This window comes from Prionailurus bengalensis, chromosome C2, assembly GCF_016509475.1.
Source record: "Prionailurus bengalensis isolate Pbe53 chromosome C2, Fcat_Pben_1.1_paternal_pri, whole genome shotgun sequence".
Taxonomy (NCBI): Eukaryota; Metazoa; Chordata; class Mammalia; order Carnivora; family Felidae; genus Prionailurus; species Prionailurus bengalensis.
The window spans coordinates 99072036-99216214 of record NC_057350.1 but is presented as its reverse complement, the minus strand read 5'-3'; the positions used below and the strand labels follow the sequence as shown (position 1 = coordinate 99216214).

At 36.8% G+C, this 144179-nt stretch overlaps 1 protein-coding gene across 3 annotated transcripts; it reads right to left on the bottom strand.

Annotated features, from left to right (window-relative positions):
* Positions 1–25681: 25681 nt before the first annotated feature.
* Positions 25682–142374, bottom strand: ZBBX (zinc finger B-box domain containing). Of its 3 annotated transcripts, none has more exons than XM_043594971.1 (21): positions 142297–142374; positions 140851–140931; positions 135307–135443; positions 130263–130376; positions 127595–127685; positions 120815–120863; positions 119563–119672; positions 112056–112151; positions 81272–81430; positions 75531–75705; positions 71002–71122; positions 63360–63469; positions 62639–62736; positions 61383–61462; positions 59345–59484; positions 53131–53438; positions 49639–49792; positions 48733–48849; positions 41223–41477; positions 27756–27894; positions 25682–25977 (listed from the first exon to the last, which is right to left on the bottom strand). In XM_043594971.1, the coding sequence occupies exons 3-21, from the start codon at positions 135372–135374 to the stop codon at positions 25863–25865; spliced, it is 2499 nt and encodes an 832-aa protein (XP_043450906.1). In that variant the 5' UTR covers positions 135375–135443; positions 140851–140931; positions 142297–142374; the 3' UTR covers positions 25682–25862. The 3 variants fall into 3 exon arrangements, with proteins under 3 accessions (XP_043450906.1, XP_043450908.1, XP_043450909.1); XM_043594973.1 differs by lacking the exon at positions 142297–142374 and adding an exon at positions 141242–141366; XM_043594974.1 differs by lacking the exons at positions 127595–127685; positions 130263–130376; positions 135307–135443; positions 140851–140931; positions 142297–142374 and adding an exon at positions 123088–123409.
* Positions 142375–144179: the final 1805 nt, after the last annotated feature.

Below are 144179 nucleotides of genomic sequence, written 5' to 3'. Positions count from 1 at the left end.
GTGGAAAAAACAGATTTGAAGGTGGAATATCTCCTTTAAAGGGCAATTAAAAATTTGTTTGTCTAGATCCTGTGACTATAAGGAATGTTCAAAAAGTGAAAACCATAAAATACCGGAGGTTATGTTTTAGGAATTGGAAGCTTAAATGAAAAGAATCTTGTCTAAATGGCCCCATTTAAAATTATGTCAGATTTCCAGCCAAGTAGTAGAAATAAAAATACTTATCTGATCTGAATGGAAACACAAAGCTTTAAAACTCACTGGGCAAAAGCATGACTGGTTTTTGAGTTAGGTATTTTGAGCAATTCATTAAAACTTCAGCCACTGGAATTATTAATGACAAAATGTACCTTCAAAAGTATTCTAGCTCTATCTGGCTGCCAGGGGTTATCTCTGTCACACAGGATTCAGAAGTTTGGGCAAGTCTTTCACTTGGTTAAAAAATGAAAGTAAAGATCATTTAGTAGGAGTGCAGGCAGATTCAATCTTTCTGGAAAGCAATTTAATGGTATTTATTTTAAAACATAAAGCTTTTTAAGTGTGTGTTCACTTTGATTTTGTTTGGGTTTTCCAAAATGAAGAGAGAGAAAGAAAAAAAATACTGAGACAAAGTTTCAGACACTGTTTGGTATGTGATTTCAGGAAGCACATAAGAGAGTGGGGAAGCGAGATGGAGGCAAGGGAAGCCAGGGTGTGTTGATGAGTAGGTTACCTCTGTGGGCAACTGGGATTCAGTCTCACTGGGGACCATCTGAGAGACTGGAATGTACCTCATTATACCACTGAGAACTCATGAAGTTGACAGATTTACCTACCATCTCTCATTCTTTGTAGATTGAGGGTCACTCCAATGAAATAAACTCTCTGGTTCATCTGGCTCTATGATGCCAAGTAGGCTAATTACCACATTGACTCTTAGGCCATCAAGACTTAGGATATCCTCACACTGCATGGGAATTATATACAGATGGGCACCTGGATAGACAAAGAAGACATGAGTACGGTTGTCTGCTATGCCCTTTGACCCAGAAAATCACATGTAGAAATTTGCTCTTCCATCATGCCTCTCACAGTGAGAGATGAATCCTAGCAAAATTTCAAATAGGCTTTGTTATAGGCACATGGTTATGTAAGAAGTCAGTGGATTTTTGTTTAATGTTAGATTCTGTCAAGAAGCCATTTCATCCTACAATCAATTCAAATTTCTATCAAAATTATGGTCTATTAACTAATCTGTTTTATGAACATATAATCACAGCACATCCTGCTATCATGTGATGCCTGACAATATGACCAAATGAATATTCTTAGGAAACTGAAGAGAATCTCCACAGAGTTGCCAGATTTATCAAATAAAAACTGTGGGATACTCAGTGTACTGTTTTCCCAGGCTACTATATCAAAGTGCCACACAGTAGGTTCCTTAAAACAAAAATTTATTTTTTCACAGTTCTGAAGACTGAAAGTTTGAAATCAACATGTCTCTGTCTCTCTATGCAGCCTTCAGAGAAGGATCCTTCCTCGATTCTTCCAGCTTCTAGTGGTTGCTGGCAATCCTTGGTGTTCCTTAGCTTATAGATGCATCATTCTAATCTCTGCCTCCACCTTACATGATCTTCTCCTCTCTATATCTCTGTGCCTGTTCTTCTTATAAGGACATCAGTGATTAGATTTAAGGCCCACCATCATTCAGGATGACCTCATCTTAACTTGATTACGTATGCAAAAGCTTATTTCCAAATAAGGTCACATTCACAGGCACGAATTTTGATGAAACCTATCTCAACACTGTACACCCAGTTAAATTAGAATTTTAGGTAAACAATGGATATTGCCCCCAAATATTGCATGGGGCATACTTATATTAAAATTTTTTGTTTACCTAAATTTTAAATTTAATTTGATTTTTTTTGGGGGGGTGGAGAGAGAGCACACACATATGTGCATGTGCACGTGAGTAGGGGAGGAGCAGGAAGAGGGGTAAGAGAGAGTCTTAAGCAGGCTAAGTAGGCTCCATCGTCAGCAAAGAGTCCAACACAGGACTCAATCCCATGACCCAGGAATCATGACCAGAGCCAAAATCAAGTCGGATCCTCAACCAACTGAGCCACCCAGGTGCCCCTAATTTGATATTTTGTATTTTTATCTGGAAAACTTACTCATAAAGAGTATTCAGACTCTTCAGCATTACCTCATTTCTACATGGCTTTTGAACAGACTGTTTCTGAAACTGGAGCTTGAAATTAATAAAAAGCATAAAAGATTCTCAGGTTATCCTGAGGCTTGAAGTCTAATCCACTTTCTTTAAATAATTACATAAGTATACAGATTAGTCTTATTTGTTGTTTGCCCCATTTTCCATTGGAGTCTGAAGTTTTGATGAATTCTGCTTAATAAGTATTGAGCTATTCACAATATATAAACATAAGTGTGAATATTGAGTATGGGCACTCAGATGGTAGAAAAGGAGAAGATGTGCTTCCTGCCTCCAGAGAACTTACAAGTTAGTTTTACAATTTTATTTTTTAATTATTATTATTTTTTTTTTAAGTAGTCTCCGTGTCCAGCACAGAGCCCAACACGGGGTTTGAACTCATGACCCTGGGATCAAGACCTGAGCTGAGATCAAGAGTCAGACACTTAACCAACTGAGCCACAAAAGTGCCCCACAAGATAGCTCCAGTGGTAAGGAAGTCACCTTCCAAACTGCTGCCAAGACAGAGTATGTACCACCAAAGGTGTATAAGCAAAGTAGAAGGAACCTCAACTAATTGCTTCCGCTCTGGAAGGCTCAGGTCAGATTTCATGGAGAGATAACTTTGGAATTAGGCCTTAGAAGATCAATAGGACAGAAATGTGAAGTTAGATGGAAGATATCCTCAGTAAAGAGAATAACTTGACCAAACATCGGAACCTGTTTAAGGATAAATGAGTTATCTAATTCAGTGGTTCTTAAAGTTTATTGTCTCTCAGAGTCCCCAGTATCCTGAATTCCTGGAGTTCCATCTCAAAGAATGCTAATTTCAGGATCGTTCATTTTCTTAAAAAAAAAATTCCCCAGGAATTAAAAAGTGTAATATAGACCCAAATGGGCAATATCTCAAACACAAAGTTTATATTTGGTTCACATGACAGTCCAAGGTCAATTTGGTAGGCTAGGGTCAGATTTGGTAGGAGTATATTGGCAGAGGAAATCTATTTTGTATTTCCATAACACAAGTTATTTTTAGATCCACTCAATGATCTGAGAACTTTTTTAGCCAAGATGATTTTTCATTAATACAAGTACCTTCTTTCCTTCTTTTCATAAATAGTAAAAAAAAAAAAAAAATCCTGTTACTCATTCCCCATGAAACAGCTAAAAAGACAAAGAATAATTCCCATTCCAAACTAATTTGTAAATGCCCCATTACTGATGGTTTCCCATTAGTAACACAAAATGAAGAAGACCTAACGTCCTCAGTTCTAAAACACGAACAAAACTGTGCTAATTGGTTATTTATTTTAGCTTACTGATAGAAACGAGTCAGGAGCACATGAGGTAAATTGCACTAAAATAGAGAAACTGGCTAACTTTTTATGTAAACCACTTAAAAAAGTGTCTAAAAATAAGTGTAAATCACTAAAAATACCAGTGTGAGTCAAACTCCAGGAAATGCAGACTGTTGCTTGTTGTGTCTCTGCATTTCAAATGATGTTTAGGAGAAGAAAAAAAAAACCTACTTCTCAAAAAAGACAAAATATGCAACTCTACACATAGGAATGTGAACTTTTAGAGAGAAGTTTCCTGACACCATGGAAATGCTGAAGGTGTCTAACTAGAAGATTTCTTGTTCTCTTGATTTTAAGAAGGTCTCACTGCATTTGTATGCCATGCATCATTTTCTCATAAGCAGAACACCAAGAATGTATTAGTCTGAAAAGGTCAATGAACTACCTCTCATCTACACACTTGGTGATGATAACTACCAGTGCCTGCCCTGTTGCCTTTGGTCCCTAATAATTGTGATGGATGGAGAGGGATGGGGCCTATTGTTAGCAGTACCTCTACTATATTGGTAACCAGTCTGACACGTAAGAATGTCACTGGAGATATCCAAGGTCACAAGGCTTCCTAGTGAGAGAAGCATGGCTTGAACCTGATTTTCAATCCTGATTAATACTCCCTTGGTCTTCTTATCACTCTATAAAGTTCCAAATTATTTCAGGCAAAGCTTATCCTCAGGAAATAATGTACCAAGTAGAGAATAGGCAATTGTTCTATTTGCTTCAGATTTGTGAGAAGTATTATTGGGTTGGATTATTTGTGAGAAGTAGTATTAGATGTGGGTTAAATAGCTGAGAAGCAGTTATTGAAGATATGCAACCATTGTTAGGATTTAATATCTCTGTGGTTTTGTTTTAAAATACTTAGTAAGCTGAACTAATCAATATGATCAAGTAGCAGTCTATGAAATTCTATTTTAAAGCAAAGCTGTTAAAGAATCCAAAGATAAAATCAGAAACTAGGAAGCCCCTGCTAGTAATCCCCTTTATCATGTTAATGAAATTCAAACCAAATCATGATGAACATTCAGAAATGAAGGGTTTAAAAAGGGAAATGTGAAAATTGACTCTGCAGAGTTTCATTGAAAATCAAGTCTTAATAGCTATGTTTTAAGATCATGAAAATGGAGGGTTATTGGACAGGCTTTTAACCATCATAGCAATAACAAGGTATCACTGTCATCAAGTAACATTGTTTGCAGTGAAAAGTGTGATGCATATTTTACCATTCTTAGTTGAAATAAACTGTCAGTATCATTATGCCCCATAGAATCAACCCAATAGCTTCCTATTCAGACCATCTTAAGGAACCTGTGGCTTCAATAATTCTCAACTTTGAAGGTTCTTCAGCAAACAGACACAAAAGCTGAATTTCTAACAATAGGGAATAGTTAATTGGATTATGATGTTTCCTTACACTGGCATATTATCTCATGAAGAGTTTTTATCGACAAGGCAAAAATGCTCATGATCTAATATTAGCCGCAGAAAAATCATAAGAATTGAATTAGTCTGTGAGGGCTGCCATAGCAAAATACTATAGACTGGCCTAAACAACAGAAATTAATTACCAGTTCTGGAGGTTAGAAGTCAAGATCGAGGGGTCAGCAGGCTTGGCTTCTTTAAGGTTTGGGCCTGCAGATGACCACCTTCTTGCTGTGTCCTCACATGGCTTTTCCTCTGTGTGGGCTCACACCTGCTGTCTCTTCCTCTGCATATAAGAGCACCAGTCCTACTGGATTAGAGCCCCCTTCTAACAGCCTCATTTCAATTTAATCACACCTTTAAAGACTTTGTCTCCAAATAAGGTCACATTCTGAGGTACTAGGGGTTGGGACTTTGCCACATCATTTTGGGGGAGACAAAATTTAGTCCATAACACCAATTATATATAGAAAGGTTTTTCTCGAGTTATATGTATGTATATTTTATGATAAAAACTAAAAGGAAATACAGCAAAAAGTTAACAGAATTAAATGAGTAGGGAGAGGATTTTTTTTTTCCAATTTACATCCAAGTTAGTTAACATATAGTATAATAATGGTTTCAGGAATAGAAGTCAGTGATTCATCACTTACATATAACACCCAGTGTTCATTCCAGCAAGGGTCCTCCCTAATGCTTCTTGTCCACTTAGCTCATCTCCTCATACAACACCCCACCAGCAACCCTCAGTTTGTTCTCTGTATTTAAGAGTCTTTTCTGGTGTGCCTCTCATTCTGTTTTTATACTATTTTTGCTTCCCTTCCCTTATGTTCATCTGTTTGTATCTTAAATTCCACATATGAGTGAAGTCATATGATATTTGTCTTCCTCTGACTTATTTCACTTAACATAATACCCACTAGTACCATCCACGTTGTTGCAAATGGCAAGACTTCATTCTTTTTGAAGGACAAGGTTAATATTATTTTCATCCGTATATTCTTCTGAATTTTAAAGCAATGCATGCTTATTTAAAGAGGAATGAATCAAATTACTATTTGAATCAATTAAAAATGAATCATTAAAAATAACAGGATTATCTGATTAGAGGAATACTGTTAACGGTAAACCAAAGGACTTCCATACTAACCTACCTATATCGATGATTATCTTTCTTTTTTTTCTTTCATTTCTTTTTTTTTTTAAACTATGAACTATTTCTTCAACAAAAGTCTTAGGCAGTAGCTCAAGATATAATATTGGCAAAAGGAGAACTACTCTAGTTGATGCAAGGTCATTTTCTTTGTAAACTATAAAGAATTCTGTTGCCCACAGTAAATTTTTAAGTACTTTGAGGGCATAGACTAAATCTTACTCATCTTTGAAATTTTAGTCCCTAGCATAGTGCCTTCAACTGAATGTGTACTCAATAAATATATCAAAAGACAAGACACTCAACTATCTCATAACTATTCTTTAAATAAGAAGACAATAGAAAGTATACTAGATTTGAGTCAAAGTAATTTTGTTCAAGCACTTGCTAAATATCACATGGGTAACTTTCAGCAATCCACATAAGTTCTCTGTGCTTTGGTTTCCTCATGTATTGGTAACAAAGAAGAAAAATCAATTTTCTTAGCTGGTCTAGGTTCAGGGAGAGAATTTCCTTTGTTTAGCAAAGGTCTGTGATAAGACACTAAGACACTTGGGATAAAAGATAAGATTCTAAGAACAGGAGCCAAGACAGGAAAAAAAAAAAAAAAGAAAAAAAAGAAAGAAAAAAAAAAGAAGGCTTAGTTTCTTTGCACAAGAAAATGAGATAAATAGATAAATTTGGTTGCTTGGCTCTTACTATTGAAGGGACACTGTGAAGAGAAAAAAAAAGTCAAAGAAGAAATAGAAAGGGGAAGAGAGAGGGATGACAGCAAGATGGTGAGAGTGTGGGGGAAATGTGAGATATTCCAAGCATTAGAAATCTCTGTGGCAAGCAGGAGAAAGGTTTAATGTACAATTTTAAGTTGTTTGCTATGTAAGGTGCAATTCTCTTACACTGGAGAGCTCTCTGTTATTGTTGATGGTAAACATTGGGAGATGTGGAAGAAGAAGGGATGACTCATGAGAACGAGCAAGTCCATCTCCAGAGTGGAGAAAAAGAACTAAGGCAACCAGGAGAAGGCAAGGCAGGAAGAATTTACAAAAAAACACTTTAGGAAGGACTTTAGACTTTCACAAACCTGGATCGATCTTGTAAAATCTTAAGTGGTTTTGAGTTCTGAAGTGATAGCCTGGGTCATATGTTAAATGGGATCATTAGGTACTACTGCTGACTTTATAGATTTACTTTATCAATCAAATGAGATAATAACAGCCAGTATTTATACAGGACTTATTATATATGCTAAGCACTTTTGTAAGTGCTGTAAATATTTTTATTCTTTTGCCCCTCACAATGTCATAAGGCTCCTATTACACATTTTTTTGTGCACTTTATAGGACAGTAGAAGTAACCTGCCCCAGTTCACGTAGCTAATAAGTAATTGATAGAGGCAGGATTCAAAATCTGTACTAACTACACTGTTATAGCCCAGAGTAATACAATAATGTGTGTAAACTGAACTATACTGTAAGTAATGCAAAGCATCTGTCTGGCACTTAGATTGAGCAATCCCAGCTAGGAAGAGAAAGAGTGGGAGAAGTATATAGGAATTGTGCCACCTGCCTTAGTAATCACCTCACAGGTGTAAGTTGTATAGGCTTTCCTAGGATGGCTTGAAACATCCTTCTGCTTAACGTCATGGAGATTGTGCCTGACATCAGAATTCAGCCACAGGGAGTGATTGGAGTTGAAATCCAGTATCCAAGCCACATGCCCATTGGGCTACGCTACTCAAAGGGAACACTTTTGTAAATCTCACACCTTTGTAGTTTAACAGTGGGTCCTGCTTCTTCTCCCTCCTGACCTAACCAGCAGCTATCCATCGTTAGAGATTCCCCTTCAACCCCCAGGGTCTCTCTACTTCCCCTTAGGCTCGTTACCCCATGCTCATACCGACATTCTGCTTGAGTTCACTCTATCATATACCATCTCTCCCTCCCCACCCGCTCATTGTGTGTAAGTCTCTTAAAGCCAAGAGCTTTTTGTTTCCCAAGCCCAAAATGCCCAGAAAACTGCTAGGAACACAGTAGGTCCTCAGAAAAAGTGTTTTTTTTTTTATTTCAATAAAGGAATGAAGAACCAAATAGATTCTCCTTGTGAGCAATGTGCTTGGCAACTGTAAGTCACACAGCCTGGAAGTGATTTTGTGCGAAAATCCTGAGCTGAAATTCAGTTTTAGCCCTGACTCTAACTAGCTTGACAACTTTGGGCAAGTTACTTAACCTTGCTGGCCCTCAAGTTTCCTTATAAAATCATTGGTTTGGGTTAAATTGATCTTTCAGGTCAATTCTAGCTCTTAACCTTCCATTAGCACTGTTTCTCCTCTGTCATAAGTTTGATTAATGAACACACAACCCTTGTAACTCATTGGTCTACTAGGAAACTCAGGCAAAATGTTTGCCTTAAAATCATTATTTTTGTTTGTTTTTCTTGGTCCAAGTTCAAATATTTACAGTCCTTAGGCATTAATAATTTCTTTTCTATTATACTCTCACTAAATGTGTTCTTAGCCCCATGATCCAGCTTGTATGTCCTTATTACTAATGGCTCCACATATAAACTATGTGGCATTAAAAGAGAATGATTTTTCTGTGATAGCTAATTGCTCCAACATTTCTTTTTTGAAATACTAAAAAAAAAAATAGCAATAGATGAGAGCGAAATGGCTGGAGATTTTAATGCCTTAAGCACTTTAACCTTATCCAACAGCTCAGGTCGATCTGCTTGGCAGACGTGCCAACAGGAGGGAACATAGCGGGTGGGAAACAAGATATTAACAGGCTCAAATGCATGGCAATTAGCAGTCCATTATCTCCACATCAGGGCTAGATTGGTTTCCCAATAAGCCTCTGAATTAACCAGCCATCACATTCCAATGCAAATCAATTAAAGACATTTTACTGTATCATTTTCAGATTTCTTATAAGTAAATTTATTTATATTTGCTTAATTCCATGTATCTTTGATAAACTGGCATATTTAAAGGTCTTGTTGTACAGAGATGATATATATCATTTCTGGGTGATTTCAAACCACAGAAGAAAAACAGTATGAATTTCCGCTTAACCTAATTTCATAGTTAATAATAAAAGTTAAAAATAGCTGTTGATAGTGGTAGTATATAGTTTTAAGCCTGGAAAATATATATTTGGGAAATATTACAGCATAAATTACATATATAATCATATAAAAAGTTCCTTTTGAAGTCTGTCACTTGTTATAACATTTCTGTAAATGACAGCACCATCTTCCCATTTGATTTAAAACTTGAGAGCCCTGTGCCACTGTTCTTTCTCATCCATGACATCCAAGCTATTGCCAGTCCAGACTAATATTCCTTTCTTTCCACCACTAGAGACATGATGTCCTCTACTATGCTTACAACTTCCTTTCCACCCCCACAAAGTCTTCAGCAAAGGGGAAACTTTGAATATACGTCTGGATCCTTCCCTTGGAAGCAGTGTCGTTCTTCTGCAGTTACAACTGAGCAAGTACAACTGAAAACAACGTGTGTTGCTATGGAATAGGCACAAAGAGAAGGATGAGACAAGGCAGAAAGAGGGTGGATTGGGATTTAGACCAAGTTAAAGCACATATTAGAGGGCCAGAGGGCCCCAGCTGAAAACTGAGTTTCACGATGTGATTACAACTGCTTCTTTGCCTCTGCATTGCTATTACCATCACTGCTTAATTTTTTAATGCCTGCTACATATTGAACACTTTGCAAAACCCTATGCAAATAGTACCTCTTAGCTGTACCTCACAAATGATAGGAATAACTGTTCGTATATTACATATGGGATAAAAAAGGATAAGAGAGAATAAGATGGCTCCAACATATTCCCTTCCTTCAGCCTTGACACAGGTATTGAAGCCCCTTGCTAATGGGCTCTCACTTGTTTTGTACCTGCTGAATAACACAGAAACTAAGCCCTGACAATGTGATAAATGGGAGATTAATCCAGCTTGGGCCATAACACACCACTGGTCAGCAAGACTGATTTGACTATCTGGGTGTCTCAAATTTTCTTTCGTCTCTCTCTGCACAATGCATCTTCCTACTCAAACTACAGCCTCAGTCAAGACCACTTTCATCAAGGCATCTGGCATTCTATTCAGTTTTGTAAGCCACATGAACAGAGAGTCGCTGTATGCATCCCCATGGTACCTCATCAGCTGGATCCTCTTCCACAAATTGAGGATCCAGAAAACACATTAGGGACTTGGACACCAGATGTTGTTGGGTGCTTTGTTACAAATACCAGGTGTTGTTACCTGAGTTTAGGGGAACAGAGTCCCAATTACCTACAAGCCACCTTTCAATTTAAAGAGCTATCCGGGTGGATGTAGATACCTCATAAGGGGATACAGCTTGTCAAGCAGAGTGCAAGCTGGATTTTATCTCACATTCATCCCCTTGATCTGGCACAACTGCACAACCATACATAGCAACCCTGAGAGTGAACTCGGTGAAAATCCCACTGGAGGGGCCAAGCATTGCTAAATAACAGTAATAAATGATAATAATAATAATAATAAATTTGGACCAAATTTTCAAAGGCTTCCTGAGTTTTCAATGTGAGATGCCTTTCTGCAACAGCTGTATGACCAAGCCAAGATCTGGATATAGACATATAGAGGATAGATAGATAGATATATAGATAGATAATAGATGATAGATAGATGATAGATAGAATTAGAGATCTGTAATCTGCACATACATACCTTTTTTTCGTAAGGCTAGTAAAATTCCATCATAGTATTTTTCTGGACTCTTGTGAATAATCAAGTGATGACATGATGTGTTTCTCATGATTAGTAGGCAAAGGGTAATTAATCTATAAAGTTGTGACAAAGCCCATCTCCTGAGACTCATGTGACCCAAGAAAAGCTGGAAGCATTGTTACACCTTACTGGTGAAGACTATTGGGCAGACCTAGCATTTACTACCCATAATCTCTTGTCAAATTATTAGAAAACATGTTGAGAATAATGGATATAATCTTGTACTATATGTCATCTCTCTCTCTCTCTCTAACACACAAACACACACACACACACACACACACACAATAGATTATAAGATTCTTGAGGAAAACAAAGTGGTTTTCTACACCTTTGATTATCCGTGTCCAGCATAAGCCTCAGACATCTTAGGCATTCAGAACACAGTGGGTAAATGAGTGAATGGATGACATAATAAATTAATAAGGGCCATGGTATAAAGTAAAAAAAGAAAAGGGGGTTTATAGGATTATCTTAGCCCACCCACCCCACATTCCATAGATAGGACCCCCTTATTTCTATTACTTCTTGTTTATTGGCAATAACTTACAAAAACAAGAGTAAATCCCAGGAGCAACTCTTCTGGAAGCTACTCAGTGTCCGAGAAATAGGATTACAGATAGGTTGTGTGTGAGAATCGGGAATGCAGACCTGCCAGGGTTTAGAAATGGTTGTCTAGAGAGATTACTGCAACCGTTCTTGGATTTAACCAAGGGCCATAACATTTTAAATAAACAAAGTAGCCCAACTGTTTTAGTGGAGAACTGGTGAAGCCCCTATTGCCTTTTCCCTGGACTAGCACAGACATATAGACTCAAAACCATTCTTCCCACTAACATCCTTGCTCCACAATAATACATTCTCCACAGAGAAGCAAGAATGAACTTTTTGAACCTTAAATTCAATTTTGTCCCTAAACTCCTTAAAACCTCGCAATAGCCAACAATTGCACTTAAAAATGCAAATACCAGCCTATCTTTCTGCTCTCATTTTCAACCAGTCTCCTCCACTTTCCATTATTTTCAGATGACACATATCTTCCATATGTTTCTAGAAAATTCCAAGCTCACTCTTGTCCATGTATATTGTTCTGACTAGCAGCGTCTTCCCCTCCTCATTTCATTCCCTTATTCATGTGGCCTGCTTTTTTTTTTCTATCCTTTAGATCTCAACTCAAATATCACCTATTCATAATGGACTTTCCTGACTACCTAAAGCAACTGCTCAACTATTCTTTATCTTTCTTTAACCAAAGAAATATGAGTGGAAGTGGCATGTGTCACCTCTGGTCAGAAGTTTAAAGAGGGGCTATATGATTATCTCATTCTTTTTTCTTATGCTACAGTAACTGATAATGTTCCAGATGGGAGAGATTTCATCAGACTACATCTCTGAATGACGATGATGTGGAACAAAGCCTCAGTGAACTGACCATGATATATGGCAGGAGTTGTATTAACTCACTAATTTTAGTAGGATGTTTGCTACTGTAGCATAACACAGTCTATCCTAACTAATACAATCTCAGAACCCTGCTTATTTCTTTTATATCTCTAACCACAATTTATAGTTACTTATCTTTTTTATAGTTGAACTACCCTACTAGAATGTAAGCTTCATGAGAGCTAGAGTCCATTACATGCCTACACAAGATCAATACACTGTAGGAGCTAAGAATTTGATGAATCCAGGTCCTGTACACTATACATGTTGCTCACTGGAAGGGATGCTTACAGATCTCCACTGATGAGTCCGCAAGTGGCACTTTCTGTTAATTGCCCAAACTCTTGCTCTAGAGAGAAGACTGCAGGAAGGACAAAACGGAATTTCCTTTGTCTCCAAAGCAGGGGCTAGCCAATCCTCTGGTAGCCTGACTCCTGTACACATTCTGGGGTTCCTTCCTGTCCTTCTTCGGGAAGTAGTTTGCTATTCAGACATCTCAGCACCAAGTCCTCTTGGCCCTAGTCCAGTATAACTTCGGATCCCACGCAACAATTCTGAAACTTTTTCATAAGTGGACTTCTTTAAAACTCCGTAGCAGCCATGGACTCTTTCCACAGTACAAAATTATGTAAGTTTACAAGTTCATAGTACTCAAAAGTTCTCTGGAATTTCTTCGGGGACCCATTCGCCCATATTCTAGAGACATCGAGCTAAGAAATGGACTTCAACCTAATTCTCTCACCAGGTCTCCACATATCCCATTGTTTCTGGGCCCTGTTTTGATGATCTATTGAATATGTTTGATCTTCTCTTGCTGGGGTCCTACCTTGATCTTACTCCCACCTTCTGTTCTAAATACAGAACAGCTCAGCTAACTGCTATGCCCTTTTATTTCCAGTATGTCTGTAGAGGTTGCCTGTAGCTGGGTGATGTCCCTTCTCTCAGCTCCAAGTGCTTGTTCCACTAAGGAAACACATGTTCCATCTAGGTCCTGGACTTTCCTGCTTTCTACACTTCCACTCCAAATACATCTTCAAACACTCCAAAACTAGAAAAAAGCCTCTGATCTTGAGTATTTCTTAAATTAAAAAAAATCTATTTGTTCAGCTTCTTACAACTGTGAATGAAAATAGGTTGTAGAGTCACTTCACACATTGAGAGGTTTCCTCAAACTCTTCTCAGCAAAACTAGAGGCTACAGACTTAAAGTCCTTCTTAAATTGATGAAATAAAGTGCATCATCAGAACAATGACTCAGCTTCTGAGTCAAGCTGAGCTTTTCGAAAACAAGGTGCTCGGCAGTCTATTTTATGGATTTGTGCATTATGCGGCACTAAGCGTGTACACAGTACTATTCCACTCAATTAAAATAGTCATAAGAAGGATTCATTTCTCACTATAGAGCACTTAGAATTAGAACAGTTGCTTTTTAAACATTTTAGATGAGAAATCTTCGGTGACAAAAAAATCTTACACAAAAGAGTGACAGAAGTAGAGATTCTGTTGCTGAAACTAGGGTAGGGGTCACAACCTTGCCCCCTGATGCCCTCCATGCTCAGCGGTCTCCTTGAAACCACCAATTCTCCATGTAGCAGAGTTTGAGCCACGTTGACATGAAAATGTTTCTTTCCATGTTGCTTTCTGTGCTAAGCTGCATATGACAATGCAGGAGATAAATACCTCAACAAACAGTGCACTTAATGCTTTCCATCTTCCACTAAATCAAAAGGAAGACAGCCCATGACCCCATCACTCATTTTGCTGGAGGTCCCTGGTGATGACAGTTTTTCCAGGAATTCGAGAAGACAAATAAGTGCATGGCTGTTGTGCTGAATGCCACACTCCTGCCATCTATGGCTGGCTTCAGCTTGTCCCCATGTATCATGGGAATCCCCCTTGCTCTTTTTCCAACCTGTCATCATTATTTAATATATAACTTGAAAAATACTCTATTGCTTCCTGTCCCTTTAGGACAGAATATCAAGTCACCAGAGCTTAGGAGAATACACTGTTTCCTAATGTCAAACCTTAAGATAACGTTAGCATGTAGTAATTCAGAATCTTCTGTCTTCGGGCTATAAATTGCCTGGATACAGAACTGAATGATAGTTAATGAACTTACTAATGAGAAAACCCAAAAGACAATTGTTTCCCTCTATATGTGGGCTATTTCTGCCACATAAGTTTTGCCAGGAATGCTTTTCATCCCCCTCCCAACTACCCTGGTTGAAATGACAAATTCTAACTCATTCTCAAGGTTCAAATTAAATATCATTTCTGCGAAGCCTTTCTTAATGCAAATCTCACAGATGTGAGGTCAATCTACATTCATTAGTACAATTACGTATGTGTCTATCCTCCCTATCAGACCATAAATTCCTTGAGGCAGGATTCATACTTTATTCATTTATGCCCCAAAGGCTACTTCAGGGCCTAGCACATAATGGATTGTCAAAAATGTTTATTAGGCTGATAATACTGACTATTGTTATAAATGAGATGCCTCACATAATTGTTTTGTGAGCAAGTATACTCAGAAAATCTGATGATCCAAGTGGTACCTCATCCTATAGTCAAGGAGAGAAAGGACACACAGTAACTTTAGCCTCCTGACTACCACCTCCCGATCACTGACAAACTATACTTTTGGAAGAAAAATAAACCCTGGAACTCTAAGAGTATAAATTTATCACATGTCTAGACTTTGGTTTTGATATTTTGTTCATCGAAGACTTATTGAATGTCTACTAGTTTCAATGTAAAAGATTTAAAAACAAATTAAGAGAAACACATTTTTAAGAATTAAATTACGACTTTACTATAATAAAGCTATGTTCAGATATTTTACTAAGGAAACCTTAGGTTTAATCCTAGCACCTAAAGTTAAAATTTGTTCCATAAATCAATAGCAAACTGTCTTTTAAAAGTTCACTGAAGGAGAAAGAAGTAGAAAGGAAGTATTGTACACATGGGTACATTTAGACTCTGGAATTGGAAGGCCTATATTTGTAATTTAGCATTCTCACCAGCCCTGTAACCCTGGACACATTATTTAACTATTTTTGTGCTTCTGTTTCTTCATATGTAAAATGAGGACTGATAATAGTACTTACCACCTGGGGTTGTTATGAGGTGATGAAAAATGCTTACAATACAGGATAGATGCTCGATATATGTTAGGAAATTACTATAGAATGTTTCTTCTTTCAGCTGCCTACCTTACACCTTGCAAAAAACAGAACAGAGCAGAAGGTTTTCACTTGATCAATACTCACGAATGAATAATGATATTCACTAATGAATATTCCTTGTGCCAGACACACACCGATAACATAGGAATGGAACAGCCATTCAGCCGTCTTATATTAAAGTTAAAGCTTATATTAGAATATAAGCTTTCAGGAAGTTTATATTCTAATGGAGGGTGCTATTTATATTCTAATGAAGGACGCTAGTAAAAAAGGTGAATAAAGGCTTCCTGTAGTAAAGGTCAGGAAGAAATTCGTGTGCAAGGGGAAGAATGAAGAGGTGTATGGATCCTTCAGATACAATGACCAGTGAAACTTCTCTGAGAGATATTTAAGCTGAGACCTGAACCTGAAGAAGGAAAACCATACAAGAATCTAGGGGCCTAGGAGTATTACAGAAAGGAGAGTCCTAAAGCTAGAACCTTCTTGAGTTCAAACAGCAGCAAGCAGGCCAGTGTGTGCAGAACAGGGGGAGTTCAAGGAAAAGCAGTAGGTTATGAGGCCCTAGAGTCAAGTAGGGGCCTAATCACAAAAGGGCTTGATGGCCACCGGGAAACTCTGACTTAGGTTTTGTAACTGTGATACAAGGCCAGTGGGGGAGTTGGCACTGGGGAGGAATATGATCTGATTTTCACTTTTAAAAGATAATTCTGGCCGTTTTGCAAAGTAGAGATGTTGGGTGAGATGGGTAAACTGGGTCGGGTGGGAGTGGCGGAGGCAATTAGAAGAGGTAACGTTCAAGGCATATTTTAAGTTGGAGTTAACAGCACTTACTGCAAAATGGATGTGAGCCTGAAAGGAAAGGGGAGATTCAAAGGTCATTCCCAGTGTCCTTGGCTGGAGCAGTTAGATGAACACTGCTGCCATTTACAAAATGGGGAAGACCAAAGAAAATTCGCAAAGAAAAGTCCACAACTCTGTTTTTGGCATGTCAGTATCCTAATCTGGAGTTAAGGGTGATTATTAAGGTGACCTTGTATATTTCAGGTTGGATAGGGTCACTAAGAGAGAGTGTAGATATGTAAGAGTTTACAAGATTGGGCCTTGAACACATTGACATTTCAGAAGCTGGGAAAAGAAGGCATTCCAGACAACACTGTGAAGTAGCAGTGAGAGAAAAAGAAAATCATGAGAGTGTGGTGCCCTCAAGGACATGCAAAGAACAGTTTCAAAGACTATGGAGTCGTCAACCACATCAAATGAGGCTGAGAGGCTATGGAGAGCTCTGAGGAATATAGAGGTCACCATTGACAAGAGCATTATGATCAAATGGTGAGAACAAGAGCCAAACTTCATGGTCAAAAGGGACACAGGAAATGAAAATGGTATTTAGACATCCCTTTCAAGGAATTTTACCATGGAGGGAGCAAAAACTATTGTGAGGGGATTGACTAATGATATAGGTTCAGAGAAATCTATTTTTCATTGGAGATATAATAGCATGCTGTCCCCTCTAAGGAACTTTCTGGATTGAGCCAAGAATGGGAATTTTATCTCCTTTATAAACAAATCTCCCACCACATTTGTGGTGGGTAGTTCAAAGATTATCCATTTCAAGAAATTAGATGCTTCACCTGGATTTGAACTCTGTACAGCTGGGATTCCATAAAGAAAATTGAAAAACAGTTTTCTTCTTCTGAGGTAGCATTCATGCTGACTGCTGCTGTAACATCAAGTGGAATAATTTCTCTAAACATAATTTTAAAAACTGAAGCATTTCTATTTCTACATTCTAAAACAGGAAATACCATAAAATGAAACACTGACCATTTGGTATGACTGTAGTCTATCATTATTGTTTACAGGAAAGGAAAATAAAATTCCATCTATTTCAAAGAAGTGTCAGTAAATAGATGCTTTAATTCATGAGAAGATAAGGAATATTTTTTTTAGAAATATGGATTTTCAGAAAATTAGATTGAGACTGCTTTTGACTATCTTGATGTCAAAATTGTCTTTTACACAACAGTTCTGTGAACTGTGTTTCACTAATACCAACTAAATGTGTTTTTAATGATGTTATAATAAACCTAAAATCTTGAGAGGAGAGTGATGCTGTCAAAGTATAATTGTTTCAAACTTGGAAAATAAACCATCTACCCCCAGGGCAAGGTTTATTTGCAGATAAATGGCTTGTTTTCACCTTGGCATTTATCCGATAGCAGGAGGAGACATATCCTTGGTAAAAGTTCTATTATCATTATCTCTTATTTTAATCACAAGCATCTGGTTGAGGTTTAGTTCCTCCCCTATAAAAAAGAAAATGGGGCCATTTCAAGAATCAATAAAGGGGAATCTGTGAGACAGGCTTGAGCTCCCGTCAGAATCATCTGGCCCCGGATGCCAGACAAGCCAAGGGAAGGCACCTGCCACATTTGTAATATTGCTTTTGAAAGTCTGCTGAGACCTCTAGAGAACATTCTGCTCCAAGGGGAATTCAGTGTGAAATTTCACTTCATAGTTGTCAAGTAGATCAGTCCTGGAAATGAAAAAGTGTCTATGATGAGGACATTAGAGAACAAAATTAGAATGAAGCTCCAGGTTACCTATTTCCAGTATTGGCTCTTTGAGCATAGAGTACTATTGACACGTGAATCACAAGTGAGAGGATGGCCTTGAGGAGGCCTGGTAAGAGCTTGAAGCTGACAGTACTACCTGCACAGTTCCCACACCATCAGGGTGATCCTGAGGGAGCATCAGCCCTTAACACCGTTTCTTTTCTGTCCCTCTCCTCACACCCACCCCAACATCACAACTCTGTCCTACAAACTTCTCTCTTTGACACTCCACTCCTTTCCTGAGGGTTTTTCAGAGAATTCCATGGCATACCAGACCCACCTCACTTTTGAAATCACAGCTCCTGGCCTGCTGAGAGGCAGAGACCATTTTTAAAACAAATTGTCCTTTCTTCTCTCCACTCCCTCTCACCACGGCCTGGTGACAATTGTTGGACTCTGACCCAGCCCTGAGCCCTCCTTAGGTAACTTTGTTGTCTGGCTTGAAAATATAAACCAGACCAATCTAACGTCTCTCTCTGGATTTAGAATTGAAAAACCAATTCAAGACTGAAGTAGCTGTCTGAGTGAAACTGAGAGGGAAACCATGAGACAGAGGCCTTGAATGAACCATAATAAGTTAAATCCTTGAGCAGAAGCAGAAAGGATGAGTGAACAGAAGCAGCCAGTCAGTAGGGAAACATAGAGCTAATGTGCCCCCCGAAAGTAGGAACCCATGAGTGACCAAGGCCACCTCTTCCAAAGCTCCTGTTCTTAGATATCCATACAATTCAATTTCTTAGTAAAATAAACCCACTCTACTTTCAGTATCTTGATTAGGTTTCTGTACTTGAAGAAACACACATCTAACTAGAAGTCAGTGAGCAATGTAGCCAACTGCTTGAAGTTGGATAATTTTTTAATAGCTTTCAGTGAATTGAGAAGGAGAACCTATCTTCCTTCATGGTTCTCTGGAGTCTGGTCTTACAGCAAAAAAAGATGTAAATCCAGCCAAACATCATAACAACATATAACATTCTGTGACAATATAAATCGTAGAACACCAGCCTGAGAAGGGCCCAGAGATTTGGGACTCTAGGCCATAGATCTCTAACTTTTGTGGCAAAATTCTTTCTTCTATGGCATAGAGACTCCCTTTACATAAAAAATATCTTGGCAGAGATGCTTTTGTTGAAGAACTCAGTCCTCCTTCATACTCCTCCCCCCAAATCAAGAAACCTTATGAGTCCCCAGAATTTGGCTTGAAAGCCTTTAATCTCTCATTTGATATGTCAACTACAAAGGATTTAAGCACTGCTTTATGTGAACATCTGTAATCTCTGGCTCTCCTATACTAGTATTCAATATTCCTATAAGAAGAAACTATTTCATATTTGTTCTCTGTGTATTGGCATAAAAATTTCCATCATAGGTTTCAAAATATCCTTATATTGGAACATCCATTTGAGACAAATATTTCATATCACAGTATTTTTTAACAGAGTGCACTGAAAGTCCTTGCCAAAGCAGATTGGATTTGGGCATCAGCCCAAAGACTGAACTTTAAAGAGATGTGGAATGTGTTTCAAGAAGTCCTAAGGTGAAAACCTGAAGTTGAATAATGATGAGGTCTCTGTTTGTGTAACTAAAGCATGTCTTTCAGACTAAAAGAGAGGTATGGTTTATACATGAACTTGAGTGATTTAAGTATAGGAGTGTCTCTTAAATTTGATTTGTTTAAATCTCAAAAGGTTGGTTTCTGCCACATATTTCAAACCACATCAACTTCAAAATGCATATATTCTGAAAGTGAGCTGTGGTGGACCAGTAATGAAAGTAACACTAGAGGCTGTGACAGACAGCCAGGTGCCTTCAATATCCACCTTCCCCCGTAACACAAGCCCAATTTTCTTCTGGGTAGCAATGTGCCCACTTAAGCGACTACATTTCCAAATTCCCTAGCATCTGATGTGGCTAAGTTCTGGCCAATAATCCGCAAGTGGAAATGTTGTGTGAGCTTTCCAGGAAGTTAAAGGAAGTTACCTCAGTTAGGGGGTATCTATTTCGCGCTCCCCACTTTCCCACTTCTTGACGCCTTGAACTCAGATTCTGATGGCTAGAAGTCTGCCCCCGTCTTGAACGACAAGGTGACCTTGAGGATAGAAACAACACAGTAAGGTGTAGTTGCCACACCAGCGTTACACTGCCTATTCCCTGACTTTACATACAAGAGAATCATCTATGTTAGTCTACTGTTATTTGGAGTTTCCTGTGATATAAAATTAAACCATATCCTGATTGATTCAATGGCCTAACTTACCAGGGTTTCTTTCAGAGCTGTGGCGTAGGTGAGAGGAGAAAGTAAATGGGGTACTTTTGAAAACTTGAATGTGCATCTGTTCATCTCCTGCCTGCACTTGCCACTTTCACTTTTTAAGTATAGAAGCTGTTTACGAAATCTACTGTCACTTGGATGAACGACAAAATGGTATACTATAAAAATATGACCATTAACTAAAAAAAATGTGAAATTATATCAAAATTTACCCTAAAACATCTCTTTCATACTTAACTTATGAATAAATAAGACTTAATTATAAAATAGGGATGAAGTACATTTCCCCTTTTGGAAATGTTCCTAAGCATTTGTATCAAGAATAATGTATTTTTGTTTTCTGGATAGAAAGAGTGCTTCCTTCTGGCAGAAGCAAGAGCATAGAGATGCTGAGAACTGTTTCCATAACTGTTATTGCATATTACATTTAGTTGAAAAAAGAAATACAAGCTAACCCCATCAATCAATTAATTCTTCTCATTTTAAACATAACTGTCACCTCATGGAGAACATTAAAAATATCCTCTCCTTTTCCTTAACTATGGAAGACATTTGCATTAAAAAGGGAGGATTTTATTTCCTTAGAGTTCATCTATGCCTGCTGGTTATTCCCCAGCTAAAGTCATAATCCTGTTTGCAACATCATAATCATTTACCCAGCAAACAATCAGGGTGTCACTAACAAAGAATTATGACTTTAGGTGGGGGATAAACTACAGGCACAGATGAACTCTGAGGAAATGAAGATTGTTTTCATGAAAATGTGGCTAGTAATAAATAACCAGGGATGAAAACTATGATGAAACAGAATATCCTATAAAAACAGATTTGGGGAGGTATAAATGGTATGTTTTTAAAATTTATCCTCTCCGAAAGCATGATGATCAGAGTGTTTATAATAAAAGTACCAGTGCAATTTTAATATTTAAAAATTCTGAACTTACACATGACAGAAGAAACCTAAACATAGGAGATGTTTCAAAAATAATATTAATAAAATAAATTTAGATATTTAGCTTTCAACATAAACAACTTTATATCAGTCAAATTGTCCAACTCACTGAAAACTTTCTCCACTTTAGATATTACATTGAGTGACTTTCGTGTATCATTAACTTGATCCTAAATTCACTAACTGATCCATCCATTAATGTGCCTGTATATTCAATGTGTAGAATTAACTCGTGAAAAGTGATGGTAATAATCATGACAGAGTGCTTTCCAATTTCCAAAGTGTTTCCGCATTCACTACTACATTTGTTTCTCACAATGTTCTTCTGAACTAAGTAAAGTCAGTATCTTTTTTTTCTTCCATTTTGTGATGTAGAAACACATTCAAATAAATGATCTGCCATCTAGTAAATATATAACCTGATAGCCTGTGTTTCTCTCATGAGACGTATATGTGTGTATGTGTATACTGTATACACATACATACACATCATACTGTCTCCTCTTGGGAAAAACTAGGGACTAAGATGGTTTATCATTGGATCTGGCATATTCATTCATTCATTCATTCATTCCTGATGACCAGTAGTGAGAGCTAGGCATATGCTAGAGGTTAAGTGCATAGTGGTGAGCAAAATGGATATAATCCATGTTTAGTTGAAATGTAAGGTCTACTTGACATACATTCAAAATTCACACCAATATGGGCACCTGGGTGGCGCAGTCGGTTAAGCGTCCGACTTCAGCTAGGTCACGATCTTGCGGTCCTGAGTTCGAGCCCCGCGTCGGGCTCTGGGCTGATGGCTCAGAGCCTGGAACCGGTTTCCGATTCTGTGTCTCCCTCTCTCTCTGCCCCTCCCCCGTTCATGCTCTGTCTCTCTCTGTCCCAAAAATAAACGTTGAAAAGAAAAATTTAAAAAAAAAATTCACACCAATACATTATTGTGCTATGAGGCGCTATGAAGGGAAAAGCAGGATGCTATGAGAAAGAAAGAGAAAGAGAAAGGAACACAGGGACTTACTTTAGACAGAAATTAGAAAAAGTCTCATTCAGAAGTACATTTTGAGGGGCGCTTGGGTGGCTCAGTCGGTTAAACGTCCAACTTCGGCTTAGGTCATAATCCCGCGGTTCGTGAGTTTGAGCCCCGCTTTAGCTCTGGGCTGATACTGCGGAGCTTGCTTGGGATTCTCCTTCTCTCCCTCTCTCTCTTCCCCTCCCCTGCTCACACTCTCTCTCTGTCTCTCAAAATCAATAAAATTAAAGGAAAAACAAAAAAAGATGAGATAAGCATTGCTCAAGATCTTTCCAACCACTGAATCATAGGGACATAGAGACCTGTTTTTTTCTGAATCAAGGAATTATTTAAAATATCTGAGTGCCCTATTACAGAGATGGAGTCATTTTGTAACAGGCATTTGTTCAAGAAAGGTTTTCTTTGCACTTTACATATAAGGCACAGCACTGAGTGGTCTTAAAGGGTAGTGCACCCCATTGGCCTGTCTAGCGTGACACACTCAGAGTGTACTAGATGTGAACGACAGTAAATATCAAACAATATATTCAAGCTACCAAATATAACTTAATGTCAATTTGTTTCCATTCTGTGTATCTCCAGAGTTATAAAATTACAGAATTTCCTAGTACTATCACACCACCAGGCATGTCTGAGTATAAACTACTAAATCCCAACGTGCATACAAAACCGTGTGATCATTTGTCCAGTGGTTGCTAGAGGCACACTGTGGTAACTCTAGTATTGGGAATATGGTTGTGATTCTTCTTGAATGTCTGTAACTCTCTGGATTCCACAGTCAGAACTAGGTGTGTGCCTTTAACAGTGATTCTAAGCCTGAGCTTCAAAATGAGAGAACACATTGAAACTGCTTCAGGCAAAGGCTCTAATCTTATTTAGTTTTTATTTCCTCATTAGACTAATGGCAAAGGAATTAAGGAACTTTTCTAAATGTGTGGATATGGGGAGCAAATAAAGGCAGAAGGGAGCCTGCTCTGCCACCGAGGACCCTCATGTTTAATTTCAATGTCATATTGGAAGTCGAATGACAAAGTCAACGGTCTATGCATTATCTCAAGTTCTGGCCAGAAATGCATTCATGACAACTAATTCTCAGATTTATTTTTATTTAAAAATTTTTACATTGTAAAAGGTAACAGTATCTTATAAAATCTCTTTCTGAGCTAGTTCATAAAAGACTCAAGCCAAGACTCAAGACAGAAGGAATAGCAGTGGTCCTTCTTCCTTAATGAGAATAAGACAACACCTCCTTCCACGTTGAGAAAAACACTGGACTTTTATAAATTGCACCTAGGGAGCAATTTTCTTCTTCATCAGAGGAATGAAGATGTCCTACCGCAAAGGAGGGTAGGGAGAGTAGAGAAATTTTAAACCTGAGCAGACATGCTAAAACCAAAAATAATGTATTTTCCTTCCTATTTTAACTGATGAACAGTTAACTACAAATACAAAAAGTCAGAGAGCTATCAGCCTCAGGACAAGATGACAGAAGGGCCTTTAACATAAACGACGCAGATTTGAAGGTGACTCACTGTTAACTCCCTGGGATGGGGACAGAGGCAGTGCTAAGAGGAGAGTGAACACTTTGGAGGAGTCACACTCTTCATTTTAAGATACTAATGTCGTTCAGGAAATTTAATTTTGATAGTATGAGTGGGTTTCCTTATTGTTTATTGTTCATTTATGTGAACCACTTTAATGAAGCGCATTTTTATATTGAAAGGCATAGAAATAGGTGTCTTCACCATTTTCTATCCTGCTAGTAGATGACCAGTACAATGTATCGATCCCATGGAAAAATTATCAGAGATAAATTACACTAAACAATCATCAATCTTCTATAAGGGGCTATTACCCAGAATCATAGGGAAGAAAAAAAGAATCTGAACCTTGAGATACAGTTAAGGCTGTGATGATGGCATAGCCAACCTGCAGGTATGTTTTCCTGATGTCAACAATCTCTTTAAGGGGAAACTGTCCTAAAGCGTCACAAAGTGACAACCATGAAACTATCCCTCCCCACGTCTCCTTCTGCTCTTTTCTTAAACCCTTGAATTATAAGATCAAGTAAAGCACTGGACACCCACCAACCCCAAGATCTACTACTACTAAGACTAGCAAAACACCTCTGCATGTGTTATTTTCTCTGGGTGTCACAACAGTCCTACAGATATATTTGTATTAGTCAAGGTTGTCTAGGGAAATAGAATCAATTGTGACAGCTAGCAAATCCAACATCTACAGAGCAGGCCAGATGGCTGGAGACCCAGGAAAGAGCTAATGTTGCAGTTTGAGCTCAAAGGCAACCTGAAGGTGGCATTCCCTCTTCCGTGGAGGACCTGAGTCTTTTTTCTCTTAAGACTTTCAAGTTGGGGCGCCTGGGAGGCTCAGTCGGTTGAGCGACTGACTTCGGCTCAGGTCATGATCTTACAGCTTGTGAGTTCAGGCCCCGCGTCGGGCTCTGTGCCGACAGCTCGGAGCCTGGAGCCTGGTTCAGATTCTGTGTCTCCCTCTCTCTCTTCCCCTAACCCATTTGCATTCTATCTCTGTCTCTCTCAAAAATAAACAAACATTAAAAATTTTTTTTTAAAAAAAGACTTTCAAGCTGATTAGATGACATCCACACACACCACTATGACTAATCAGCTTTACTCAAAGTCTATTGATTTAAATGTTGATCTCACCTCAAAAATGTGTTCACAGAAACATCCAGAGTAAAGTTTTAGCAAATATCTGGGTACCACAGTGTGGCCAAATTGACAAAAAATTAACCATCACAGTGACCTGCCCAAAGTAAGATGTTTGTGGGAGGTGGTGGGGGCGGGTTCTGTGTTTTCTAGTATAAGTTTTTGTGTCACACTAGAATGACAAGTGTTATGTCTGCTTTATTTTGGGTCTTCTTTTTTCTCTTCTGGCAGCAACTTTTGAAGCTACCAGAACTTGTGTGAATTTCAAAAACCCTAACCGAAACAAAACGAAACATAACAAAACGAAACAGTAATTACCAAAGCAAAACACGGATTCCAGGCTCAATTAATGCTATGGCCATCAAATGTATGCTCTTACTGATGACATAATTGCTTAAACTATAATTCAACCATCCAATATTACTTTAAATGCAATCATGTTCTAACCTATAATAGGTTCTAGAGACACAATTATAACTGTTCATTTTTAAAATTCACCAAATTTTACTAATATTGTGTGTAATATAGATCAGCGTTTGACATACAATAAATCGTTTGGAAGAAAAAGCCCTTGAACTTACAATTTCACTGATTTTTATTAGTCTGCCAATCTTGAAATATCAGAAACATTAGCAATCAAATCTCCAGCACCGGGGACAAGTAATCACTTGGTCACTTTTTTCAGCTGTTTGCTTTACTCTGGGTACCAAATGGAAAACATAATGAACAAATGATCATTATCATTAGGCACTCTTTGATTATGGGAGTGTGATGACGTGTTGCCGGTCAAGAAAATCCTCTTCCTCCTCCTCCTCCGTGCTGCTTTCAGGAAGTGTCAGCAAAGACTGAATTTCAGTATCTTTTTCAGAAGAGCTGGAAATACATTAAAAGATCAATACACAATATACAGAACCAGGTTTCAACTCTTCATTCATCTTCTGATCAATACTACATGCATTGAAGTCATTGGAGGCAGGCCGACGTGAGGGGGCTGTCTCCGACTGGGGCCATAATTTTCAATGTGCCCAATATACCAAGCCTCCTTTTAATGAGAAATTCTCATCATTCTCCCTCTCCCGAGAAATAAAGCCACAGTGGAACCAAGGGGAGACGATTTTATGCTCTCTGGTTGTGTCTTTCACTGATGATTCAGAAGGCACTTCAGAAACTTGCCGAGCCTCAGGTCATCATTAAGAACATTCATCATTACGTTGGCTGTGCAATAGAATCCCAACGAATAGATTGCCAAATAAATCACCTCTTTTGCGTACTGTAAATTAGGACTATGTGGATAGCCAATCAAGATATGCCAAAACCAAATTTAATGGCAGCAATTATTTAGTTATTTTATCTTGTTACATTTTACTGTGGAGAAGAACTGGTAGAAAGTCTAGCATACAGGTGTCAGGTCTAGGGAAGGAAGTAGTGTGGGGGAGCAGAAAGGAGTTTGTGTAATTCAGATTTTTTTTGTCCAAGTTATCTAGAATTTCAGCCCATGCTATGCCACTAAATAATATAAAATACTTCATCCTGTGATAGGTATCTTTTTGGATTCTTTTTTATGACCCACAGAGGCTAAATCAGCAAGTTCCTAGACTCTGATCTGTGGGTTAGGGCAGATCTGACTGAGATAAAAATTTTCACTGGTCTAAGAAGGGAAAATAAGGACAAGGTAAGGACTTTTTCATGACGTTTTTAATTTTAAAGAACTGCTTTATTCTGTTTGTGCCCCTTATATTTTTAGTATTAAATGTCCTTTCTTTTATGAAATGATGCTGAGAGTATGTGGTAGGTTTAAGTTACTTTGTTTTAAAAGAGCTTTTTAGGGAAAAAAATAGCAACTTTATACTGATCTCTCTTTCTAAAAATGGAAGTGGTGTTAGAAATGCAAAAATCCAAGGGCCACAGCTAAATGATTTTCTCCTTTAGAAAGATGGAATAATAATGGACTCTTGATTCCCTTTTAATGCAATATTAGACTTCAAACCAATCAAAGGAATTTACAGTTCAAGGGACTTTCTATTTTACATTTATCTTAATCCTTCTACAAGGATCCTTCCTCCCTTTTCAAGAAATTCCAGCACGTCAGTAATAGACTGACATGATAAACTACTTTTTTGAAGCATTAGTATAACCTATGTTCTTTACAAATTGATCAACCCTAAATGTTTTTCATGTGAGGAAAGAATGAAATGACTTAATTTAAAATATGCTATCATTAACAATCTTGACGGAATTTCAAGAAAGAATCTTCTCGACATTCTATTCTAAAAGTTTTATTCACATTGAGTAAGATTCTATTAGTGCAAAGTGTTTGAATTTATTAAGTTAATTAATGCAAGTAAAGCAACTGTTTTTCAATATAAGAAGAAATGCTGAAGGATTATAAAATTCCCAATATCTTTTCGTTTTTCTGACATACATTGTCCAGCAGAGAATTATCTCTTCACATTAAAGCAACAACTTCATAAGCCTTCTACTAAATCCTGATAATACGACGACAAAGGACCCAAACATTTTATAGAGAATGGCCATATAAAGCACCCATGTGAGTGCAATCTTTTTTCATATAGTAAAGATAACTATTTGGGGCTTGTCAAAAATTTCACCATGTATGCTATCATTACATATGAGCTGCCGGCTTAACCTACCTCTGTTCCTTAACTCCACAGAGGCTTCCGGCACTTGAGCTCTTAAGGAAATCTCCGGTAGTCTGACTTATGTCCAGCAAGTGGTTGTTGAAGGCTGGTAACTCTTCTGAGGTTAGACTGTAAAGTTTTTCTGAAGGATCTGAAACATTTTATGTCAGCACATAAATTCAAGACACAAACACAGCATATGGTGCTGAAAGTTTACCCAGCATAAACTATAAGCATTACAAAGAAGGTCAGTACAGATTTTTAATCACCTCAATTTTCTAGTATATGCGGGATGAGCAGAATATGAAGGAGGTTTGCTCTGAGCTTCTAAATTAGGGCATGGGTATCAAGTCACCTTAATCAGATGGATTATGTTTTTGTTTTTGGTTTTTTTGGGGGGGGGATTGCCCCAATTTGTTTTTAATTTATTGAGATATAATTGACATGTAACATTGTGTAATTTTAAGGTGTACAAGATGTTGATTGGAACATTTATATATTGCAAAATGATTACCACCATAGTGTTAGCTAACACATTTAAGAGCTACTCTCTTAGCAACCTTCAGGTATATAATATTATTAGCTATAATCACCATGCTGCACATTACATTGCAGAATTTGTTCATCTTTTAACCAAAAGTTTACACTGTTTTGACCAATATTTCCCCATTTCTTCCACCCCCTAGCCCCTGGTAACCACTATTCTAGTCTCCCTCTCTGTGAGTTTGGATTTTTTAGATTCCATATGTAAGTGATATTATATAGTATTTGTCTTTCTCTGAGTTATTTCAACTAACCTAATTGATTTTTAAATATATACTACACTTAAGAAAGTGTTAAATGTCCTGAGAATTTACAAAATTGCAAAGAAAGTCACAGGTTCCTCTTTTAAGGCTAGAATATCGTGCAAGTCCTCAATTTGCCAGAATGTTAAACACCTTATTGGTTATTTTTGTCTTCTAAGAAATAAAAGCTTTACCCCCATACAGTCTGAGGTGAAGGTTACTTTTGGCAAAGCTACCCTTTCTTTTTCTGCTTCCTTTCTTTTCTGCTACCCTTTCTACTTTCTGCTTTGTTTGGATAGATAATAACCATTTGTATGCGAAAGGGGAGAAGACTTAAATCTTTTACATGAAGCAGGCCTATGGTTTAGCTCATGTAAGGGCAAACAGTGCAAGTTAAATAAGCAAATGCATAAGCAAACATATTTTATATAAACTACCAAAAAGTCAAGTACAAAAATAAGTATGATTGCTGTATTAGAAAGACCATGATGCCTTCTTTTCATCATTGATGAAGTTGGAAGAGCCATCTAACTTTTACCTAAGGTTATGGTGGCATGACTTTTAAAACTGTTAAAATTACCGGGTGCTACTTTTCCCCTTACTCTGATGAAAGTGCAAGCAAATATTCTCCTGATGACAAGGCCCACACTCCAAACTATGTGTAACATTCACCTGGACTGAGAGAATTATTCTATGATTATGATTACGATTATTTCTTGGATAGTATTTACTTGAAGTTTTTGAGCAAGCAGACATTCCCCTGCTGGAAGAAACTTCGATTATTCCTGCTGCAAGACAGTCCCCAATACATTTACAACTGGAAATGTCCTTAAAATTATTTAGCCCAGTGACTTTCAAATTATGATACCTGGAGAAATACAGTCGTCTTGGGGCTGAGGCTCCTGTTCCACAACCCCAAAATCATCAAAATGGCTTTACTCGGTCTGATTTAAATTTGGAGCTCTGTATAAGACTAATTTTGAGAAAAACAAAAAGATTCTTCAGCTAGAATTTTTATTCCCTCCCTAGTTCTTGGAGATTAGGAAACTGAAGGTCCCCGAGACACTGGTTGCTTGTTGGAAGTCACACAACCAGAGAAGAAGAAACGCAACTAGCCCTAAGCTCTTCTAGCTCAGCAACGTCGGAAATCTCTGTATCTCAGAATCTCATTCTTCAGCGTGGACTTCTATTTTCTCTTCTCTTTTTCCACAAGGTAAAAAAGACAGGTATGCAGAGCACCCTCACTTGCCCCAGTGATAGGGACTGTTACCCGTGAGAAAGCAATCAATTCAGGATTTGCAACTGGTGCAACTACAGAACTGAAACCCAATAACGACTCTTAGATCTAAAGAACACCACCAGGAGAGGTATCCGACCTCTGCAGGGCAGTTCAGTCCTGACTGAGCAGAGCTAATTCGGATGGTGTAGATAGAATGGGCCTACTTTTATATAATTGTTCATTCTCAAAATATTTCCAAGTACCATGTGAAGTTAAGAGGGGCAAAGGTGACATCACCTGATTTTCAAGGCAGGGAAAAATAAAACTGCCTAGGAAAACTCTATTGTGGGTTAGTGTTAAATCTAAACGATCAATTATACAAAAACCTAAGATTTTCTAATATAAAACCAGGGAAGACTGGATTGACATTTATAGTGGAAATTCAGCTGTTATAAATTTACTTTATAACTGTCTAGAAAGTGGACTATTGAGGAATGAATTGAAGTTAAGCCTTTTCTATCCCTGGAGTAATAGTGTATGTTCTCTGATCATTGAAGAACCTCTTAAATTCGATAATAAAGAATGGCAAAGGGGAAAAAAATGACTAAATATAAAGTTTTAAGGTGTATTTCTAAAACTCAAGTCATTTAAAATATACACGTAAAACTTTATTCTACAGGGAAATGAACATTTAGATGAGTAAAGGAAATGAAGGAAAGAGAAGTGGGAACAAAGAGACAGGATAAAAACTTCAAAGAACAGACACAAAGCAGACAGGTTGCGTTCCTATAAGGAACCCAAATCACCACCACCACTACCATCTAAAGGACTATTAGCAGAGATACCAATGACATCCCAGTGTTTAGGAGGCTGTGACAACCAGGACACTTACCCTGTAACCTGTGAGCCCCCTCCCCAAACCTTCAGACTTTTGTTTTTCTCTCTCTCCATCTCTTCCCTTCTGCTATTGTGTCTCGCCTTGTTTATCCCTTCTTACCTTCTTCCTTTTACCTTCTCCCTGCCCACACCCTCTGCCTCTTATGCGGTCACAATACTGATTAGGAGTAAGGATTTCACATTAGTTAAGTGCACTGTGGTAGGGTGGTGAGACAAAGGAATGTGGGGCAGACTTGCCCAGGTTCATGCCTGGTCTCTTCTGAGCACCCAAGGAAGACCCTGGGTAGTTATTACGTCACCTAGAGCCTCAGTTACTGTATCCACGAAGGGGAGATTAAAAATCATACCTGCTTCGTTTGCCTTCACAGAGTAGTTATAAAGAGCAAATGAAGCAACATTACATATAAAAACAAGTAGTGACTATTACTCATTGAATGGCTTCATATTCCTTATGTCAGAATTTTAAAAAATATGTTGACTTTCATTTATATGTGGCACTCATTTTTTTCCCTTGAAATTGAAAGGTGACCCAAAGCAAAAAGATTGCCATTCCAGTCCATCTTAACCTCTCTTTACAAGGGTTACTTACTTAATCTGCTAACTATAAACCCTGATTAGCCCCCATACATATCTTACTTGATGGTCAACTTATGAACAGAGGCTCCAATTATTCACGATCTCACTATTTTTTTCTCCAACAGTATAGCTACATCAGTTAGTATCAGGGAGATTTTTAGTCTTTCTTATTTAAGAAAATTACTTTCCTCTTTTTAATTGCTTGGCTCAGTTAACTACTGTGGACTTATACAAACATAGGATTGCCATGGGAATGTAAGTCTTAAAGTACAAACCCTTAAACCACAAGTCAGAATAAGTTTGAACAAATGAATTATTTTTAACTAATGAAAACATGAATGCCTTAATGTGCATTATTACTGATCTTTCTCATACTGCATATCTTCTGATGTTTCCCAAATTTCTTCAGGCTATGACAATATTCAAAAGTTGACAAAGAGACTTGGCAAGTAAGTTATATGGTTACGTTGAACCTACTAAGGAAGTGATGATAGCTTTATTTACAAAGATATTTGTGGAGGAAATAATTATATGGAATGAGCTAAAACTATCACCCTCACGGTGGCCCAGAAGAAAACATCACCGTGGAATGAAAACAGCTTTCAGATGTTTTTGACTGAAAATTAGACTTACCAAGAGAACCTTACCTATATTGTATGTGGAAAGTACCAACCACTGGTTCCTTAAACAATTTAAGTTTCTTTTTCAGGATTTACTATGTGCTAAGCAATTAACTCTTAAGAGAGAATGTGTGTGTGTGTGTGTGTGTGTGTGTAGAGAGAGAGAAAGAGAAAGGAATCTTTCATAAATATAATATTTAATATATCATTAAATTCAATCATTGAACAATTTTATGATAGGGCCTATTGTAGCCATCTTTCATACACAGAAACTGATGCAAAGTGAGATTGTGAAAGTCATTTGCCCAATGTCATGAAGCTAGGAAGTAGAGGTTTCAAATTTCAAAACCAGGCTCCTGGACCCAGAGCCTGGCTCAAAACTGCCCGGCTTTCCTGCCCCCATCTCCTGATTCAGCAGGAAGTTGGTCTGCAACCTGTACACCTGTCCTCTACCCCCGCCCGCCCATTTGCCTGCCCTGCCTGCTTCTGAAAGGGCTCTCATATCAGCCACAGCAATCTGAATGGGGAAACATTTCACTGAATATAGTTATTTGCTGTCTTTTCTTCTCCCAGTTGCCTGGCACAGTTGTTTTCCATAGAACTTAGAGGAAATGGATGTATCCTAGAGCTAAGAGAAAACAAGTCACGTCTGCTGCTCACAAAATGTCAGCTTTCACAGGGATGTGAACACATTTACATTTGTATAAGAGTCAAATTGTGTAGCTGTGCGTCTGTGCAACCAAACCTCATACGGAGTTTTTCCAGGCTGCACCATAAGTAGTGAAATGTGGGTGGAATTTTTCTGCCCATTGATGCTAAACACAATACAAAAGCCTTGTACAGAAACCGTGAGTTTTCTGGAATAGCAGCTGATGACACCACAGCATCTATCACCTCACTGACAGTTTTGTTGGGTCTGATGTGCCTTCCTTCCTAAGCTCCAGGTGAATGTCTCCAAAGCTGTGCACTCATCCAAAGCCAATCTTCCCAAACATAAAGAGAGCTGTCCATGGGTCAAGTGTGTGTAAGTGATTTAGTTCTGCTCCTGGACCATCAGAAAAGCCCTGGTGGTTCACAGGCCACGCAGCGTATGCTGCCTTCATATACGAAAAGTTACGCACTCTTGTGAAAATACTGGCATCAGTGTATGGAAAAATGAGTGGCAGAGGGAAAAAGTGAAGTATGTAAGAACAAAAGTGATAAAGGAAATAGGGAAGCTGGTGGTTAGAAACAAACACAAGAGACTACTGCTTGTTAAGTCTAGTGTTTCATTTGTAAATAATGGAACTCACCAATTTATCAAAATAAGAAACCCTTCATTTTCTGATTAAAAGCTGTATGGTTATCCTTTTAGATCTAGTTCAGGCCTGTCATGCTTCATTTTAGAATTAGTCTTTAATGTGAGAATTACCTCCAAGGAGACTTACATTTGATTTTTAGTATTTTAGAGGAAGGCAAATGGATTGGGTACAGATGGATCACAGACTCTCATCCCCCAACCCATAATGAAATGAATAGGAAAGGCAGAAGAACTAAACTAAAATAAAATCATAAAGGAATCGGACAAAGAAAGGAGTGTAAGTCCACATAATAAATTTCAACAAGGGACAACCAAATAAAGACTCTCTGTGGTGTAGCTGGGTGCCACTGCCGTCCATTCACTTTCTTCCCCAGCCGATACGAACACTAAACTAGTAACAGGAAAAGGAGAGTCATCGAAAGCACTGACAAGTCTCACCAATACCACACCAATTTGGAGAAAAGTAGGTGAAGGGGAAAGAAGAAGAAATAATTTGAAATATTTGTAAAACCCCTAAGTACCCACTGGAAGATCTTAGCAGAGGCAAGAAAATTACAAACCTGCAGGTGTCCCCACAGGGACAGAACACAGCTGAAACCAGGTGCAATGAAATTTAATGTAATCAAGAAGAAGACTAGCGAGCCCAGGCCTTCCAATAAAGGAGGATAAGCTCCCCAGCCCTTCATCGATCCTCCCATGCCTTTGAGCTGGCAAGATACAGAAAACAATGCAATAACCAATCCACAAATAGTAGCTCCAAAGAGAAGACTGGCATACCTTGGTACAGGTGGACAGCATTTTAGGGAAAATGTAATCTCACTATATCAGAAAAGAACATATGAGCAAAGCTGCCCACAATAAGTATGAACGCATAAGATACAAAGAAATGACAGCAACTAGCTATGCAGATGAACAAACTAGAATCCGAGAATCCATGGCATGCAAAGAATGATTAAATAAAAGATCAATCTGGTAGAAAACAGATCAAGACCAAAAGAAAATTCCCCCATGAGTCCTTTAGCTACAAAGGAAAGAATGAAAATGATACATATTTTTTAAAGTGTAAAACTGGGGCACCTGAGTGGCTCAGTCGGTTAAGCATCCAACTCCTGATTTTGGCTCATGAGTTGGGGCCCTGCACTGAGCTTGTGCTGTCAGTGCAGAGCCTGTTTTGCATTTTCTCTCTCCCTCTCTTTCTGCCCTCCCCCAGCTCATGCTCCCTTTCTCTCAAAAATAAATAAATTTAAGAACAGTGTAAAACTGTTAAGGAGCCAGTCTAATATGGTGGTGTAAGAAGACCCTGAACTCACCTCCTCCCACAGACTCACTGAATCTACAGCTACACAATTCCTCCCAAAGAGCTGAGGGCTGAATGAAGAGCTTTTGCACAATAAATAAGAGGGAGACCACACAGAGAAGGGCAGGAGATAGGGATATAGTCATGAAGGGAACCCCATCCCCAGTGTGGCAACCTGCAGTGGGGAGGAATATCTCCAAGGGATCCATGTACATACTCTCTCACCTTGGGACACATGGAAAAATAGTGGTTTAAAAGGCAATTTGACTGCAAGTGAAAGAAATCTATTTACTAACCTTAGTGCATCTGCTAAATGGTGAGAAACTTCTAGAGATCACTCTGGGGTTGAAAGGACCAGCAAGTGCCATTTTTTTTTAAGTTTATTTATTTTGAGAGAGAGAGAGCACACATATGTGGGAGAAGGAGAGACAGAATCCCAAGGAGGCTCCATGTTGTCAGCCAATGCAGAGCTTGAACCCACAAACCATGAGATCTTGACCTGAGCCAAGATCAAGTGTCAGACACTTAACTGACTGAGCCAACCAGGTGCCCTGAAAGTGCCATTTTTTATGTCCCCCCTCCACCTTGATAGCACAGACAAAAGCAAGGTCCAGGTACTATAGTTGGCCTGCTCGAACTGACCCAACAAGTCCGGGCCCCTAGCTTAGAACAGCTGCAGCCATGTCCTCAAGACAACCCCACCGTGGTACACCCTGGGCCAACTCCACTCATGGGTATGGAAGAAATGCACCTCAACATAAGAAACATCGTATATGACAAACCCAAATGTTAATTATACTCAACCATGAAAAGCTTAAGATCAGAACGAGGATGCCCACTGTTACCACTTTCATTGAGCTTTCATGTTTCATTCAACATATTCAACATTGGAAGTCCTAATCACAGCAAATAGGCAAGAAAAAGAAAAAAAAAGTCACCCACATTGGAAAGGAAGAAGTAAAATGCTCACTATTTGCAGATGGCATGACACTGAATATAGAAAAACCAGGATTCAACCAAAAAACTCTAAGAACTAATAAATGAATTCAGTAAAGTCACAGGATACAAAATTAATACACAGAAATCAGTTGCATTTCTATACATAGTAAAAAGATATCGAAAAGAGAAATAAAAAATAACCCCCATTTACAATTTCATCAAAAAGAATAAAGTACCTAGAAATAAATTTAAGGAGGTGAAAGACCTGTATTCTGAAAACTGTAGGATACTTATGGAAGAAGACAGCATAAATAAATGGAAAGATACAACATGCTCATGGATTAGAAGAATAAATACTGCTAACATGTCCACTCTACCCAAAGCAATCCAAAGATTCAATGCAATCTCCATAAAAATACCAATGGCATATTTATAAAACTAGAACAAAGAATCCTAAAATTTGTATGGAACCACAAAAGATCCCAGATAGCCAAAGCATCTTGAGAAAAAAGAACAATGCTTCAGGTGTCACTGCAAAGCATGGAAACAATAGATCAATAGAATAGAACAGAAAGCTTAACATATACATGGTTAATTGAACTATGACAAAAAAGACAAGAATATACAATGGGGAAAAGACAGTCTCTACAATAAATGGTACTGGGCGGACAGCTACGCACAGAAGAATGACACTGCACCACTATCTTATACCACATATAAAAATAGATTAAAAATGGATTAAAGACTTGAATGTAACACCTAAAATCATAAGGCTCATACAAGAAACCATAGGCAGTAAACTCTTTTACACTGGTCTTGGCAATATATTTTTGGACTAGTATCCTCGGGCAAGGGCAAGAAAAGCTAAAATAAACAAATGAGATTATATCAAACTAAATGGCATTTGTACAGCAAAGGAAACCATTAACAAAATGGAAAAGCAACCTACTGAATGGGAGAAGAATATTTGCAAGTCATACAGCCAATAATGGATTAATATTCAAACTACAAAAAGAACTTACACAACTTAGTATCAAAAAAGCAAACAACATGGGTGGTTTAGTCAGTTAATCATCCAGCTCTTAGTTTTGGCTCAGGTCATGATCTCATAGTTCATGGGATGGAGCCCTGCATCAGGCTCTGTGCTGACAGTGTAGAGCCTGCTTGGAATTCTCTGTCTGCCTCTCTCTCTGCTCCTTTCCCACTCTCTTTCTCATAAACAAACAAACAAACAAACAAACAAACATTTTTTTAATTAAAAAAAAAAAGCAATGCATTTAAAAAATGAGCAGGCCTGAACAGACATTTCTCCAAGAAGACAAACAGAAGGACAACAATCACATGAAACGATATGCTCCATATGACTAACCATCAGGTAAAGGCAAACCAAAACCACAATGATATACCACCCATCAGATTGGTTATTATCAAAAAGACAAAAAAAAATAACAAGTGTTGGTGGGGACACGGAAAAAAGGAAACCCTCGGACACTGTTGGTAAGAATGTAAATTAGAGCAGCTACTATGGAAAACAATACGGAGGTTCCTCAAAAAAAGTAAAAATATAACTACCATACAATCCAGAAATTCCATTTCTGGATATTTACCTGAATAAAATGAAAACACCAGTTCAAAGAGATTATCTGCACCACTATGTTCATTGCACCATTATTTACAATAGCCAGGATATAGAAGCAACCTGAGTGTCCATGAATATATGAATGCATAAAGATGTGAGATACACACACACACACACATACACACACACCAGAATATTACTCAGCCATAAAAAAAGGAATGAAACCTTGCCATTTACAACAACATGGAAGGCAAATACCACATGATTTCACTTATATGTGGAATCTAAAAAAACAAAACAAACACATAAAACAAAACAGAAACAGTTTCATAGATATAGGAAACAAACCGTTGGTTACCAGAGAGGAAAGGAGTGGGAGGAGTGAGCTAAACAGGTGAAGGGGATGAAGAGGTACAAACTTCCAGTTATAAAATAAACAAGTCATAGAGATATAATGTACTGCATAGGGGATACAGTCAATAATATTGTAATAACTGTGTGTGGTGACAGATGGTAAGTGAACTTACTATGGGGATTATTTCATAATGTATAAACATACTGAATCACTATTATGTACCGCTGAAACTAAAATGTTATGGTAAGTCAATCACATTTCAATTAAAAATTAATTAATTAAAAACAGCAAAACTAATCTCAAAGATCAAACGTCATGTCAGATGTTAACAAGAAAAAATTTTTCAATGATCACCTGTTCCTGCATAGGATCCAATACCAGAAAAAAACAAGCTATAATGAACACCACTGAGACAAGTTTTAAAAATTAGATAGGCACTGTGGACTAGAGTAGAGGATCATATTGTATCAATGTTAAATTTCCTGATTTTTGATCAATGTATTATGATCCTTGAAAGAATGTCCTGTTCGTGGGTAACACACACTGACTGATGTATTTTTTTACACTCAAGTATGTTTTTGATCAAGGCTCACAATGTTTATAACCTCCTCTCAAATGATTCACAAAAAAGTACAGTGTGCATGTGTGTGTGTGTACGTGTATACATATATCCAAATAGCGCAAAAGACAAGTAGTGAACTCGGTTAAGAGTATACAGTAATTCCTTCTACTATTCTCTCTCCTTTTTAAATTTTTTAATATTTATTTTTGAGAGAGAGAGAGAAAGAGAGAGAGAAGACAGAGCATGAGTGGGGGTGGGGAAGTAAGAGAGGGAGACACAGAACGTGAAGCAGGCTCCAGGCTGTGAGCTGTCAGCACAGAGCCTGATGCGGGGCTTGAACTCATGAACCATGAGATCATGACCTCAGCTGAAGTCAGACACTCAACTGACTGAGCCACACAAGTGCCCCTCCTTGTACTATTCTTGCATTCTTGAAAATTTTCCATAAGTTTATAATACATCAAAGTAAAAATTTACAAAAAGAAATCAAAGAATACCTTTAGAAAGCTAATGTATTAAATCAGTCAATAAAGAATGGATTATAACTGTAGCTGAAAATTAAAATCCCAACATAGAAGACAAGCTGAAGATAAAGTAGTAAATGCAAAGGAATAAAATTGGTTAAAAGAGTTGACGAAAATGTAAGTAAATACATTGTACAAAGAAGATCCAACACAGACAAAATAGGTTCGTCAGCAGGATAATCCCATATGGAACAGAAAAGCAATTCAAATATACAACAGCAGAAAATATCTCTGAAAATAAGGAGCAATTTTTCTACAGATAGAAAGAGAGCCCACTGCTTTAAGAAATGCTGAATTATTGATATTGAAACACATTCCGGGTCCTGTTATTGAATTTCAAAGATTAAGAAAAAATTCTTCAAACATCCATTCAGGAAAGAAGCCTGTCACATGCAAGAGAGAGAGTGAGGAAAAAAATAAAGGTGACCTCAAACTACTTCATAACAGAATTCAGACACAGATAACAATGAATCAGCATGTACAAGGTTTACGAGAAAAATGCCCCAACTATATTACCTTCAGTCAATTTGCCGTTTAAATATAAAGGAAGCACTCATTCTCAAACATGAAAGAACTTGAATAATAGAGCTACAATTAAATTCAACCAAACAAAAGTAAATGGAAAAACTGTGCTAAGTACTAACTTGCATCAAAATGAGGCACAGAAGACAGTGGAGAAATGTCTACTAAATGCAGAGGGAAAAAAGTGTGATCCACTAGATTAATCTAGCTAATTTGCCATTCAGCCGTAAAGATGAAACAAATTCTCAAGAATGTCATGATCGAATCTTCTAGAGCTGAATCAAAATAAAAGGCTCAAGGGGTGCCTGGGTGACTCAGTCGGTTAAGTGTCCAACTTCGGCTTTTTAGGTCATGATCTCACAGTTCATGGGTTTGAACCTCCAGTTGGGCTCTGTGCTGACAGAGCGGAGCCTGGAGCCTGCTTCAGATTCTGTGTCTCCCTCTCTCTCTGCCCCTCCCCTGCTCATGCTCGCTCTCTCTCTTTCTCTCTCTCTCTCTCTGAAAAATAAAATAAAACATTAAAAAATATATTTAAAATAAAGGCTCAAAATTGGAAAGCCAAAATAAAAATGCTGGTACTGATCATCTAATCTTTATGAATTTTCACTAAGAAAAAGGAAACAAAAGGAAACCTTAAAAAAATAAAAAATTGTAACTATAATAGCAATATATTCAATAGTATTTATAATCACACGTGGCTAAAAAACACAACAAATAAGTCCTCATCCTTATTATAGGGATTTCATCATTATTGTATAAAACTAAATCATAGATAATTATAAATGGTCTTGATTGCTTACTATTTCTTTTTTGCCTTTTTCTTAATTTTTAAAGGGATATTTACACAAAAGTACAAGACAGACTATATAAAGTTGCCAATATCCCACTGTTTCTTGTCTACAAAAAGCAATTTCATATAGTTAAACTTAATATTTTTGTGATGAAAAAGTACCTGAAATCTATAATTTCCATTAGTTTCATTTCTATTTATCTTTTGTTTAATTGAGTAAATATGTAACCATTTAAAAATACATAGAGCCTACATTTATTTTTTATAAAATGACTACTGTCTTTCCTTCAATCTATTCATCCTTCTAACTATGTATTTTTACATGTATACTCATGACATAAGCAGATGTTTAAAATATTAATATTTGCTCATCAAATAAGATGGTTATTTTCATATTAAGGATTTCATATTAAGGATTAAGGATTAAGATGTTGTGAGGATTTTGGCTTCCCTTTTAGTATTTTTTGGTATTTCTTGAATTTTTCAAAGCCAAGATATGTTCTTTTTATGCAAATAGAAAAGTTTTTACTCTGAGGTGAACAGAGGAGGATATCACTAAAAACCAACCAACCAACCAACCAACCAACCAACCAACCAACCAAACAAACACAAAACCAAAAAGCAAGCACACGTGGAAGTTTCTGGCCTGCTTCTTGGATGTGCGGCAGGAACAACTGCATGAACAACTTCCTGATGAAAAGAGGACTGATTCCCCTGGGGTCTGTTACTGAACCAGACCCTTGTATGTTCACGAATATGGTTATGATTTGCTAGACTACAATCACTGAGATTTTAGGAAAGGGCATGCAGAAGTCTAATTTCTCCTCAAACTGGTATGCCAATCAGCAGCACTGGCATCAAATGGGTACTGGTCAGATGTGCAGAATCCTGGGCCCCACCCCAGAATCTGCATTTCAGTGCGTTGGCACTGAAGCTTGCCAAATACTGCTTTAAAAGATCTAATAGCTCAATCCTCCAACAAGGGTGTTGGGCAGTAGCTTTAATAAAGCTACAGAGATTAGCCACTCAGCAGGTTTGTAGAAAGAAGAAAAAAATATATTTCGTCCACATGAAGTTCCTTATGCCACATTTTTTTTTTAAACAGAGACAGAGCACGAGCAGAGGAGGGGCAGAGAGAGAGGGAGACACAGAATTTGAAGCAGGCTCCAGGCTCTGAGCTGTCAGCACAGAGCTCAACGCGGGGCTTGAACTCATGAACCACAAAATCGACCTGAGCCGAAGTTGGACACGTAACCAACTGAGCCACCCAGGAGCCCCTCCTTATTCCATTTTAACTGTGTATTATGTAGGCTAAGGGGGCCATCTCTGATGTGGGCATCCACCCATTTGGGAACATTCTCAGGGAGATGTCAGGGGATATCCAAGGAAACAAATACAAAGGTTAACAGTTATATGAGGGAAAAAGGGAAAGCCTTGTTTTCTTGGAGGATGTTACAAAGAATCAAGCAGAAGGCAGAGTTAACATTGTCTACAGTAAGAAAAAATAGCATTACCTGCAAGATTTCCCAGCACATTTAATTCTTTTTCCAAATTGTCTAAGGTTTGCTGATCAGCAGTGTCATCTAAGAAAGGCTCAGTGTGGTCAGTAACATCAATGTATTCAATATCTGAAATTTCAGAAGCAGCTCTAGATAACGATCGAACAGCTGCACTTCTTGATCGAGGATGGGAGAAGAGGCAACCGGAGCTTTTTTTCACAGAGTTGGAAAGGGGTATATGTGCTGTTGAAGGTCTCTGTGATATCTCCCCTAAAATGAAAAATAAAAAAATTTTGATCAACTGTTTTAAAATTTCTGAATGAATGCTTAAAGATACAAAATACCACCCCTTTGAACCTAGAGCAGTTAATGCCAAGTTACTTTCCCTACATCATAAAGAACACCTTGGGGTTATTTTGCTCTTTTTTTTTCCTTACACTCAGAAAAAGACAAGTTAATTTTAATATTAACTGAAGCAAAACTTCTGTGAACCAAGTCAATTCCAGAACAATTCAACATCCAATTTTATAATCTACCCGATAGCCATCCAAACTGTGCCGTTTCTTTTTTTCTTTTTTTAAATATGTGCCCTGTTTCTTAAATTCCAGGATTATACCAAACTCTGCCTTTTAAAAGAAAAAAAAACATAGAATAGACATGGTACACTTCCTAGTGAACCTAGTGAGTTTTATTTGATGGTGCTTAACATTCTTCTACTAAAACAAATATGGACACAAAATATTAGTATGAAAACGCTTTTAGAAAAATATGGGCTTTAAAGAAATTGAGATCATATTTCTTATTTTCCTAAATATGAGTTCACTCTCTGTTGCTTTATAGGGCAATTAGTAGAAAAGTTCCAGAAACATAGATCTACCTCAGGTAATTACTTTGTTCCACTAAGGCAGTCACAACTTTGTCCTGACCTATTTCAAAGGCTGATTTAGTTGGTTTCTTCAACATGTGTGTTTCTTTCATAGTAGGAAAAAAATCCTTTTAAATCTTACACTAATATAAATTAATTATAGATAGATAATATAGATATAGAGATATCTATAGATACAGATATCTATGGATATCTATACATATAGATAGATACATACAGATATATATAAATATAGATATAAATAGATATAAATATAAATAGCATATATATATATAGGCACATATCTATATCTATGTATAGACACATAGATGTAGATAGATATAGATATCTTTTGGTACTGCTCACAAGATTCTTTAATGAAGGCCAAGGGAATATTCAAAGTACAAATTTAGAAACTCATAGTGCAGGTATATTTTTATACGTAATGAATCACTATTTAGATTTAAATAAATATATTTATGTTAAATACAAATAATTTATAAGATAACCTTGTATTCCCTTAATACAAACTGGTTTTGGGTAAAAATTGGGTTCTTTAAAGAAGTGCTATTATCATTATCATGAAAATCATGATTTGACTGAACATATGCCATTATAACATTATGTCCACTCGAGTCAAAGGAAAATGTAAGATTCAGAAGAGTAACTACAGGTAGTTGCCATGTATTAAACATTTACTGACTACTGAGTTTGTCTTTTTCTTAAACTTAAAAATCTACTTGGAATGTAGCTAGTACCCTAAGAAGCATCCTAATGCAGTATGTAATTATATAAGCAATTAAAACTGACTAAGGTAAGTCCCAAAGGGCACCAATTTTAATGAACATTTCAGAAATCAATTTTGAAAACATTTTTTGTTGGAATGAAATTATGCATAAATTAAAATAAGATTCTGACCTTTTTGTGTCTATGCACACAGAGACAATTCTGAAGAAAATGTATTGACAAAAGTGTGTTTATGTTTTAAGACAAATAAATGGAAATATCCCTGTGGATTACTTTAATGACTAGAATTTGGAAATAATTTCCTCTATTACCTATAATCCATAAAAGTACATAATACATAAAGTACACAAATACATAACAATACATAATACAAAAAAAAAAAAAGCAAACTTGCCATTCCTATATAAGGAAGCAGTAGTAAGAATGACAATCATGGAAGCACAGGCCAATGAGCATAAAGTAATTCAACTGTACGCACTGAAACTTCTACATCTATGGAGAAACTCCACCTTCCTATCTATATTGTGCTGTGTCCCAGTCAAGTAAAATTCAGAGGAATGAAGAATTCTGATTAAAATAAAACAAAGAGGGTTGCCTGGGTAGCTCAGTTGTTTAAGCATCCAACTTCAGCTCAGGTCATGATCTCACGGGTTTGTGAGTTGGAGCTCTGTGTGAGGCTCTATGCTGACAACTCAGAGCCTGGAGCCTGCTTCAGATTCTGTGTCTCGTCTCCCTCTCTCTGCCCCTCCCTCACTTGCACTGTGTGTGTGTGTGTGTGTGTGTGTGTGTGTGTGTGTCTCAAAAATAAATAAACATTAAAAATTAAATAAAATAAATGGAAGATGTTACGAGGAAGAACTGGACTTCTGCCAACACAGGTAAATGTGAGTTGAAAAAATTTAACATAATGTAGATGCCCTTCAGAAAATTCAGAAGAACACAAACATTTGCCAAACTCTTGTAACAACATCTGGTTGCCACAGTATTAGAAGTTAATTGATGCCAACTGAGAAAAAAAAAAGTACACTGGGAGTGGGTCAGATTTATGCTTAGCACGCAACAAACAGACAATTTTTTCCTATGGGAAATATGTTTAAAGTGTATTTTAAAGTACCTGAAACACAGTGACAGAGGAAGCTTCAATCTGATCCTTAATTTTATTCCTTTTTTGTTGTTTATTTAGGTGAGTACATCATTCTTTCCACAAGCTTATTAACATACAAGCTTATTAATGTTATTGCCAGGGTTAAGATTTGAAACACCGTTAAGACTGGCACTAATGATGGGGTGACCAGGAGGTTCAGTCACTTAAGTGTCCAACTCTTGGTTTCAACTCAGGTAATGATTTCACACTTTGTGAGGTCAACCCCTGCGCCAGGCTCCGCACTGACAGCGCAGAGCCTGCTTGGGATTCTCCCTCTCCCTCTCTCTTTGCCCCTCCCTCACTTGCTCTCTCTGTGTGTCTCTCTCTCAAAATAAACAAATAAACTTAAAAAGAAAAAAGACTGGCACCAATGAAAAATGCCAGGATTGAAAGGATCATTCCATGATTTCTTTTAAAGTCTAGTTTGTAGATTACACACATCAGAAACTCCTTTTTGAAGCAACTTGGGCCATTACTGGCAGTGTAATCTTAGGAAACTAGAAATTACCACTGACCACAGTTATACTCTAAAAATAACTAGAGAAATTGTCCTTGGTATTAGCGAAAGAATATACACGCTGTATGACCACTAATGAGACCAGGCCAAATACTGGAAAGATAAAAGGGAAGGATGCTTTGTGCTCTGTCAAAGGGCATAAGAATGCTGACACGGGTATGAAAGCATGCATCGCTCACTGAAAAGTATTCAACCAATAATTGTCATTGTTATTCTAAATTAAAACATTAGAACTGGATGAAACATAAGTAGAGCAACACGATTTCTGTATAGTGTTTCAATTACAAATAACATCTGAGCAAAGAGCTACTATTTTATTCCCGAATAAAGTGTGCAAAACATCATTGTCTTTGGATATTCTTGTTCCACTGTGTAAATTACTAAGAATTTATACATAAAATACAAAAATGTATTTTCTACGAGTTCTCACACCTATATGTACATTTTATTTAGCAGCATGGGTTCATGGAAAGAAGGCTAAAGTGGGAAGCACTTGTCTAATCTCACTCAATTAGAAATCACCTTGTGACCTGAGATATGCAAATGCATTTTTCACCTGAAAATTTAGGAGTTGGACAGAATGATGTCCTAAATCCCCTCTGACTCTGAGAACCTATGAATTAATACCTAATCTAATTAAATTACAAAATCTTTTGTCAAATCCTAAAACTGCCAGGCACTGTGTCAGGATCAGAGGACTCAGAATTGAAGGAGACACTGCTCCTACCCTCCAGTTGTACTCCAGACTAACACATAGTCCTGCTACGCTGCTTCGTTCATGCAGACACACTTCCTGAGTGCTGACAAAATGCCAGGGTGTGTTCTACCGCTGAGGATACACCAATGAAAAGGACAGGGTAGGTCCTTGCTTTCTTTCCAACCAAACAGAGGATGAGCAGAAAATTAACAAGTAAAATGATTTCACCTAGTAACAGGTTCTATGAGAAGGACAAAAGAAGGCAAACGTGATTGGGGGTCTCAAGAGACTAGGTAAAGGGGGGTTCAGAAGGCCTCTCTAAGGAGGCAGCATCTGGGCTGAGAAGGAAAAATGAGAAAGAATCAGTCATATGAAAAAGGGGGTGAAGTTAGAGAAAGTGGCTGCGGACCATCCCAGGTTAGATGGGAGAGCAAATTTCGAAGCTAACAAGCAAGAGAGAGTGTGGCCTGTGTGAGAACAAAAAGAGAGCCAGCGTAGCTGCATTGTGGGAGAAGACGTGGTTAGGGGAGACAGGCAGGACCAACTCAGTGCTGCCGTGTGATGTCTGGTAAGAAACAATTTTGTCCTGCTGTCTATGAAACTATAAGACGCTTTCAAGCAGGAGATTGACAAGATGCAATTTATGATGTAAGTTTACAGAAAATGTGATCAGCTCCCTCTAAACTATAAACAATTTTATGACTATAAACAATTCACCCACTGACTATAAACAGTAGAATTTGATGGAAATTAATTATGGAAACTTGTTTTCAGGAAAGGCAAAAAGTTAAACTGAGAGACAAATGAGGGATGATGGACAACTGGCTTGGGCTCATCTTGGGCAACAGCGGTAGAAGCGGTGAGATTCAGGATCAGTATTAGAGCTGAAATCAGCAGGCTCTAGGGATGAAGAGGCTGTGGTGGGCAGACGGAGGCAAGATGGCTCCTGACCTGGACACTTCCTGATGCTTATATGGTTGTGCGGAGACAAGTAGATGGGGTGGGGGAGGAGGAGGTCTGGGCAGGGGCGGGGAATGATCAGTGGGCTTGCTGCTAAACACCGCTGTATTTCACAGCTATCAGAGTTTTATGTTCACAAACTTAAAAATCTTACAGAAGAATTCCTTTATACGTTGGCATCAGTTTAGAAAATATGATTTTGGTAACTCATAGCATAGCCAAGAAATTTTTAGTTTTATTTCAGCCTACTGCTTCTGTTCAGAAAGTCATTTCCCTCTGCCCCTAACTGGTAAATCTTATTCATTTTTTAAGATTCAGCTGAAATGTCACCTAGTCCCTAACCCTTTGGTGATCTACCCTTTTCAACGGCAAAGCAATTACTTTACCATCTCTATTCCTAAAAGGCTGCACATGTACTACCTCTATCATAACTGATCACATATGCTATTATTAATCGCCTGTTGGTCTCCAAAAGTATGTTACCCACAGTCCTTTTATAAGATGTGTACTTTATATGCGGTCATTTATGTGTTTACGTTTCTGTATAGCAGTTTTCCCTCAGTATGGTTTTTGGACTGTGTACATCAGCATAACATGGAATTGTTGATAAAATAAGTGCAAATTCCTAGACCTTATCTCAGCTTTAATAAATCAGAATCTTAAGAATGAGGTCGAGGGGCCCCTGGGCGGCCCAGTCGGTTAGGCGTCCGACTTTGGCTCAAGTCATGCTCTGTCTCATGGTTCATGGGTTCAAGCTCCATATCTGGCTCTGTGCTGACAGAGCCTGGAGCCTGCTTTGGATTCTGTGTCTTCCTCTCTCTCTGCCCATCCTCGTCTTGTGCTCTGTCTCTCAAAAATAAATGTTAAAAGAATTAAAAAAAAAATGAGGTCAAGACATCCATATTACAAGAGGTTTCCCAGGTGATCATGTTCAAACTAACATTTGAGAACCTCTGCACTAGACTCTAAGCTCTTGGACTGCAGGGACCAGGGTATATTTTGTATCACCAGTATCTGGCAGTGTCTGGCCTAAAGTAAGTACTCCTGCAAATGTTTTGATAGTAAATTATTGATTTCAACAGATCACTCCAAATTGATACTTAAAGGCATTTGGCTACTTATTTACAAAGATTTGTCTTGGTAACAAATTCCTCATAGCATGCATGTGAATTTGTTAAAACAGTTCCTTTGACTGGCTCAGAAAGAAGCAACTAGAATTTTTGAAGCTGCTCAAGGCTTTGATGTGAGAATAGGTACCTAATTACAGAGCCAGAAAAAACATTTATCATAAATGGATGGTTTTTCCAAAAAAAAAACCCCAAAACAACTTTTAAATCTGACAGATTCTCAACATAAGTGCATATGAAAAGGATCTAAGCTAGCCAAGGAGTTTTAGTCATAGGATTTAGGGCAAGAGAGGCATATCGATTTTGCATTTTTGGACAAATCACGTGTAATTAAATTTCTGGCTCGAAGATGGCCTCAAACGAAGGTAAATAACCCATTTTGTTCCTCCCAAACCTGTGAGCCCCCAAAAATGAGGAAACATGACTCATGCAACTCTTTTCCCTCGGGGCCCAGCTTTCATGCCAACATACTCAACACATGTCTATAGAAAGTGTCTTAATTCATCAGTCATCGACAGCAACTGCACATGACATTCAGCCTAAAGCAAACTTATTGCAGCAGGTATTACTGGATGCCAATAATGAGCTAATAAAACTACTGATTTTAATGATGTCAAAATTCTCTGCATACACGCCCTAGGAAAATATTACCATGAGACTCAACACATCAAAAGAGTTATCCTATAGACAATCTTGCAGTTATTTTGGTTAGAGAATGGAGTTGAACTGAAATCAAGATTCCAGGGTTAACACATTCAGCGCTAGGTTTAGAACACAGGTATCTTAACCACAGCTACAAGCAGCAATCTTAACTTAAACCATTCCTTTCACAAATGGCTGTGTCCAATCATAGTATGAACTAAGTGGGGTGCCTGCGTGGCTCAGACAGTTAAGCATCCGACTCTTGGTTTTGGCTCAGGTCATGATCTCATGACTCACGAGTTCGAGCCCCACACCAGGCTCTGCACAACCTGTGAAAAGTCTGCCTGGAATTATGTCTCCCTCGCTCTCTGTACCATCCCTGCTTGTGCTCTGTCTCTCTGTCTCAAAAAGAAATACATGTTTAAAAATAACAATAATAATATGAACCAAATGAATGATATGCAAAATCTAGTATAAATACAGTTTCCTGAGAGTGTAACAAAACCAAGAAGGTATTTTACAAGGATTGCTCAAAATACACAACATACCCTGAGCTACACTTAAAAAAAATATTATTCACTAATACATTGTTACAAAAATAACTAAAGTTAACTCATGTCTTTGAGAAGAATCAGGACCACTCTTGGTTTTTTGGTTTTGGAGACAAAATGTAAGACAGCCACTTAAAATGAATAAGTTTACATTATGAAACTGCAAAGACGAATTTTCAGGTACCTAGTAAAGTGCTGAGACAAACTAAAAAAAAAAACAAAAACAAAAACAGGGAGCCATCAATATGGTGCTGTGGCCTTCAGGCTGTCCTTACCCCTCTTTCGCTGTGTTCTGCTCGTGGACAGGTTCTGGGCAGTCTGCACAACACCCAAGACAACTGCGTGATCAGCCGAGGCACTTATGCTGTGGCCTGGCATCCACTCTCGGTCTCCTGATATGGGAAAATGGTAAACTAATTTCAATATTGAAAAGGAGGAAAATTCATGTTATTGCTTTATTTTATTTATTGTCTTCCTGGATAATATTTAGCTAAGCAAGGACCATTCATAACAGTGAGGTATATATTATAAGAGACAGAATCTCATAATGATACAATAAACAACATTAGATTTGCATAGCTTAACAAAAAGAAGCAAACTCTAAATTGCAAACATATTAGACACACACACACACGCACGCACACACACACACACACACACGCACGTTTGAATAGAAACAAATATTTTTTCCAGTATGTAACAAGATAAAGTATAACAGTTTCTACATGAATAAATACATTTGAATTCTTAGGAAACCTAAGAATATTGGTAACTTTCAGAAGGAAACTACAGATATGTCTCAGAAATCTCACAGAATCTGAGATTTGGAGATTTGCTTTTAAGATGGTATTTAGGAATCATCATACAATACTTAACAGTTAATGAAGTGATTCAAAGAATTTCTCTTTCACTATTTAGTAAGGGCTACATTCTAAATTCTAAAAATAATCTTTCTTCAACCTCATTATAGTTATGTCCTCTCACATTCTGATAATGGCCTCAAACACAAATATGCAGCAACTCACACAGGGTTAATAATTTCAACTGGAGAAGAAAATGACTTTATTCATTGAACAGAATTACCCAGTATTTCCCAAAATGAGGATGAACTGTTTTTAAAAAAAGTGTCATAAAACCGTTAGGTTGGTCCACAGGCCATCTGATTTTGTGTCTGAATTTACCTGCAGTTGTAATCCTAGTACTGGAATAGCTGCATTCTAAGCTATGAGAAGGAAGTAAGTTGAGTCTCTCATTTTTATCAAAAACAAAGAATCTTTCAAGTCCTTGATATTGTTCAGTTATAGGCTTACTTCTGAGGGCTATTTCTCGTAACAACTAGGAAACAAAATATTCAACAAAATTAAGTTTGCTTTATCTCATCAGCACAAAGCAGCACATTCATTCATTGAGCACCTACTTCATTCTTGGCACAGATTCCATCCCCATCAAATTTAGGGTCTAGTAGTGAAGACATAGACAATAACACAACATTTATAGATAGTAAAAGTTGTGAAAAACATCTAAACCACGACATAGTAATTATCTGAAAGTTCCATTGATCCAAGGAAGACAGAAGTTCACAAAACAAAATAAAGGGGTTTTTTTCCTCCTTTCTTATATTTTCTTCCCTTAGTGTCCTCATGTATAAGTTACTCTGGAAAACAGAATGTCCCCTATATGCTGTGCTTTTGCATTAGTATCTTTGCGTGTACAGAAACTAATTTCGAAGATGAAAGCAGAATACTGAGGAAATAAATCTGGTCATAGACAAAATCTAAGTTAACAAAATACTTATTGTGAAGCAAATATGCATGTAGGAAACTGAGGTAAGAGCGAGCGAAGTAACTTGAGAAGTTTATACAGCTAGAAATTAGCAGAAGTAGGTTCTGGCTGATTTGAAGCCTGGGATTATTCCCCCACCCTATGAATTCATTTTTACGACACGCTTTCATTCTAGGAAAGAATATTAATGGGACTAAAACATACATGAGTCTAGTTAAGAAACAGATTAGAGATTCAGAAGTGAGACTCTAGATGGGCTTAAAATATAATCAGAGTGCTCTCAGTATTTAACAACTCCCTAAAGGATCTAATTAATGCCCAAGCACTGCCTGTTTGAAGGGAGTAAACAACACAAAATGTATTATAACGTTATCCAAATTTATAAGTCATATAAATGACAAAATATTACAAAACAAAGATAGTGACCGATGAAGCATCTCCTTCAAAGACAAGTCCAAGTTGGCTCTGCTCATGACATCTTCCCTGGCCCTCCCAGACACTGATTACCAGTTTACAGCACCCTTCAGTTTTAGTGCAGCTCTTAATTGGATTAGACAACTGCCACTCTGGAACCGTTTTTTTGAAGCACCAGTTACCAGATAAGAACAAAGAAAGGGGGGTTGCTTGCTTGTTTCCCAAACTCAGAGAGTTAACTACTGGTGGTTTCCAAGCCAGAACCAAGAGCTCCCAACTAGACCTTGTTCTTCCTGGCACCCTATCCTACCCCACTGCTGCTGCCCTACAACTTGGTACTTCATTCCACAGATTCCACCTTTATGAGGGACTCAATATCTGAAAACTGAAGTGCAGATTCAACTATCTTGCACCCAAGTGGAAGTCAAGAAATTCTACTGCTAAAAACTCTTCCTCACTCTTAAGTTTTTGACTCCAGCAAAAAAATTTTAAAGTAGTCTCTTTAAGTAGCTTAAGGAATGGTTTCTACTAGAGCAGGAAGAAAAATTAAAACAGTTCGTGTCTAGTCATCAGGGATGAAAATAAAGTTGATTCTACCACTGTGTATAAGGCACCATTCTCTATGACATGATCATTTACCAGTTTTTTTTTTTTTTTACCAATGTAGTATAAGGGATAAAAATATGAGTAGTACCTTTTTAACATTTCAATTTTAATTATGAAATACTTTAAATATCTAGATATGTAATTGAACATGACTTGATCACACAGTTTAATATCAGTAATTTAAAATTTTGCTTTAGCTATCCATACCAAAAAAATCAGTCTTTAGAGTTAATTGTATTATTGCATTGAAGTGGACATACTCTATTCCAATGCATGTTTTTGACTATTATTATGTCTGAATGTATCCATAAAAAATTACAGTTATATTCAATGTTTCAAAAAATATTGACTTAACTCTGGGTGTCCTTTTATATTTAAATTTTAATCTCATATTTTTGAGATGTATCCATGTAAATAAAAACAGTTCTATTTCATTCATTTTAACTGCTAGATTGCTTTCCATTACACAAATTACCACAGATTACGTATCTGTGAGTTTGGACCAAATGCCTTTTATTAGGTTACGGAAGACAAGGTCTCCCCCTGGGGCAAAGATCAGGCAGGCTTGCACCCAGTATACAAGAACTGGGGTCCATATGCTCAGGATTCCTCTCCCATAGCATAGGACACTGCACATGCGGTGGACATCAGAAAATTAGAGTTCTGTTGCAGAAATTCACTCTATGATTGTTTTTCCTCATTGTGGGAGGTGGAAGAAACGCTCATCTGTGATGAGGCTTTACTTTTGAGAATCTATTATTGGCTAAATTGTGGGAATGTCTTCTAGAAGGGAATGGATTTCTTTTGGCAGACATATGAGGGCATCAATAGACACGGATTAAAATTAATGTTAATTTGTTGACTTGGGGCTTCTAAGTAAGAGATGTATACTTAAACTGTAAACCTACACTCAAAGAAAGCCCAAGATATCCGTTTTTCAGGGAAGATATTTCTGGACCTGGCCCAGATCCTCTGCAGAAATCAGTTGCCCTTCATCTTGCTGCATCTTTGAGTACATCTCCCAGGGTAGTCCTTCAGTGACTGAGGAGACTTCTAGGGATTACAAGTTTTTGCAAAGATCTCAGCCCACTTTTGCACTTCAGCAGGGAAGAAGGCCCATCACAAAGTGGGCACAAAAATCCAATCCCCCCAGCAGAAGTGGCAGCAGTTCAACATTCCTTCTTCTATGTTGTTGGTCCCCCCACTTCAGTTTAGGCACCGCAGAGATTCATTTCAAATGACTTTGAAGGGTTGTTCAAATATCTGACTTGCCTAATTTCCAAAAAATGTATTAGGTAATCATGATTACCCAAGATTTTTAATATATAGAACAGAAATTCAAATACAGTTTCAAAACTTGGCAATAATGCAACAATGAGCTACTTTACTCTTCCTCTAAGATGAAATACAAACTAAACCCATATATCTTTATTAGCCATGTTTTTGAAGGAATTACCTTTAAAACCTTATACTTACATTAGGCTACAAAAACTGGTTCTATCTACATATCTGCATTTAATTCATTTAAACCCGGGACTATACAGTAAAAAGCTAGAAAGGATTTCTTGTACTAAATTATTCATAATAATAAATTTCATTTAGAAGAGTAACAGCTCTCTTACTATGGTGCATGACGTGGGCCTTAGAGTGTTATTTGTCATAGAAAACCCGTTTGTTATCATGGCATTTACCATATTAGAATTTGTCCTGTAAGTAATTAGCATTCTTTCCCATATGAGTCATTCTTCAACTATCTCATGATAATATAAGGTAGCACATTGTAACTTCAATAGGTAGTAATGTTTAAGAATGTATTGTCTTATGACATTTCTTACAGCATTTTTAATATAATAAACATAATAGAGACTTACCAGTGGTGACTCTGTAGTTTTAGAATCTTCAGGGTTTGGCCTCTCATGCAGATTGCTAAATTCCAAGGATTCTTTGATGTTCTGAGATAATTGCTCCTTAGTGGAAGGTTTTTCTAAACCTATACTTGGCAAAGAATCCTTGCTCTCAAGTGATATGCAGGAATCATCAGACTTTTGATTACTTTCCATATCTATAGTTTTCTCCTTGAAATTTCTTTCAAAAAAGCTGCTTTCCCCTAACTTTTCAGTGGCAGGAGAATAAACATCAGGATCCACAATGGTGTCAAATTTTGTATCTGAAGTTACTGCTGTTGAAAACAATTATTTACGAAGTTAAATACACTGATTAAACTGTCAATAAATGAAAACTTATATGGTGTAAACTCTTATCAATAAGCACTATTTTGTCAACATCTCTTTACTGACATATCAGTGTTAAAATACTTTTACTCTGCTTATGTTCATGAATGATAATCATAATTTACTGATACATTCAAACCTTGATGAGCTAGACTAATGGAAGGAGGCATAATTTTATTTTGTAATGAAATTTTGAAATTGATGCACATTTTTATTTCAGCCTGTGGCTCAATTCCCACTTTCCTACATCCTCTCTCAGCCAAGTTTTACAATAGCAATTTATGAAAAATAATACAGAGAGAGCCTTATTTCCGCATTTTGCTTCTCTTCCTTAGAATGGTTAGTGATAAGGTGAGGGCAAAGGGAAATGTGCCAGATGCAAGAGCAGTACCAGTTAGGGGACAGAAAAACCTTTAAGCTGGGACACCTGCCTCTGGAAAGCTACAAAATGAGCAAGATTACATTAGTCACCACCTCATTATGTCTGCTTTAAGTAAACGACTTGGTTTAGAGCATTGGTTTTCAACCTGGGTGCACAATGGAAGCATCTGAAGGTACTCTTTAAAATTGTCAACGTATGGACCTGACCCCAACCAATTAAATCAGACACTGGGAGCGGCACTGTTTCTGTCTCCCCCCATCCCACCCCCACCCTGCCAAATTGTTCGGGTGATCATAATGTGCAGCCAGGACTGTGAAACACTGGTCTAAATTTTATGAAAAATAAAAATTATTTAATAATTTTTATATCATACTGCATTCATTTTAAATAAAAATATGTATATCATTATCCAGATTGAATATAGCTTCATCTGATTGTCCCCATACTCTTTCCAATATAAATATCTTATCTCTATAAATAGATGGTATAAAATAGTAAAGGCTATGACTAAAATACTCTCCAGTGATGTAAATTCTGCCTTGCTGCTCAAAGGACTTACTCGTTGCAATCAAATGTTTGTATAGCCAGGCAATTACACATAGTATTTAGAACTTCCATTTCCAACAACTATCACTTCTTAAATCACACAATTACTACAAGAAAGGCAGTTACTTATACAACACAGAAATACTTTTACAAGAAAAATTTTATAAAGGCTCTTCAATTTAATGAAACTTGCACAATAATGCTGTATTTTCCTTGAAAGCTTGAATAGAAATTAGTTGATTTTATGGTACAAAGAGATGTCATTTTCTTTTTTTTTTTTTAATTTTTTTTAACGTTTATTTATTTTTGAGACAGAGAGAGACAGAGCATGAACGGGGGAGGGTCAGAGAGAGGGAGACACAGAATCTGAAACAGGCTCCAGGCTCCGAGCTGTCAGCACAGAGCCTGACGCGGGGCTCGAACTCACGGACCGCGAGATCTTGACCTGAGCCGAAGTCGGCCGCCCAACCGACTGAGCCACCCAGGCGCCCCAAGAGATGCCATTTTCTATATGTAAATGTCTACAACTAACCTCTGTAATATTTTTGCAAGATTGCATAATTCCACTACTGCTGAAGAGGTAACAAAGCAGCCTTTTTATTAATCTTTAAAATCTGATGTAAAAAATAGAGGTGTGATTTAATTTAGTCTATTCAATGGAAGTCCCATTAAGTCATAAAAACTAGACATCTTGGTTCAACATTTGAAAATTAATCTAATCTGTCACATCAACAGGCTAAAGAATAAAAATCACAAGATCATATCAATAGATCCAAACCAGAAATAAAAGGGAACTTCCTCAACTTGATAAAGACTACCTATAAAAAAGCCCTATAGTTAACATCATACTTAATGATGATAAACTAGATGCTTTAACTCTAAGATCAGGAACAAGTCAAGGATATCCCCTCTTACAACTCCTTTCCAAAATCCTTCTAGAAGTTCTAGCTAATGCAATAAAACAAGGAAATAAGTACACGGATTGGGAAGCAAGAAAAAAATCTAATCTCATTCACAGATGACATGATTGTTTATGTACAGAATCTGAACAAATCCACAAAAAAACTTCTGGCACTAATAAGTGATTATTTCAAGGTTGCAGGATACAAGGTCAAGATACAAGTCAATCACTTTCCTATATATCAACATGAATAAGTGGAATTTGAAATTAACAACACAATACCATTAGCACACAAAAATGAAATACTTAAAAGAATGAACTTAACAAAATATGTAAGATCTATATGAGGGGAAACTAGAAATCTCTGATAAAAGTAATCAAAGAACTAAATAAATGGAGAGATAGTCCATGTTCACAGCTAGAAGACTCAATATTGCAAAAATGTCAGTTCTTTCCAACTTGATCTATAGGTTCAATGCAATCCCAATTAAAATCCCAGCAAATTATTTTGTGGATATTGATAAACTGATCCTAAAGTTTATATGAAGAGGCAAAAGACCCAGAAAAGCCAACACATTGGCTGTTGAAGGAGAAGAAGGAGAAGAATTGAAGGAGAAGGACAATGTCAAAGACCAACACTACACAACTTCAAGAATTACCGTGCAATTATAGTACCCAAGACAATGTGGTACTGGTAAAAGTATAGAAAAACATATCAATGGTACAGAACTGAGAACCCATAGATAGCCTCACATAGATATAGTCAACTGATCTTTGCCAAATAGCAAAGGCAAAACAATGGAGAACAGTGTTTGCAACAAATGGTGCTAGAACTGGACATTTGCATGCCCGCACATTAATCTGGAACAGACCTTACTCCCTTCGCAAAAATTAGCTCAAAAGAATGGTAGACCTAAATGTGAAATGCAAAACTTTCAAACTCTTAAAACATAAAAATCTAGATGATCTTGGGTATGGTGATGACTTTTTAAGACACACACCAAGGGCAGGATCCATGAAAGAAACAATTGATAAGCTGAATTTCATTAAAATTAAAAATCTGTTCTGTAAAAGACACTGTCAAGAGAATGAGAAGACCAGACTTAGGATTTGCAAAACACATATTTGATAAAGTACTGTTATCCAAAACATTAAAAAAATCTAAAATCTGAACAATAAGAAAATGGGCCAACGAACTTAATAGACACTTCATGAAAGAAGATAAATAGATGGTAAATAAGCATATGAAAAAATGCTCATCATCATATGCCTTTAGGGAATTGTAAGTTGTTAAAACAACAATGAAATCCACTTCACTATTGCTGGAATGACAAAAATCCAAAACACTGACAATACCAAATGCTGGCAAGGATGTAGAGAACAGGAAGTCTCATTCATTGCTGGTGGGAATGCAAAATGGTACAGCCACTTTGGCAGACAGGTTGGTGATTTCTTACAAAACTAAACATGTTCTTGCCATATGATCTAACAATTGCAGTCCTTGGTATTTACCCAAATGAGTTGAGAATTATATTCAAACAAAAACTCGCACATGGATGTTTATATTTATAGCAGCTTTATTCATAATTGCCAAAACTTAGAATTAACCAAGTTGTTCTTCAGTAAGTGAATGTATAAATAAATTGTGGTATTTCCAGACAATAAAATATTACTTAGCGCGCGCACACACACACACACACAAGGATCAAGGCTCCTGGGTGGCTCAATCAGTTAAGCTTCTGACTTCTGCCCAGGTCATGATCTCACAGTTCGTGGGTTGGAGCCCTGCATCTGGCTCTGTGCTGACAGGTCAGAGCTTGGACCCTGCTTTGGATTCTATGTCTCCCTCTCTCTCTGCCCCTCCCCCCACTCAGGCGCTCTCTCTCTCTCTCTCTCTCTCTCTCTTTCTCTCTCTCTCTCTCTGTCTCTCTCTGAAAAGTAAACATTTTTTAAAAAGGATCAATCAAGTCACGAAAAGACACGGAGTCACCTTTAAGTGTATATTACTAAGTGAAAAAAAAACAATCTGAAAAGATCACATGTTGTATCATTCCAGCTATGTGACATTCTGGAAAAGGCTTAATCATAAAGATAGTAAAAATATCAGTGGTTTTCAGGAATTAGGTGGGAGGGAGGTAATATAAAAAGGCAGGGCACAGAGTATTTTAAAGGTACTAAAACTATTTCTTTATGATACTATAATGATGAATACAGGTTATTATATAAATTTGTCCAAATCCACAGAATGTGCAACACCAAGAGGGAACCCTTGTGAACTATGGACTTTTGGTGATAATGGTGTGTCAATGCATGTTTATTGATTGTAACAAATGTACTACTCTGGTTGGGACATTGATTGTGGGAGAAGCTATGAGTTTGAGAAGGCAGAGTGTGTGTGTGTGTGTGTGTGTGTGTGTGTGTGTGTGTAGGAACAATCTGTATTTCCTGCTAAATTTTGCTGTGAACCTAAAATTTCTCTAAAAAATAGTCTATAAATAAATCAAGCATCTTTAAAGTCACACTTTTTTTTTGGGGCGCCTGGGTGGCGCAGTCGGTTAAGCGTCCGACTTCAGCCAGGTCACGATCTCGCGGTCCGTGAGTTCGAGCCCCGCGTCAGGCTCTGGGCTGATGGCTCAGAGCCTGGAGCCTGTTTCCGATTCTGTGCCTCCCTCTCTCTCTGCCCCTCCCCCGTTCATGCTCTGTCTCTCTCTGTCCCAAAAATAAATAAAAATGTTAAAAAAATAAAAAAAATAAAAAATAAAGTCACACTTTTTTTTAAATGTTTATTTTTGAGAGAGAGACAGAGAGACAGAGCAGGGGTGGGGAGGGGCAGAGAGAGAGGGAGACAGAATCTGAAGCAGACTCCAGGCTCTGAGCTGTCAGCACAGACCCCAAGGTGGGGCTCGAACCCACGGACCACGAGATCATGACCTGAACTGAAGTTGGATATTTAACTGACTGAGCCACGCAGGCTCCCCTAAAGTAACACTTAATGGGTATTTATATTCAGCATTTCCCCAAAGGTAACTGGGACACAATGTTCCATGTAGATCAAAAAATATCTTCTGGACTAGGTCTGGAGCCCTGTAAAGTCCTAAATTCCCATGTGGATATAGCTTATAGTTGGTCATAATAATTTATAGGCTTATTGGCTGAAGATGTCAAGTCCAGCAGGATGACCACAAATCACAGTTCTCTACCATCTACTACCCAATCAGAAGGGAATCATCAGTTTTATAACTAGCTATTTTAAATAATGCTCTCAAGTATCTCTCAAGTCCTTCACACAAGATATTTTTATTAGTTTTTCTGAAAATACTAAATAGATTAGAAATAATATTTGAAAAGCAGATTAGAAGTAATCTAATTCCTATGTTTTAGCTTAGGAAAATGCAATCTAAGAAAGCAGTGACATGTTCAAGGTCACACAATGATTTAAGGCAGAAATGGAAATGAAATCTGACTTCCAAGCCAGGATAATTTACTGTGACTATCTTTAAATGGTGCTCTCACCATCTGGAAATTGAAACCAGACATTTGTACACAGCATCCTAATCTATAAATTCTAAGGCAACTACTAGTAATAATGTAGATATATAAACAGGATGGTTTGTTTTGGTTTGGTTTTATCACTTATGTAAAACTTTACATCAAAACTGAATATTTGGGGAGAAGATTTAACGCAAGGGAGGGCAACTGGATGCCAATTAGATTTTTGTCACTAAAGGCATATCCATGTAATCTTTTAAATGCTGCTTTCTCAGTCCATAATAACTTTTAGAGGTAGCAACCAACACAGGCAGTTTTTTCTTCTGGATACAAACACTGTTGTCCATTGACTGAAAAGGGTATTTGCTAGAAAACTATATATTTTCAACCAAGGTTTTCTAAGCACCAAATTTTGTGGGGTTTTAAATGAACAGCAAAATAGGTAAAGCTTTTACATAGTGAAATACCTACCTGGTTTTATTAAAGTACCAACATTCATTGTTAATCATGTTGATCCATAAGAAAAAAAAAGTTACCTTTTGAGTTATTTTTACAGGAGGAAGAGCTGTTGTTCAGATGAAGATGTAAGAGGTCTGCTTTTCCCTTGGTGAAAACATGATGTTGATGAATGTCATTTTCATATAGAAAAGTATTCTGATAATTATGAAACGTGCAACTTTCATGTTTAGGGACAGCAAAAGAAAAGAGTTGAAAGAAAGGATAAAAAAAGAAAGTAAAAAGTCCCAGCTTATTAAAACAAATACAATACAACCTTTAAGGAATAGGTTTGTTTACATTAATTTAATATTTTTTTAACCTTACTGTGGACACATTCTAAACCACAAGTAACTAAATAGTATTTGGGTTTAAAGACACAGGTAACTGGACCAAATCAGATTTAACTGAACAATGTCAACAATGTCAATTAAGAGCTTCCTTAAAAAAATATTCTAGGGCATCTGGTGGTTCAGTCAGTTGAGCATCTAATGCTTGATTTCAGCTCAGGTCATGATCGCAGGGTCAGAGGATCGAGCTCCTCATGTCAGGCTCTGCGCTGAGTGTCGAGCCTGCTTAAGATTCTCTCTCTTCCCCCCTCTGCCCCTCTCCCCCTGCTTGCGTGCACACACACACACATACACACACACTCTCTCTCTCTCTCTCTCTCTCTCTCTCTCTCTCTCTCTTTTTCTCTCTCTCTTTAAAACAAACATTCTGAAATATGTTTGGTTCCTTATATTCTTTCTTCTAAAAATGGAGAGTTACCTTTTCAAGCTCTTTGAAATCTGATGAAATCTAGGTTTTAGTACTTACATAAACTTTTCATTTGAACTATCAGAGTCATATTTTCAGTTTTTAATGATGATTACTATATACTAACATATGTACAATTTAAACATTTTCTATAAATTGAATAATATATTTAATAATACCCGATATTTATGTAAGCTTTACATAGCACCACCATAAAAGCTCCTGGATTATGCTCCTGTGCCACTTATGATCCTTTATGATTCTTCTTAGGAAAGAAGAAACTCCATGGACACCTCCAAACCCAAAGTGCAAAACTATTGCCAAACCATCATCAGTAACTTTCTCTGGCTTCTATAACATGGAGGTCAAAGCAGAACTTGTGATAGGATATATAAAGGAATCAAATTAGAGAGCATAAATGTCATTCATTTCCTTAGGTAATCCATACAAATCTCTTATCTACTGACCAAAAGGTTGTCTCCTGCCAAAAGCACATTTGTTTCTAGATATGTGAGTCTATGTGTTCAAACATGGGGCTTTTCAGGTCCAAGAGCATCACTTAGGCCCACTGCTATTCCAAAATGCTGACAGACTCTAAATTGATCTGAACATATAAACAAAAAATGGGGTTGGGGCTACTTAGTAGGAACTTCACTCTGCTGTTTGCCCAATTTAATACCTTGTAGTCAAAATACATGAAACTCTAGCTAAGATTTCAACAGCAAAGGAGACTTGGAGTACTTTTTAACATTACTAACAGAGCTAGATGTTATTTTTCACTTGGAAATGACAAAATTATAAAAATAGTTACAAAGTGAACTGTTAGGCTTCATGCTTCATTTATTTAATTCATCACATAGTAAACTCTACCTAGAAAGTAATATATAGTCTGGGACATCTTTTTATCTCTCAAACTAATCATTAATATATCTGTTTTTATTTAGGGTTCATAGAAAATGGAAATACAAAGAAAGCCCATACAAAATATATCATCCTTGGTAAGCCATTTCAAATAATAATGCTAAATTTAGAAGTATCTATTAAATAATCCAGATATTAGGTAAGAGTATACACATATCATTATAGTCACTTTTCTAATTATTGAATATTGGCAAATATTAGAAATATTGTGCACAAATTTAAACATGGCTTTAGTAAAATATATTCTAATATCGAAGTCATGTTTTTTACACCATGAATTTCTCATTTAAAGAGATAGTTGAATCGCTTCTCGGCCTTTTGGCTAAGATCAAGTGTAAAGAGATAGTTGATTTCTTGGGTAGGTTTTTAATAAACATCAAAAGCGATTTAGAAAGATCTTACCTTTGTTGACTGTCTACATCTGCTAACTCAACTTTGTAGGGCACTGTGTTTCCTGGTTCTTCAAATTCCTCTTCATAAGTCTTGTTAAATGTATGTAGTATAATATTAGTATGTTCAATAAATGTATTATACATTAACCATCTAACTTGTACATAACATTTAGAGAATTTTCTCCCTACAAGCAATGTCACGTGCTTTCTGACTATGTACCATAGAACAATTCCAGGAGAACTAACGCAATAAATATTTGTTGGGGGCATTGGCTGTGTCAGTCATGTCATTACTACTATCACACCTAGAAACAACAGTTAACAGGTGTTTTACTATGTAACCACTGAGTGCAAAGTAGGCTAGTGACTGAGGTGTTTTTAGTTCTCCGGCCAGCATATTACAAGGTTACTCTGTGCATCAACTAATTAATGCCAAGAACACACACACATATGTAAGCATGTGTGCTTATTTGTTCAGTATCTTAACAATTTATCCAGAGGGGAAATAAAAATGTGGCTAGGAGCGTGCGCGCATACACACACACACACACACACACACACACACACACAGCAGAAGCTATTAACCTGAAGAAGAAAGTAGTAGAGAGGTACTTCCTCCCTTCTAGCCTTTTTCTGTGACAATCACAGGAAGAGGAATATCGAGGACAAGTAGTACATTCAGCTACTAGATGACCGGAAAATCAGAAATGTGCTGAGTTTGTCCCAACTTAAACCTTCATCCTAAAGCTCCAGCTCTGACTGGCTCAACTTTCAGGTGATTCTATTTTGTGTCTTCTAGAGGTTTGTATTCAAGTTATTACACTAAATCCCTTAAATCTTAGTACTATTTTTTCTTTAAATAAAAAATAATACTAGATGACATTCAAGAAACTACATATATACAAATTATAGTAAATAGACACCATATAAGGAGACCAATTTTTGTTTAAAAGACTGATAACATAAAGGGCTAAATAAAACAAGCACTAAACTACATTTCTATAAGCTAAGAGAATAAAATGTCTTCTCATCTCCCACACTATATGTTTCCAAAAATAGCACAATATCAATTCAGCTCACAAATTTACTGCCTACATTAAAAACAATACCATTTTATTCCTATCAGCATGTTTAAATTCAAACTCTTGTAGATTTTCCCCCAACAATGCTTAATTAAAAAAATAGTGTTGAAAACAATATGTAGTTATAACTATATGTTTTGAATTTCTTGTTTGCTAAGTAATAGGGTAGTCATTATGCACTTACATCATCCAGTTCAACTATATTTAGAGATGGCTCGGGTCTCTCTATGTTAAATTCTTCTACTGGCAGAAAAAGTGCTGGGTATTGTTTGGTCTCCTCAACTAGGAAATAAGATTAGGAAATAATGTCATTAAAGGATATACTACACCTGATAATTCCCTATCTTCAAATAACATAGTCAACAATAAGAGAATAACGTTCTCTTGTGCACCCACACTAATACATATATGCTGTCAGTTTCCCGAGCTCAAGTAAAACACACATTTTCTTAACATTCAACGTTTAAGTACAACCATTTAGGGATGCCTGGGTGGCTGAATCAATCAAGCATCTGACTCCTGATTTCAGCTCAGGTCATGATCTCACAGTTGGGGACTGAGCCCTGCATTGAGCTCCGTGCTCCACCAGGCACAGAGGGATTCTCCTGCTAGGGATTCTCTCTCTCCCTCTTTCTCTGCCCCTCCCCTGTTCACACTTTCTCTCAAAATAAATAAATAAACTTAAAAAAAAACAACTATTTAATTTAAGGCAAAGTAAATCTATCAAATGGGAAGGAGAGTGTGCTTGATTTTGAGCTACAGATAAAGGGTGCAGAGTCCAGTTGAGGGTAATATAGTAAAACGAAACAAAACAAAACAAAACAAAAAAGCAGATGCTAACAAATGCTTAGTGTTTGAAATTTGAAATAATAAATGAGAAAATATCTAATCAAGACTGAACTAACCATCACTGTCTTCATCATTTTCATTCTGGGAACACTGTGCCTCACCAGCAGTGTTACATTGAGGTATGAATGCATCTGGCAGCATGTTTCGAAGTTGCTCCTGTGGAGTTCTACAGAACGAGAAGCAATTAAAAGACTAAAATACATTACCTGAAACTTTCCCAGGCAAGATCTTGATTTATTTCACAAATGAATGAGCATACAAAACTAATGATGAAACCAAAGCTACACTTCTGATTCATGGAAGAAAAGTATGACTGTGTAACAGAGTCTTCATCTATTAAAATAATTTCGTAAATCAAATTAACATCATACAAGAGTTTTCAATTGCATGTCCTACTGTTTTTCATTTAGATGAAAATCAAAGACAAAAGTAAGTGTTTCTACAAGCCACATGGAGTCCCTGACATACCACACTATTTAAAAAGTTAATTTGTGAATGTGTGTTGTGCATCACCGCTTAGGTATTATGTTGATAGGTCCCAAGGCAAACTAAAGACATTTTTCTGAACTTTAACTAAGCCAGCAGGGTGATAAAATATGCTTTCCCAATATTAATGTAGTGTGTTCCAGCTATGGCATCTATCACCCAGTTAATGAAGTTTGATATGGCCCATCTCGTATAGAAGGCAACAAAACACAGGAATTCTCAGAGGTCACTATTATGCATTGGTTTCATAGGCTATTCCCCAATTCCTGGTAAGGTGGCACCTTTTAGTCAAGAATATAAATAGCTACAGCCCTTCCAGACCATGCCAGTTCATGGAGTCCCCGTGTAAAAGTCAGGACCTTCTTAATGATATTAACAGGTAGCATTGACACAAAGCTTAAAATGTACGAGGCTCAGTTCTAACAAATCTGGGGTATTAAAGATTAACAGGTATATTAATTAGGCACGCGTGTTATCTTAATTTTATGTATGAGAAAACTGAGGCACGAAGAAGTAAACCAACTTGTACAATCATTTAGGTAGTAAATACAGAAGAGGATTTGAACCCAAGGAGTCTGCCTCCCCAAGTCAATGTTCTTTTTTTTTTTTAAATATTTTTTTTCAACGTTTATTTATTTTGGGGACAGAGAGAGACAGAGCATGAACGGGGGAGGGGCAGAGAGAGAGGGAGACACAGAACCAGAAACAGGCTCCAGGCTCTGAGCCATCAGCCCAGAGCCCGACGCGGGGCTCGAACTCCCGGACCGCGAGATCGTGACCTGGCTGAAGTCGGACGCTTAACCGACTGCGCCACCCAGGCGCCCCAATGTTCTTAACCATTACTCTGTATGGCCTCTCTCACAATTTGCAAAGGCAGTAAGATTTGATAATCTGACAATATATGGCTATGTGAATTTTCCCAATATATATAATGTATATATCAGAACACTCCAAAATATTTATATATTACTCAGCTTTGTGTCTTGACAAACTTCATGAGCGTACCATCTTACATCTATAATTTAATTAAGTAATGGAAAATATAAAGAGTAAAGGTCAAAACAAACTGGCACGTGGCCACCAGGAACCTGTTTCCAGTTTGACACGGATATAGTATACAAAAAGTTCAATCATAGACGCACGTAAGTTTACTATTATTCAGATACTCCTTCTTCGTGAAGTAAAAAAATTATTTAATTTCATGAGCAAAGCCCTGAACCAAAGGCTTATAGAATCTAGGCAACAGAGTACTGGAACTACTGACTGTTTATTCTAAATTCAGTATTTTGCACATGAGAAAACATAGACCAAGAGAGTTTAAATGATCTGCCCATGAACAACTAGTTACTCAATAAAATAGGTCTGTATTCTGGATATTGGGACCCTGGCACCAGTGCTTGCTCGAAAGATCATGCCATGTAAATAAAAGGATGAAACGTCTCTTAGAGTAAGACTCCCTCACCAGATTTTCCTGAAAATGTAAACAAGTATTTATTGAACGCAGACTAACTGACAGGTACACACTAATGAGCTTCAGACCTAAAAGACTGGTATGGGCATGACACTTTATAAGAGCTATAGACAGCTTGGACAGCAGTTCCATAGGAATAACTAGACTAGAACAGTATATGAATGAACCATAGGCCACAACGGGATACAACCATACACCTCGGAAAATGACCAGCACCAAACGAACAAACAAACAAAAAACCCCAAAGATACCAGGCACTGGCAAAGATGGAGGGCAACTAGAACTCATACATTGCAGGAAGGTGTGGAAGCTGTGCAGTCACTTTGCAGACAGGGTCTGGAGGTATATTTATAAAGATAAATATACACATACCAATCTAGCCAGCCCGGCCCCAGGTATTTACCCAAGGAATTAAAAACTGATATTCAAACAAAAACCCATTTGCAAATGTTTCTAACAGATTTAGTCGTAATTGTCAAAAGCTAGAAATCAGCAGGATGTTCTTCAACAGATTAATGGATAAACTGTACATCAGGATGATGAAATTCTGGCCCACAATAAAAAGGAATGGATTTTGATTCACTGAAGAGCACGGATGGCTCTTAAATGCATTTTGCTACATAAAGGACACAAAAGGCTACATTATTGTTTGATCTCACTTACATGACATTCAGAAAAAGGCAAATGTATAAGGATGGAAATGGATCAATGGTTGCCTTGTGTTGGAGAAGAAGTGTTGACTATAAAGGGGAAGCAAAAGGGAATTTGGAGCTGATGGAACTGTGCTGTTTGGTGCTATGATGAATATTTGACTCCAGGCATTTGTAAAAATCCATAGAACTGTACACAAGTTTATGCTATTCAATTTTTAAAAAGTACTCAGGATGTGGACATAACCCAGGGAATGGCAGAGCTACTCTAATGGAGGTAGGAAAGAAATGAGCACCATGGCCTCAGAAACTTTGGAGAAAAAGTTTTTGACTAGACACTGTAGGCTAAAGATAAAAAACACTACATACAAATAATGCACTCTAGTTGGTAAATTTGTTTCTCACAGTAACATTAGTTTGAAATTCTGGAACAACTGTACACACACACACACACACACACACACACATACACACACACATACACACACACACACACGGGCTGATAAATGAGTAAATATATCATAGATAATGAGAGCCAGGATTCTCATTGTAGGTGAAAGTAACCACAAATAAGCAAAGAAAGGATGTGATGCTGGTTTGGAGTCAAGTAGGAGTGTACTTCATGTTTACCTCAATAGATACCCAGGTATATAGATACAGAAATAAATTTGGCTATGTGAGTATAGTGGTAAGTACACATACATATATTTCCTAGATGTTCTCTGAGATGAAATAGGCTCTGTGTTACCTGCGTAGCCATGAGCACCTCTATAATCTAGATCTTGGTTTCTTAATACCATTTTCAAAAAAAAAGGAATCAAGATTACTTGGAGAAGTTATTTCCAGGCTCGGGCACAGAAATGCATGTTGGGTGCCAGTAAAATGAAGGTATATTAAAAGCAAACAAATCAACAAACAAAAAAGGATGAGGATGCATTGAAAGAAGAGGGGAGTCAACCTGAAACAGCTCTCAGGGGTCAAGGCAGGAACTATTTGAGCCACAAAATAAGTAACAATAGTGTTTAATATTAATTAAAAAATGCATATCCATGAGTCCACACAAATAAACAACTGAATAAACAAATGAAAGGGGAAGTAGGGATATTCTTCCTTGAAGAATTCTAATTAATAAATATAGAAGAAATGAAGGAAATAGAAAATCACTAGTTACTCTGCTGCTGGAAAATTCCACAGGTAAATACTAAAATTAGTAGAGGAGAGTTTAGGTAAAAAGAAGATTTTGTATCATCTCAAGGCATCTCCCCTAAAACATTTATCAATCACTCTGATATGAATGTTTGTGCCCCCTCTCAAAAGTCATGTGTGAAAATCCCAATACATAATGTGATGGCATTAAGAGGTGGGGTCTGTGGGAGGTAATTAGGTCATGAAGGCACAGCCCCCATGTGGGACTGATGCCCTTATAGAAGAGTTCCGAAAGAGCCATGTGAGGACACAGCCAAATAGATGCCTCCAGGAAGCAGGTTATCACTAGGCTCTGAGTCAGCCAGTGTCTTGACCTTGGACTTCCGACCTCCAGAATTCGAAGAAATACGTTTGTTGTTTACAAGGCATCCAGTTTATGTTATTCCATTGCAACATCCCAAATGGACTAAGAAAGAAGCTGGTACCAGAAGTGGGGTGCTGCTAAAAATGTGGAAGCAGCTTTGGAACTGACTGACTGATGATGGGTAGAAGCTGAAAGGGGTTTAAAGTTCATACTAAAAAAACCTTATATAGCTGTGAAAGAAACTTTAAAGGCAATTCCAGTGAGGACTCCAAAAAGAGGAGAAGTGAGGAAAAGCCTCAGTCTTCTTACAGAATATCTAAGTGATCCTGAACAGAGTATCAGTAGAAATAGGGATGGTAAACACCATTCAGCTGAGGTTTCAAATGGAAATAAGGAACATGCTATTGGACAGTGGAGGAAAGGCAATTTTAATTAATAAAGTTGCAAAGAACTTGGCTGAATTGTGTTTGTGTCCTAGTGTTTTATGTAAGATAGAACTTAAGAGGGATGAAATTAGTTATGTGGCTAAGGCAATTTCTAAGCAAAGTATTGAAGGAAAGGCTTGGATTCTCTTGACTGCTCATAGTAAAACGCAAGGGTGAAATGACTTAAAGACAGAATTGTTAGTCAAAAGAGAAACAAAACTTAAATATTTGGAATATTATCAGAATTTACACATTGAAAAGAATGAGAGGGCCTATTCAGGAGGGAACAGGAAGTGTATGGCCAAATGGTCATCTGATAGGAGGATCAGCCATCTAAATAGAAGACACATTTTCCACTGTCAGAGACAATGGAAAAATGACCTCCAAAGGCAATTCAAAACTCATCGGGGCTATACCTCCCATCCCAGGCAGAGAAAGCTGTAGGCCACACAGCAGGGAGACCCCATTAGAGCAATGCCCAGTGAATCTCTAGGGGCAAGGATGCCCCTGTAACACCAAGCTAGCCAAGCCACATGATTCCCACCCAAGAAAGTCACAAGCATGTGACCCCACACAGAACCATCATAGGAATGGGCCACCCAAAGCCATGGGGGCAAAGCCACCCAGAGCCTTGGGGTCCCAGCCTTGCCTAGTAAAGCTGTGGAGGCACTGCCTCAGTGTGTGTGAAAGGCAGGACCCCTGCTCTAGTGTGTCTGGAAGGTGGGACCTCTACCTCACTGGGCCCTGGAGTGCAGAGCATCAATGGAGAGGCTAATTCTCAAGACTTAAGGTTAAATAGAATTTGCTTTATTGGGTTTTAAACTTGCTTAGAATCTGCTACTCCTTTCTTCTTTCCTATTTCTCTCATTTGGAATGGAAATATCTATCCCATGCCTGTCCCACCATTGTACTTTAGAAGCAAATAACGTGTTTGATTTCATAATTTCACAGTTAGAGAACAATTTGCCTCAGAATGAATAATACATTGAATCTCACTCATATCTGACTTAGATGATATTTAGATGAGACTATGAACTTTAGACTTGAGATGATGCTACAATAAGTGAAAATCTGGGGGCTCTTAGAATGGAATGAACATATTTTGCATATGAGAAGTTCATGAACCTTGTTGGGGCCAGGGCAGAAAGCTCTGTTCTGAATGTTTCAAGTGTTGTAACCCTAACTCCAAAGTGATGGTATCAGGAGGTGGGCCTTTGGGAGGTGATCAGGTCATACGGACAGAGCCCTTATGAATGGGATTAGTGCCCTTGTAAAAGAGATCTGAAAGAGACCCCTTGTCCCTTCTGCCATGTGAGGACACAGTGAGAAGATGGCCATCTATGAACCAGGGAGCTGTCTCTCTCCAGATACTGCATCTGCTGGCACCTTTATCTTGGAATTTCCAGCCTTAAACACTGAAAAATGAGTGTTTGCGTTTATAAGCTACGTGGTCTATGGTATTCTGTATAACAGCCCAAGAACTTAATTACAAAAGGAAAAGAATGAGTGTGCAGCGGAGCAATTCAGTGAGCACCACGTTAACCATGGGCTCAAGGTTAACATCCTGGTAATAAGATGCACTGACAGCATGATCCTGTGATACCACACTGAGAAGGGCACATCCTCTCTGTGTTATTCTTCCTCCAAATGCATAACCTCAATCTAATTATGAAAAGGCATCAGATAGACCCAAGTTGAGTATATTCTATAAAAAATCTGGCAAGTACTCTTTAAAAATGTCAGGGTCTTGAAAGACAAGAAAAGACTGAGGAACTATAATGGATAAGGAGCTATGACAAAAAAGGCAATGTGAGATCCTGGATTGGATCCTGAAGTAGAATAAGGACAACAGTAGAAAAACTGGTGAAATCCAAATGAAGTCCGTAGTTTAGTTAAAAATATTGTACCAACGTTAATTTGTTGGATTTGATACATGCACTATGGATATGTAAGATGTTGCCATTATGGGAAGCTGAATGAATGATATGTGGGAAATCTTCATACTGTTTTACAACTCTTCTGTATGCCCTATTTCGAAATAAATTTTTAAAAAATGTGCCACATGAAAAACAGTTAAAGGGGCATGGGGGCATATATTAACCTGTCAAACAGAAACTTCAAGGAAGACATGAAGGCTGATTTCAAAAATCTGAAGGAATGCCACGGAGAGGAGGAATTCAAGTTGCTCTGTATTGGCTTAATTAGTAGAATTGAGACCATATTTAGAAACCAGTCAGAAACAAATTACAGCTCACTAGGAGATACTACAACAGGCAGAATGTTCCAAAAATGGAATGGGCCATTCCAGGAGATAGTTTTGTATGAATGAAGGTGAAGCAAGGGCTTAATGACCCCTCCTCAGGTACATTCTAGACTGGTCCTCCAATACCTTGCTCCTCAAAATGCAGAATTACCTACACAAATATCAGCTGAGAGCTGTTAGAAATTCAGAAATGCAGAGTGCCAGGCCCCACCCAGACCTACAGAAGAAGAATCTGTATCTTGCCACAGTCGGCAGGTGATTCATCGGCACAATGAAGTGTGAACAGTACTACTATAGGGCAAAGTGAGCCTTTAAAGGTACCTCCCAATACAGATCTTATATGACCATAAAACAACTATGAATGACTCTAACATGTAATTAGTAATAATTTTAGTCCAATATTTAATAGCTTGACTTTTAAACAATTTATGAAATGTCACAGCTAATGATATACTCTTTGAGTAAAATAATTGAATACTGTTAATAACACTATAATATTAAAGGTATAATTAAAAGTACATTCTGAAAAATAGAGCCTCACAAGTCTATGCTAATGTAAAAAATGAGAGCAAACCTTTTCAAAGTAATCTTTCATTTATTGCATTATTTTTGCTATTATTCTTAAATTCTATACCATATTTGTGTCTTTTTCTCACATACACATTTGCATTTTTTATAGCAAACTCTAAATGAATGATGCATCACATACATAAATAAAATTTAAATCCTTATTAGAACAGTAGAAGCTTCATAGGGATTTAATATTGCTTTAAAATTATTTATGCAAATGTGAAGCACACATATAAAACTGCTACAAAAAAGCATGTCACACAAGCCAGGAACAGAAACAGCTTTTATATTTCTTGTTAATAATGCAAAATTTCAGAAAATACCTTCTGTGTTTTTTAAGCCATAATTTTTCCATATACGAAAGACTATCTTCTTTAAATTCAATATTGAGTGGTTCTCTCCAAATTTTCAGATTAGTTTGTACTTCACATTCTCCCAATGAGTCTATAAAAATAAGTATAATGTGCAAAATTAATGTAAACTTGTCTATAAATTACCATGTCTCTCAAGATATACCAGTCACCAATTTTAAAGCAAATATGCTTTGATATTTATCTATGTAATCAATAGTTCTAGGCTTAATAAATGCACAAGTAATAAATGTTAGCAATTTATTAAAGGACTGTATAGACACTTTTCTTCAATAATCCCTTGAAATGAAAGAATCTTATGATTCATAACATTTTTAAAAGCAACTAATTATTTTAAATGATAAAGATAAATACAAGCAGATTCATTATATATTCTATAAATGCACACACACATAAAGGTATGTATCATAGCCACTGACAATAATATTTACACATTATGGGAAATGGAAAATAAATAACTCAGAATGGCACCTGGAGGAGACAACTGTCCTCATGAATTTATAACTCCATGGCAATTCGCTTCCAGATGCTTAAGATGTTTCTGAAGTACTACTAAATTAAAACCATTATTCAGAGATATTTAAAACTGATGGAGTTTTTGGGAAAGAAAGCAGTATAAATCCAGGATTACCAGTCTTTCCACCCTCTTAGATACTACCCATCTCTCCAAACTGACCATCCTGTTGGAGGAGAAGAAAGAGAAATAGTAAGGATGGGAAAAATTATTTTCGAAGACTGAACCTAGAGAACAGTCCCAACCTCATACCATAGCCTTTAGTGAATAGCTTCCAGAAATAGCCTAATACCAGCAAGAGAAATAAACCAAAAGAATGTAAGTCACACTATCCCTATTCTCCCCACAAAGTACAGCTGTGTTGAAGAAAGCAATTGGAGGAAATTCTGAGAAACACCATCAGAATGCACTAAACTGAAAGAAAAGAAGTTAAGGACATGAACAAAAGGAGATCCCCCCACTACAGGTCCCCCTTTCCAGGGCAAAACAAAGTATTTCTTGACAGGATAGCTGAAACTAAAAATGAGGACTCGCTTTTTTGTTTGTTTGTTTGTTTGTTTGTTTAGTCATAGAGAAGAGCCACTGTGCTTGAGAGATGATCCCCTAGATCTGTCAGGTGATGAGTAGGAAGAAGGTATAGCATCTGGCCTGGGATTCACCCTTCTCCCATTATCAACGGTACATTCCCAGGAAATAAAGATGGTGGGTGACCAGGGTTAGTTTGCTTGTTAAGATGTTAATAACGGGGCACCTGGCAAATAGATTAATGATATGTATGGAGAATATTATCTGTTTAATGCATTTAACAAGATAGCCATTGTTTAGAATTGCCTATAGCAAACAAATCTAGAACGCATGGATCTATGAAACTCATCTCCCTTGAAAAGTGCCACATACGTAACTTAGGTTTTGGTTTGCTCCCTCGTTTCATGGTTCTCTAGCTACCTTTTGTGAGAATTTGTGTGAGATGCCCCTTTGTTCATATTAGCGGGATGTTGGGTGTTTTTCTCAATAGACAGTGCCAAACTCTTAAGGTGAGCATATGTTTTGATGTGTTTGATGAGGTGTTTGAGGAACAGCCAGGCAGCCAGTGGAGTTGAAACAGAGTAAGCCAGGATGGGAGTAACAGGAAGTGAAATCACAGAGATAATGGACTTCAGATTACATTGAACCTTCTAGGCCACTGTAAGAACATGCCTTCCACACACTGAAGGAAATGAGCCTTGGGAGTTCACATAAAATGAATTCAAGTTAGTAATCAATAACAGAAATAACTAGAAAACTTGGGAATTCAAAATGTGTTACTAAGCTAAATGGCCAAGAAGCATATAAATAGATACTCAATAACACTTGTATTGAGTTACACAGAGTAAATATACCATTTTATCTCTAACGGACCAACAAAAATTTAAAAATCTGACAAAGTGTTAATGATAACGGGAGGCAACCAAACCTCTTAAATACTGCAGGGAAGTATAAACCAATATAAAACCTTTGGCAAATAATTCAGTTTTATCTAGTATAGTCGAAGACATATACATCCCATGATCCACCTATTTCAGTCCCAGGACCAGACATCCTAGAAATGTGTGCACATGCATAGCAGGAGACCTGTACAAAAATATTCATAACGGCATTGTTTGTAATGGAAAAATGGGAATCAACTCCCCAAACCATCAACATTTAAACAAATAGTGGTATTTGCATATAAAAGAAAACTATCAAATAGTAAAAATGAATAAAATACAACTATGCACATCTTCAAGGATAAATCTCAGTAAATAATAGTGAAATAAACAAGGTGCAAAAGAATACATATACTAGCTTTCTGCTTGCTACATCCAAATTTAACAATATATTGTTTAGATACACATATGCAGTAAACTACAAGGAAATTAAAAAAAAAAAGGAGAAGAAGAAATACTCAATCCAGATCAGTGACAATCTCTTAGGAGAAAAGAAGAGAAAGAATGGTGCTTACTGCTCTGTTTTTCTCCATAAGCTATACAAATTTTGTAAATATTTATTTTTCTTTATCCATTTAATGTCTTGGAAAAAGAAAAGCATTTATAAGCATATACATATAATAAACACATAGTCATATATAATACTCTGGGGCAAAAAAAAAATCACTTCTATCAACAAAAGTCCTCATCTTAATGATTTCTCCTGAGCAACCACTGATACAACATTTCTGCATTTATAAATTTATTTTAAGGTAACTGTACAAGTAAATGAATAGCTGATATGGTGATCATAACTTATTTTACAATAGTGAGAATCAGAAACAAAATATCCATCAAAAAAAATTCTGATTAAATACATAATGGCATACAGAATATTATACAACAGTTACAATTATAATTGATGTATAATTGCATTTATATGTAAATTCATCCATGACAGAATCTAAGCAAAAAAGTTACAAGTAACATATATAGTGTCACCCCATTTATACTTGTGTGTGTTTGTGCCACTGCGTCTATTGAAAAATATGTAACAACATGTTAACATTGATTACCTCTAGATGGTTGGATTGGGTTATTTTCATTTTCTTCTTGGTTAACTTTTTGTTCTGACCAAATCATTTAAAATAATCATTATATTATTCTTATAATGTAGTTATATCCACTATGAAAATTTTTTTCTTCTTTGACCTTATCTGATTTATCAGATCAGTCCTTTTATTATTTTAAGCTCTATGTCTTTCAAAGTAGACAATCAGAAAGGTACGTTTATAGAAGACTTAGTCCCTTTCGGAGTAGAAAAGTAAAAAATACATGAAAATATGAAAGTTCATATAAGAAGCACATAAAATAACATAGGCAATGAAAGTTATATTAAGGTACATGCTACAAAGAGAGTATATAAATAAAATCTGGGAAATATTAACAAAATTGATGTGGCATGAACAAGTGTGGGGAAAAATATTTCAAGGAGAACATTACTCAGTAAAAAGTCCAATTCTAATTGGAAGGTGGTATGTGATACCTTGACATAAAGAATGAATAATCAGGAGAATTCCTGCCCTGAAAAAAAAAAATGAAATAAAAATAATAAAATTGGATACTGTCAATGAAGATGAAAGCTGATTAAAATGTATTACCTAACATTTTATTTTCAGTGAAAAGCTATCAGAAGTCTCTACAAGATTCTGAGTAATAAAATCAATAAACCAAATACTCTTAAAAGTATGATGTTCCTCAAGAGATACCAGGAAATGTAAAACAGAGACAGTACGCACCTCAGTCATCCAATTTTCGATATCTAGAATGTGGGTGCAAAAATCATCAAGGAAAAATAAAAACAAGAAATATCCCCTCAAACAGAAAAAAAATAAGATAAATCTTAAGTTTATAGGAATCCTTGAAATATATTTTTTCAAGACACATATAAAAAAAGTTATTTACTTCTTTATCTCACAGATCCTCTTGTTTTATGTATAATTACAGCTCAATAAAGGAACAGTTGTCCTGACAAAACTTTCTTCCAGGAGTTGGGGAGCTGAAAGCATTCAATTCTCCACTCATCTGACAGTCTGAATTTACACAGGAAACAAATGCAAATCTCCCCAGTGCTCAGGTCAGGGTTCCATAAATACTAAACCACTAACCGCTGGTTGTACCGTGAATACTCCTTTAAGGAGTTACAGCGAACTGTTATCCCAATTCTAATAGTTTTTGAACACTGCAGTTATACTCACAGAGAATAACAAACTCAGCTTTATTTTATAACATTCATTTTATAAAAATAGCTGTGGGGCGCCTGGGTGGCGCAGTCGGTTAAGCGTCCGACTTCAGCCAGGTCACGATCTCGCTGTCCGTGAGTTCGAGCCCCGCGTCAGGCTCTGGGCTGATGACTCGGAGCCTGGAGCCTGTTTCCGATTCTGTGTCTCCCTCTCTCTCTGCCCCTCCCCCGTACATGCTCTGTCTCTCTCTGTCCCCCCCCCAAAAAAAAATAGCTGTACCTGCTTTTGCCGCACGGAAGTTCTGACTCTCGTCGTCATCATGGTGTCCAGTTCTCCATTGATTTAAAGCTTCCTGAAAGGACTGGGAAGAAGCCTCTTCATCAAATGACCCTTCACACAAGAGCCTATCTCTTGGATTTGAACATTCTGCTCTTTTTGTGGTTGGAACGTCTACCTAAACCAATTAAAAGTCCATCTAAGTGTGCTTTACTAAATTTTCTGTATCTTAAAATACAGGCAGCATTAATTATTAGGCATTTTGAATCATAGATTACTTTTAAACTTAAAAATGGAATGTTTTTAGTTTGTACTTATTTATATGCTTTACTGATTTCTTTAAAACTGTATCAGCAATTATAAATGGTCTCTTCAAAAATTATTAAAAACTAGAGCTTTCAACTGAGGATTTATCATCATGTCATTTACCAGTGTTCTCCCTGGAAAGCGGCATAGCCATGAATCTCACTCCTCTACTCCTCCAATCTGCTGTCTGCAACCCCTTCACAGGAGAGAGAGCAGATTTTTTTTAATGCTTATTTATTTTTGAGAGAGAGACAGACAGACAGAGCATGAGCAGGGGAGGAGCAGAGAAAGAGAGGGAGACACAGAATCGGAAGCAGGCTCCAGGCTCTGATCTGTCAGCACAGAGCCAGACGCAGGGCTCGAACCCACGAGCCTTCAAGCTGTGAGATCATGACCTGAGCAGAGCCACCCAGGCGCCCCTAGAGCAGTTTTTTTTTAATATGTGAATCTGATCATGTCACTCCTATGTTCAAAACCTTCCAATGACTCTATGAAACTCTTATGAAGCCTCCTACTAGGACCTACAAGACCATACGGACCTCATAACCCTTTGTTTGTTTGTTTGTTTGTTTGTTTCTACTTCACTTCCTTCCATTCCTACTTCATTCCACTGGGCTGCAGCCAAATTTACATTCCTGCAGCTCCTGGAGCCCATGAAGCACACTCTGTTGAGGGTCCTGCCCTAGCCATATCTAACACTTGGAATGATACTTCATATTTTCACATAGCCATTGCACTCATTTCAGCTGGTCTCTGTTCAGCTGTCACCTACTCAGAGAATGGGTGATGACCCTACAAATATACCCCCTTGGTGTCCCCCAGTTTCAATTCCCTTATTTGCTTTATTTTTCTCCCAACAGCGTCTCTGTGTGAATTTACTCTATACGTTTATTTATTGTCTGTCTCTTCCCATTAGAATGTAATGAGATCCAGCCCTTTGTCTTTTTCTTCAGTGCCAAGAACAGTGCCTGGCATGAAATAGATGCTCATTAAAAGTCAGTTGAATGAACAAATTAATTAATGTATATGAAACATTGCATGCTTCTTAGCATAATGATGAGGAAAGGGTGAATTCTGTACAAAATAGAGATCCTCTGTGAACACACAGAAGAAAATAAAGGCAGCATTTGGCAGTTATCCAGTCAATCAGAGAAAACAGCCAAATTAAGAAAATGAAGCAAAATAAAGTCCACACCGATGCTGAATTAGCAACGTGGATTTACCTACACTGATCAAATTACTAAATCTCCACTGTGTATCTTCTAGATACAAAAGTAGAATCCTCTATGTTCACCCCTTAATTGCAAAATAAACGGGAAGACTGTTAGAGTATAATTGAGAAAAGAGTATTAAATATGTGTCCAAAATTTTAAATATTAACAAAAAGCATCTGGGAGTCTGAAGACACTGTGCCAGCTGCTGGCCACAGAAACACAGGTTAAAAAGTCCACAATAGAAACAGGTGCTAGAAATGGGTATTTAATTCAGATAAACACGATTTTTACGGGCAAAAGGTGGCAGGGATAGTATTCCAGAGACAGGAAATGGTGTATACGCTAAAACATGGAGTCAAACAGCACAGTGGCAGGGAACTTACCAGTTTTCACTGCAACAGTAAAAATTAAGATATGAGAAAATATAAAGTGTAAAACGTACTCTGGGGCAGATCGTAAAGGATCCTGCTGCCAGACAGAGGAAATTAGACTTACACATAATGAAAACACAAAGCCACAGAAGAGTCCTACACAGTAGTGTGGCAGAGAGAGAAATTAAGGATTAGTGAGTTTGGATGCAAGGGAACCAGTTAAAATGTTACAGCTAATTGGTAATATCTATCAACATTACAAATGTATGACCCTCTCCAACTAGGAATTTCAGGATTTTATCATATGGATACACACACACACACACACACACATGTGCAAAACAATATTTTTCAAAATTATTCTTTATGCTATAGTTTGCTCTGGCAAAAAACCCAAATAGCATAAATGTTGGTCAGTGGAAATTATATATTTTAATTTAAAATTTTAAAATTTAAATGTTTAGATTTTAAAGTCATTTTAATATCTAATAAATGGGGTGTTTTCTAACCACTATATGGAATGAGAAGGCTATAGAATGTACCTATATAAAAAAACCACATTGTTAAGTGTAGAAAGTATATTTTCAGAGCAGCGTCGAACATATTAATATTTGTGTAAAGAAATACATAAAAACAAAATTGGAATAATTATTGACTTCTAGAAAGGGAGAGAATGAAATCCATTTTCCACGTTATAAGCCTACTGCACTTCAACAAAAAGCTAATTTCAGTATTTGGCATAGAAATGAGGATAGAAGTAACCAAATATTCAAGAGAGTTTTTAGATGCTAAACTATATGAGACATGGTAACCAACTGGACATGCAGAGGAAGAAGAAAAGGGACTACAGAAGATCAGAGTTCTTGGATCACCTGGAAAGCTAGAAGATGTGCTGTCACCCATGGTGACATCTATATAGGCTTCGGAGAAGAGGTAAATTTAGTGTGAAGATAATGAATTTTAGGGACACCTGGGTGGCTCCGTTTGTTAAGCTTCCGACTTTGGCTCAGGTCATGATCTCGCGGTTCGTGGGTTCAAGTCCACGTCAGGCTCTGTGCTGACAGCTCAGAGCCTGGAACCTGCTTCCGATTCTGTGTCTCCCTCTCTCTCTCCGCCCCTCCCCTGCTCGCTCGCTCTCTCTCTCTCTCTCTCTCTCTCAAAAATAAACATTAAAAAAGGTAAAAAAAGAAAATATTGAATTTTAGAAGTGAGAATCCAGTAATCAGTATGTGAGTGTATGTATTTGTACTGCACTAATGAAGAAACCCTGAAATCTCAGTGCTTCTTACAAAATGGTTTAAATATGCAGTGATTCCAGGAAGTCTCCAGGGCAGCTTCTTTCCAACCAATGAATTGGAGACATAAGACATTTTTATTTTACAGCTAAGCCTTCGGAATACTTGGGTTCCTCACAGTAGTGGCAGGATAAGAAAAGTCAGAGGACAGGACATTGGCTTTTAAACGTTTGAGGCCAGGGTGCCTGAGTGGCTCCGTAGGTTGAGTGTCCAACTTCGGCTCAGGTCATGATCTCCCGGTTTGTGAGTTCGAGCCCCGCGTCAGGCTCTGTGCTGGCAGCTCGGAGCCTGGAGGCTGCTTCAGACTCTGTGTCCCCCTCTCTCTGCCCCTCCCCCACTTGTGCTCTGTCTCTCTCTGTCTCTCAAAAATAAATTAATAAATAAATAAATAAATAAATAAATAAATAAATGTAAAAAATAAAAATAAATAAATGTTTGAGCCCAGAACTGCCCTATGCCACTTGCACTCAGAGCCCAACACGACTCTGCCCAGTTCTGAAGGGACTAGGAAATTTGAAAGAGCACATGGAACCCAGTGCTGTGTATTCATTATCCCTCTAAGCCACATGATATCCCTGCAAGATATGTTATACTATCCCCACTTTCTAGATGAAAGACCACATTTTAACAAACTCCCCCAGTGCTTCTGATGTTTGTTACAGCTAGAGAACCACCGTTCCTTGGCCCAGAAGGGCATCAAGCACATAAAGGAATTATCTCTTCAGTGTGTGCACTGAGTCCAGCTGCACACCCAAGGCTTGAGAGTAGTGATGTCCAACCAGAAGTACTCACATCACGATTACTGAGCAGTTGTTAAAACCACACCTCTGGACCCACCCAAAAAGTGGCTGACCTTGGTCATGTGTGTTTCTTTAACGTTTTTCCAGCTAATTCTAATGTACACATCTGGATGAAATCATTGAATTGACAGCTTTTAAGTTAGGACAAGAAGTGGAGGACCTTCATAGCATATACATCACCTATGGGGACAAGAGGAGTAAGCTTTCTAGTAGGGCTAGATACTTAGTTCCTCTCTGCCTCTGTCGCCCATTAAATGGGGAAATAATAATGGAAAACTTATATGATTATTGTGATTATTGGATAAATTAAAAGATTAAGCACAATGACTAGTGTAAGGTGTTTAACAAATGTTAGCTGTTCATTTATCACCGTTTTTGTTGATAAGATAAATTAGATAAAATGGCAGGCATGAAGGAGAAACCCTCAAAACCACAGCCTCTGTGTAGTGGCTAAAAGCAAGTAATTTGGAGACAGCCTAAATTTAAATCTAAGTTCCACTATCAATGGAACTTAGGGAATTTATAAAAACTGATCTTTGTCACTATTTTCTCATCTGATAAAAAAAAAGAAAGAAAAATTAAGAAAGGACAAAAAGAGAGAATACCTGAGGGGCTCAGTCAGTTAAGCGTCTCACTTCGGCTCAGGTCACAATCTCACAGTTCATGGGTTCGAACTCTGAGTTGGGCTCTGTGCTGACAGCTCAGAACCTGGACCCTGCTTCTGATTCTGTGTCTCCCTCTCTCTCTTTCTCTCCCCTGCTCACATACACACTCTCTCTCTCAAAAATAAACACTAAAAAATTAAAAGAGAGAGTGAGAAATAGAGAATACATGTAAAATATGTAGAACAGTACCTGGCACATAGTCAGTCCTCAACACATTACTGTTATAATAATGAAGCTACAACTTGTTCAGTGATTCTTCACAATCACCTGTGACAGGTCTACTAGAAAGTAAAATCAATGTAAAAACACCTACTTTCCTGGACAGTTCAAACACTGTTTCTTTGTTGGGAGAGAAGTCCTACTAGCATTAACGCATGTTTTCTTTCATGTTCTGTAGGCATGGGTTTGGAACTCAACAAACTGAAGTTCAAGCCTGACTCTATCACCAAGTAACAGTTGGGCGACTTTCGCCAAGTTTCTATTTCTGAACTACAGTGGAAACAAAGGTGAGTGGCATCTATAAGAGTGAGGATAATTACATAGATTCAAGTTTGAGGAAGCTTGTTTCTCTAAAGAATCAATACAAGTCTAATATAAAATACAGAAATGAGCTGATGAAAGCTTACCTAGTACATCATGGGATCAGTAGCCAATCTGAATAATGACTAAGAAATTGGCATAAATCCAATTTTAAATAAGTATAAATTGCCTGTCATCTAAAACTTGGCAATGTTTTGTATTTTTAGCCTCTCTGAAATCCTGACTACAATAAAATTGTTATATTGCATTTTGTGTGTGTGTGTTTCTCCCAAATACTCATTCATTTCCTGACATGGTGGAAATGCCCAGAAAGCAACATGGTCAAAGAATCATTCATAAAAAAAATCACTATTCAGTGGAATCAAAGTAGTCCCCTTAAAAGGATTTTTACAGTCAAGGTATTTTTCATTTGTAAAAAGAAACAAATTCAAACATTAAATAACAATGTGGTAAAATAATCTGCAAAACTCCGTAGCTCTAGCTACATCTATAACTGACAGTCTCCATGATCATGTAGGACATGAAAATGTCTACTATATTTTACTTAGCTTACCTCAGAATTGCTCCCCTGCAGAGGAAGAGATCTGGGTTTATGCTGACTTTTACTAATCTCTTTTACAGAATTATTCTCCCCTTTCTGTTCATCTGGATTAATATCCTTGATAAACCGATGGGCAACATCCAATACATTGGATAATATTTGAGATTTTGCCTGTTAAAAAAGGAGCAAAATATGACTTTAAAAGACTAATATGTCAGCCTAAGTAACTTAGATACATTAAATCATATTTTTATTATTCTAGGATTAGTAAAATTGAATACATTTTATTTAATATTTCAAAACACAAATTAACATTGATATCATCCAATATAATAGTGATAACTGCCATCTATTGAGAGGCTAGTTTGTGCTCTTATTATCCTAAGGATCTTAAAAACATGTCATTTAATCCTCACATCAACTCTAAAGCATAACTATTTTTGCCTCTGTTTTAAAGGTAGAGGAATAAAAGCTCTGATGATTTAAATAATTTAGGACTGGTCACATGGTGAGTGGGTGGCATGGTGAGCTGGGAAATGACCCCAGGTGTGTATAATTCTAATGACTCATAGCCTTTCTCCTAGGCCAACCCCAAATAGATAGATGTGCTATTTTGTGCACAACATGGCTAAAGAACTAAATATAGCTAATCTAATAGGAGCCTGAATAAGCAGTAATGAGCATCCCTTGTTGATAAAACATCTTTAGCAAGTATTAGGTATTCAAAAGTGCACATCAGGAAGTGCCTCTGTCTGTAGGTTCCCTAGTAAACTCCAAGTTGTTCCTCATATCATATCTTTGCTCATGAGTTTCCCTTACCAAGGAGGGCTTTTATCCTGTACATCTTCTTTACCTGGCAGACTCCTACTTCTTCTAGATTCATCCCAAGTTATTCTCAAGGTCCAGGAACCTTGCCTTGCCTTCTTCCCTCTGGCTGTGTGAGGTGCCCATCCTCTGTACTCTCTTCATACCCAAAGTAGATCTCTACCAGCTCACACAATACTGATTTTACATCACCTTTTGATATTTATTACATCATACCACATAAGTTCACAAAAGGAAAAAATAACGTCTTCTTAAATATTTCTATGGAGTCTCTGTCCTCTCTTCGCCCGCAAAAGCGGTTCCCTTAAATATTTCTATGGTGATCAGAGTGCCTGACATATAACATACAGTAAAAATGAGATGGTGGGAGGAGGGAGAGGAAGAATTGAAGAATAAAATATATAATTGAGAAAAAGATTAAAAAGAAACCTTTCCACATGCTTTCAGAGTAACTGAAAAGGAACAGGCAACTCTTGGAAAGACCCTAGTCTCTGAGAGTTCTCCTATCAGCAGCTACCCTGGTCTGCCCAAAGAGTCTGCAGGATTCTGGATCCCATCTGAGCTTGAACCAAACAACTGCCAGTAAAAATATTACTTTTCACCAGGATGAGGCTCTCTGAAAACCTGGTATTAGAAAACCAAGCAATAGGTCTTACTCCATTAGCAAATGTCCTCAAGACAGAGAATAACTTCAGCAAGGATTAGAAATAATTATTTTGTACCTTTCCATGGAAATATTCCTATTTTTAAATTTTCATCTAGTTACCTATTTCAATAACTAAGATTACATTGAAACTTTCCAGTTATGACCTTTTTAGATCTGTTAAAATTCACTGCAATCTCATTCTGGAATAAATCACTTAAGATAAAATTAATTAGTGTTATTTCACACTGAATTAATGAATTATATATGAAAAATGACTAATGTGGGGGCACTAGGCTGCTCAGTCAGTTACGTGTCAAACTCTTGATTTCAGCTCAGGTCATGATCTCACTATTCATGAGATCAAGCCCCGCATTGGGCTCTGTGCTGATAGTGCAGAGCCTGCTTGAGATTCTCTCTTCCCCTCTCCATCTGTCCCTCTACCACTTGCATGTATATGTATGCAGTCTCTCTCTCTCTCTCTCTCTCTCTCTCTCTCTCTCTCTCTCTCTCAATAAGTAAACATTAAAAACAGAAAAATGACCAATGTGATCTATGATACACATACACACACACACACACACACACACACACACACACACAGATGTATAAATACCTGTGGCATCTGCTCCAAATTTTCCCAATGATCATCAAAAAGCCTATACAGATCTATATAATCCTTATTTTTAAAAGAAATTCAAAAATGGTAATGCTTTACCCTTACAGAAATATCTGTATTTTAACAATTTTTTTTAAAAAAGGAGTAATCCAATATAAGCCTGATTTTAAATTCCCTAGAATAGAGATCTATTGATTTCAAAGATGATTAGAATGTCTAGTTTTCATTTTACACATTCTTAAAAGTAGTAAAAACAATAGTATTGACTTTATAAAAAATTATCAACACAGAATTATCCAAATATATTAACACAAAACAAAGATTATTCCTGTCCTAAAACGAATCCTGCTATTAATGTTTCAATTAATTGCTATAACATTTTCAGGTAGGATATTAAGGGACTCTGAAATGGCACACACACAAAAAATATTTCATTTTTAAATTTACTGATAAAAAATAAGATTAACATCATGGATAATTAATAAAATAAAGTGCTACAATTGATTATCTTAAAGTTCTGTTAATTTGGTAAAAATAAAATGCCAACAAATGGGAATTTTCTTTCCTAGAGTAACTTACATTTAAATATTACTTTTCTCAGGGGGGCCTGGGTGGCTCAGTCAGTTAAGCATCCAACTTCGGCTCAGATCATGATCTCACGGTTTGTGAGTCTGACCCCAGCATTGGGCTCTGTGCTGACAGCTCAGAGCCTGGAGCCTGCTTTGGATTCTGTGTCTCCCTCTCTCTCTGTTCCTCCCCCACTCGCATTGTCTCTCCCTCTCTCAAAAATAAAGATTTAAAGAATGAATGAATGAATGAATGAATAAATAAAAATAAATATTATTTTCTCAGTTATTAGAGTGGTATATGTCATCTTTCTTATTCTTAAAATAAATATGCACAGAAAGGGAACAGATATGATCCCTATTACATAGACAAGGAAATTCAAGCTCATAATGATTATGTTAAAGCCAAACGGATACAAAATATTGGAGCTTGAGTTAGAACCAAGGTCTTCTTCCAGCCTCCTTCTCTCTTCTAAATTACACTAACACAGATAATGTGTTTTATTTTTGAATTCCTGAGACTTACAATATATTAATAGTTCTCAACAGATATGAACATTTTTCCTTCCTTTAAAAAAACCTATAATTCCAGGGGTGCCTGGGTAGCTCAGCTGGTTGGGCCAACTGACTTAGGCCCAGGTCATGATCTCACAGTTTATGAGGTCAAGCCCCACATCAGGCTCTGCACTGACAGCTCAAAGCATGGAGCCTGCTTTGGAATCTCTCTCTCTCTCTCTCTCTCTCTCTCTCTCTCTCTCTCAAAAATAAATAAAACATTTAAAAACAAAATTTTTAACTTAAAAAAAACTATAAATCTATACATAGTTGCTTATGCAGGTATTAGATTGTTTATAGTTTTTGTTTCTAACTTATTCTGCTTACTTATTTTCATGTTTTGCTAAGCACTAGAAAACTCAAGGCAAAAACAGATTCTTCTTTACTTGTGGGGAGCCATGTGAACTTTGCAAAAACAAAACTTACAAACAACAAAATGAAAAGTACTCTAGAAGAGTAAAATTATAGGGTAATTTTATCCTGTAAAACATCTATCTCTTAAGAGGCATAAAATTTAACATCATTAACATTAGAAATTTACCATAGTGCTATAACATACCATTTTATAATACTTACAACTTCCTAAGTATCAGAAAAATATATCATATATATGTTAATGATTTGCAACTTCCTATTACCCAGATTAGTCTCCCATACATACGCTAGAGAAGAATCTACAACTAACTACTAGATACATCTCTCCACAAACACAGATTCTCCCTTTGAATCTGGGTGGAACTCTGTGATAGCTTAACAGAATGTGAGAAGTAGTGATGAATTTCATTTCCAGTGGCAAGGCAGTAAGAAAGTACCCCTTTTACTGTTCAGCAAGCTTTGTAAATGGATGTACAGTGATGTTGGAAGTAACACATCTAAGACGGTTGTGCTACATATTAAAGTCCCCGAAACCAGAGGGAGGGGATGTTTAAAATGAGATGTTGTAGGAACATCCGTGTTGAACTCTAGGTGAGTAAAATTAAACTTTTACTCTTTTAAGCCACTGAGATTGGGCTCTTCTACTTCAGCAAGCATTACCCTAATATGTAGCTTCGTATTTGGAAACTACTCCTAAATGGATATTCTGTTTCAGCTAATGGAAGGAAGGAAGGAAGGAAGGAAGGAAGGAAGGAAGGAAGGAAAGAAGGAAGGAAGGAAAGAAGGAAGGAAAGGGAAAGATAAAATTTTTAAGTGTTTCCTATTAAAAAACACACATAGGGGCGCCTGGGTGGCGCATTCGGTTAAGCGTCCGACTTCAGCCAGGTCACGATCTCGCGGTCCGGGAGTTCGAGCCCCACGTCAGGCTCTGGGCTGATGGCTCAGAGCCTGGAGCCTGTTTCCGATTCTGTGTCTCCCTCTCTCTCTGCCCCTCCCCCATTCATGCTCTGTCTCTCTCTGTCCCAAAAATAAATAAACGTTGTCTGATTCTGTGTCTCCCTCTCTCTGCCCCTCCCCCGTTCATGCTCTGTCTCTCTCTGTCCCCAAAATAAATAAACGTTGAAAAAAAAATTTTTTTTTTAAAAATAAATAAACGTTGAAAAAAAATTTTAAAAAACACACATAAATATATTACTTCTATCTCTTGCCAAAATTTCCCTCTCTCCTTGGAAAAGCTAGCTTTCCTATTATAATTCTATTTAGCATTTTAGGTCCAGATCAAATGTCATCCAGTTGCAATGTATATCAATGGCATTATAAAAAATAGTTCAGAAGGGCAAATTATTTAATCTCTTTGAAACAAGTTTTCTTCCTCAACTAACAGCAGCAGAATTTATATATTTTCTATGTGCCTTTATAATTCCTTCCGCACATCAGTACTAGAACTTTGTTCCTCAGTGTGTAATCTATAAATCAGCAGCATCACCATCAACTGGAAACTTGCTGAAAATACAAAATCTCAGGCACCACTCAGAATCACTGAATCAGAACCTGCCATTTAATATGCAACTTGAATGCTCATTAAGGTTTAATAATCATCGTGTCAGAATAGTTACCACTCAGTCGTGTTACAATTGGTTGAATACATCTGTCCTCCCTTTTGTAATTATGAATTCCTTGAGACAGGGGACCATGTCTTATTCTGCCTTATATACCATACTTTATATCGCCTTCTTTTGATTCTTCTCCCTGCGGCCCTATCCTTCACACTTTGCAACTAGAACATTGCTTGACGCTGGTTAAGTACTTGAGAAATGTTGGTTGAATCAAATTTTGCTGACTTACTGAGATAAAAGTGCCTAAAAGTTCTATTTGAACATTCCTTCCATATACTCAAGCTTTCTAAGTCAATGTCAACACAGGCAAAATCAATGGCACTGTTAATAATAGCACAAAAGGGAAAATCATTTACCTCTCTAAGCCTAAGTGTTCTGTACCTATAAAATGAAGACAATATCTACCTTGCAGAACTGTTATGAAAAATATACATCCTGTATGAAAATCACCTAGGAGAGCGATGACACAAAGTAATGCATTCAAATGATTGCTACCATTTTATCTAGATCACCATATACCACTTCTCTGTAAGTAAGAGAAATAGTTCAAACATCCAGAAAACAATCTCTATCCAATTCAATAGGCAGAAGTGGAACTTTATGACTATGGTATAGTGAAGAGGTCAGTAAATAAGTCTATCCCCATAAGACAAATGTTAAACTGGATAATTTTTTTAAAAACTGCTTCAGGGCTCTGAAATCAACCAAAAGCCAACACCAAGTTGAAAAGTATTTTCTCAAGAAAAACTACTATGACATTACTGGAGAATACCAAAGATCTTCTTTACATGGGGTCGCTCCTATCTTGTATCTCCCTTCCCAAGTTGGTCAATGTTACCAGGGCCAGACTGGCCTTGCTAAACAGGAAGCATGCTTGATTCCTGGCAGAGGGCAGAATCTTAAAATTACAGTGGCATTATCAATGAGCTAGCAAATCTGGTTATAAATGAACCTACAGCTCTGACAGCCTGAGACGTTAGTCCCAGTTAGGGTGGGAAATGGACCAGTCAAACATTTAGTGGGATGATTCTGAAAATGAGAAAGCTATATATTAGGGCTACTCAAGAAATGGAAATCATAAAAAAGAACCAAATAAAAATTTTTAACTATGACCTAAATAGACTAACAAAAGATTTGAAAAGGAAGAAGAAAAATTCAATGTACTTGAAGAAAGATAGAGATAAACTATCTAATTTGAAAAGTAAAAAGTAAAAGATTAAAGTAAAAAGGTCTTACAGACCTATGGGGCAGCATCAATCATCCAACATATATTTAGTGAGTATATCAGGGAGAGAGAAATGAGGGAAAAAAAATGTATATATATGAAAAATTGATTGTCCCAAACTTCTCATATATGATACAAACTATTACCTTAAAAATCCAAGAAACTCAACAAGCCCTAAGAAAGGTAAATATAGAGAGATCCATACCAAGACACATCATAACTAAATTATGGGAAGTCAAAGATAAACAGAAAATCTTGAAAGGAATGAGAAAAATTACTTATCACATATATGAGCACATAAATATGAATAACAAACTGATTTTTGCATCTGAAAAAAATGGGAGAGCAAAAAGCAGTAGAATGATACAAAGTGCTGAAAGGAAAAAACTGCCAAAAATTATTCTATATTCAGGAAAGCTGGCCTTTAAAAATGAAAGTAAATAGAAAGACATTCCCAAATAGGCAAAGTAAGAGATAATTCATTACAAGCATATGTGCCTTATAAGAAATACTAAATAAAGGTTTTAAGGCTGAAAGGTATTAAATCCAACAGAAGACGGATCTCCCGAAACATAAATATATGGGTAAATATAAAACGTAGTTAAATATCTCCTTTTTCCTCTTTTTAACTTCTTTTAAATACATAAAGTAACATGCAGCAGTAACTTTGACACTATATTGTGGATTTGTAACATTGATATATAATATATAACCCACACAAAGAAATGGAGAGAAAATGGAGCTACAAATAGAGTCAGGTTACAATATTTTACCAAAGTTAGTATTGACATGAAGTAGTGTCATATAGTGTAATACCCAGAACAGCCACTAGATAAATACATGGACACACATATATGCACACACCCACACACACTCAAAAAAGAAATTTCAATGACACAATAAAAATATCTTTAACACGAAAGAAAGTAGTAAGGGAAAAGGGGACAAAAAAGACAAAGGCATATAAAAAACAAATAACAACATGGAAGATGTAAATTTAATTACATCGTAATTATATTGAATGTGAATGGACTCAACACACCAATAGAGACCAAAATTGTCAGACTTGGTAGGAAAAAAGTATAAGACCCAACTATATGCCACTGATAAGAGCCTGATTTTAGTTAGATTCAAAGACAAATAGGTTAAAACTAAAAAGATGGAAAATATGGAGAACAGAGGATTACTGGGGGGGGGGGGGTGTGTGGGAGAGGGATGGGCTAAATGGGTAATGGGCATTATGGAATCTACTCCTGAAATCATTGTTGCACTATATGCTAACTAATTTGGATGTAAATTAAAAAAAATTAAATTAAAAATAAATAAATAAATGAAGTAAAAAGATGGAAAATATATACTTTGAAATTAAGAATCATAAGAGAGCTGGAGAGTCTATGTTAATAAAACAAAAAATGCAATAGCACAAAGAGGGGTATTTTATAATATTAAAGTCAACAAAACAGGAAGCTACAGTTATATTTATGATCAATTATATCTACAACAGTTATATATGTAACAACAGAGCCCCCAAATACATAAAGGAATAGCAGATACAACTAAAAAGAGATAAGGCCAGTTAAAAAGTCCAATTAGAAACTTCAAATCCCCTCCTCAGAAATTAATGAAATAGCTAGGCAGAAAATCAGTAAGGATATAAAAACTTGAATACCACCATGAAGTAACTTAACCTAAGAGACATTGAAAGAACCCTTGACTTCACAATATCAGAATATTAATTCTTTTCAAGTTCAAATGGGACATTCTTTAGAAGAGACCAGTATTAATAAATTCATCAGAACTGAAGTCATACAAAGTATGTTCTCTGACCTCAACAACAACAAAAAATTAGAAATTAGCAACAAATAACTTTGGGAAATCACAAAATAGTTAGAAATTGAACAACTTGCTTCTAAATAACCTTACAATAAAAAAATAAATCACAAGGGATATTAGAAAATAACCTGAAAAGAACCTTAAATTGATTAGAAATTAAACATATCAAAAAATATAAGATACAGTTAAAGCAGTGGTTAATGTGAAATTTATAGCTTCAAATGTTTGTTTTGGAAAGGAGGAAGGCATAAAATCAATAGTTTAAATCTAATCCTCACTCAAGAAAGTAGGAAAAAAAATGAAAGAAAAAGTCCAAAAGTAGGTGGGAATCAGAAAATAAAGATCAGAATAAATGAAATATAACAAAATTGAAAAAAAAATCAATAAAACTAAAATCGAGTTTGTTAAAAAGACTTGAATATGTATAAACCTTTAGCTAAACTGACTAACAAAAAAGAGTAAAATACAAATTAACAAAATCAATAATGAAAGAAAGAACATCATTCCAGACCTACAGAAGTTAGAGGAACCTAAAAATCTCATGCCAATAAATTAGACAACTTAGATCTACTGGATAAATTCAATGAAAAACAGAAATCATCAAAATTGACCCACTAAATAACAGGAAATCAGAATTGAATAAGGTAAAGAAAGTAATAATTCAAAATCTTCCCATGAGAGAAAAATCCCAGACTCAGATTGTTTCACCGGTAAAGTTTGTTCAATATTTAAGGGAGAAATTACACCAACCTAACACAAACACTTTCAGGAAAAAAGAGGAAGAAATAATTCTAACTCATTTAATGAGGCTAATGTAACACAATGCCAAAGTAGACAACCACATTTCAGGAAACTAAAACTACAGACTAATCTCCATACGATCATAGATGCAAAGTTCCTTCACAAAACATTTGCAAATCTGATCCACAAATACATAAGTTATGAATCACAACCAAGTGAAATTATATCCAGTAATGCAATCTTAACATCTAAAAATCAAGTATTGTAAAAGCCATATCAATAAAAGAAAAAAAAAAACATGATAAATGTTGGGACAATGAAAACAGGGGGAAAAACAGAAAATACAAAAGGACTTCCTCAAATTGGAAAGAGCATCTATGAAAAACCTACAGCTAACATCACAAGCAATGGAAAAGACTAAATGTTTTGCCCTTAATCAGGAACAAGGCCAGGATGTGAACACCTGCCACTTCTATTTAACATTTTACTGGTTATTCTAGCTAACACAAGAAGATAAGAAAAAATAAATATAAAAACTTCTAGATTAAAAAGGAAGAATTAAAACTATTTTATTTGTAGAGAATATGAATTCTCCATATGTAGAAAATCCTAAAGTATCAAAAAAAAGTTACTATAATAAATGAGTTTATTAGGTCACAAGATTCAAGACCAATATTCAAAAATCAATTTTATTTATATATACCAGCAATGAACAACCCAAAAATAGAATTAAGACAGAATTATACATAGTAATATCCAAAAGAATAAAATACTTAAGAAAATGTTTAACAAAAAATGTATATGACTTTGACACTAAAAAGTATAAAACACTGATGAGAAAAATTAAATAAGATGTAAATAATGGAACAAAATAATGGTATAGACTGAAAGACTCAATATTGTTAAGATGGTAATCTTCTCCAAATCAATCTGTATACCACACAAAATCTTTAACAAAATCCCATCAGGATATCTCTTTTTAACACTTGATAAGCCTACCCTCTCATGTATATGGACACAATGAGATATCATCTCATACTCATTAGGATGGCTACTACAAGAAAACAAAGGATAACAAGTGTTGATAAGCATGTGGAGAAATTAGAATCCTTGTGCACTATTAATGGGATTGTAAAATAGTTCAGCTGCTATTAAAAACATGAAATTTCCTCAAAAAATTAAAAATGGGCTTAACATAACTACCAAAGCCATTTCTAGGTACATATTCAAAATAATGAAAAGTGGGGTCTCAAAAGAAGTGTCTGCATACACATGCTCATAGAAGAACTATTCACAGGAGACAAGAGGTAGAAGCAATGCGAGCATCCATCAATGCATGAATATATAAACAAAATGTGGTGTGTGTGTATAGATATACATCTATATAGTTTAGAAACTGTATAGATATATATCTATATTTCACACACACAGTGAAATATTACTCAGATTTAAAGAAAAAAAAAGAAAAAGTGACACATGCCCCGATGTAAATGAACTTTGAGGAAATTATGCCAAATGAAATAAGCCAGATACCAAAAGACAAATATTCGATAACTACACTTATATTAGATTCTAGAGTAGTCAAATTGATACAAAGTAGAATGTTTAATGGGTATAGAGTTTCAGTTTTGCAAGATTAGAAACTTCTGAAGATTGCACAATAATGTGAACATACTGAACTATATATACTTAATATTGGTTAAGACGGTAAATATTTTCATGTATATTTTATAATTAAAATTTTTTAAATGTATATGAAACATAGAGGATCTAGAAGAGCCAAAATAATTTGAAACAAGAACAAAGTTGGAAAACTTATATCACCTAATCTTAAAGCTTCTTATAAAGCAACAGTAATCAAGAGTGCAGTATTGGCATAAGGCTAGGCAAATAGATCAAAAGAACAGAATACAGAGTCAAGGAATAAGCCCTTATGTTCAATTGATTTTTAATAAAGATGTCAAGGCACTTCAGTGGGAAACGACAGTCTTTTTAACAAATGGTGCTATGACAATTAGATAGCCATAGGCATAAATATGAATTTAGACTTCTACCTCATACCAAATACAAAAGAAAATGTATCATAGACCTAAATCCAAGGGCTAGGGCTATAAAACTCACGGAAGAAAATACAGGAGAAACATTTTAGGCAAAAATTTTCGAAGTGGCACTTAAAACATGATCCATAAAATTAACAATTGATAAATTAAGGCTTTGTCAAAACAAACGTGATCTGTGGACACCATACGTTCCGTATCAAAATTCTTTCAGGTTTTGCATTTGGTTTGTGTGTGTGCGTGCGTGCGTGTGTGTGTGTGTGTGTGTGTGTGTAATAATTGACACTCTTATCCTAAAATTGACAATATTATTCTAAAATGCACATGGAAACGCAAAAAATATAGAATTAATATTTTTAATATGCATTTAAAAAGTCAAGCCATAGACTAGAAGAAAATATTTGAAAATCATATATCTGATAAAGACCTACATCCAGAATGTATAAAGAACACTTAAATCTCACTATCACAAAGACAAACCAGGCAATTTTTAAATGGCAAAGGGGTGCCCGGGTGGCTCAGTTGGTTAAGTGTCCAACTCTTGGTATCAGCTCAGATCATGATCTCATGGTTTGTGGGATGGAGCCCCAGTCGGGCTCTGCACTGCAACGCAGAACCTGCTTGAGATTCTCTAACTCTCTCTCTCTGCCCCTCCCCCACTCACGCTCTCTCCCTTTCTCTCTCTCTCTCTCTCAAAATACATATACATTTAATAAAATAAAATAAAATGGCCAAAAGATTGGAATAATCTTTTCATCAAAGACATACAGAAGGCTAATAAGCAAATGAAAAGATGTTCAATATCATTAGTCATTAAAGAAGTATAATTAGAACCACAATGAGATGGCATTAGACACATACTAGAATAGCTGTAATGCAAAACACTGACAATATCAAGTTTTGGTGAGGATGTGGAGAATATGAAATCCTAATAAGTTGCTGGCGGGAAATGGAAAATGTTACAGATATTTTAGAAGATAGTTTGGAATTTCCTTAAGAAGTTAACAAATACTTATTTTGGAAGTCAACAATTCTTCTCCCAGATATTTAAGAGCAATGAAAACAGTCTACACAAAGATCTGTACACAAACAAATATTCATAACAGCATTATTCTATGGTGATGCAGTAAGCTGCTTGCCTATTGCTTTATTTTTTAGACCAAACTCCTTTTATGTTTTAGCCCAAACTTCGAAACACCAAAAGCCTAAACAATCTATATATCTATCAGTTGATGACTGGATAAACAAAATATGATATATCCACACAATAGAATATTATTTAGCATTAAAAAGGAATAAACTCCTACAATGAACATGCAATAATATGGAAGAACTTTATGCTAAGTAAAAAAAAAAAAAGGCAGACACAACAGATTACATAGAAATGATTCCACTTTTATGAAATGTCTAGAAAAGATAAATCTATACCAACAGAAAGAAGACCTGTAGTTGCCTTGGGCTAGAAGTAGGAGCAAGTGTTGATTGCAAAAAAGCACCAGGAGATTTTTTTTGTTGTGATGGAAATGTTCTAAAACTCAATTGTGGTGATTGTTGCACAGGTTTATAAATTTACTTTAAAAAGTATACACTGGGGGGGGTGCCTGGGTGGCTCAGTCAGTTAAGCATCTGACTTTGGCTCAGGTCATAATTTCATGGTTCATGAGTTCGAGCCCCACTTCTGGCTCTGTGCTGACAGCTCAGAGCCTGGAGTCTGCCTCAGATTCTGTGTCTCCCTCTCTCTGCCCCTCTCCCGCTCATGCTCTTTTTCTCAAAAATAAATAAACATTTTTTTAAATTATGCACACTTGCAATGTGAATTTGATAGTATGTAAATTAAACCTCAATAAAAGGAGTTTGGACTAAAAAACAAATCAGTGAACAAGTAGCTTTCTGCATCACTATGTCTAACTGCAGCAGAGACTTGTATTAAAGTGAATACTCAATTCCAAGTAATGTCCCCTTCCATGGTAATTTCTCCCTGACCCACAGTGGTGCTCATCCCCACCGGCCCCACCATGGGAGACACAAATTACTCAACATATTTCTGTCCTCTGGGCCACGGTTCATTGAACAAGGAGTAACCACTTAGTCTTCACTGAGTTCATAAAAATGTAGATTTGGAATCAACGAAGCAACATTTGTTCTGTCACTGACATTCTCTTATCTAATTCACAACTTGTTAATTATAAAAAAAGAATAAAGTAGATACACAGGAAAAAAATAAAGTGGAAGAAGAAGTGTGCCTTGGCTCTCAACAGCTTTCTAATTTCTAGTCCTGGTTCTTAGTATCACTCAGCTGCGTCACCCCTACTCCCATGCATCTGTGAGGCCTTTAACAACAGGAAAAATTCTTTGTTGCCAAAGCTAGTGCAAGGAAATCTAACTAAGGATCAGTGCTTCCTAACTGCGGCAAGAAAATCTGAAAATGTGGGGAGGTGTTTGGGTTTTCATGCTCACTGGAGAGCATTACTACTATTTAATCGGCGATAACCAGGTTCAATCAGTACTCTGAAATCTGAGGGATGGTGGAGCTCAAGAAAAAAAGTTCGTGCCCAAAATACTCAAGAGCATCCCCATCGAGAAATAGCTAACACAGACCTAGCATTCAATTAGCAACATTTTTTTTTAATTACAGAAATCCAGTAAAAAGAAATCATAATGCCACCATATTAACAAGTAATAAACACGGGTGCCTGTGTGGCTCAGTTGGTTAAGCATCTGACTCTAGAATTCAGCTCAGGTCATGATCTCATGGTTCATGGGATCAAGTCCATGGTTGATGCTTGCAGCAGTGTGGAGCCTGCTTGGGATCCTCTCTCTCCCTCTCTCTCTCTGTCCCTCCTCTGCTTGTGGGTATGCAAGCTCTTTCTCTCTCTCAAAATAAATAAACTTAAAAAATTAAGAAAATAATTTCAACGTAATAAACAGACATTTCTTCCAATTAATGAGCAGTACTTCACAGAGGTAACCACGATTAACAGTTTGGTCTATATCCCTGCAGTCTTTTGTCTCTGCTTAGAAGGTTACATCTAGATTTGCAACACAAAACACATTACCTTTCACTTACTAATATAACAAATATCATCTTAATAAGTAACCAACGAACAAAAGGTAAAGTTATTGCAACAAAATATGAAAAATAGAGAACTATGCATATTAAGTATCAAACCCTGTACCATATCTATTAATAAGATATCATCAAATTTTAAAGCTCAAATATAATTATATTTCCATTCTCTAAATATTAAAATTTATACATAACAGTACTAATAGGTAGCAACAGGAAAGGGGGGGGACTGAAATGAATAAAATTACCTGTGTAACTTTTCTACATGCTAAAAATGTTTAAAAATAAAACCAAAACAGCCTTCAGGGCGCATAGTAAATCACATATCTCACTGTAGGATAGAAGCTTAAACTAAAGCCAAAGAATGTGATTTACTGCCAGCATTTCCAGATCCCCACCCCCCAATCCTTCACTACACTGTGTGATGGTAGGATTTCATCTGGTAACTGTTCTAAATTCTCACCTGAACTTTTTTCTCCCTAGAATGATATTATCTTTCAAATTACACTGTAGAAGAATTCATCACTCTGACAATGTATCATTAATCAAAAGTAAAGAGGGTTGATATTTTATAGCATTTTGGAATGGATGGCACCTTGTAGAAGTTTACGTCTAAGAGTAAAAGTTTTAGTTTAGTTAGAAAAATGATATACTTTATGGTAGTGTCAGTGCTTCAAAACTCTTAAGTACCATCATCATCCCAAACCCTGGCCATCCAGCAATAAATATTAATGATCATGTTGACATATCCATGCCTCCTTATGTGATCCAGCAGTATCAGCTCAAAGAAATTCACATATAATGTAGACCTATGTTACTTCCTCAGTTTGGGGGAAAAAATGCTGGAATGTCTGTTTTCATGGTGTTAACTTCCATTGATTTTCCAGTTGCAAAATTGTAGAAGAGATTTATTGCAACCACAGGCTTTTATTAAAGCCTGTTATTTCATTTGTATTTGGTAGGCATGTAGTTATAGACATACACACATACAGAGAAAATGTTGTGTTAAGCAGAACTTAAGAACCATTATGAATTCACTGGTTGCAGTGACCGTGGAATAGAGGTGGAAGTTGGATACCTTTTAACCATTAAATTATTTCAGAAAGACAAAATTATGCACTAAAGGAATTTAAAAATTGTATATGCTATATATCATATTACATATATAGCTTTTTCTTTGACCTGGCTTTTGAGAAAACAATTTCCTCCCAAATCAGCAATATTTTCCCAAGTACAACTTGTTCTGGTTTCTTTGATGTGAATTACCTCATACTCAAATGGTAAATAGGGGAATGATGTCAGTATAACTATGGAGTTTTATTGATTCTTAAGTTTTTTTTTTTCCAGCACATTACTGTTTTGAGACAATCAGGGTCAAGCGGTCTCACAATTAAAGCCAAAACCTAAGCAGTATAGGAAGACCTTAAGAAAAAAGCTGAAAATCTATATAAAGCCTCCCCTGTGTGAAGAATTATTTTAATGGCTTTAACAACCATGCATCCCACTAAGTAAAGCTATCTGGAAAAAAAAGAAAAACATGAGTGCAGATAAAGAAGCTATAAAGATACTCCCACTGATTTAAAACAATGGATTATTAAGGAGGCAACAATTTGAGTCAGATTTGTCCATTTTGATGAAAATGATCTCTGTTAGAAGTGGATTGCTACTAGGATCTTCATCACAGAGAAGGAAGCACAAGTCCACGACGTACATGTGTCAGTGGTGTCGTTAACTGTTTTTGCTAGGGCTCTGGTTACAAAATCTCATAGGATTTGAGTGGCCTTCCCCTAACCCTAATTTTTCCTGAAGTTAAGTGGGCAATTTTCCATAATGGAAAGTCTTTCAGAAATCATATATTATGGCAGAAGTGCATGTACACTGAATATAATTTGTAGTAAAATCAACTTTTTCATTAAAAATCATAAAAATGTTTGTCTAAGATTTATTTATCCAATGAAACTTCTACAGGTTATTTTTCCATCATATTTCTCTTTATACATTGCATCGAACACATTCGTGATGACAGTATAAGGATCTCCTAAAGTCAACAATAACAAATCAGATTACATCATTTTGAGTTGGGAGCTACATAGAAAGGAGGGACTAGTAACTACAACAAGAGATAAATTCCTCAGAAAATCTATGAAAAGATGTAGTAAATCCATTAAATTTAGTAAAAATAGTAAAAATACTTTTGCAAAGTAAAAATTTACTTATGAAAATTACACTAAGCTTGGATGTCCTAATCCATTAAACAAAAATGAAAAAGATGAGCTTTTTCTCTCAATTCTTCCACCTCACTAAAATATATCTTCTATTCTTACAAAAAAAGTGTTATTTTGCTTCTCTGGTGAATCCATCTTTACAGATTGTCTTAGTTCAAGTTTGTTCCCTAAAAATATAGGCTTTACCATAGAGCCAACTATGAATTCTCTATGAAAGTCAAAGAAGAAAACATCCACAAATGATCTCATCAAAGGTTTCATCTAGTGTTAGGATCAAAAGAAAGTTAACTTTAGGGCAACTAGAAAGACAGAGAAGCAAGTGATAGGAATTTCCATATAGTAGAAACCGGAAAAGAAGAACAATTTGAGTAGAAGTTCCCATATAAATACATGAAGATACAGGAGAAAACTAAATATTTACAGGGTGAAAGAATGTTGCAAGGGGGAAACTCACAACAGAATCATGTTTTAAATACAGTTCTGCTCATCATATTTCTAAAAACAGATATGGTATTTGCATGAGTGGGACAAAAATATCAATGGTATAAAAAATCTGCGTATTGCAAGCGAGATAAAAATCAAATTCTGGAAGTGTGAAATTCATGTGGCTGAAATGTATTGCTTATTCCAGCATCATTTAAGTGGAACTTCTTGCTTATTCTACTTTAAGTAGAACTTAAAGGACCCCTAGATTTACTTTTCCTCAAAGTTTAATGAAAACCACAAATTTTGCTAATCAAAGATTCACGTATTATCATTCCTCCCTGACTCATAAAGAGAGAACAAAGAGAAATGAGGACCGGGACACATGCTCCTAATTATAAATGCAGTTTACTGAGACAGCAGTTCAAGATGGCTGTCTAGGAAGATCCTGAACTCACCCTTCCTCCCATGGACACACCAAATCTAGAGCTACGTATAGATCAATTCCCGCCGAAAAGACCTGAAAACTAGCTAAACAAAGGATAACAGGGCCACAAAGACACAAGTAGTCGGAACAGAGATGCAGTGTTGCCAACATCCTCATCCTTGACATGCAGACCCACAATCGGGAGACATCTCCCAACTATGGAGTTTTTCCCTGAGGAGTAACGGGGTTCATATCCCACATCAGGCATCTCAAACCCTGGGTCTTCTGGATGTAAGCCCCATTGTTTTTCAGAGCCAGAGAGATGAGCCCCTAAAATGTCTGGCTCTGAAAATCAATGGGGCTTACATCCAGGAGACCCAAAAGTTTATGGGAACAGAAAGTCCACTCTTAAAGGGCTTGCATGCAGACTCACCCTAAGACCCAATGCAAAAGTAGCAGTTCAAAAAGCAGAAAGCAAAAATCTGTAGTAGATATAAAACAGATAATGAACAAGGAAGCTAAACATAACACTAAAGAAAGTCATCAAAACACAAGAGAAGAAAGCAATAGAAGAAGAAAGGAACAGAGAGAAACTAGAAAAACAGCCAAAGAACAACAAAATATCAATAAGCACATACTTATCAATAATCATTCTAATGTAAATGGACCAAATTCTCCAACACAGAGAATTCAAAAAACATAGAATGATTGAATGGATTAAAAAAAAAGACCCATCTATATGTGCCTATAAGACACTTACCTCAGAACTAACAACATATACAAACTGAAAGTGAAGGGATAGAAAAAGACATTCCATGCAAATGGAAATGAAAAATAAAAGCTGGTGTAGCTATAGTTACATCAGACAAAATAGACTTTAAAAAGTCTAGGGGCGCCTGGGTGGCACAGTCGGTTAAGCGTCCGACTTCAGCCAGGTCACGATCTCGCGGTCCGGGAGTTCGAGCCCCGCGTCAGGCTCTGGGCTGATGGCTCAGAGCCTGGAGCCTGTTTCCGATTCTGTGTCTCCCTCTCTCTCTGCCCCTTCCCCGTTCATGCTCTGTCTCTCTCTGTCCCAAAAATAAACATTGAAAAAAAAAATTTTTTTTAAAGTCTAATAATAGATAAAGGCATTACATCAAAATAAAGGGGACAATCCAACAAGAGAATATTTGTAAGTATTTATATACCCAACATAGAAGTACCTAAATATATAAAGCAGGTATTAATAACCTAAAGGAAGAAATTGACAGTGATGAAATATACCCCACTTACACCAGTGGATACGTCATCCAGATAGAAAATCAATAAGGAAACCTTAGCCTTAAATGAAACATTAGACAAGATAGACAACAGATATACACAGAACATTCTATCCAACAGTAGCAGAATAAACATTCTTCTCAAGTGCACATGGAACATTCTCCAGGATAGATCACATGTTAGGCCACAAAACCAGTCTCACAAACTCAAGAAGACTGAAATCATACCAAGCATTTTTCCACCCAAATGGTATAAAACTCGAAATCAATTACAAGAAAAAACTGGAGAAGTCACAAATATACAGAGATTTAAAAACATGTTACTGAACTAATGGGACAATGATAAAAATCAAAGAGAAACTCAGAAATACCTTGAGAAAAATGAAAACTGAAATGATATTCCAAGATCTATGATACATAAAAAGTGTTCACATGGAACAACAAAAGACCCTGAACATCAAAGATTCGTGATTTACCAAAGCATTCTTAAAAAAAAGAACAAAGTTGGAGACATAATGCTCTCTGACTTCAAACAAACTACAAAGCCACACTAGTCAGAACAGTATGGTATTGGCATAAAACAGACTTGTAGGGGCACCTGGGTGGCTCAGTCAGTTAAGTGACTGACTTCAGTTCAGGTCATGATCTCACAGTTTGTGATTTGAGCTCTACGTCAGGCTCTGTGCTGACAGCTCAGAGCCTGGAGCCTGCTTCTGAATTCTGTGTCTCCCTCTCTCTCTCTGCCCCTCATCCACTTGCAGTCTGCCTCTCTCTCTCTCTCTCTCTCTCAAAAATAAATATTTAACAATTAAAACAAACAAACAAACAAACAGACTTGTAGATCAAATAAAAAGGAGAGAGCCCAGAAATAAAGTCACACATATATGGTCAATAATTCATAAAACGAAGTCAAGAATATACAATGGGGAAAGGACAGTCTTTTTAATAAATGATGTTGGGAAAACTGTACAGCCATATGCAAAAGAATGAAACTATACCATTACCTTACCATATACACAAAAAGTAACACAAAGTAGATTAAAAATAAGACCCAAAGCCACAAAACTCCTAGAAGTCCTAAGAGAAAACACAAGCAGTAAACTCTTTGACACCTGTCTTGGTTTTGAATTTTTGGATATGACTCCAAAAGCAAAAGCAACAAAAACAAAAGTAAAGGGGCACCTGGGTGGCTCAGTTGGTTAAGCATCTGACTATGGCTCAGGTCATGATCTCATGGCTCATGAGTTTGAGCCCAGCATCGGGCTCCATGATGACAGCTTAGAGCATGGAGCCTGTTTCGGGTTCTGTGTCTCCATCTCTCTTTGCCCTCTCCCCTCCATTCTCTCTCTCTCAAAAATAAATATTAAAAAAAAATTTTTTAAAGCAAAAGTATATAAGTGGAACTAAACCAAACTAAAAACTTTTGCACAGCAAAGGGCACTATCAGCAAAATGAAAATGCAACCTTCTGAATGGGAGGAAATATTTGCAAAGCACATATACAGTAAGAGATTAATATCTAAAATATATGGAAAACTCAGTAGCAAAAAAAAAAAGAATCGAGTAAAAAGTAGGCGGAAGATCTAAATAGATACTTTTTAAAAAACATATAGATGGCTAACAGGCACATGAAAAGATATTCAACATCACTCATCATCAGGGAAATGCAAATCAAAACCACAATGAGATACCACCTCATATCTGTTATAATGGCTCTTCTCAAAAAGACAAGAAATAAGTGTTGGTGAGGGTGTAGAAGAAAGGGAATCCTCATACATTGTTGTATGGAGGTTCTTTAAAAATTACAAAGAGAGAGCGTTCTTTAAAAATTGTAAAATCACATTGCCGACCAGCATGGCTCAGTCGGTTAAGGGTCCAACTCTTGATTTCTGCTCACGTCATGATCTCGCAGTTTGTGAGATCAAGTCCTGCATCAGGCTCCATGCTGCCAGCTCAGCCTGCTTGGGATTCTCCCTCCCTCTCTCTCTCTCAAAATAAATAACAATTTTTTTAAAAAAATTACAAAGATAACTATCATAGGATCCAGCTATTTATTCCACTTCTTGGTATTCATCCAAAGAAAATGAAAACACTAATTTCTAAAGCTATATGCACCCTCACATGCATTGCAGCTTTACATATAATAGCCAAGAGATGGGAACCTAAGTGTTTACTGATCGATTAATGGATAAAGAAGATGTGGTATATACACACACATATATGTACATAAATGTATATGTATATATGCATATATATACATATATGTAATATACACACACACAATAGAACACTACTCAGCCATAAAGAAGGAAATCTTGCTACTTGTGACGATATGGATGGACTTTGAGGGTTTGATGCTAAGTGAATAAGTCAGGCAGACAAACACTGCATGATTTTACTTACATGTAGAATCTAAAAAAAAAACAATCAAATGGACAAACAAAATAAAACAAAGCTCATAAATACAGAGAACAGATTGGTGGTTATCAGGAGGAAGAAGGTTGGGTAAAATGGATGAAGGTGGTTAATTTCACGGTGAAAATGAGAAGTTATTGTGGTGATCACTTGTAGCGTATACAAAACTGGAATTATTTTCTACACCTGAAATGAATATGATGTCACATGCCAATTTTATCTCAATTAAAAAAAAATAAAAATAAATGTGGTTTACTATTTGATAGTAAATGTCAAATAAAACTAATCTGGACTTGATAAATATGAAATAATGAAATAAAACACACTTAACACAGGAAAAATATTTCAAAATAAGACAATAAAGCATATATATATATATATATATACACACACACACACAAGAAAGCATGTGTGTACGTGTGTATATATATATATATATATTTGACATATCATCAAAAATTTTTAAGTCACTTAGTATCCAGAAAAATAATAAAATGGGATGATCTTGGTCTAAATAGCTGTGCCTTTCAAGTTTGATTACAACAGTAAAAAATTCTATTTAGAGAGCAATCTTAAAAGTGAGTCAGATTAGGAACAAAAAAATAACATAGGAAATACACACCTGCAATCTTTCCATTTGCAGTTTTGATGCCATATAATTATGCACTATATTAATTATCTTGGCAAGTACTTACTATTGTCTTCAACTAATGTTACATGTATACATCCAGATGAGTTAGCTGCTTTCAGTAATTACATTTGAGCTACATGAGAAAGAAATGATTTTCTATGCAGTGCTCTGAATAACAGATTTTGAAACATAGCAGAATAAACTCCCTAACAAATAACAATCAATACTTTGTCATATTTGGTTTTTATATATAGTAATGCTGTTACATCACAATTGAACATTTTTATTTTATAAAGACCAGTGAACATAAATTGCTGTAAACCTTGTCAGATTCCATGAAAAAAACTTTAAGATAGTATTACTAGCACCTGCAAATATCCAACAACAATGTGATTGATTAAAGTTTCGGACATGTAGTTAGACTAATAATCTTTATGGTCCCCTCCAAAATTGAGATTCTATTATTCTCTATTTGGATAATGAGGAGGTCTGTATTTTTCTAAAACTTTAGTTCACTGTTTTTTTTCACATAAGCTTTCCAAAATATATATTACTACAATAATTTCGAAAACAGCCCTAAAACCAAAAGTAACAATTTCATTAATTCTTTAGATGCATGATCATTAATATACTTTGTTTTCTAGGTTCTACATTTAGATTGGTGTTGAATTTTTTCAAATACGATAGCCTGACTAATAAAACCTAATGTCTGGAGCACCTGCTATAAGCTGAATATTTTTATATCTGTTGTCACTTAATCGGGTCCTCACAACCACCCTGCAAGTTTCTGAGCTTGCATATATGAGTTTTATCTTACAGATCCCCTTTGCATAAATATTACAGAAACGCCCTTATTTCCCATTGGGATTGACTTGAACCACCTCTGCATTACACCCTCACACTGTATTTACCTTCTGCACTATATCTGCTGCTCCATCCGTCACTTGGTTTTGTAATACGCTCCCTAAACCATTTATGTTCTTCTAACTCCTCACTGATGATAAGAGAAGCCCTACTCTTCCTTTCCATACCTCTTTCAAATGTCATCTTTTCCTTTTCTCTAGCTTCTCTTAGTACTAGCATTGAAAAAGTCATCACAGATGTGGTTTCACTGAAGTGTTGGCTATTAACTGTCCCATATCTAGGGCTTCTCAAAACTTCTTGTCAATATTCCTCCGAAGAAGATACACAAATGTCCAATAAGCACATAAAAAGATGTTCAATATGCATAGTAATCGGGGAAATGTAAATCAAAACCACAATGAGATATGACTTCATGCCCAGTAAGATGCTAGAATCAACTGTGTCTCCCTCTCTCTCTGTCCCTCCACTGGTCACACTCTGTCTCTCTCTCTCTCAAAAATAAACAAACATTGAAAAATAAATTAAAAATAAATTTTAAAAATGATGTTAGAATCAAAAAAGTGAGACAATGGAAGTTCCTCAAAAAGTTAAAAACACAAATACTTTATGATCCAGCAATCACATTACTGGGTATTTACCCAAAGAATACAAGAATAACAATTAAAAGGGATAGCTGCACCCCTATGTTTACTGTAGCATTATTTACAATAGCCAAGATATGGATGCAGTCCAAGTGTCCAACAACTGATGAATGGATAAAGAAGATGTGAATGTTAGCCATAAAAAAGAAGGAAATCTTGCAGAGAGTATTATGCGATTTGAAATAAGTCGGTCAGAGAAAGATAAATACCATATGATTTTACTCATACGTGGCATTTAAGAAACAAAACAAACAAACATAAGGGGGGGAAAGGAGGAAAATCAAGAAACAGACTTTTAACTATAGAGAACAAACTGATGGTTACCAGAGGGGAGAGGAATGAGGGAAAGGGTAAAACAGGTGATGGGGGTTAAGGAGTGCACTTGTCTTGATGAGCATAGGGTGATGTATGGGAGTGCTGAATTACTAGATTATACACCTGAAAGTAATATAACACTGCATGTTTTTTTTTAAAGTGAGACAAAAAAAGTGTTGGCTAGGACACACAGAAATCAGAACTTTCAAATTCTGTTCACTGGAGTGTCCAATGGAGCAGCCCCTTTCAAAAATACTCCAGCAGCTCCTCAAACAATTAAAGACCGAGTTATCATATGAACCAGGAATTCCACTATTAGAGACAGAGCTAAGAGAAATAAAAACATACGTCCATATAAAAGCCTGTACATATGTGTTCATAGCAGTACTGTTCATAATAGCCAAAAGGGGTAAACAACCAAATGTCCGTCCAACAATGGATAAACAAAATGTGGCATACCAATATATACAATGAAATGTTATTTAGCCATAAACATAAAAGTACAAGGATGAACCTTGGAAACCATTTACTTTTACTGAGTAAAAGAAGCCAGTCATAAAAGACCACATATTATACAATTCAATTTATATTAAATACAGGCTAATCTACAAAGACAGAAAATGGATTCGTGTTGCCAGAGGATCGGGGAAAGAAGGGTATCAGGACATGTGGTAGTAGCAAAAGGGTATGGGGTGTCTTTTTGAAGTGATGAGTATGTTCTACAATCAAACGTGTTGATACTTACACACTATCTGTGAATATACTAAAATCCACTCAACTGAATTGATAAATGGATAGTACGTGAGCTGTTCTAAAAATATTCTTGTCAATGGTGCTTACACAAGTGTCTTCATTTATCTTTCAGGTATCCCACCATTTTGTGTTTTGAAACTGCCTGGTAGGGGCGCCTGAGTGGCGCAGTCGGTTAAGCGTCCGACTTCAGCCAGGTCACGATCTCGCGGTCCGTGAGTTCGAGCCCCGCGTCGGGCTCTGGGCTGATGGCTCAGAGCCTGGAGCCTGTTTCCGATTCTGTGTCTCCCTCTCTCTCTGCCCCTCCCCCGTTCATTCTCTGTCTCTCTCTGTCCCAAAAATAAAAAAATAAACGTTGAAAAAAAAAATTAAAAAAAAAAAAAAAAAAGAAACTGCCTGGTAGGCAGTGCCTACCAAGAAGTCTGCCCGGGTTAACTGAATTTGCAGTCTCACAAGGCTATCATCGGAGCAGTCCTGGCATCGGTCTACTGAGAAGGATAAGAACAGGGACAACAGTTTGCTGACAGGACAGCATCAGTTGTTCTTCTTGAGTGGGAGTCTTGCCACAGTTCATGCACAAGTACAGCTCGAAAACATGAGGATGACGTCGTCTTAGAAGCCTTATCTTCCACCAGGTCAATCCTCATCTGCGCGGCATCCAGAGTCCCACAGCAGAAGCCACAGTACAAAGCTCACCACACTCAGAGACCTATGGCTTACTCCAAGTATTTATGTTCTCACATTTGAAAGCAAGTTGGCAATCAGGACTCGTGTTTACCATTAGTATGTTGTCTAGGGACATACTTGACATTACTACCTTCATCTTTTTCCCAGGAAAAGAGCTAAAAAAATGAACTCAAGTTCAAATTCTCAGACTTAAGAGGAAAGGATTTTGCTGGTCCTTCACCAACAGAACACAAAACATACCATAAACTCCTTTAATTACCCAGTCTTTGGTTTTCAAAATTCAGAGAAAAATATACTTTGCTAGTGAAAATATAGTTTTAAATTATGTCAGGAGCTTGATCAGATCATTAGGGATTCATTCACGTTTCAAAAATGTGATATATGTGTGTCAGGTACAATGTTAAGTACTGAGAATACAGTGATGAACAAAACAGAAATAGTCCCTTTCCTCACAGGATTTGAAACTTATCAGAAGATATAAAAGAATGAATAGTCAATAACAACATAGTTTTAAAAAAAAAAACCCTTTGATAGAGGAAGTATGAAGTGACAATCATACCGAAAAACAACACAGACTGTTGGCACAAGAGATATTTGTTAATAACATGATTCATATTTAAGAAATAGGAGAAAAACATGCCATGAATCAGTTGTTTATGCATTTTTTTTGTTTTTTCTTAGTGTAATATTAACTAATATTTATAAGTAGCAAGTTTATACAAAATATTTATATTACCTGGACTCTAAAATCATGAGAACTTATGATAATTCTTTGTGAAGGGAACATTTACTCCCCGTCCTTACACATCTCTCCTATTGCTGAGACTCTGGAGAAGGAGGTAAGCATGCTCACCTCGGCCCCTCCTTCATTCTCCCTCTGAGCACAGCCTGTCCAGAGAAGGATACATTCCAATCTAGATATCCATTAAGAGGTTTTACTGGGTTGGCTCTGCCACGCCAAAGGGAAATGTCTGCAGTTTAGGGGTGGGGGTGAAAAAATGTTCAATTCCAGGAAGAATCAGGAAGCTGAATTTGTCTGGACATTCACACCACAACCACCGGTTCTGATTGCAGCAATAAAATTGATATTTTGATTTCTACGTTTTCACGCTAATATCTATTTCTCCCTTGGTTCAGAATCTGAAAAATGAAGGAAGAGATATTATACACGGACCTTCCAAAATTGCAGCACACTCTGAAATCAGGCCAAAAATTATCTATAACCCCACTCTGAATGACATTATTGATGGGTCAGTTTCCCCAGGAAACAAATTCTGAGGTTTGCCTGCCTGCCTGCCTTTCAGTGGGAAGTGCTCTGAGGAGAACAAGTGTGATGTAAAACAGAGGCAGATGTGGGCAAAAGGGAAAGGTGGGTTTGATGTAGTTGCCAGCTCCACGGGAGGAGCTGTGATCGCTGTCAGAGCTGCTCTCAATCGAGGCAGGGGTCTGCTGAAGTTTGTGCCCTCACGCAAACCAGATACAGGACCATGGAATGGCCTGCCCCAGAATGGGAGTGTAAGCTTGGAGGAGGAGAGATCCAAATGCCATCTATCTGCAGGCAGCACTCCAGGCAGCTGGGAAAGTGAGTATCTCAGTTCTCAAGAGGAAGAAATCAGTGACACACCATTGCATCTATAATACGTGTACACACAGCATCTGTAACGGGTCCACTGAGATCATCCAAGTGGGTAACCATGATATTATCCAAGTGACGAGCTATGATCTAAAAATACTGTATTATTCTGAACATTAACAGAATAATGATAGTGTGAGCCTAAGAGCTGATATTAGTCATTGTCAACTAAAAGAAAAAGACTACCGTAAAGTCAGTAAGCATAAGTAGTAATCTGAAGATGTTCCCATAAGTATTTTCAAGCAAACATGTATCCCCATTTATATCTATATAGGCATATCTTTCTTTGGAGATTTGAAAAAAAGTAAAGAGGCCATGTATAAAGGCTTTATACCAGAAAATATGGAAAATTCTACCTCAGTTATCGCTTCTCTCTTAATGAGAACACCTCCTTTCCCAAGGTCTCTCCTTTATGGTTCCGAAAAATCTCCATTTCAATTGAGAAAATATACATACCAGAATCTATTCATGATTTACCTAATCCAATCTCCCTTTGCGCATGTCATATTTCATAATGGAATATGTTTTGTTTGCCTTCTCCCCCATCTTCTATTATCTCTGATTAACCTTGTCTCTTCAGTTTGATTGTTGTTAAAAGGAAACAGAAATGCCTGATAGATTAAGACCTTATTTTTCATCAATGTGAGGCTTACTCACTGAAAAACACTATTGTTTCAACCCTTAAAGTGTTACAAATCATTCTAAATATAGAAATAGGAGATTCATCCTAGTAATTCCTCTCCTGCATTTACACTTTATTTTGTAGATAATTAACTATGTAACAGAGATTGGAGAGGTAAAAAAAAAAAAAGCAAAAACAAACAAACAAACAAACTTGTGTTGGAATCACTGCCAAGTATAAATCAATCATAAATCAAAAGATAAGCCCTTTGAAATTATAATGTCAGTCAACATGGAAATGGTAATAGTTTGCCTTTAATTTTTTTCAAGGATTTACCTCTTAAGTAAAAGAAGGCATGCAGTACAAAATGGTCTCTGTTGACCATGAACTTCGTAAAGATTCACTGGGCTGTAGGATGGTGGCTGAAACAGTTCATAGCGATCAAATTTGGCGATGCTTTAAAATATCCAGAAATGTCAGCATAAAGAATATAAAGTAGAACAGCCAGTAGCCAAGAATGCTTGCTTTTTATTTTTTTAAATATTTATTTATTTTGAGAGAGAGAGAGAGAGAAAGAGAGAGAGAGAGAAAACAGGGGATGGGGAGAGATAGAGGGAGAGAGAGAATACCAAGCAAGCTCCACGATGTCAGAACAGAGTCCGGTGAAGGGCTCCAACTCACGAACCATGAGATCATGACCTGAGTTGAAATCAAGAGTCACATACCAACTGACTGAGCCACCCAGGTGCCCCAGAATGCTTGCTTTTGATATAGCAATGCTTAATAGTCAGATATCAAATGCCTGCTCTAACTTCTCAAATTTGGTATGAATTCAGCAGTCAACAACAAAATAATCTCATGACTTTGACAGTTGCCAAAACAGTGGGAAGCTAAAAATACCGTATGACTTATTATTGAGGGCTAAACAAGAGAGAGACACCATTCACTGCTGACCAATGGTCATCAGGCCAGGGCAGAAAGCAGCATCAAGAATCTTAACTCCTAGGGAAAGGCCAGAGAGAATGATAGAAACAAGGAGAAAAAGAAACAAGATGACTGCAAAAAATTAAAGGCCAAACAGAGAACGGAAATAAGAAGAAAATGGCAGACAGCTAATGGGACAGTTGGTTAAAGTCAAGGAGTGACAGCAGAGAATAGGTAAGACATGTTAAAGAAGAAAAGTGAAGTACTAACCAGAGGAGCAAATCTCTTAGAGGAAGGTGTAGCTACCCATACTACATCAGCTAGTTGAGGCCTCTTACTGTCGTAACAGCTGGTGGTCAAAATAACCAGAAGGTGTCACCAAAATATAGTAAGGATGTGTTGTTCACTGTACTCTTTACTAAGAAGGGAGGGATTATGTTTTACTTTTTGTTAAAGCTTCCTTTCAAAAACAAAAAAAACTTTTTTAATTTAAGTTCTTCTGAATAAATAAATGGTCAAATTTACATGATTACCTGGAGAAAATCTCCTGCAAAGTATTTCATTAATTAGCAATCTGGGTAAGTGAAATCATGTTATATAAAAAGAGTAACAATATACGTTTAGCTCCCAACATGTGGAGTTTCTCTAGACTTTTTTTCTAAGTTTAGCCTCCTAATTTGATTTCCTCAGTAGGCAATGAACTTCCCAGGACTATCCTTGAAATAGCATCAAGTTGCAATTTTGGCCTTCACAGAATGGAGAGCAACACAGAGAAGTAATATGAATGTGGAAAATATTCTCTATCGGTGTTTAACTTTAAAACATATGCATAAAGGAACCCTGTATTTGAAACCTCTCAAGAATTCATTGTCACCTGCTATGCTGTTTGATTCGTATACGTATTATAAAATTCACTATGTTAACTTTCAGAGATGAACGTGTCTTCTACAACTTGAGACTCACTAGGAACTTAAATAACATTTTTACTATTTCTGACTTACCAATCTTTCCTCCCCTGCAATCGAAATTTGTAAATATGATGCTGGTAGTATATAACAGTATAGGATACAAAGTATTTAGTCAGTAAATATTAATTTTCTCTTCCTTACCCATTCTGCATTTAGAATTATATAAGAATCTCATCTACAAAGATGATGTTCTTCTTTTTAAGATATAGAAGACATCCATTTTAATGACATTAATATGGAATAGAAAAATGCTAAATGTTTAGAAAACATACACTATGTTGTGTTAGTAAGCATGACTTGACACTTATCATCCCATTTGTCTCTGGATAACAATAAGGTATATCACAGCAAAGTTTGACTGCCTTTTGAAATTGATTTTGAGTATGTGTGTGTCTGTGTGATGTACATGCGACAGAGAGAGAGGGAGAGGGAAAAAAGAGAAGGGGAAGAGGGAGGGAGAGAGAGAAGAGAATCAGACGTAGATAAATCTTGAAGGTCAAATACTGAAGTTGAGGGAAGGAGCCATTTCTCTTTTTTGTTTTGTTTTGTTTTGTTTTGTTTTGTTTTGTTTTGTTTTGTTTCTTCCATACAAGCTGGCACGGTACCTAATCCACTGAGTGACAACTCAGAAAACATGCTGAAAAAAATCACTGAATGGACAATTCCTAATATGAGCTCACAAGGGGTATACTCTTCACCTGTAAAGTGGCGTGCCTTTAAAATCTGTATCATTTGTATGTTAATAATCACATTCACATTTATAGACATTAATTTTCATTTCTTTAACTGTCCAGTTGTACAAAACTTCCTGAGGCAGGAAGCAGTAGGCGTTTTTTAGTTTTGTTTTCCTTCATCACTCTACCAGGAGGCTACCAATGAGTAGCCAGCCATTCAAAAGTAACTGATTTTGGTAAATACTGATATGAGTAAGGTCTATTTTATGTTTTGTGGTTATTACGACTTGGGTCGTCAGTATCCTTGAGAGTTACCAATACAGTATTTATACTGAAGTCACATGTAAAACTTGAAATCTACCAGTGATCTTTCTAAATACAGATCTGATCATGTCCTTCCTTTTGCCTACAAGATATTAAAATCTTTAACCCATTACACTAGGTCCTGGTTTACCACTTTTATCCTCAGGTCCTTAAGAGTAGGATCCTAGGGTTATTCTTCTGTTTAAGGTACTGCCTAGCACATCCCCTGCTTTCTAAAAGGCATTCGATAAATATTTGTTGAGTAAATTACTGTGCAATGAATGAAATCTATGACATACCAGTCCATTGTTAAATGTAACTGGCATAATATGTCATATATATATTTAGCCATGTTTATCACTTAAATCTTAGAATTTTTAAACCATCTGACAGAGTTTGAGTTTAAGAACAATGATTATACGAGGAAAAATAAAAGCTTCTACTATGTAGAAAGAAAAGTAGAAACCTGAGAGATAAGCTTACTTAAATGATAATGGATGAGGACAAATGAAAGACTAAATAAAAAAAAAACATGAAAAGAAAATATTAGAGATTTCTTTTTATAAACTATATAGAAATAATACTGAAACCATATGTTCTTTTGAAACTACAATAGATACAAAATGCTGTCTAATTTTTAAATGTCAAGTTCATAGATAAAATGCATGATCTAAAAACTCTAATCAAGCTAATTTTTCAAGAACTATATTAAAACACAGTTTAAATAGCAAAATAGAACCCAGATTAGCATTCAGTAAAATAATTTTAAGATATATGTAAAGACTGTACATAATAGAATTTTAGAAATTAATATAAATCATCCTAAATTCTAGATAACTAAACATGTTTTAAATGTCTTCGTGCTGAAACATTTTATAAATACACTACAAGTAAAGCATTTTAAAAACCGATACCTGCAAAAGAGTTGTTCTATGGAGCTTCAGTGCCCCCTTCTGGTGAATTTTAGCAAAGCAACCTGAGCAATAATCTTCGCCACACTCAAGGCATACCTTAAAAGACAGTAAAACATCATGCAATATTATAAAAATGTGAGTTTGAGAAAACGTTTGCATAAAGAAGTCATCATTCTCATCTTTATTTCTCCAATGACATATCTAGATGTCATAAGAACTGAGAAGCTCATGGAAACTGGAACAACCACTTGACCCCATTAAGATGTAATTGAGGGGCACCTGGGTGGCTCAGTCCATTAAACGTTCGACTTCACCTCAGGTCATGATCTCTCGTTTTGTGAGTTTGAGCCCCACGTCGGGCTCTGTGCTGACAGCTCAGAGCCTGGAGCCTGCTTTGGATTCTGTGTCTCCCTCTCTCTCTGCCCCTCCCCCACTCATGCTCTGTCTCTGTCTCAGAAATAAATAAACATTTAAAAAAAATTTTTTTAAAAGATGTAATTGAGAAAAACTAACTTGTAAACTCTAATTACTCTCATATCAAAATAAATATAATAGCTGCAAGTAGGTTTTAGATATGTATTAGATGCATATATGTATCTACAATTTCTGGACAAATCATAAAAAACCAGCAACCTCAGGCCAAACTCCTTGACCTGGCAAAAGCTAAACAGCATTATCTCTGAGTCAAAACTACTTCATTTTTATAAGTTTTTAATCTCCCAATGCATATAGTATTTTTCCCCCAAAATGTCCACATACTTTTTTGAATGGCATTATGTCACTGGTGCTTCTCAAAATACGGTTTAAAAAATATTCTTAGGGGGACCTGGGTGGCTCAGTCAGTTAAGCGTCCGACTTCACCTCAGGTCATGATCTCACGCTTCGTGGGTTCAAGCCCCGTGTCAGGCTCTGTGCTGACAGCTCGGAGCCTGGAGCCTGCCTCAGATTCTGTGTCTCCCTCTCTCCCTGCCCCTCCCCTGCTTGCACTTTGTCTGTCTCTCTCTCTCAAAAATAAATAGACATTTAAAAAAATTTTTAAATTATTCTTAGAAGATTCCTCAAAGGAAAGAAAGTATAAGAAAAAGACCTCGATGCAACTACATCAACACATCAGCAATATTTCTGACTAGTGAAATGATTATGGACAAGTTTGTATTTATCTTTCAAAATCTGAACACTGTTAAACTGTATTTTTTTAAGTTTATGGATAAATTGATGTGATGCCCCTATACCTACGAAGGCATCGAGTAAGACTTAAAGAGGAAAGAAAATGGCATTTTTGCTGCAAGTGCACTTACTGCTGTGCAGTTGTATGGCCACATCAACACCCTTTGTGACCCGAGAAAAAGCAGTCCAAATGTCTAAGACCCCTCATTTTCTTGAGTTTGGCCTAGGTTAAGAATGTTAGCAGCACAAATAAGAAAGTGTGAGGGTTTGGAGGGATGATGTCAGAAAGTCTATGTCACAGAGCCCACATTCCCTTCGATCCTTTCTCATTTCCCCTCTCCCCACTTAGCGTGCCCACTACCATTCTTCCCTTCCTTCCTCTCTCCACCTATCAAGGAATCCTAAGCAGAAAGCAGCTAGGGAAGAGTGGCGAGAGGTTGACCAACCTCTTCTACCTTGCACTGGTGAGTGACTGACTGAAATGTGCGATACAGTGATGCCTCCCGAACTGTACTGTGCATATGAATCACCTGGGATTTTGTTACTGTGAAGACGGGTTCAGGAAGTCTAGAATAGGACCTGAGATCCTGCATTCTAACAAGCTCTCAGGTAACGTCCACACAGCTGCTGGTGTGCAGACCACACGTCAAGTAACAGTCACTAGAATGTATAGGACGTGGAAAAGTAGACTAAACTCTTATTAAAAATCCAACAGGAGGATGTCTAGATGGCTCAGTCAGTTGAGCATCTGACTCTTGATTTCGGCTCAGGTCACAATCTCACAGTATCAGGCTCTGCGTTGACAGCACGGAGCCTGCTTTGGAATCTGTCTCCCTCTCTCTCTGCCCATCCCCCGCTCGCTCACACTCTCTCTCTCTCTCTGTCTCAAATATAAACATTAAAAAAAAAACAGGAGTCCATTAATGTTTTAAAAGTGTATTACAAGTCACCATTTGATGACTCTGTTACCTACAATAACGTGGCCAGATTTATTAAATATAAGATGATTAAGACAACATTAACAATAACAACCAAAGGTTAAAAGAGCAAGAAATTATGTACAGGTAAATAAAACTAAAAAGGAAGGTTAGAACCACGTAACAACACCCACACTGAGCATTTATGCACTGTTCTAAGGGCTTTGTATGTTTCATCTCATTGAATTCTCACAACAACCCTATAATAAGGTTAACGCGACCATTGTGTCTCCATTGTGAAGATGAAGTAACCAAGGAACATAATGATTGAGAATTTGCCCAGTCACACAGCTAATGAAGCCAGGGTTTTAATCCCACAGTCTGGCTCAGAGCTCAAGCTCTCACCCATGAACCAAATTACTAAAAATCACATTTACCATTAACTGCAGCACTGATCATTTATTGAAAAACCTTGATAATATCTGCAATTAAATAAAATCCAGTATGTCAAATGATTATCAAAATCAAATGCATTTTTTTTCAAATGTGATTAGCTATACAGAACTGGATTTTTCATTCAAGTGAAAAAAAAAAAAACACTATCCCTAATATCAGAATTCGTCCTACACTTTCAACTCACGTTTTAAGAACTAGTTTCTTACAGAAATGATGATTAAAACATTACCTAGATCCATAATATTTAAGTGTAAAATCAAATAAAAAGCTATAATTTCACATACATACATGGCGTACTATCATATTAATATAGATTTCAAAATGTATTCTGCATAATTTTCATTTATTTGCTAATACCTTAATAAATTTCTTAGAAATACTTGGCACTGTTTTCACAAGGTAATATAGAAGACTGGAAATCAGCTTCAACATAGAATTCTAAGCCAAGTATTTGTTAACAACAGATTTTTAATGAAAGTAGCCAAACGGATGTTGTAGACTAGAAGATCAAAGCTGGAATTGCAGAGTAAGCTTATATATTTTGTTATACAAGCATATTTGGATTTAAATTGGGTTAAAATGACCGCCAACTGGAAAATCTTTTTAGGCAGTGTGTATAACTGGCAGAAATGTACTAAAAATGTAGATAAGGACTCGATTCCACCACAGATGCTTCTTCGATGATGGAATACCCAAGTGCAGTTTTAGCAAATATCTTTTTAATTTGATCAAGCCTAGATCAGTTGTGCTAAGCCTTCAGAATCCCTTTGAGTTTAATTAAATTATCTACATTTGCCAAATTAATATGTAATTTTTAACTATCTATTTTGCTTTCACCATGTACAAACAGCCTAAAGCTACTGGAATTTCTTTTAAAAATACAAAATTTGAAGGTTGGGGTTTTATTTTTACCATCAATGTATGTGAATTCGTTAAGAGATATGAAAACGTGCCAACAACGAAACACACACAATTTGCTGTCTCTTCTCAATGTTCCAGGCACAACGCTAACTACTCTTGATACTTGCATGCATTCACCGTTATCTTCAATAATTCTGAGGTATAGACTACTGTTATCTATATTGTCCCACTCTCACAAATGAGAAAACAAAAAATACAGTGGAATTAAGCCATTTCCACAGGTCACATAGCTAATCACAGGTAAAGTTGAGATTCAAACCTCCAAAATGCCAGCTCTTAACCCTTGCCTCCCATAAACAGTTTTCCCTGACGAAGACCCTATCGTCAGATACAAGGTTTACTCCACACAACCAGCATTACCATCCAGAATGATGGAAGCTAAGAACACAAGGTAACTTCAGGGTTTACCACCACGTTTCACTTCACTAGATGTGTCTAACTTGAATTTTCAAATAATTTATTTCATTTACTGTTGTGGGACACCTCGGTGGCTCAGTCAGTTAAGCATCTGACTCTTGATTTGGGCTCAGGTCATGATCTTGTGATTTGTGAGATCGAGCCCCACTTTGGGCTCTGCACTGACAGCGTGGAGTCTCCTTGGGATTCTCGCTCTCCCCTCTCTCTGCCCTTCCTCCTTCCTTAAAATCATAGCGAAATTCTTTAAGAATGTATAGGGTCTAAATCCTTGCTTCTATTTATAACAGTTTTCAGGCAAATCGGCCTTTTAATCACTTCACACATTGTCACTCTCATCTGCTTTCCAGCCAAGGCATGTGCCATTTATCTTATCTGGAACGTCCTCTTCTTGATTTTCCTTCTCTTTGGAAAAACAGATCCTTTGTTTCCAGCTCAAGTTTGACCTATGGATGTCATATTATTCAAATTCCAGAGCCTTTAAACAGTACTCAACATAGAACAGGATTCACAAGAAGTATTGATAGATTCTACATAAATGCTTTTGTTCTCATCATGAACAGTGGACCCCAACAATTCAATTCAGCCAGTAAGTCCCTTTTAGCTTTCATATTTCCAACTTCAGGAATATTAACATTGTTTATATTTTTAAACATTTATAAATAGGTATAATTTGTGAAGATTTCTTAAATTAGTGCCCATCATTAGAGATCAAATAAGATAAGAAAACAGCATGTTGTAATATAAGAGCCCTGTACCAAGAGACAGGGTTTTACATTTAATATTGCAATTAGCTCTTTATTAGACTTATGGTATTCTAACTCTCCCAGACCAGCTAAAACTGCCATGAAATAAGGATAGCAATATAGTCTCAAATCAGAAATGATCACGGCCAAATTCTCTGAAACTATAACAAATGTCAGTTATAGTAATCTACAAATATTAGTTATAATCATTAAATTCTTTGGGGGGAAACTGCTTCTTAAGTGTAATATTTTAAATTGCAAAAGATACTGGAGTACTTTAATACTAACTAAAAGGAAGATATATCTGAAGGTTTTATTACAGAAAAAAAATTTCTTCCTTTAACAAATGTTTGTTGAGTGCCTACTAAATTGCAGGCATAATTCTAGGTGGTGGGCACACAGCATTGACCAAAAGTAAATCCCTACTCTCATGAACTTTACACAGGTGGGTAGAAAATAAACATGTATACACACACACACACACACACACACACACACACACATATATATGTTATGGAATGATAAACATGTGGATGCATGGAGAAGCTCCAAAAAACTGGAGAGGCCAACTCAGCTGCTGGTCCTTTACAAAGGGCTGCCAGGGTAGGGGACATCTGAATCGACCCTCATTATGAGACTGTTGGGGGTGGGGAGGAGAGATATTAAAGGTGCAATTTTGAACATGGTAAGTTAGTGATTACTGTTAGACATCCAAGTAGAGTTGTTAAATAGGCAGTCTGAGTTGAAAGTTCAGGGGAGAGGGATGAGTTAGAGATGTAAATTTGGGAACCATCCATGTAGAGATGGTCTTTAAAGCCAAGAGAGTAGATGAAATTACCTATAAAGAGTTAGTAGATGGACTAGGGAAGAAGGCTAAGGACTAAGCCCTGTGGCACTCAACATTCAGGGGTCAAGCATACAGAAAGCCAAAAAAGACTGAGAAAGGGCACCTAGCAAAGTAAAATGATACCAAGACAGAACTGTGTCCTAGAGGAAGCTAAGTGAAAAGTCACAGAAGAGGAAGAGTGCATCGAATATTACTGATAGATTAATATAAGAACTGAGAACTGGTCACTGTATTTAAGAATATGGAAGTCACTAGTGACCTTGATAGGAGCACTTGCTGGCATAGTGGAGACCCAGTCCTGAATGGAGAGGAATCAAGAGAGAATGAGAATTTGGCAGTTCCACTATTGGGCATATACTCAAAAGAACTGAAAGTAGAAACCAGGCAGATATTTAAACTCTTGTCCATTGCAGCATTATTCACAAAAACCAGAAGGTGGAAACAACCCAAACATCTAGCGATGGATGAACGGATAAACAAAACGTGCTATTTACATACAATGGAGTATTATTCAGCTTAAAAAAGGAAGGAAATTCTGACACACGCTACCATGTGGAGGGACCTGAAAACCTTAGAGCAAGTGAAATAAGCCAGGTACAAAAGGACAAATACTGAATGATTCCACCTCCATGAGGCACCTAGAATAATCAAATTCATAGAGACAGAAAGTAGAAGGTTGGTTGCCAGGGACCGACAGGAGGGGCGAATGGGAGTCATGGTGCAAGCGGCCCAGTTTCAGTTCTGTGAGATGAAAAGAGTTTTGTGGATGGATGGTGCTGATGGCATCCCAACCATGTGAATGTGCTTAACGCCACTGAACTGTACTCTTAAAATAGCTAAAATGGTAACTTTTAAATTATGGTGTATTTTACCATCATTTTTTTAAATTTTTTTTAACGTTTATTTATTTTTGAGACAGGGAGAGACAGAGCATGAGCAGGGGAGGATCAGAGAGAGAGGGAGACACAGAATCTGAAACAGGCTCAAGGCTCTGAGCTGTCAGCACAGAGCCCGACGCGGGGCTCGAACTCACAGACCGTGAAATCATAACCTGAGCCGAAGTCGGCCGCTTAACCGACTGAGCCACCCAGGCGCCCCAACCATCATTTTTTTTTTAAAGTTCACAAAATCAGCAATGAGAAGTTAGAGAACTGTCAGAACCCATCTTTTGGGGTCTTCAATTTCCCTTTACAACTTTTTTGCCTTAAAAACAAACAAACAAAAAGACTTGCACACAAATGTCCCAGCAGCCTTAAATACAGTAGTAAAAAACTGGGAACAACCCAATGTCATTCAATATGTCAATAAATAAACAAATTTTGGTATACTAATAAAATGGTGTACTCCTCAGTAATTTGAATGAACAAACTACTAATAAATGTAATAGTATGGGTGAATCTCCATGTGGAGCAAAAGAAGCCTTAGGCAGGAAAATATACACCCTATTGTTCTATGTACATAAATAGAACCCTAAGTGTATCATGTTAAAAATCAGAACAGTAGTTGGCTTTGTAGTGGGAATTAATTGGAAAAGGCGCAAAGGAACTTTCAGGGGTATTCTATTATCTTGATGCGAGTGTATCCATTTGTCAAAAGGCATCTCACTATACATTTAAGATCTATTTCATAGAAAGTACATTATGCCTCAGCAAAAAAAAAAAAAGGTGAGAGAACATGGTGAGAGCAAGTGTAGACAACGCTTCAGAAGTTTTGCTAATAAGGGTGCAGAGGGCGATGTGGGGGTCAAAGAAGAATTTTTGTTGTATTTTTGGTTTGGAAAGTACTGCAGCATATTTGTGTGCTGCTGGGCGTGACCTTAGAGAGAGGGGACAAGAATTAGGAGTTATCCTTAAACGGGAATAAGAAGGTGCGATACATCTCTCTGGACAGGTGCTGGCTGGATGGGGCAGCATGCACACTTCCCCCTTAGCAACGGTAGCCAAGGAAAAGCATCTGGCTTACAGAAGCAGGCTGGCTTGGGAGAGGTGAATGAGGCCATGTGAACGTTATGTGCCCCTATGTTATTGCAGTGCACATACCAGCACAGCAGCTTTGTTCTCACACTGTCCACAAACCTTCCCTTTTATCTTGGATTTTTCACTTTCAGAAGAACTGGCCATTTTATGATTAAGTGGTTGTTTCACTGGCTCTGGAAGAGAAAAAAAAAAAAAGGTCAGGCCAATCATATCAAAATATGATATTCAGTTTTATGAATGTAATGAAGTTGTGCACCATGAAGTACCGAAATTGTGCACATTTCTAAATTCTCAAACGTTATGTCAGTATTAATTGCCCAATAACAATGGTATGTAGCCAAGTCCACTCTTCCCAGGAAGCTGGGAAGGCCACATTTCCCCTCCCAGCCCCCTGTGACCACGGGGCCCCACATTTCTGCCCACACCCGTTCTATTTAAAACTCACTTGAACTGGACACGTGAAATTACAGAATGTTAAAAACTACGCTCTTGATAGAATCCCTATGGCATCCTGTCCCATTTTCAGATCAAACTAAATGAACCTCATACAGAACAACTTCTATAATAAATGTTATATATATTTTTAGAACCTGTTCTGCCAAACTATCTTAACCATTCAAGTTAAATGTACTTATACTATATAAAAAAAATTTCCTTTTGGAATTACTGAGAATTCAAATTGATTTTTGGGTTTTGCTATTGTGCAATAATTCATTAAAATATAAAGCCATTTTCAATAGTCTTTCACATTCCCAGGATGAAATTTCAATTTATAGTCTTACATTGCTAAAATATCTTCCCGGTTAAAAAATTATATAAGTTTGGGGCGCCTAGGTGGCTCAGTCGGTTAAGCATCCAACTTCAGCTCAGGTCATGATCTCGCTGGTTTGTGAGTTCGAGCCCCACGTGGAGCTCTGTGCTGACAGCTCAGAGTCTGGAGCCTGCTTCAGATTCTGTGTCTCTCTCTCTCTCCACCCTCCCCCACTCACGCTCTGTATCTCTCTCCTTCAAAAATAAATAAACGTTTAAAAAATTAATAAAATTACATAAGTTTAAGAAACAGTGCTATCAAAGTCCTCACCATTGAAAAACGTTCTTCTTATATTCATATTCTAATATTTTTGACATAAAATAAGGCTGCTCCCCCAGAAAACAAAATGAATTTGAATATCAAAAATAAAGACTCATCATTTTGGTGTTTAGAATCTTTATACTGCATGAGCAATTCTAGTACTTTAATTTTCTATGCAATCCAAATGTAAAAGAAAATAAATTCTATCTTTAGCATCTAATAATACAGTGGTAAACTGTTTACCTTGAAGTTGCTCCTTTAGTAATTTTAATTTCACTTTTCCAGCAGAAAGCTAAATTAATGAAATACATATTATTTGTCAGGGATACGATCTCTTATTCAAAGAAAGTTTAAGTTACTATTATTAGAAATATTAGAAAGCCATAACATTCTAGTGCATCTTGAGTGAAGCAAACATTTTGAAAGAATAATACAATCTTAATAGAATATCACTATTAAAGCATATATAGAACTTTTAATTAACAGAAAATTCAAGGGGTGCCTTGGTGGCTCAGTCGGTTGACTCTTGGTTTTGGCTCAGGTCATGATCTCACAGTTCATGGGATTAATGCCTGCATCAGGCTCTGTGCTGATAGCGTGGATCCTGCTTGGGATTCTCTTTTTCCCTCTCTCTCTGCCTCTCCCTTGCATCTGTGTGCACATGCTCTCTCTCTCCCAATGTTGGAAATATATAAACGATTTTTTAAAACATGCCATATTATGTTTTAAACAAAAATCCTTATATATCATCACAATATTATTTTAGAAAAGCACTAATATTCAAATATTGTAAAGGTTCAGTAAGCCTTTTCTATTTCGGTACCTTTCTGAAACATACACAGTGTAATATTTGTGTAGACCAAATCTAGACTGAATTCTCACTGAGCTGCTCTGCTTACATAACTGCAGAAGCCAATATTATCTTATTTGTCTAATTCAGAGAACCACATGTTTAAGCATCACAGATTTAACCTTTAATATATTCGCTGTGATCCCTGACTTTCCTAAGATGTAGCCAAAATATTGAGTAAATAAGGTTCACTTTACGTGTTTCAAAGAGTCACTTAAAATCCTTGGATCTTAAGATTTTAAGACATAAAACAGACTCACCAAGTGTACGTACTTGCCTTGGTCTTATTGAAAACCAACATTCAAAGTACACAAACGAGCATGGAGGAATGCTGCACACTGATACAGACACTGGCAATTCATGCCTAGTTTTCAATTTGCAATTTGCATGCTCAATTGCCCACTTTGTCCATGAGAATATGAGAACAACGGCTGCCTCTATGTCGATGGCTGTACCAACTGCAGTCATCTTTGAAAATTCAGGCATAATTATTCTCAGTGAATCTAGTGGTTTTGCCTCGAAAGGGCATTTTTTGTTCACATTCTTTAAGTGGCTGCTCAGATGCTATGTACCAAACATAGCAGAAAAGAAAACAGGATTGAAATAATCAATTTCTATGTGAATCACACTTCTACTTCTAAACTGGAAATGTTATACAAGTTACAGATAATTTAATCTCATTTTTCATAGCAAAATTGGCCACTATTATTACCTTAGTGGTACGTCTGAATTGCAACATGATCAATATGGTTATAGACTACCTGGGCAGAATGGAGATGCCAAAGCAAATTGAATCCATTATTAGGGAAATTTTATAATTTGTTTTTATTATTATGAATATTTTTCTGCTCTATAAACATGGCCATATTTACTCCAAATGATTCAAACTGCATAAAAATATTTCAGTGAACAAACTGCTAGCTGCTATTTTGAGGCAAATAGAATTTCCTCCTAAGTCTGATTTTTATCTGTTTGGGAAAGAGTTGAGGATAGAGTAGGGCTGGACCTGGGATACACACATAATGCACACACATCCATATGTATATACACGTGCATACATACATGTATGTGTATATGTATATGCACATACATGTATATCCAAAACATCAGGAATCCAATATACTGAAGCCTATGCGGCATTCACCACTTATGCCTCCACCAGTAGATGCTGAAGGGGTACCATTAGGGTACAGGGCAGTTTAGTGGCAGTACCATACAGACATATCACCTGGGCCATCAGACTCAGGCTATGCTGTCACCATCAGCCTCCTTGACATTGACAAATGCCTCCAAACACAACCAAGGTCCTAATCTGCCATGCTGGTCCCACACTCCTCCCATGAGCCACCTTAGCAAATATTCTCATTTGTAATCTAATTAGCTACTTAAACATTGCCATTTTCTATTGCTTGTCCTTCCATCCTGCCATTGCATAGAGACCTTATTAAATAGCCATTTGTCTTATGTTTTAAACCCTTCCTAAAAACATCTCTTGCAAAAGTTCACGTTAACCGGACCCATCTTTCCTCAGACACAACTTTTTTCCAGAGAACTCTCCAGAGGAACTTAATTCCATTTCTACTCCCTCTCACTCATCAGGAGAGAAGAAAATTTTTCTCCCTGTTTGCTCCTCAGTGCTGCTTCCAGAATATTGCTCCGATCTCACCATTCAGCAAAGTTGCCTCTACTGAAGCTCCTTGCCATTCGTTTATTGTCTTTATCAACATCCAGGATCCTCCTCCACCGTAACTTCAGCAATCTGCTCAGTATTTCTCTCCATCACAGTTCTGGGTGATGATCGTGAAGACTTCAATGTTCATGTTCACCTGACATCCTGATGTTCAAAACCCTCCAATATGCTGACTACTCTGACCATCTGAGTCCCTCTTCGGCCACCTGACCATTATGACCAAACCTTAAACCTAAGCAGCAATCTGAAGGGTCACACCTTTAAAAGCCCAAAACTCAGAGTTTCTCAGTGCTAACCATGATCACCTTACCTTCTTCCTCTTAGACCTCCCATATCTACCAACCATTGTGATGAAATAATCCTGACTGGATCCCCCACAAATCCACGCTCTTATGGCACTTCAGCAGTCTACTTACTCATTTCGTGTTAAATCTCAATCATGATTCCCACAGTGCCTATGTCAAACTTTCTTCATTCCAAAAGACTCACATTTACCCCACTTCCCTTCCTTATTGTGAGCAGATGATCTTGCCTTTAAATTTACTAAGAATGTTGAGATCTTCCCATTAAAATCTTTCCACAGCTCCCTGCCTTACCTCTTGTCAAATGCAATCTCTAAAAATTTACCTTTACTGCCACCTATTTTCTCTTCCATCTTTTTTTATCAGATAAAATGTGTTCTCTTTCCATTGGTTAAGGTCTCCTTAATGAGCTGTCTCTTCAAAGACTAACCTCCAGCAATTGGCACCTCTCTCTCTTGCATCTTCAATCTTTCCTCCACTAGTGAGTCCATCCCTCAACTACAAACTGGCTACATCTCTGTGATTCTGAAAAACAATACACAGTTGACTCTCGAACAATATGGGGGTTGGGGCACGATTTTTTGATCCCCCCCAAACTTAACTACTAATAGCCTACTGTTAACTGGAAGTTTTACAGATAACATAAACAGTCAATTAGCACCTATTTTGTATGCTATATGTATTATATACTGTGTTCTTACAATAAAGTAAGCTAGAGAAAAGAAAATGTTATTAAGAAAGTCATAACGTAGAAAAAATACATTTAAGTACTGTACCTACATTTATTGAAAAAATCTGCATACAAATGGACCTGCACTGTTCAAATCTGTGTTGTTCAAAGGTCATCTGTACTAAAGTCTTTCCTTGATCCTGTTAAATCCTTGAGAGGTCGCGCTCTGTTCTCATTCTCAGGGCAACATTTGTCTTTACTCATTATCACCCACCTTTCTTTTTTTAACTGCTTGAAATGTATTTTTCCATCTAATAACCCAAATATCAAATCAGTGGTTTTTTTTTTAATTTTCATTCTCCATAAACATTTTTTAGTGTGATCTTCAGTCAATGTTACAATTGGTTTCAGACATTTAACTTCAACATTGCTTAAACTCTATGAAGTAGTTAGCAAGTATTGTTATATATGTTTACAAATATGGTAACAGGAGCTCAGAAAAGTTCAGTGACTTGCCTAAAATCATGGAGCTAATGAAATGAGTCAGGATCTTAATCTATATAGACTAACACAGGATTTCTTGACCTTGATACCATTGACATTTTAGGACAAATAATTCTTTGTTGGGGGGCTGCCCAGTGTATTATAGGGTGAATAGCAGCACCCCTGGCCTGTAGCTACTACCTATCATTAACCAAAAACCACAAACCAAAAACTCTCTTGGTGGTGATAAAAAAGTCTCCAGATGTTGCCAAACATCTCCTGGGGGGCAAAGCTGTCCCCTTTTGAGAAACACTGGTCTAAAATCACAGTCAAAACTTTTCTCACCACACAATGTATAGAACAATGTTGACATCTCCACACTTTCTAAAATCACCCTCCTTTACCTTCGTTTTTTATGAAATCACATTACTTTGATTCTACTGCTACCATTCTTCCTCTTCTCAGGCTCCCTTTACTGGAGAGCTGGCAAATTAACTTAGAACCAGCCCGAAAGCCTGCATTCCAAATCTTGGCCCTGACCCTTGACCTTGAGCAAGTTAACTTCTTTGATGTTAAATTACTTCATCTGTCGAATTGGAAAAATAACAACTGCCTCTTAAGAGTGATATAAGCACTTAATGAGATAAAACAGGAAAAGCAGCTAAACTGTTGACTGGTATAAAATAGTGAATAAATATTAAAGTTCTCTTTTACCTCCATATTCCTTGAGCTTTATCCTTCCCACCTGCCCTTTCTGAGCTTTATCCTTTATACCTTTCTTCTCCTTTTTGTAAGTTCTTAAGAAGCACATTTACTCCCTTGGCTTCAACTAACACATGAGAATTCAAACAAAATCCTAAATCTTCAAAATTGCTAGGCAGAACTTAAATGTCCTCAACAACAACAACAAAAGAGATTTAAACAGGTGAGGTGATGGACGTGTTAATTAACCTTATGGGTGAAATCTTTCCACAATATATACATACATCAAATCATCATGTTGTACATTTTAAATTATCTTAATTATACCTCAATAAATCTGGGAAAAGAAGGAGAAGAAGGAAGGAAAGAAAGAAAGAATGAAGGAAGGAAAGAAAGGAGGGAAGAAAGAAGGGAGAGAGGGAGGGATCTCTAAATCCCAAACTGTTTTCCAACCTCCTTCTTTACTTCCTAGTCAATCCAGCCTGGAATATCAGTTATACATTTGAATTCCTCCTTTTCTTTCTCATTGCTTTTTTGGTTCCACAGTTTTATTCATTTTACTTTTGCTACATTCGAATACAGACTCTTCTCATTTGACCTTTAGATTCTTTTAATAGTCTTCTAAATAGTCCATTGGCCTCTATAGTAGTGGCCTCCAAAGTAGCATGTATGCCTGCTTGAGGGAGCTCAAGAAAAATCCAGAAAGTAGAAGAGAATTTCTATTTATGTTTATGTCATCCTTAACTAATGTCTATATTTTGTCTCACAATGCACATGATATATTAGTAAACTATTATGTATATAAATAAGTTCTATTCATAAACAAATAAAAAGTTCATGTATAGAAAAGTCCATGCTCAAAATACATTCTTGATTTATGTGGACATGATCAAAACAGTTTTGATATCATTTGTTCTATACTCTGTATTTATGAACTCCAAATGCACTCCATATTTAAACAAGATCAGCCACCTTAACTATCCTCCTGCTCAAAAACTGTCCAGGAATTCCATTCCCACAGTGAAAACGTCAAGACTCCTAACTCTGGTATTCGAGACCTTCCCTCCTGCCCAGTCTCACTTTCTACACCCACCTTCTACAGCTCTCCAAACCCCATGTTTCCACATCTTTTGACTCAATTATGAGGTTTGTGGGGACTGGCATTATTATTTATTCATCATTTTTTCCTTACAAAGACATCTAGGAGACTCTCAAATATTTGTAGAACTAAAGTATTTTTTCCCAAGCACAGATGGTTCATATACTAAATAGTTATGACAAAAATTACATACTGACTTAATCTATAAATATTTTCACATGCACATTATCTTTCACATTGGATGAGGATCTCCTTGTGAACAAGGATAATGCACTATATGACAAAGGAGGCACTGAACAAATGTTATTGAATAAATAAGTCAATAATCACAAAGTCAGCATTTTTAATATGTTATAGTTCAATAATATCTGAAACATGGAATGTTATCTCAGAAAGATAATGAAAAATGGGAAGTGGACTATAAAACTTTTAATCCAAAAATTAAAGAAACATATCTCAGTAAGAGAATGACAGTAAAGAACAAAATGCTTTTTGAAGCCAAAAACGTTAGAAGCACCAAGTAAGATGTTTGTAGATGCCAACTGGCCCAAAGAAAGTTGGATGACAGGTATATAAAAAATAAAGAGGAGTATATAAGCTAAAACTTACACAGTCACGGATCTTGTGCTAAACAATCCAGAAACAAAACAGCTTTCCCTACATAAAGTCACTCATCTGATTTTAACCTTACATATAATCTAATGTTATATTTTACGACACACAGTTAAGAAAAAGGAATTCTACAGCTGGGAAACCTGAAGGCAGCCTTTCCTCAGGTATCTCCACACATGGAATCAACAGTATATGAATAATAATTATTATTCAAGTAGAACATAAACACATGAAACAAATGTGATCTAATAAAAAGGCAGGAAAAAAGTCTGTCCTTCGTTACATCAAATAACCTAGCTTGCACTTTAATATAAAACCACATAGTTGTATTTCACATACTTGAAACCAAAACTGAACTGCATGAAAAAAATTCAGTTTAGAAAAATTCTACTCAATATGAATTTTTTAAAATCAACTTGTAGATGAGAAACAAATATATCTGAATAATGAAAGCTACATATTAACCCATAAAAATTAATCACAATCCAATAATATGTGAAGTTGTTAAAATAAGATTAGTGGGTTCTTAAGTATGGAAGGGAATACAAGATCTAAAAATTAATTTGTATCTCTTTACTTGGTAAATTCCCTGAGAATCAAATGGTATTTTCTTACCTTAATAATATTTCCTTTACTTTGTGACATTATGTGTGATTGATTACTCAATTTTCCCACTTGCCCAGATTTCCAGTGATATCCACTTGACCTTCAGTATATATAAATAGAGGACAAAATGTAATTACTAAATACATTTCTCCTTTTAATGAAAACAAATATATTTTCCCTGTTTGAAGAAATGAAATTCAGTCATTAACATGTAACAGATCACCACGAAAGGAAAATGAAATATCAATAATGCCACGATAGCCTTGGTAATTCTAAAATATAGCTCTACCATATTTGGAACTTTTGAGAAGAAATGAATAAAAGTAAAATGTACCAAACACAGATGAAGAATTTCATTTTTTAGACATTTACAATGACTAACGATACCTTTACTGATTTATAGGAAATTTTGCAGATTGCCATGCAGTTTTAAAAGCTAAGGGTCCACAGGTATAAAGAGGAAAAGGAAGCAAAACAATACCGAAAACAGCAGATGTACTAAGCGATGAATCCCATATTTAAGACTACAGATCAGCTCCCACACTGAAAGGTATAGAGAAGGCAAAGAAGGCGAACTGTTTAGTTGATGGCTTTCAAAGCACTTTTGAGTCTCACAGAATTTTTTGAAGTCAACAGGGCAGAAATCCAATTCTCACTTAAAAAATAATGAGACAAAACTTGGCCAAGGTCACAGAGACAATAAATAATAAAGTCAAGGTCAGAACACTGAACTTCTATCTTCCTGACCAATGAGTGGCAGGTTCTCATTCTGGCTATAACATTTATTATCTTTGTGGCCTTAGAAAAACACTTAACTCTTATGAAAACTCCATCAAGCTTTAGAACATTTTTAAAAACATCCCCAGCTAATGAAAACACACTCTTGAGTCTGATTTCAGGAACTCTGATTCACAGATATTTCATTATCCATCGAGAAGTGCAAACTAAGCTCATCGGATCATTATAATAACAGCAACAAAATATACAATATACTTTGTCACCTGGGATGACATATGACATTGAGATGCTTGATTAAATCAATGTTCTGGTTATTAGAGGGAGTGTATGTATGTGTCATGAGTACTTTCCAAAGAGTCATACTTTAAAGATAAATACTACTGGAGATATAGTAAATTCTGAATTTTCTTTAATCGTTCAGAAGATATTTCATAGATATTTGATGATCATCCCTTGGAGCACCAAACAAAGCAAATTTAATATACAAAAAGCCTGGCAATATTTAGTACCAGCCAAAGCACATGCGACATGAACTGTCATTCTCTGTAGGAAAAAGTTATACATTTTTGAAGCCTATTTGAAAGACAATTTCTCCAATATCTACCAAGATCTAAACTGCATATATACTTTGACCTAAAATTACACAGGTAAGAATTTAACCCTTTGATACTCTTGCATATGTAAGCAAAATATATATATAGAAGCATATTCATGGCAGCATTTATAATTATAAAATAGGGAATATTTAAATAAAGATGTCAAAAATATGCAAAGAAATATTACATAGCCATTAAAAGAATGAGATCACTTGTGTACTATGTGGCAACAGCACTAAGATATATTAAGTAAAAAAAATAGAGTATGAATCATTTTATAGATAACCTCACTTGTACCAACATAAATGACAAGTCAGATATATACACACACATTCATACACACACGCACATATATATACATATATGCTTATACAAAGATAAGATATTTGTGGTGGGGAAAAAAAACCTGAATTATTAAAAGCAGTGCTACAAATGGGCTGGGAGTAGCCCAGAGCAAAGAAGATATCATTTCCTTTACAAAACTATCAATTCTGTTTGATTTGTGTCATATAGATTTATTATTTGTGTAATAAAGGACAATTCTCAGTAAGATGAGCACAGATATAAAGCACAATATTGGAGAGTGCTCATTAATAAAATTTCAGCTAAAGCACATTCATCTAAAAATATTTTAAACATGGGGCGCCTGGGTGGCGCAGTCGGTTAAGCGTCCGACTTCAGCCAGGTCACGATCTCGCGGGGTCCGTGAGTTCGAGCCCCACGTCGGGCTCTGGGCTGATGGCTCAGAGCCTGGAGCCTGTTTCTGATTCTGTGTCTCCCTCTCTCTCTGCCCCTCCCCCGTTCATGCTCTGTCTCTCTCTGTCCCAAAAAATAAATAAACGTTGAAAAAAAAATTTATAAAAATATTTTAAACATACTTGAGGGTTTGAATGATTCTTATATACGAACATGTAAACTCCTGCCTCCCAAAAGTTTTTCATAAATAAAAATGACCTTAAACATAAACTGGTGATCTCCTGTGGATGGCACTTTTATGACAGTAAAGGCTGTGTTGCTGTGCTAAACATCTCAGGCTACGAATGGTTCAGAAGAGTCATGTAAGAAGAGAAATAAGAAAGTGTAAGACCAAAGAACATTCAAACAACAAAACAAAAACAAAAACAAAAAAACAAACACAAGTAATGGTAATTTTAAAAAGCAGCATGCCTTCTATAAAGGACACAAATAGAAAAAGTAGGAGAAATTTAATACTATTTGTTCAACAGGAAAAGCCAGAAATCATTCATTCAAGGCCGATCTTTGTTGAAATGACAAGGATATATGAAACATTTCCTTACACAACTCAGTTTATTCCTCTCAAATCCCCTAAAAATGTCACTTACCCTCTTTCTTCCTTTTCTCTGCTCCAAATTGATTGGAATTCCTGTAGTTTCTTTTCCATTTGTTGGTTCTCCAACTCTAACTGTATCTTCTCCATCCTCAGTTCCTGAGCATTTCTGAGTATTAGTTAAACACAGAATGTTCATTTGTGGGAAACAAACAAAAACAAGGCAAAATAATTTTATGTAATCTTTTCCCCTTAATTAAAATTATGAATAGTAAATAAGTGATTGAGTATCCTAATTACTTCCTTTGCATTCTTTGAAATACAGTTTCTAAAGTTAGCATTTGCCTCCCATTAACATTCTCCTTAAGGTATGTAACTCTTCAAATGTCAGATTTTTGTTTTTCCTATTACACTGCGAGAGATTTCAAATCATAATTCACTTTCCATATGAACTCTGTCTTCGTATATGCACAAATATCTATACTATATAAATAGAAAGCAAAAGACAAAACATTTTCTAATTTTCATACTGCCTTTCCTCTAAAGAATTCAAGGAGTTGGAAGACTACTGTTTAAAGTATCTAATCTTTTCTTGGGGCGCCTGGGTGGCGCAGTCGGTTAAGCGTCCGACTTCAGCCAGGTCACGATCTCGCGGTCTGTGGGTTCGAGCCCCGCGTCGGGCTCTGGGCTGATGGCTCAGAGCCTGGAGCCTGTTTCCGATTCTGTGTCTCCCTCTCTCTCTGCCCCTCCCCCGTTCATGCTCTGTCTCTCTCTGTCCCAAAAATAAATAAACGTTGAAAAAAAAAATTTTAAAGTATCTAATCTTTTCTCTACAGAATACACATTTTTGCTGACCTGATCATCTTAGAAACCTTCAATAAATTTCTACCTCTATGTTGTATAATACAAAGAAAGCAAGAAAGAGAATGAGAGAGAGAGAGAGAGAGAGAGAGAGAGAGAGAGAGAGAGAGAAAGAAAGAAAGAAAGAAAGAGAGAGAAAGAAAGAAAAAGAAAGGGAGAAAGCAGAGCCTGTTTAGGGCCTATTAGGGAGAAAGCACCCATTGAGGGCCTCTGTACAAAAGCTATTACATTAAAGGGAACTGGGCCAAGTCTCACCTATTGTTTCCTCTGAAAGAAAGCAGTAAAAAAAGAACTTTTTGAGGACAGAGGAGAGCCCCCTTACAGATTCTTGTGCAAGAGATTTTGATAATAATACCTGAAGCTCATCGAACATTTGACACAAGCCATTTTCTTCATTTCACAGTTCTGGTCTCTTGTCAGTATTAGTTACTGTGTTCAATAGGTCTATGCCAACCTAGTTCTCTAGCTTTTATTATCTATCATGAGTTTAAATCTCTTTCATCGTTATTACATTAGTGTTTGACTATAATCAAGTAGTGTGCGTCCCCAAGGATTCAATGACAAGCAATCAAAATAAGAATAATGGAAATGAGAAAAGGCCGCTAACTTATATAAACAGTCACCAAAAAGCAAGCACCAAAGCGGACACAATCCAGAGAGGTACATGGAAAGTTAAAGGAGGCAAACCACTCTGCCAGTGGGTTCAGAGAAGCTGGTAAAGATACTGATGGAGAGGCACTATTTTCACTTTATTCATTCCACAAGGAGTACTTCAGCCCTTAGTACAAACAAGGACTGTAGTGACAGGACATCTAATAGGAGGTGAGAGGATATGAGACCCAGTGGAGATTCCAGTACAGAGAGGAACACAGACACACATGAAGGTAAACGAAATATGGTTATAATGGTGCTGTCACTGGAGAAGTACCTGGAGGTACCTGAACACACAGGGCACATGCCCAGCTGAAGGGATGGCAAGAGCAGTTCCTGGAGAAAGTGAGGTCTGAGCTGAGCCTCAGGGATGAAAGGACCTTGGGGAAGTCAAAGGGAAGTGGTGAGAGCAATGTTCTAAGAAGAGAGAAAAGTGTGGGCACAGGGAGAAACAGGTGATATGTGGGTCAAGGCCCCAGAGGTTCCACATGACCAGGCATTCTGTGAAGGAAGTGAAAGTGGTAAGAAATGGAATTGCTGATGTGGAGGGTGACCAGATCATGAAGGGCCATGTAGGCCATGATGAGGATTTGTATTCTGTAAGTGATGAGAACCATCAAAGGTTTTTAACAGAATTGATTTTAGAAAGATCACTCTGACTACAGAATGGAAAATTAGAGGGTGTAAGGCTGAAAGGCAAGTCAAGGCCGCCAGTTGGGATACTATTTCAAGAAGCCTAATAATAGAGAGATGATGCTGGTCTGACTGGATAGAGACAATGGAGAGAAAAATGGGAGAATTTGACAACTCTAAGGAAATAGAATTAACTGGACTTGGAGACTGACCAGAAGCAGGAGACTCACCAGGAAAGAGAAAGGAAAGAATCTAAGACAATCATAGGGTTCTTACTCGGGCAACCAGGAGGATAATGATGCCTAGATCACTTTGCAATGGAATGGGGACATAGTTTAGGATTGATACCTGAGCTGGTCTCCCCGCCCAAAGTCTCAATGGCCCACAACACTTTTCACATGGCTTCCAGAGGAAGAGTTTGAAGAGTACAAATGTGATTGTGTTACTCACTTGCTTAGAAAACTTTTAATGTTTTTGAAGTCCCCACTGTGGTAGAGGAAAGGAATGAGACTGGAAAAAAAAAAAAAAGAAAAAACCAGCTTACTGACCAAGTGTTCAAGTTGATGGGATGCTATGGGTCTGAAATAAGACATGCGTTCCTCCTGGAAACAGCTTCAGACACAGAGTGGGGTGGAGCGGGGGTGGGGGAGGGGCATGTGGTGCAGGTAAGGCCACTGAGGAAAACTAAGGTTGATCCTGCAGAAACCAGGTCAACCCAACAAATGCAAGGGCCAGAAATAACCTACTGAAATGAGCTGAGGGCTGGGAAAGAGGAAGACAAATGTTGGAGAACACCAAAATGTCAGACAAGGTCAAGATAATCATTAAGATAGTATCAAATGAGCAGAGGCTTGGAATAAGGAAAGGGTAAGAAAGGGAACTCCAAAGATGTTAACATAGAGTGGGTGTTCCTGTCCTAGCTTTTGTAGGTTGCTGATCATGGGTGGATCAGAAACCTAAAGGCCATGAAACAGTGATTCCCCCTCCCTTCCAAAATAAATTCCAAACTCCTTAGTGTGGCACAGAGGTTAATTTACTATCTATACAATCCTTCCCTTCTCTCCAACTCTGTGCTCTGTCCCATAAATTGCTGCATGTGTCTGAAAGTTCCCAAAGTATGTGGCCTCTGTGCCTTTGCCCAAGTTTTCCCCAGTAACTACCCAAATGACTGCATCTTTCAGGCAAAGCTTGGTGACCTCCTCACCCCTGCCCCAGCAGTTTATGCTTTCTCATCATACCATGCTTCACAACATACTGTAAATGTGATTCTATCTATTCACATCCTCCACAAGCTACCTGAGAGCAAAGGTTGTGTCTTCTTACTTTTATGTCCACCATTCCCTATCACAGTGTGTGGAATACATGCAATTAATGTTTGTTGGATGAATGGTTTATAAGTATATAAACACAGACTTGAAACATATGACCATAATCAAATTATGTACGTCCCCTTTTCTTTTTACACAAAAAAAGGAAAATTGGTAATAGTAGCAATGGGATTGCTCTCCCTCCCACCAAAAAATGGTAAAAATAATACAGATGATACTGAACAATAGGAGTTTGAACTGCATGGGTCCACTTACACACAATTGTTTTTGATAAATACAGTACGGTATTGTCTTTTCCCTTCTTTTTGAATTTCTTAATAACATTTTCTTCTCTTTAGCTTACTTTTTTGTAAGAATACATTATATAACACATATAACATACAAAATATGCATTAATTGACTATTTATACTACCCATAAGGTCTCTAGTCAAGAGTAGGCTATTGGTTGTTAAGTTTTGAGGGTGTCAAAAGTTCTGTGTGGATTTTTGACTGTGCTAGGGGGTTAGTGTCCCCAATCCTTGTTGTTGTTCAAGGGTGAACTGTACTGAGATTGCCATATATTTGTATAACATTTTCCAGCTTACACATGCTCTTACACACAGTTATCTCAAAAGTGAAGGAAGAATTAGGAAAGTCTGAAGACACTGAATAACCACAGGACTGTTGATCTGATTCAGGGAACTCAAAACAGATTAAAAACTGACAGTCTGGGGGCACTTGGGTGACTCAGTTGGTTGAGCGTCCGACCTCAGTTCAGGTCATGATCCCACCATCCGTGAATTTGAGCCCCGCGTCAGGCTCTGTGTCGACAGCTTGGAGCCTGGAACCTGCTTCATATTCTGTGTCTCCCTCTCTCTCTGTCCCTCCCCCCACTGCATCTTGCTCTCTCTCTCTCTCTCTGTCTCTCTCTCTCAAAAATAAAAACATTAAAAACAAATTTTAATTGACAGTCTGTCCCCAACCCAGACTGACTGACCCTTACTGATTTCTGAGAGGAAGGCCTTGGGAATTTCCAGTGACACTAGATGATCTCAAAGGGAAGCAGTATATTGAAACTTCCCATACCCCTGCCATGTCATAAAATTCCCAAGATACCAGAATTGCCTGGTTCTAGCTGAATGCATTCACAAGGCAATCCAAGACAGATGGTATCCTTCCAAGACAAAGATGAATTCAACATACTGTCCCTTAATAGGTGAAGTGCAGGGATAGTTAGTACCCTCTATTCTCTATTTAAAGGTCTCTCAGCCCAACAGTCTCCGGAAATTTCAGGGTCTTTCAGTTTCTTTAGGGTGATTCTTTTTAATTCTGAATAAGTGTCACAAAACTATTTGTAACTTTCTGTTCGACTGCTTCAATAGTCAATAAACCCAAACTTCATTTATCACTTTTCATTTTGATATTGTGGCAGAAATAATTTTAGTCCTCATTTTTTAAACTATTAGGGATTTAAAATATTTCAAACCTACTCTCTTATAGATAAAAATGCACCGATGTAAAGAAAATGGAGGAAAGAACTCAAAAATTTAAGTTCAACTCTACACAGCCTCATATAAAAAAATACTTTAAATTACAGAAATGTTAGCAATTATTTTTATTTAAGTAATAAATATATATACACTTACTTGTATTTTAGTTTTATGGAATTTCCAGGTTTCCCCCATGGAAGAACTACAAAATCTTTGGTGTTCATGATTACTGCCTTTTTTTTTCCCCCACTGTCTTGATATTATCTAAAAATTATTGTGATTTGCAAAAACGTCTGAAAAAGTAGACAAAAGAATAATGTCAGAGTAAAGCATTTAAATTACAAATTCAAAACTACATACAATTCAGACAGGTTTTAAAAACAGAAATTGTTATGAAGGGAAAAAGTTGAATCAAAGGCTAAACAATAAATACACATATGCTAAATATATAAGTTTGACAAATATTGATATACTAATGAAGTTATAAATATAGCATATATGATGGAATTAAAATTTTACCAATAATTATATAGCAAAAGACTGTGGACATAGTCGATTGAAAGTGAAGAATGTGGGGCGCCTGGGTGGCTCAGTCGGTTAAGTGTCCGACTTCGGCTCAGTTCATGATCCCATGGTTCGTGGGTTCAAGCCCCGCGTTGGGCTCTGCTGAATGCTTGCTACTTGCTCGGAGCCAGAAGCCTGCTTCAGTTCTGTGTCTCCTTCTCTCTCTGCCCCTCCCCCACTCGTGCTCTGTCTCTCAAAAATAAATAAATGTAAAAAATAAAAAAATTAAAAAGGAAAGTGAAGAATGTACTCATTAAGACAAGTACATACTCTGTCTCTCTCTATGGTAAAGAGTATAAAAATATAAATCAGGTTTTGTTTTCATCCAAAAATAATATCCAAGGCTAAATATAGGAAAAGGAAAAGAACCTTAGAGATACAATCCAAACTCAAAACCTTTTTTTGTTCATATGTGGTAATATAAAATGAGAATTAAGGTATGTAATAATTACCCAAAGGCATTCTAATATCCTCATTCATCAAAGAAAATTTTAATGATGCTCTTTGCCTAAGATCAGAAATTAGCATATTTAGAAAGAATTTTTCAACAAGAAATGAAACAAAGAAGATTTTCTGCCTAACTCCAAGTTAACCAGAAAATTAAATTATTCAGAACACCCTATTTCCTGAGTATCCCAATTATTCACGGTTCTATAATAATTTAGTCTGTAATGCTGAATTACTGAATCACATGCACAACCATTAGGTTTTTATACGAATAAAAATTTCCAAATTCTGAACGCCCTTAAAGAAATATGAGGGCCATTGCCATAGAGTCCATAGTCTTAAATAGACAAACCATTTGATGCTGCTGGTTTTTATATGTGTTCCTATGTACTTAAAACCCCTATAAATATTTCCTAAGCTCTGCTATATGCAAGGCACTGTGTTAAGAGGCATGGAGTCAAGGCCCAAGGAGATCTGTTGACTGGCTCAAATGGCATAGAGTCAAAAGGGCATATAAGACCTACATATAAAAGCCACAAAATAGGGTAGAAATTATAAAGTCCATAAAACTTACAGATGTGATAATATAAGAAGAGAGAGAGAATTCAAGCTGGCTAGGATTTAAAGTGGCATTTTGAGGAGAATGGGGGCTTATATAAAAAGATATGGACTGGATGAACACTTCACACTATGAGAAAGAACAGCTCTTGAATGGAGACTAATGACTGGCTCCATTTGGTTGATATTCGGGTTACATGGAAGGGGAAAAGTAGGCATAAATTTGGACATTTAGGCTGCAGCTCAATAATGAGTGGCTTTAAATGCCAAGTTAAGGCATTTGGAATTCAATATGTAGCTAATAAGAGGCACTGAAAGTTTTAGAGGGAGAACAGAAAATAAGTCTAGAAGCTTGGCTCGAAAACTTAAGGAGAGAAGGCATCAGAATAGGAGTAACCAAATGGAAGGTTATTGTCACATGGAAGTCTACATAATCAAATGTGCAATTCTTCAGTTTTGTTCCTTTGGGACACTATATCATAATTTCAATGATGCAACCACTGATCAAGACATTTTTGGAATACCTCTTTGAAACCTCCTGCAGAGTCTGTCATATATACCCAACAAACATACAAATCTACTTTGTTGTGCCTCATTTAAAACTAAAAATTATAGCACTATATGCTAACTAATTTGGATGTAAATTTAAAAAAATAAAAAATTAAATTAAAAAAACAATATTGTTTGGCAGGAGTGAATACTTTATTCATTCAAATCTAGTTTCAAGTTATTCTACCTCCAAAAAATCAAATCTACCCTGAAAGGGTAGATTTTTACTACCTTGGAGAAAATTCTGAAGGAATTTATTTCTGAAGATAATTTCAAATAGAATTATACAAAATAATTTTATATTATAAGAAATGTAGTAGATGCATCATAAGCCTAAGTGTATTTGTGCCTTCAATAAACACTTGTGTTTGTTTTTTTTTTTTTTTAATTTTTTTTCAAGTATTCACTTTTGAGAGAGGGAGAGAAAGAGAGCCGGGGAGGGGCAGAGAGAGAGGGAGACACAGAATCCAAAGCAGGCTCCAGGCTCTGAGCTGTCAGCACAGAGCCAGACACGGGGCTCAAACTCCCAAAAACGTGAGATCATGACCTGAGCTGAAGTTGGATGTTCAACCAACTGAGCCACCCAGGCACCCCCGGTAAACATTTATGTAGCTACTCCTTCCTGACCTGTTTATGGGTACTGATATCACAATGGTAAACAAGATACAGTGTTTTCCCTCAAAGAACTCAAAATCAAAGGGAAAGCCACACAATGACAATACCATGGAACATGCCAACAGAAGGAAATACTTAGGAGGGACATTTAACTCGGACTCGTTTCTTAAGTACCAAGTCCTCTCTCTCAAAGCTAAAATGAATGTCAAAGAAAACTAAAGATAACCCCTGGAAAACTAAGATTTGGTTTGCTTTTGCGGAGGGAGGATACATCATCTTCTACCCCTTCCTTGTAGGTAAAAACTTTGTCTCACTTAAAAAAGACTTCAGGAATAATCCTACTCAAAAAGAGTCTCTATCTCTTTTTGATCATTATTTGGAAATCCAACTGCTGGACCCTAAGTCTACTGTGATAAATTTTTCAAGAAAACTTTCATACTGTTATCATTGCCACCATTATCAAAAAATAAAGTCAAAAATTATGCATGGGTTTTTAACTGTGTGGGGTGCTGGTGCGCCTAATCCCCCACATTGTTCAATGGTCAGCTGTATATGTACGTATGCATAAAGCTGAACGTACACATGAAGACTGAAATGAATAAAAAAAGTCTGTAAATTTCATTAGGATGAGATGATTCAGATTTATAGCTCTGCTGATAATGTGATTTAACAAATAAATGGTCTTATTTGGGGGCATTTCACTTCATTGAATGCAATTAGTAAGGCTCCCTCTCAGTTAAATGTTTTATCAAGTCACACACATAAGCCAATTTTCTTGTATGAAGAGAAAAGCAAGATTATAATTGTGAGTCATGCTGTTCCGCCTGTTTCCTTTCGTAAAACCAACAGAGAATTAGTCACCTTTCTTGGGACAGCAAGGAGATAATAATGTCAGCAGGAAGAATAGGAAAGCACAAAACTTTAGTCATTTAATGGAATCAGGGAAATAGAGATAAACTCCCTATTATGCAAACTTTGTAGTTCCACTTGTCCTTAGGTGACTCAATTTTTTTCTGATAATTAAATACCAAAGGTTTAATAGTTATTTGGAAAATGTTCTTGTTAACTGACTTATTAGACTGCATCATTTTTCTGTCCCCAACCTGTTTCTCCCCACAGGTGTACAGATACCATGACCCAATATTGTCCATGATGGTTTGATTCTCCTTCTACATAAGTTCTCATCCTGGGAATGCAACTCAAGCATCAAGGCTGGCTACCACAGAATGGAAACAAGGAAATTATGATGATTTATACTCCTAGAAACTCAGAGTATTTATCAAGAGTTGCCATAGTCTTCTAGAGAATTTGCCATGACACCACTGGCAGAATGGGAGGTTTGGGAAACCACTGTTTTCAAGATAGGACAGTTTTTGTAACTGAAAACTTATCTAAGATTAGCTGATTAGTCTAACGACCTGAAATCATCTTAGACTTGAAAATTCAAAAGCCAATAAATAAGAATTTTTCCTTACTTTGACACATATTTTAAGGTCCAAAAGCCAACTCTCTTGGATGGACTAATATGTTTGCCATAGCACTTAGATACCCAAGCAAGAAATATTAAATAAAAATGAATTTCGATAAAAATGGTAGTTTTAAATTCTTAAAAAGAATTGTATCCTTACTCTAAATTTATATATATATATATATATATATATATATATATATTTAAATATTTTTAAAAATCTAAGGAAAAGACTGATAATACATGATCCCTGGCATAGTGTCTTGTGCTTTAGTGGCCCACTAAATAAATATATGCCATTTTCTACTAGCACAGGCCATGAAAGTAAATCAGGTGCTGACTTCTCAGCTGCACTTAACCTTTCAGCCAACCAACACAGCTGATAAACGCTGCTTCAGGGTATTAAATAGTGCCCATGGAACCCATTTTTTTTTTTTACCTTATATATGAAGGTTCCATTGAGAGCAATTAAGGAAGTTTGCTTTCACTCTCAAGGGGCAAGGTATCTTTTTAAAATAGTTGTCAACTAAAAATGATAAGTAATGTTAAAAGATGCTAGGTTTAAGTTCAGAGGACCTCTGTGTTAGAGTGGTCTCTGAGCCTGTTTATCCATGTATTAAATGATAAGAATTCCACCCCCACCCAATTTGCAGGATATCAAACAAAAGGACTCTAATTTATGGTCTGTAAATCACCGGGCTCCTTAAGGGCCACCAGAGAGCTCCGGGTTCAGAGAAGGGGCAGCGTTAGAAACTACCCTGAGAAGGGAATGAGGGAACATCAAAGTTTTTCTCAAACCACAGCTTCTCTGACTTCATCGGTTTTCATAAGGAGCCTCTGAGTCAGATTTAATATAAAAAAACTCCTCAATAGCTTAAAAAATGTTTTAAAGGCACAACGTAAATCAATACACAATTATTATCAACTGAAAACTTCGTATGATTACAAATAGCAATGAAAGTATTTAATTCATAAATTAAATTCAGAATCCTAAGCTCTTTTATATTTATCTATCCTACCCATTCTCATACAATCCACTATTATCCTAAGTGGTCTCTTCTGAATACCTTAGAAATGGGAAAATTAAGGAAAGATTGGTGACAAAGCCAGAAAGTACAGTTTTATTCCCAGTCCTGTTAGCTCTTAAGACTTGAAATCTAAATTGTTCTACATCCTTAAAATGATGAATTCATATCATTCATATTCTTCTCCCTTTCATATTCTTAACCTGTCATTAAAAGGAAATGTAGAGAAAGAACTGTTTGGCATCAGATTACCTTCTAAATTTTACAGTAATGTTTTTAAACACCGGTGAAAACCTTTTGGGTTTCAAATTGCCTCCATGTAATACAAGGTTATAAATTTCTTCTCTAAAACTTTTCCCCTTACCCAGAAGGAAAAAAAAAATTACTCATCTGCTCTGTTTGGTACTTGAGAGCTTCAATTATGCATTCTAATTTTCCTAAGCATTATGCTTTATTTTCCACTTTTCTGCTCACCAAGTTTTATTCCATTCATTGCCAGGTTGGAAGGCCACCTCTACGATGCAGATTTCTTCCATCAAAAGTGGACTTCTCTTTCTGTAAGAACATCATGCGTATTACACTCATTTGCTATTATATGCTTCCTTGTGCTATTTTTTCGGCTTTGCTTTTATAGGTGTGGTTTCCGTGAGCATCCCAAATATTTGAGGGCAGTCCTGCCACTGATCTTTGAATCCCCAGCAATTAGAAGAGTGCCTACATACAACATACTGCCAATAATAATATGCTAACTTTTAAATATTTATCTTTTTCCTACTGCTTTGAACTTATTGCGCAATCTTATGAAAAAAAATTAAACACCCTCTTTCCCACTTCAAAATCTTTTTCTTTTTTCCATGTATCCTACCAGACTCTGGTGAACATTCAACAAATATAGGAACACCTCTTCTGTGCCAGGTATCAGATTAAGCTCTGGAAAACAAGGTGAGCCAAACAGGTATAGTACCAATCCTCACTGAACTTGTAGTCTGGCGAAAAGAGTAGGAAAACATTAAAAAGCAAATAAAGTAACTGTAGGAAGTACGAAGTGTTTTGAAAGAAATAGACAAAAGACTTAGCTACCTACAAATAAATGTGTAATGCAACTGGAAATATCATGGGAGGTCAGGCAGGCCTCTATGTAGGTTATAAAATAAGGTGATACAAAATGTGGGCTTTTGTTCTTATTTTTGTTTTCATTTTCCATAAGCATACAGTTTGCATAGTTTTAATCCTGTGTAGCTTCAAATATATACGACTTTTTAATGAGTCTTGCTAACTCTGGATTTAAAAAGTCAGGCTATAAGAAAGAAAATACATAACTGAACCCATATATGAGCACCTGTAGTGCCGATTTGGGGAGAGAAGGAAAAAAAAAAAAAAACTCCCACAGCTTCAGATTTCTTAGGAATCTGCCACCCCTCACCTTGGGAAGCACGGACTTCTATAATACAGCGGGTGCCTGTGGCCACCCAGGCAGAAAGCAAGCTACAAAAGGGGACGTCCTACTGGATTGCCACAGAACCAAATTTCTCATAAGGCACCCCTGACTTCAAAGGATAAAAAAAAAAAAGGGTAGAGTTTGAAAAGGTCAGGTTGTAGAGGGGGTATAATTGACAAGGCCCCGGTTTTCTTGCCTGGGGGTTCACTCTCGGTTCACCTCACGGGCTGGAAACTTCTTTGTTTATAGAAAAAGAGTTTTATCCTGAGGCCAAGGCCGTGTCTTGCCGCCCGTGGGCCTGGCACTGTGTCGGGCACACGGCAGCGCTCAGCAAACACCTACAGGGCCGGCGCCCCAGCCCCACCCGGAACCCGGTCTACTTTCCCGCCGTCCCGCCATGCTCCCCGCACCCGGCGGACCCGTCGGTCGCCACTCCGCCCCGCCGCCCGCCCACCATAGTCATCTGCAACCTGCTGACCCACCTGGAGACCCCAGCCGCCTGCGTCACCACCGCCTGCTGGAGCTATCCGGAGCTTCCGCCTCGGTCTCCTTGGTTACCGCGTTGACTCGGTAGCCATAGCAACCAGAACACTTGGTCCTGCCGCCATTGACCAGCAGAGGGCACAAAGGAGCCCTGACGCGAGTGGGAAGCAGGGAGAGGAGCTGAAAGAAGAGAGGAGAGAGAGAGAAGAGAATGCAAGAGAGCAGGGACAGGGAAAGGACCTTCTCAGAAAGGACAGGGCTGAGAAACCCAGCAGGCCTTGAAGGCTTCCTGCTGGAAGGGCTCCTGCCACATTCCAACCACTCTTCTAAGAGTTTTATCTGTAATATTTAATTCATCCTCTTGACGGCCCAACTTATACCTAAGAAAATCAAGGCACAGAAAGTTTGAATAACGACCCAAAATTACAAAACTAGAAAATGGCAGACCCAAGAAGAATAACCCAAGCAGTTTAGAACTCCCACATATGTGCTGTGTTCAACTGATTATCAAAGGTCACAATAGGTAAAACCAATACTAGAATCTAGGGCTCAAGAGCTTTCTTTATACCCAAATATATGACCCATGGTGTGTGCGAATCTAATATACAGGGAGAGAGGGAGAGAGAGATAATCAACCCATGCTTCTCACACTTTTCTGTTCCAGTCACCTGTGGTGAAATTTTTTGCTTCCTAAATATGCTGTAGTTTTTTTTTTTAATCTCTATTTTATATGCTTCAAGTAGGATATGTGGTTGGTTCTGCAGTCAGTTGGTGTAAAAGCTTCTATCTCATCCACAGTGTTATCTATCTTGTAACTGGAGTAATAATCTCAACTATTATGGTTAAGATACTAAATTTGCACCACTGTTTTCCACATTAATGTGTCTGCCAATACACATTTAAGAACACATCTAATATCTTCCCCTGGCAAATTCAGTTGTATAAGACTTAACTAGCATAGATAAGAAAAAAGACACAATGATGTGGCTATGATTCTGGACTTTGAAATTAAGGCAGACCTGAGTTTGAGTCCTGGTCCTGCCACAACTTACCTGTTGTGTGACCTTGAGTGAGATATAAAACTCAGTTTGATTGATTAAATAATAATACGCTTAGTGCATACATAGTATAGTTTGGAAGAGTAACTGAAACAATGTATATTAAGTCTTTAGCACTAAACCAGGCCCACAGTTGGCACTGAATAAATGGTTAAAAAAAATGGTGATCGTGGTATAGCTACAGTGATTGTCATCTAAGTGCTCACGGCATAAATTCACCAACTCCTTTCGTGAAATCTAATACAATGACAACTTTCAAATGGACATATAATATTGCTAGAATTTTCTTATGCAGGACTGTTTTCCAGACGTGCTCTTCAAATTACCAGGAAAGATATTTTCAGTGTGTATCCATTCATTTGTCCATTCATTAATTCATTTAACAAATATTTATTGAAAGTTCACTCTTCTACACCTCGGAAATACTGCAGTGAAGAAAACATAGCACCCCTGTTATCAAACTTGTAATTTAGTAGGGGCAGAAAGACAATATAAAATCATACAAATATATGTCAAGTGCTTTGAAAAAAACAAAGCAGAATAAAGAAACAGAAAACAATTAAGATTTCACATTTAGGTTAGAAGGTCAGGGAAGTCCCAAAATGCAGGGAGAGAGGAAGACATGGGACAATCAGGGCCAGGAACATTCCAGACAGAGGGAAGAGCAAACCAACTTCAGTCTGGACCCAATCAATAGCAGTATTTTGCATAAAACCTCTGATTACTTCTGTACAGCACATTTTTACTTTAAAAAGGAATTCTTACCATGTACTTCTGGTGCAATCGTAAAATTAAACTCATAAAAATAATGTATACAATATTCT

What these genes read in the sequence shown, in the direction of transcription:
- ZBBX (XM_043594971.1), bottom strand. Translation starts at nt 135,374, where the DNA reads ATGAACACCAAAGATTTTGTAGTTCTTCCATGGGGGAAACCTGGAAAT. An exon ending in TCCATAAAACTAAAATACAA is followed by an intron (nt 130,377 to 135,306) that starts GTAAGTGTATAT and finishes ACTAATACTCAG; the next exon opens with AAATGCTCAGGAACTGAGGA. An exon ending in CTTCCGTGCGGCAAAAGCAG is followed by an intron (nt 71,123 to 75,530) that starts GTACAGCTATTT and finishes TTATTTTTATAG; the next exon opens with ACTCATTGGGAGAATGTGAA.